This window comes from Podarcis muralis, chromosome 4 (genome assembly GCF_964188315.1).
Source record: "Podarcis muralis chromosome 4, rPodMur119.hap1.1, whole genome shotgun sequence".
Taxonomy (NCBI): Eukaryota; Metazoa; Chordata; class Lepidosauria; order Squamata; family Lacertidae; genus Podarcis; species Podarcis muralis.
This window is the reverse complement of record NC_135658.1, coordinates 9567268-9711446: the sequence shown is the minus strand read 5'-3', so window position 1 is coordinate 9711446 and position 144179 is coordinate 9567268. Positions and strand designations below refer to the sequence as shown.

The 144179-nt window shown below is 45.5% G+C and overlaps 1 protein-coding gene and 1 pseudogene across 1 annotated transcript; both read right to left on the bottom strand.

Annotated features, from left to right (window-relative positions):
• Positions 1-49174: 49174 nt before the first annotated feature.
• UVRAG (UV radiation resistance associated) lies at positions 49175-136399 on the bottom strand. The gene is made up of 15 exons (XM_028725886.2): positions 136067-136399; positions 126419-126536; positions 123659-123693; positions 121700-121861; positions 120649-120723; positions 117539-117624; positions 96127-96232; positions 89418-89544; positions 88420-88504; positions 86784-86871; positions 85671-85731; positions 83092-83257; positions 69389-69467; positions 58365-58456; positions 49175-51253 (listed from the first exon to the last, which is right to left on the bottom strand). Exons 1-15 carry the CDS (start codon positions 136142-136144, stop codon positions 50563-50565), a joined length of 2049 nt encoding a protein of 682 aa, XP_028581719.2. The 5' UTR covers positions 136145-136399; the 3' UTR covers positions 49175-50562.
• LOC114596636 (U4 spliceosomal RNA) lies at positions 111909-111988 on the bottom strand (annotated as a pseudogene).
• Positions 136400-144179: the final 7780 nt, after the last annotated feature.

The window sequence follows — 144179 nt, the reverse complement described above, 5'->3', positions numbered from 1 at the left end:
GGTGCACTCGGCTCTCACCTGTGTGATGGAGCAGTAAAAAAGAAGTGGTTAATGGTACTCTAGCGTGAATCAACAGAAGTATAGTGTCCTGGGAAGTAACAGAGTCTCTCTCTCTCTCTCTCTCTCTCTCTCTCTCTCTCTCTCTCTCTCTCTCTCTCTCATTTGCTTTTCTATTTTATCATATCATCAATGTACAATGTATACTGTGTTACAGTCAAACACATGGTAATAAGAAAGAAAGAAAAAGGTAGCATAAATATAAAACCTATCTATGAATAATAATAGCAACATAACTTATTCCTCCAATTTATTTGACTCTTAAAGGTAAAGGGGACCCCTGACCATTAGGTCCAGTCGTGGATGACTCTGGGGTTGCGGCGCTCATCTCACTTTACTGGCCGAGGGAGCCGGCGTACAGCTTCCAGGTCACATGGCCAGCATGACTAAGCTGCTTCTGGCGAACCAGAGCAAATGCCGTTTACCTTCCCGCTGGAGCAGTACCTATTTATCGACTTGCACTTTGATGTGCTTTCAAACTGCTAGGTTGGCAGGAGCAGGGACCGAGCAACGGGAGCTCAGTCCGTCGTGGGGATTCGAACCACTGACCTTCTGATCGGCAAGCCCTAGACTCTGTGGTTTAACCCACCGTGCCACCCACATCCCATTATTTGACTCTTATAAATCTTAATTTTAATTCCCCTATCACTTTCCGCCTGGTTTCTTATCTTTTCAATTGTGTTTTCTTGCTCTACTAAGTAGTTTTCATTACCATACACTCTCTCACTGCTGAGTATTTTCCCCCCCAGTATGTTACACTTTTCTTGATATAGTATTTTTCCATATAATCTATATAGAATGTCCAGCCCTCTTTTAAATTCTTGTCGTCTTTATTTCTTAATCTATTTGTCATGCAGGTGAGTTCTAATATTTTAAGATGCCATTCTTCTCTTGATGGTACTGCATCTGTTCTCCACTTTTGTGCTACCAAAATTTGGGCCGCTGTAGTCACATCCACACGGGACGCAGGTGGCACTGTGGGTTAAACCACAGAGCCTAGGACTTGCTGATCAGAAGGTTGGCGGTTCAAATCCCCGCAACGGGGTGATCTCCTGTTGCTCGGTCCCTGCTCCTGCCAACCTAGCAGTTCGAAAGCATGTCAAAGTGCAAGTAGATAAATAGGTACCGCTCCGGTGGGAAGGTAAACGGCGTTTCCGAGCGCTGCTCTGGTTCGCCAGAAGAGGCTTAGTCATGCTGGCCACATGACCCGGAAGCTGTACGCCGGCTCCCTCGGGCAGTAAAGCGAGATGAGCATCACAACCCCAGAGTCGGCCATGACTGGACCTAATGGTCAGGGGTCCCTTTACCTTAACTATTCACATCCATAAAGTAGTTTGATTGGGGTAGGGGGCTGTTTCTGTTGTTATTATTCCCAGAAGGAAAGCTTCTTTCTTTTTTGGAAAGCTTCTTTTAAGCATTTTCTTGCAGAATAATGAAAGAATTCTGGGTGATGATCTATGACTAATGTATTAGTTCCACACTATTCTGTCTTGGTCGGACCTCACCTGGGGTCCTGTGTCCAGTTCTAGGTGCCACAATTTGAGAAGGATATTGACAAACTGGAAAGTGTAATGCTAGTGGTCAACAAAAGAGGTTTCAAGACTCTCTCAAGGCAAATCTTTAAAAATGTAGTATAAACACTGATAACTGGGAAACACTTGCCTGCGAGTGCTCCAATTGGAGAACAGCCTTTGCCAAAGGTGTCATGGGCTTTGAAGACACTCTGTCTTCAAAGTTATAAGATGTCTTCGAGTTATAAGAAAGGAGATTCCGACTAAACTTTCGGGGAAAACTTTCTGAAGGTAAGAGCTGTTCAGCAGTGAAACAGACTCCCACAAGAGGTGATGGACTCTCCTTCCTTGGAGGTTGGACGGCCATCTGTCAGGTTTTTTTAAAAAAAAATCTGTGGTTCCTTTATTCCAGGAAATGGACAACTCTTGGTGCCCCAACTCTACGAGTCTATTATTCTAAAGTCCTCCATCTCTCTCCCTCTCTCTCTCTGCCTCCCATTTCCATACACAAAGTTTGACCCTCAGCACCTTGAAAACCGTAAGACTCTCAGAGGGGGGAAAGTATTAAAAGTCTATAAACCAGTGGAGTAATATAATACGCTCCCAGTAACCGCGTAAACATGTGTGTGTAATAATAAGTTATTAAGAACCCGCAAGCCGATGTGTCAGAGCTTGCAGGCTGGCACGCTTCAGAAATTTGGTAGGGGTTTTTTTGCATATATATGTATGTAGTCAAAATAGAAGTTTCCACCCTTCCGAGAACTGACCTGCCAAATCTGGGAAGGACTCCAAAAAATGTGTGTCAATGGCGGGTGAAGGACACCCGCGGTGGATCGCGGTGGATGGGGAGACGGAGCGTTGCCATTTCCCCGAATTTTGGAACTGACTGATCAAAGGTTAGCACAGCTGGAGATGGAGGGAGGAAATCCTTCAGAGGCACTGAAGGATAAATTGAACAATCTTGATCAAGGATGGGCACCCAGTGGAACGAGGATTGCGTGCATCCCTCCATCTTATTCATGTATAAATTTATTAAATTTACACACACACCCTTTCCTCTCAAAGGATTAAACCCATCCACAAGAGAATGCAATTAAAACTTCTCAAAAACAATTAAAAAAAACCTTCTAAAAAGAGTTTAAGACTCCTTAAAAAACAGTTGAACAAATGACCTACTCCCAGCTAATAATTTCAGGGTTGCTATAGATGGTACCTAACCCCTGTAAAATTAGCAAAGATATATCACAATAGTGATAATCTATGTTGGAAATGCAAAGAAAAAGAAGGCACCTTTTATCATATGTGGTGGACCTGCCCCAAGGTGAAAGACTTCTGGGAGAAGATTTATAATGGATTGAAAAAAATGTTGAAGTATACATTTACTAAGAAACCAGGGGCCTTTCCTCTTGGAATAATAGGTTTGGAATTGCCCAAGAAAGATGATAGATTGTTTTTGTATGCCAAAACCGCAGCTAGAATTTTGCTAGCTAAGAATTGGAAAACACAAGAAGTCCCAACAGTGGAGGAATGGCAGATGAAGATGATGGACCTTTCAGAGCTAGCCGACCTGACTGGAAGAGTCCACGACCAGAAGGAGGAGGAGTACCAGGAGGAATGGAGGAAATTCAAAGACTATTTAGTTAAATATGCTAAGATAATTTAAATAGAAATACTTGCAAAATCTAGATAGGCTTAGGATTTAAATATGTGATATTATAGAAAAACATGTTTAAATTTAAAATGAAAAGAAAGAAATATGTTAATAGAAATACTGCAAAATCTAGATAGGCTTAGGATTTAAATATGTGATATTATAGAATAACATGTTTAAATTTAAAATGAAAAGAAATAAAGATGTTAATTGATTAAGTAAATTTTATGAGAAATTTGTTTTGGAAAACTGTTATAATGATAGTTACAGATAGGTAGCCGTGTTGGTCTGCCATAGTCAAAACAAAAAAATTCCTTCCAGTAGCACCTTAAAGACCAACTAAGTTAGTTCTTGGTATGAGCTTTCGTGTGCATGCACACTTCTTCAGATGTATCTGAATGTATCTGAAGAATGTGCATGCACACGAAAGCTCATACCAAGAACTAACTTAGTTGGTCTTTAAGGTGCTACTGGAAGGAATTTTTTTGTTATAATGATATATATTGAAACTCAGCCAGCGGGATTTGAGGAAGTCATGTAACAATGTTATTAAGCGTGGAATAATTACAGTTAGGATTTATGTTTGCTTGTTTGTTTATAAATTTCAGAAAATCAATAAAAAAAATTGGGGAAAAATAATAATAATTTCAGGGTTGCCAGGAACAGGTTTCTCACCCACCAAGTCCCTGGGTGAACAGGAATAGATTTAGGTTCTTCCATAAAGTCAATGGTGCGGGAGACAAAGGCAACTGCCTTGGAGGGGTGGTGTTTCCACACAAATGGGGAGCCGCCACCAAGAAGGCCCTGTCAGGATGTCGCCACCAACTGGCCAATTTCGTGCATCCCTTGCCCTGATTTCATGTGGGTGGCAAGGAGGGAGAGTGATAAAAAGAGAATAAAGAAGGGAGGGAAGGGGATGGCCCCATAATGTTTCTCTCCAGCCTTGGCTGCTCCCAGTATCATCCAGCTCCCCCACTCCTTTGAGGACCCGAGGGAATATGGTCCTCAACAGCAACAAGAAGATTGCCCTTATCCTTGATCTGGATTTATCCGGGAATTGAGAAGGCATTTCCAAAGCAGCCGCCATGGGGAAGGTGGGTGGTGTCTTGATTAAGTGAGACTTCATAACTTTTACTGGAATATGGACTGATTCGAAACACATTGAAGTCTCGCTAACCGATAAACATCCCTTGTGGTGCATGATTCAATAACGCAGTGCTGTGGTTTCCCCCCCTACTTTTCTTACAATGAATAATCATCATGCAACCTCAGCTTACAATGTTAGAAAACCCAGCATGGAGCTTTTTTATTTTGGTGGTGTGTCCTTATGTCTCGAGATGGGAAGAAACTTCTCTTCTGGGTGATACAGGAAACAGGCCATGTGTGGCCTGTGTGTGTCTATTTGACCATCAGGACCCTCTGAAGGATGTTTCTACTCCATATCCCACCTCTATCTGAAGATAAATAAATTATTATTATTAAGACATCTGAAGAAAGCCCTGTTTCGAAGAAGAAGAAGAAGAAGAAGAGGAGTTTGGATTTGATCTCCCGCTTTATCACTACCCGAAGGAGTCTCAAAGCGGCTAACATTCTCCTTTCCCTTCCTCCCCCACAACAAACACTCTGTGAGGTGAGTGGGGCTGAGAGACTTCAGAGAAGTGTGACTGGCCCAAGGTCACCCAGCAGCTGCATGTGGAGGAGCGGGGAAGCGAACCCGGTTCCCCAGATTACGAGTCTACCGATCTTAACCACTACACCACACTGGATCATAGGGAAGCTTTTAATGTTTAATAGACTATTGTATTTTAGTATTTTGTTGGACACAACCTTGATGGCAGAAAGTGAGAAGGAATTAAAGAACCTTTTAATGAGGGTGAAAGAGGAGAGCGCAAAATATGGTCTGAAGCTCAACATCAAAAAAACGAAGATCATGGCCACTGGTCCCATCACCTCCTGGCAAATAGAAGGGGAAGAAATAGAGGCAGTGAGAGATTTTACTTTCTTGGGCTCCATGAGCACTGCAGATGGTGAAAGCAGTCACGAAATTATTATTATTATTATTATTATTATTATTATTATTATTATTATTATTATTATTAACCGCCATGGGGTCCTTTACCTTTTTTTCAACTTTTATCTTTGTTGTCCATAAACTGTTGGTGTTTCTCTGTGTCATGGCCCACTTCTCCACTCCATAACACATCACAAGTAACATGCACGCATCAAACACTTCTAAGATCAACTCTAAGGTAATGTTTCCATTTTTCAATATTAAGCTGAGATTTCCAAAGGCCGCCCATGATTGTTTCATTGTCCTTTCATTTCTACTGTTTGGTTTTCTCTTCTCAGCATGATTTCTAAGCAGATATGTAATTCCCCTTGCTCTGTTCATTTATTTTCTAATTGTAGTTCATTCTCTTCTTGATATAAATCATAGGTAAAGGTAAAGGGACCCCTGACCATTAGGTCCAGTCGTGACCGACTCTGGGGTTGTGGCGCTCATCTCGCTTTACTGGCCGAGGGAGCCAGCGTACAGCTTCCGCGTCATGTGGCCAGCATGACTAAGCTGCTTCTGGAAAACCAGAAGCCATTTACCTTCCCGCCGGAGTGGTACCTATTTATCTACTTGTACTTTGACGTGCTTTCGAACCGCTAGGTTGGCAGGAGCAGGGACCAAGCAACGGGAGCTCACCCCGTCACAGGGATTCGAACCGCCAACCTTCTGATCGGCAAGTCCTAGGCTCTGTGGTTTAACCCACAGCGCCACCCGTGTCCCTGATATAAATCATATCAATTAGCAAATGCAAAATCTTGCACTATCGTGCCCACCTCTGCTCCCTTTTCCGGTGACACATTTTACCTACCTACTCTGGGGAGCCACTGCAAGTCAGAGTAGACAGCTTGCAAGCTCCACCACTGGCTCATCATTACACGGCTTGGGTATGGAAACCATTATCCTCAAGCAGAGACAGCAGGCAGTGGAGGAGGAATATTCCACAACGATTATGAGACGTTTTTATTCTCAACGGGAAGCAGAGTCACTGTCGAGAAAGGGGCTGGGTCCGTTTGTCTGCAGCTTTGTTATTTTCCTCCAGACCCGCTGTTGCTCAGCAGATGGTAGCAAAATTTGACATCTCCCGGCTATCCTGTCTGCTGGTGGCTGGACACTCTCAAAAGGGAATGGCTTCTGACGGCTTGTTAAAGTTTGTTGCTGCTCCATCCCTCTGCTGGATCCGTTTCATGCCTTTCCAAATAAGATCTGTTTTGTGTGCTTGGTGCCCATACACACAGCTGGCCTGTACAAAAACATTCCAGAAAAGGGAAAAAAGAGAAAAGGCTGATGCAATAAAAGAGGATTGCAGAGTCATCCAGAATCATAGAGTTGGAGGGTCATCTGTTTCAACCCCTGAAATGTTGGAATCACAGCTAAAGAATTCCTGACAGATGGCCATCCTATTGGTGTTTTGCAACTTTGACCTGTTGCAGGATCTTAGCCAGACCCAGTTGAATATAGCTGTGATGGCCTGGGATTCAGACTCGGAGGCTGAACCTGAGGAATCCCAGCCTGCACAGGATTCCCCGCCTCCAGAACCAGCTGAGCCGGGGCTGAGGCTTGAGCCTGAAGGGTCCTCACCTGTGCTGGATCCTCAGGTGCAGGCACCAGCTGAGTCTGCTCTGGCTTCTGAGGGGATGGAGGACCCATTGCCTGCAGGTGCTCCACTCTCAGCCCCGTCAGAGGAAGCTGAGGTTGCCTCTGGGTCTGGTAACCCTCCAGCCTCTCCTGAGCTACAGAATCTCAGGGCAGAGAGGCGGAGGGAACTAAGTTCCCGCAGGAGGAGTGCTGGCCTCCAGGCCAGGAGAGGCGAGTCACCTGTGGACCGGGGCCGCCCTATGCCTCGGGGCAGATAAAAGCCAGCCAGCCCCAGTCCCAGGTTGCGGGAGCAACGTTGTTGCTAGCCTGTTCCTGCCTGCACCCTGTCCTGCTCTTCTGCCAGAGTCCCTGACCTCACCTGACTCCCTGCCTTGGACCCCGCTTCAGCTTTGAGGGACAGCCTCCACACCGCACCCTCGACCTCGGACTGGACTCGGACCTCGCTGGACGGTTAACCCTCGGGACCAGCACAATAGCAGAGCATACACAGACTTCCAGAAACAATCCGTTGCAGGCAGGAAGGATGAAGCAGGAACAAGTCGCTGCTACCAGTAACTTGGTTACTTAGAGGTGTTTATTATTTACAGCAGACTCTACAATTACTATATACAAGATGCAGACACGGATCTTCTTCTTTTTTTTTTAAAGATATTTATTGAAATTTTGAACAGTAAAACAAACTTCACAATCAAAACAAAAAGAAGAAAAAACATTATCACAATCAAATAAAAACAGAAAAATACAATAGAAAACATAAAAAGTAGAAGAAGAAAAAACATAAAAAAGACATAAGAATCCATTTTCTTACTTGTTGTTTTCATAACCCTCCTTCCTGACTTCCTCACACACCCCTTTTCTGTGTTCCCTTTTACACAATCGTATTCAGCAGTGCCTTACCCTCTTTCAAATCTTATTCTATATTATACATTTCAACTATTATGTCTCCAATTTTTCCCTTTATATCATTTTGTTTAAATTTGACATAATGTTATTCTAGCTTTTTCACCCTTATTCTTATAAAACATTTTTTACATAATCCTTTCAACTATGTCACTAATGCCATATTGTCTTTGTATCCTGCATCATTTTAGCATTCAAACATTTTGCAATGTTTTTGCAAGTAGTCTTTAAATTTCTTCCAGTCCTCTTCCACTAACTCTTCTCCCAGGTCTCGGATTCTGCCAGTCATTTCTGCCAATTCCATGTAGTCTATCACTTGCATCTGCCATTCTTCCAGAGTGGGCAAATCTTGTGTCTTCCAGTGTTTTGCGATGAGTATTCTTGCTGCTGTTGTTGCGTACATAAAGAGAGTTCTGTCCTTCTTTGGCACCATTTGGCCGACAATGCCCAAAAGGAAGGCCTCTGGTTTCTTAGGGAAGGTATATTTAAATACTTTTTTCAATTCATTATAGATCATTTCCCAGAAAGCCTTGACCTTCGGGCACGTCCACCAAAGGTGAAAGAATGTTCCCTCAGTTTCTTTACATTTCCAACATTTATTATCAGGCAAATGATATACTTTTGCAAGCTTGACTGGGGTCATGTACCACCTGTATATCATTTTCACGTACACGGATCTTCAACTCTCTCTCTTAACAAACTCCAAACGACTCTCAGAACACCACACTGACCAACCAACTATCCAGCCTAGGAAGGTCATGAGTCATCATGCCTATGTGGAGACATCGACCTATAGTAGAGCTGTATCCAAGGTCCCATACCTTTAGGCAGAATAATTCCCTCTGCCCAGTCTTCTTGGCCTTCAGCCAACTCTTAATTGCTTTGTATGAAGCTGCACGTAGGCAAAATCCCAACACATCCAACCTCTGCTTGAAAACCTCCAAGGAAAGAGAGTCCATCACCTCCCGAGGGTGTCTGTTCCACAATTGAACAGTTCTTAGTATCAAAAAGTTCTTCCTGATGTTTAGTCATAATCTCCTTTCTCGTAACTTTGAATCCTACCTTCCAGAGCAGGAGAAAACAAGCTTGTTCCATCTTCCATGTGACATGCATCGATATATTTGAAGACCGCTAGCATAGCTCCTCTCAGTCTCCTCTTTTCCAGGTCAAACACACCCAATTCCCTCAACTGTTTCTCCTAAGGCTTGGTTACCAGACCCTTGATCATCTTGGTCGCTGTCAGAAGTCCAGGTTCCCCGCTTGATAACACAGTAAGTTCGGATAATTAAAAAGGAGGATTTATTGCCAAAAAAACCCCAAAACAGATAACTCTGGACAGCTCCAACAAAGCCTCCAGTATCATTACTCAAGATGACCCTTCTGAAGACTCCTTCCGGTGTCTACAGAATATATTGAACTTTAGCACCTTATGTTACGAAAAAGGAGCAATGCAGAAGCGAGCTCCAGCTGGCTGGAATGCCAGACAGGATGTTGTTGCTTGTGGCTGTACCGTGGGAACAAAGGTGCAGTCTATTCAGTGTACTGAGCACCGGATGTTAGCTCAGAGTGTCATCTGACCTGTACTGGAAGTACAGGGGTGGAGCCCAAGAGTCTACTGCTGGAGACTGGAGAGTACAGACACGTTTCTCTGTACTGCTGGAATGACAGAAATAAAGAGATGTAAATAGATTTCTGTCTGTCTCTTTTCCCCTCCCTGCGGGAAGCAGGGAGGAGGAAGGAGGGTGTGTCCCTCTCACGCTGAGTGGGATCGCCGATAGAGACCTTCGCCTGTATCTTGCCGGGAGTCGCAGACGGGAAGGTCAACAAGGATCTCGAGCCGAATGCCTGGTGTGAGGCCAGTTACCTCTGACTGCGGCTGAGAATCCTGACACCTTACGTCTTTTGTTTTGCTTCCTGTCTAACAGCCCTCCCATTCACCAATTCTGCAGACTTGTTGGATCAGCTCGAACCTCTTCCTTTTCTGAGAGAATCTCTCTGTCTCTGTTCGCGCCTGTTTGAGCTGCCAGAGAGCTTTGGCTGTGTTCCAGCCCGCTCTCAGCTACAGCCTTATCAGCTGTCAAGGTTCAGAAGAGTCGAAGTCTGCAGCTGCCAGCTCTCTCCTTTCTGACTCACACCTAAGCCTCTCTGTTCCTGGCTGCTTTCTTTGCTTGGAGCTGGCTGATTCCTGACAGTTGCCTTCCTCAGCACCTGTTCCAGCTTATCAATATCCTTCTTAAACCGTGGTGCCTAGAACTGGACACAAGACTCCAGCTGGGGTCTGGTCAAGGAGCACTATCACCTCTCTTGATGTGGATAACATACTTCTGTCGATAACATAGCAGTCTGCAATTGCAATAGCTTTCTTGCTTCAGGATTTGGGCCAAAAGGTTACCTCCATATTTACCTCCATAAATAACAACAATTTGGAAGTTCCGAGCCCCAAGGAGGTTAGATTGGCCACAACCAGGGCCAGGGCCTTTTCAGGAAGTTCATGCAGCCAATCAGAAGCCATGCTGGACGTTCGGCTTCCGAAAATCATTTGAAAACCGGAACACTCGCTTCTGGGTTTCGATTGTTCGGGAGCCAATTTGTTCAGGGGCCAAGGCATTCAAGATCCAAAGTACAACTGTATGCTGATACAGTGGTACCTCGGGTTACATACGCTTCAGGTTACATACGCTTCAGGTTACAGACTCCCCTAACCCAGAAATAGTACCTTGGGTTAAGAACTTTGCTTCAGAATGAGAACAGAAATTGTGCAGTGGCAGCAGGAAGCTCCATTAGCTAAAGTGGTGCTTCAAGTTAAGAATAGTTTCAGGCAGTGGCGTAGCGTGGGTTGTCAGCACCCGGGGCAAGGCGCCCCCTAACCCGTGGATTTGCGCCCCCTAACCTGTGGATTTGCCCTAACCCCAGATGTTGCGCCCAGTGCGGCCAGCCCCCCCTGCACCCCCCACGCTACGCCACTGGTTTCAGGTTAAGAACGGACCTCCGGAACGAATTAAGTACTTAACCTGGAATTTACAATGACTGGAATTTAGCTCAGCTGCTTCTTCCGAGATACATGGTCCAGCCCTACACGGTGAGCGAGTCCCAGGTAACTACCATAGAATTACCAGAATTTTCAAAAGTGGGGGGTCTGCAGCTTGGCTTTTGAGGGGGTCTTCAGTAATTAGCTAATTGGGAACCACTGTTCTAAATAGTTGTTTTATATACAGTGGATGCTCGGGTTGCGAACGTGATCCATGTGGGAGGCACGTTTGCAACCCGCAGCATTCACAGCCCACAGCGCCGCGTCTGTGCACGCATGGGTCACAATTCGGTGCTTCTGTGTTTCTGCGCATGCTCGAGTGCCGAAACCCAGAAGTAACCCATTTCGGTAATTCCAGGTTTGGGCGCGTCCGTAACCCGAAAACGCATAACCTGAATCATCTGTAACCCGAAGTATGACTGTATATATATCTGATAATGTTGTTCTTTTATTCTCTTTTTAAAACGCTTTGAGGTTCTTGGGTTTTTGTTTTAAAATCGAGAGGTGTATAAATGTTATGAAATAAACACATTATAAAATGAGCTCATGACAGGGAGGTCCAATCTTCTGTGAGAGACACTCAAAAGGAAGTGTTTTTGCTGAGGCCTTCCAGCGTCTCGAGAGACAGGCAGAATTAACACCTCAAAAATAATGTGAAACTGCTCATTCCATGGATGGTGAACGTATTGCCCCTCCATCCTTCAGGGAAGAGGGGAAAGAAGAGCCAGGAAGGGTCAGATGCCGGTCTCCTGAGAGGAAAATCTCATGCCGGCCACTGCAGCCTACCTCGGCAAATGATTTATTTTTCTTCAGGGGAGCGCTAAACTTCAAAGTTCAGATTAATGAGATAGAAACACTTTCCAGGTGCTCCCCAAGGGGGTGCAATATATCAAGGTGAGACTGTCATGGTGAAACTTTCCACAAGGATGTGATGGGTTGGTAGGCACAGAATTTATTTATTTTTCTAAAGGGGGGGGGAGGAAAGGTGTGCGGTGATGACAGAGGCAATTGTGAAGCTGTGCCATGCCACAAATTTCTGACAGATGAGTTGGGAGATTCGGGATAGAGGAAAGGAAGAACTGCCTCACACAGTTCTTTTTTTAAAGGATTTGATCCCGCAAATTGACTCTAAAAGATGATTAGATGCATTCATGGAGGAGAAGGCTATTGATGACTATGGTCTCATACCCTCCAACATTTCTCTGATGAAAATAGGGATGTCCTATTAATAATAATAAGAGGCATCACCTTGCCAACAAAGGCCCACATAGTTAAAGCTATGGTTTTCCTTTTTTTTTTTTTTAATTAAGTTTTTATTAAGTTTTCTTTTTACTTATATTGGTTATAACCATGCTTACAAATTTACAATTTTTGAGCCTCCACCAGCACCTCCCCCAGTCATCCATTTTCTTTATTTTCCCGCATTTTCTATATACTATTGCCGATTTACCCTTAACCTTCACCTCTCTAATTCTGTCTTGCAATATACCTTAGAATGTTACAAAGTCTCTTTAAACCCCACTAGCGTTGTTTGTTGATCACATACAGTTCCCAGATATTCCGCAAACTTTTCCCAGTCCTCAGTGAATTTTTGATCTTTTTGGTATCTTATTCTTCCAGTCATCTTATCCAGTTCCGCATAATCTGTGAGTTTCATCCTCCATTCATGTAGAGTTGGCAGTTCCTCCTGTCTCCACCTCTGGGCCATTAGTGTTCTTGCCGCTGTGACAGCATACTGAAACAGTTTGTGGTCTCGTCTTCTTATCTCTCTTCCTGTTATTCCTAGCAAGAATGATTCTGGTTTCTTAACAAACGAGTATTTAAGCATCCTTTTCAATTGTCCATAAACCAAGTCCCAAAATCCCCTTACCTTCCTGCAATCCCACCACATGTGAAAGAAAGATCCTTCTTTTTCTTTGCATTTCCAGCACCTATTACATGTCTTATACATTTTCGCTAGTTTTGTCGGTGTAATATACCACCTGTACACCATCTTCATTATGTTTTCCTTTAGTGCTGTACATGCAGTAAATTTCATATTTTCATTCCACACCTTTTCCCAATCCTCTAATTGTATGTTATAACCAAAGTCCCTGGCCCATTTAATCATGACCGCCTTTACCTCCTCGTCTTTGGTTTGCCATTCTAAAAGTATTCTATACATTTTCGAGATTATCTTATCATCATTGTCAATTATTTCTAATTGGAATTTAGACGCTTTTTCTATATAACCCCTTTCTTTAAGATCTTTATTAAACATTGCATTTGCTTGGAAGTAGTGCAGCCAATCATAAACCTGGTCTTTAACTTGTTCGTATGGCCTAAATTTCCATTTCTCCCCCTCTTTCACTACCAATTCTCCATATGTTATCCAGTTTGGCCTCATGTTAATCTTTTTTACCGACATTACCTCTAGTGGTGACAGCCAGTGCGGGACTTTGAATTCCAAAATGTTTTTATATCTATCCCAGACCTCTATTAAGGAACCCCTAATGACATGATTGATGAAACCTTTATGGACTTTCCTCTTCTCCAACCATAAGTAGGCGTGCCACCCGAACCTATTATCGAAGCCCTCTAGATCTAATAATTTGTTGTTATTTAATTTTATCCACTCCTTTAGCCAGCAAAGAGAAGACGCCTCGTAATATAGTTTTAGGTCCAGCATGGCAAAGCCGCCTCTTTCCTTGGCATCCGTTAGTAGTTTGAATTGAATTCTTGGCTTTTTGCCCTGCCAGATGTATCTCGTAAGCATTCTCTGCCATTCTTTAAATACACTTGTTCCCCTAATTATAGGGATCATTTGGAACAAAAATATCATCTTTGGGAGCACGCACATTTTGATCATTGAAATTCTGCCCCAGAAGGACAGTTTCATTCTGCCCCAAGTTTCTAGATCTTTCTTAATTCCATTCCACACCTGGATATAGTTGTTCTGATATAAGTCGATGTTTTTTGAGGTCAGCCATATTCCCAAATATTTTACCTTTTTTGCCATGTCAATCCCTGATTCTCGCTGCAGTTCCTCCATTGTGCCCTGGTCTATGTTCTTAACCATTATTTTTGTTTTCTTCTTATTTAACGTAAAGCCCGCCACTCTACCGAACTGGTCAATTTCCTCCGAGACCTCATTTAGACTATTTTTAGGCTCTTCAATCGTTATTACAATATCGTCGGCAAAGGCTTTAACCTTGTATTCATTTTTGCCGACTGTCACTCCTTTTATTTTATCATTATTCCTTATTGAACCTAAAAGAACTTCCAGAACTGTTATAAATAACAACGGCGAAAGAGGGCACCCCTGCCTAGTACCTTTCAATATCTTGAATTCTTCAGTGTGTATATTATTCACAATCAATTTTGCTCTTTGTTCAGAGTAGATAGCCCTTATTCCATTGTAGAAATCATTCCCAACCTCCATCATTTCTAAATTTTTTAGCATAAATTCCCACGATAAATTATCGAAAGCCTTCTCCGCGTCCACGAACATTAATAAGGCTTGCTTCTCATTCCGTGCAGACAGGTATTCCAAAATATTTATTATATTCCTAACATTATCTTTCATCTGTCTGCCCGGGAGGAAGCCTGCCTGATCAACATGTATTACTTCCTGTAATATTTTCTTCAGTCTTTTTGCTAATATACCAGCAAAGATCTTATAGTCTGTGTTCAGCAGAGATATTGGCCTATAATTCTTTACTTGTGTCAAATCGGAAAAGCTATGGTTTTCCTGATGTACAGAAGTGAAAGCTGGACCATAAAGAAGGCTGATCGCCGAAGAATGGATGCTTTTGGATTATGGTGCTGGAGGAGGCTCTTGAGAGTCCCATGGACTGCAAGAAGATCAAACTTATCCATTCTGAAGGAAATCAGCCCTGAGTGCTCACTGGAAGGACAGATCCTGAAGCTGAGGTTCCGATACTTTGGCCACCTCATGAGGAGAAGAAGAGTTTGGATTTGATATCCTGCTTTATCACTATCCGAAGGAGTCTCAAAGCGGCTAACATTCTCCTTTCCCTTCCTCCCCCACAACAAACACTCTGTGAGGTGAGTGGGGCTGAGACTTCAAAGAAGTGTGACTAGCCCAAGGTCACCCAGCAGCTGCGTGTGGAGGAGCAGAGACGCGAACCCAGTTCCCCAGATTGCAAGTCCACCGCTCTTGCAAGTCCACCCTGTCCTGCTCTTCTGCCAGAGTTCCTGACCCCACCCGACTCCCTGCCTTGGACCCAGCTACAGCTTTGAGGGACAGCCTCCATACCGCACCCTCGACCTCGGACTGGACTCAGACCTTGCCTCTCGGTTAACGCCCCGAGACCAGCACAACAACTCTCCCTTCTCGTGATTCACAGTCCTCAGAGGCACATGTCACCTCCAACGATGGAGCGAGAACCTAGCCATTGTAGCTTTGGCTAGCCTTGTCGTCCACGCATTTGCCTAATTAAACTGGGTTGATGAGCTTGGAAGTACCAAGGCCTTCATATTTGATGGATAACGACTATGGGGTTTGTTTCAAGGCAAGCATGTTAAATGTTCAACCGGCCAACTCCCACGGCAAAAGAGAGATCCATTGCAACAATCCATTTCATTCTTTGTTTCTTCTCGCGCCTCTCCTGTAATTTATGTTAACATCTGACCATCCCGTCGTTGCTCACGCAATGGAGAAAGCAGAGGGGATGCCTTTGTAATGTGAATGAGTGTTCTTATCGGCGCGCCTTTCACATCCATATTGCAAAGGGATCAAAGCCCAGAGCTCTGTCATGTCAAAACACCCAAACATGGCTGTGCTTCTCTTCCAGCTGTTAAACTAATCTTCCTCTGGAGGAGGAGATTAGGAAGTTGCCTTAAACGGAGCCCAGCCATTCATCCATCTAGCTCCTCAGCGGCTACCAGACAGGAGTGTCTCTTCACCCTACCTGGAGATGCCAGAGACGGATAAATCTTCTGCATTCAAAGCATGTGTTCTACCATAGAGCTGTGAACACAGGCAACTGCTTTATATGAAGCCAGACCGCTGGTCCATAGATAGCTCAGTATCATCTATACTAGGAGTGGGGAATATCAAGTATGGGATGTGAATATTGCTGCCACCATTCACTGGCCCTGCTTCTGTGATAGGAATTTTGAGGTTTTAGATATATGGTCATGTTCATAAGTGTACCAACCAAGCACGTACATAGATCAGCACAGGAAGACCGACCTGGAACCATTTTTTATTTCCAAACTGTCCCAAACTGACCAAATGTTTTCTCTGCGAGGTCAAAGGAAAATGGAAAAGCCTCCACATTGTCTTTTCCTTCACAAACCCTGTCTTAAGGGTATGTCTGTTTGAATAGGGTGTGAGCCTGTGACATGGCCCAGGAACTAAGTATTTGTCATTACAAAAGATTGGCCGGGCTCCCCAGGCAATCCAATCAAGTAACCTGCCAGACAGGAGATAAACAACACAGGAGAAAACAACATTCAAATTTTCTGTTTTAGACCGCCTTTTCTGTGATGTAGGTATGATGTATCTGAGGGGTGGTCTTAGGTTACACCCCTTCTGTGATGTATGTATGATGTAGGGAGGGGTGGTCTTGATCTACAGGGTGGCAATTTCAAAAGTCCATATAAGGCCTTGCATGCCATTGTTCTGGGTTCCTCCTCCCTCCTTCATATGGTGAGTGAGGACCCTGTTGCAACAGATCAATAAAGATCAGGCTTACTAGCTGCTTTGCTTCTCAATATTCTCTGGTTGGCCTCTGTTATTTTCTCCTACCAATAGGGAACCTACCTAAGGACTCTATATGGGCTCTTGGATACTCCATAAGGGAAGAAGGGCAGATTTTGTTTACAACACTTCACAGTGTATTTTCCCTAGCTGAGATATCTCACTGAACCCAGATAATGTCTCTTGTTTGTCTGGATGGAGATGAGAGTGCAGCGATACCTTGACTGCGGTGCAAAGATAAAGATAAGCTCACCTTTATTGCACAAACCACAGCAGTGTCTCCCTTGCCCACAGGTTGCCCAGAATAACACAAGGTGCATGGGCCGAAAAAGGCTCCCCACACCTGATCAAATGTCAGGAGTGGAAGTCAAGAGCAATAAATCACACGGCATCAGTGAAGTTAACTCTATTTTCAAAGAGGTAAAAAAACCATAAAGGACCCCTGGACGGTTAAGTCCAGTCAAAGGCGACTATGGGGTTGTGGCACTCATCTTGCTTTCTGGCTGAGGGAGCCGGCGTACTTCCACAGGCAGCTTTCCAGGTCGTGTGGCCAGCAGGACTAAACCGCTTCTGGCACAACCGGACACCGTGACGGAAATCAGAACGTATGGAAACGCCGTTTACCTTCCCGCCAGAGCGGCACCTTTTAATCTACTTGCACTGGTGTGCTTTTGAACTGCAAGGTTGGCAGGAGCAGGGACCGAGCAATGGGAGCTCACCCGTCACGGGGATTCGAACTGCCAACCTTCCAATTGGCAAGCCCAAGAGGATCAGTGGTTTAGACCACAGCATCACCCACGTCCCATCTTCAAAGAAACAAACAGCTCACCAGGCTAGGCCTAGTGAGCACAGCAACTCTTCTCAGTAGATCTTGCCCCCTATGATCTGATGGTGATCCTGTTAGGAGCGTCCTACTCTCGTGTAAAACCCTGGCAGAGACACATGCCCGACTGGCATGTTCTCTCCCTCCTGGTCGGTTGTTCGGGAGCTTCAAAAGCTTTCTTCGGCCCGAACATCACATACCAAAAGACATTAGCACGCTTAGGGATCCGCAGAGGATCCACAGTTTGCGTAACAGACCTCAGTAGCACAGCATGTTGGCTAATCTACGTTAATTTACATATAATACACTCGGAGCATTCTGCCTTAGCTCCTTCCTCCTTTCTCATCAGACAGCAAAGAGAAAAAGAACAAAGGACCATAGTCCCACTTCACGAAACACAGTAATACCAAAACATCCTGTCTCCGTCACTTCTCACACTGTGGAATGAAAACATACACTGTCATGTGATAGACAGCAATCCCATGACTGCAGACACGGGGAATGAATCTCCAACAGATCCTTCCCTGGGTCCTTCCCAAGCAATCTGAGACTACGGTGCCATTGCTGTCTTTGCTCCTCCTCTTTCATACCTCGTCTGGTCCTGGAAGAACAGCAGGAAGGGGAGCTTGTCGCAGCAGGAGGGGGAGACACTGGGGACTCTTCATTAGCCTGACTCTTCTCTGCCTCTTGCCCTCCTTCCTCTCCTGCTTTAGCTCCTGCCTCTGATTCTGGACTGCTTTCTGTCACAGACTCTTGCAGCTCACTAAACCCTGTTGCCTCTCTAGCTCCTGACACCTCCTCCTCCCTGTCTTCTCCCTCTTCTCCTTCGGAGCCCTCATCATCGTCCCGCCACCACCCTGAGCTTGCTTCCCTTGGGGGGTCCCTCAGTCGGTGCCTCCCATCATTCCAGCATTCCAAGTCCAGCCAATTCATCACATCTACATTGACTGGCAGAAGCTCTCCAGGGTTTCAGGCATGGAATTTCTCCCAGCCCTACCGGGAGATGCTCAGAATTTGAACCCGAGACCTTCCACATTCATGGAAGCTGCTCAACCACGGATGCCCCAGCCCTGATGGGAGTCATAATTGAAAACACCTGGAGGGTGCCAAGTTGGTAAAGGCTGGGTTATTTTATTGTAATGCATTTTTTAATGTTATGCTTTTTGATTATGGAGACTATATGTCAAACAACCAATAAATCATATTATTCCCCAGTCGTGGAACTTCCTCCCAAGAGAACTCAGGTAGGTCACCCTTGGCATTCAGGATGCATGTAAAACCTTCTTATTTATCCAGGCTTTGGGCTTCTCGTTGCATGCAGTTTTCGCACCGCTGGCTTGAACTGCTGTCTGCAGTCTGTTACGCCACTGTCTTGAATTGTTTTTAATGTGATCTTTATTACGTGAGCTTCCCTGGGCTCTCTTTGGGGTGGGCAGGTGCGTTAGAAATCTGAAGTAATAAATGATGCACACAGAGATGGAGGAGAACCTTGATTCAGATTACATTCAAAGGAAAATCTACCTACCGTATTTTTTGCTCTATAAGACTCACTTTTCCCCTCCTAAAAAGTAAGGGGAAATGTGTGTGCGTCTTATGGAGCGAATGCAGGCTGCGCAGCTATCCCAGAAGCCAGAACAGCAAGAGGGATCGCTGCTTTCACTGCGCAGCGATCCCTCTTGCTGTTCTGGCTTCTGGGATTCAGAATATTTTTTTTCTTGTTTTCCTCCTCCAAAAACTAGGTGAGTCTTGTGGTCTGGTGTGTCTTATAGAGCGAAAAATACGGTAATTTGTGCTTTCCGAAACAAGACGCAAACAAAAAGAAAGCCATATTTCCTAAATTTGAACTTCTCTGAATTTTGCAACGTGGTCCTCCAGTCAAATAATGTGTGCAGAAATAAACATAACAGGGCGGTGCGTACATAAAAATGCATATCTTAGTGACTCAAACATACAGAAATGAAACTGGGGGGAAATTCCTTAGCTTTGTGCCTCGAGCAAAATTGCACACAAAAGTGTGTAACAGGGGGAAATTGTGTCAACATGCTGATGATTCTTCCTGAGGACTTTTCTTTCGTTTCAGTTGTAAATTGATGTGGAAATCTGAAGAACTGGGGAGAGCTGAACTTAAGCCTAGAAAAACGAGAACCTGAAATTGACCGATTCACTCATCCCTAGCTACAAACGGGGAAGATGAATCGAGATGAAAGTACGTTTCGGTAAACAAGAGAAACGGCTGGATCTTAAGCCGTGTCAACACAGCTATGTTTTCTGTCTAGCCATTTTCTGTCAGCCTTTGCCGTTCCCAAACGTTGAAACAATCCTTGGGAAATAAGAAAAAGGGGGGGGGGAGTCAAAATTTTCCGCATTCCTGGCGCTGCCCGAAAATTGCACATTTTGGGGTGGCCATCAAAAGGGATCTCTTTCTCTCTTTCTCTCGCATTTGTGGACACATGCAAAAAACTTCAGGTGCTATACTGCTTGTACACATGAAAAATGTCTCCCACAAATCTCTTCCATCAGGGCAACGTTGACTCTGAGCAACTGCCCTCTATAATCCTTGATGGTTGCAGGACAACAGCAGGAGTTCCACCAATGCAGACATCTGAATTCCATCCCATCTGTGGCGTTTTCTCTCTCCCCACTCTACCATTCACCAAACTCCCCCTCCCAGCTGTAATGAAACAGTCTTCTAACCCCGAGTTGTTATTTTTAATGGAGGGGGAATATTTCAGATTGTTGTGTTTTGTGACCTCGAGTTAGCACGGCGCAGCCCCGACGCTCCCACTGCAACCGTAAAGCGTTGGTTTTGGCGCTCGCTGCCGCTGACGAGGAAGCGATCCTTCACAAATATTATGATGGGCTTGTCATGTCGTAGCTGGCGCGAAGTGATCGATGGCGCGGCCGCCGAACTGCCCTGCGATTCCCCGGCTCTGCAAGACGTCTCCCCTCTTCCTCTCCCTCTGAGGAGATCGATTCTGCACATGCCAGAGAACTCCCAGAAGCCCTTCTGAGGGATGTCGGAGGAGCTCCCAGAGAGGATTGTGGCATGGCGGCGCACGAACCGCAAAAAGGTTTCGTCTCATGGCACGTCCCAGCCCATTACACCGTACGCTAAAATCAAGATGTGTAACAGGAGGTGTTGGGAATCTGGTCTCTACCTGCTGGATCTTAGCCTGTCCTGGCAAATTCCAGAAGGACAGGAAGGAAGTGGGTGGAGAAAGGTTTTTCTCCCTCTCTCTCTCTTTTTTAATATTAGTTTTTTATTAAATATTACAAGAAAAGAAAAAAGAAATAGAAACAAAAATCAATACATAACACTGTAAACACATTTGTCTACGTATTTTCCAACATGCAGACTAGAAAAGAGACGAAAGATGAAAGAAAGAAAATACTTTTCATAATCAATAATACCAAATTTATACTTCAAACATTACAAAATATAAATCCTAGTTAAAATATTCTAAAAGACTTCCACCACATTCACCACACGTCTCTTAGTTTACATCTGTTCTTCAGTCACTTCCTTTCTTTGAGTTCTTTCATAGTCCATCGAATCGTTGTGTTCTCTATATTCTTCACAAGGTTAGTCTAAGCACAACCAAACTTTCATATTTCGTATTTAATAAGACACAAATCCAAAACTACGGTACAGAAACAATGGGAATGCTTAAATGAATATTTACACAAGCAGGGCTCGAATACGAGGGTTTTTCTCCCTCTCACTAGAGCTCGTGAACATCCAAGAATCAGCTGTGGGGTCTCAGAGCGGGTGATCTTCATAAAAGGGGAGGGGGAGGGAAGAGAAGGGAAGGGAAATAAAAGATCAGGCTGAATTCAAATTAAAGGCCAGGTGGAATAACTGTCTTACAGGCCCTGCGGAAGGAAGTTGAATACTGCAGGGCCCTGGTCTCATGGGACAGAGCATTCCACAAGGGCGGAGCCATCACTGAGAAGGCCCTGGCCCTGATAGAGGATAGTCTGACTTCCTTAGGGCCCGGGACCTCTAAACTATGGATATTCATGGACCTTAAGGTCCTCTGCCGGGCATACAAGGAGAGGCGGTCCCGTAAATACAAGGGCCCTAAATACGATGATGATATATATAACATTTTTATACTGTATTTTATGCTGCTTTTACAATTAAGTGTTTTAAATTTGTTGTTAGCCGCCCTGAGCCCGGTTTTTGAACCGGGAAGGGCGGGGGTATAAATAAAAAATTATTATTATTTAATTATAATTTACTTTTTATAATTTATAATTTAATTTAATTTAAATGATGGGATTCCCTGGAAGGAGACTGTCATTTAGTACCAGGAAGGAACCCAATCCGGTAGGATATTCTTTTGGGAAAGGCTGGCATCCATCTCTGGCTGCAACAGCGTGCCATATCTTTTGCTTCTGTTGTGTCTGGCAACAACAATCATGTTTGCTCAGCCGCAGCCAGAGATTAGAAGGGAAATTCTGCCACATGCTCCTACTGTTTACCTGCCAAGTGGCCACTTCCTGCTTCAGCTTACTGACACATGACATGACTCATCCCCCACGCCAGAGTGTATTGATGGAGTAAATTACATCAGCTTGGTCACATTTTTTAAAAATAAAGGATGCCTCCGATCTTCTGGAGAAAGCAGGACTGCATGCAATGATGTCCACAAAGGGTCTCTTCAGAAGTGCATCAGCCTTGGAAAGAATGCAGGCAGCAATGCCCCAGGAAAGCTCAGTTCCCTAACAATATTATTAGGTAAAGGGGTAAAGGGACCCCTGACCATTAGGTCCAGTTGTGGCTGACTCTGGGGTTGTGGCGCTCATCTTGCTTTACTGGCCGAGGGAGCCAGCGTACAGCTTCCGGGTCATGTGGCCAGCATGACTAAGCCACTTCTGGCGAACCAGAGCAGCGCATGGAAATGCCGTTTACCTTCCCGCCGGAGTGGTACCTATTTATCTACTTGCACTTTGACGTGCTTTCGAACTGCTAGGTTGGCAGGAGCAGGGACCGAGCAATGGGAGCTCACCCCGTCGCAGGGATTTGAATCGCCGACCTTCTGATCGGCAAGTCAACAGTGTGACGCGGCAGCTAAAAAAGCCAATGCAATTCTGGGCTGCATCAATAGATCAAGGGAAGTAATAGTGCCACTGTATTCTGCTCTGGTCAGACCTCACCTGGAGTACTGTGTCCAGTTCTGGGCACCACAGTTCAAGAAGGACATTGACAAACTGGGACGTGTCCAGAGGAGGGCAACCAAAATGGTCAAAGGCCTGGAAACGATGACTTATGAGGAACGGCTAAGGGAGCTGGGCATGTTTAGCCTGGAGAAGAGGAGGTTAAGGGGTGATATGATAGCCATGTTCAAATATATAAAAGGATGTCATATAGAGGAGGGAGTAAGGTTGTTTTCTGTTGCTCCAGAGAAGCGGACACGGAGCAATGGATTCAAACTACAAGAAAGAAGATTCCACCTAAACATTAAGAAGAACTTCCTGACAGTAAGAGCTGTTCGACAGTGGAATTTGCTGCCAAGGAGTGTGGTGGAGTCTCCTTCTTTGGAGGTCTTTAAGCAGAGGCTTGACAACCATATGTCAGGAGTGCTCTGATGGTGTTTCCTGCTTGGCAGGGGTTGGACTCGATGGCCCTTGTGGTCTATTCCAACTCTATGATTCTATGATTCTAAGTCGTAGGCTCTGTGGTTTAACGCACAGCGCTACCCGTAGGGTTTAAAGTCAGCATCCCTAAGAGCATGCTGGACTTGGCCAGTCCATGCGCTATGTGAAAAAGCACTTAGTTCTTTCTTCCCTAAACCTTCCAATATTCAACTTCCTAGGATCTCCCCAGGATTATGAGATAAGGAGGGAAAATGTCTCCCAGCTCACTTTCTCAGGCACCTTGCCCCGCCCAGAATATAAAAGATATAACGTTAAAAAATGGAAGCAGGAATGTCACGCTGACCTTTTTCCTCTAGGCCTTTGGAAGGGAGCCAGTGAAATGTCACGGAGATCTCTGCAAACAGGCCGAGGCTGAGAGATCTGCCTCCTTTCGGTACCTTCCAGCGCCCACTTGTCAGAGGTATGTCCAACTCCTATCACAAACCGCTAATAAACTTATTTTTCTCCCCTCTCTCCCTCCCCACTTTTGAAACTTTCCCACTGGCTTAATCTCTATTAGACTGGGGAGGCAGGCAGAAAAATGGCTTGCCCTCGCATCAGAGAGGTTAGAGCCGCCCCGCCCAGCCGGGCTGATTTAATAGCAATCAATTAATAAAGCAATCTGCCTGTGTTATTCTTCAGCCGGCCCCGTTCTCAGGGCCGTGATTCAGTGCTGCTCGGTGCAGGAGCCATTCCTGCACATTGTCTGAAGCACCCGCCGCGCTAAGTGCCCAATTAATCAGCAGACAGAACGGCCCGGGGCCATTGTCACAGACAATTCTTATGAGCCCAGCTGTGGAAGGATGCTTTTAAGGAGGAGCTGACGGATATATCATAGGGAAGTGCTTCGTTCTGACTCAAGGCTATTGCCCAATCTAGCTCAAGGTGGTTCTGCACTGCTTGGCAACAGATTTCCATCAGGGATCATGGTCAGCCCCGTCAGGAGATGCCAGTCGTTGCCCCAGGACCTTCTGCAGGTCTTCTTCTTTGGCTGTTGTGTACTGAGTTGAATAGGATCCAAATTGCAGCAGTCTGATTGGTCCTAGAACAATAGGATTCAGAATGCAGCAGTCTGATTGGTCCTAGAACAATAGGATCCAAATTGCAGCAGTCTGATTGGTCCTAGAACAATAGGATCCAGAATGCAACAGTCTGATTGGTCCGCAGGAGCCACCCAATCCAACTCCAGGTGGAAGCGAATCCGCAACCTGATTGGCCTATAGGAGAATCCTGGGATTAGCCAATCACGTGGGGCCCATTGTGTAAATAATGTACATAAAGCAGACATTTCAGGGAGGGGAACTTCCATTCCTCCTCACCACTATGAGCTGAATAAAGAGCATGAAATCCACTCTCGACTCCGAGTATATTTCACTGGCCATCACTCGTAGCCGAGTAAGATTGACTTCCATGAACATGGTTTTAACAATTAGTCCGTTGGTGACTGTGGAGGCCAATTCTGGATCCACACATCCTTCCACAGTAGGGACACAGGTTTCTGGGCAGGAGTTGATCACAGTGAGGGTTTGCCAAACGTGTCTTCCTCTTAGCACATTTCTCCCTTTTGTCCTGAGTTCGAGTGTCTTCAAAGCCCATGACACCTTTGGTAAAGGCTGTTCTCCAACTGGAGAGCTCGCAGGCCAGTGCTTCCTAGTTGTTGGTGTTTATACTACATTTTTTTTTAAGATTTGCCTTGATAGAGTCTTTGAACCTCTTTTGTTGACCACCGGTATTACGCTTTCCATTTTTAAGTTGGAAATAGAGTAGTTGCTTTGGAAGATGATACCTTCTGCAGGTATCTTCTGCAGGTATCGAGCAAGCATGTAGCTCATGCAAAATCAATTTTCATTTTTTTAAAAAGGAATTCAGGGGAGATCCTGTAAATTATAAGCCAGTTAGCTTAATGTCTGTCCTGGGGAAACTGGTGGACCTCTGGAGGGTAGGACTAGAACCAATGGCATCAAGTTACAAGAAATGAGAGTCCAACTCAACACATGGAAGAACTTTCTGACAGTAAGAGCTGTTTGACAGTGGAACGGTCTCCCTAAGGAGGTTGTGGACTCTCCTTCCTTGAAGGTTGTTAAGCAGAGGTTGGGTGGCCATCTGTCATGAGCTGAGATGCCTGCCTTTCAGGAGGTTGCACATCAGTGTTTCTCAACCTGTGGACCCCCAGATATTGTTGGACTACAACTCCCATCGTTCCTAGCCAGCATGATCAGTGGTCAGGGATGATGGGAGTTGTAGTCCAACAACATCTGGGGACCCACAGGTTGAGAACCGCTGCACTAGATGATCCCTGGGTCCTTAATAATAATAATAATAATAATAATTTATTATTTGTACCCCGCCCATCTGGCTGGGTTTCCCCAGCCATTCTGGGCGGCTTCCAACAAAGATGAAAGATACACTAAAATGTCACATATTAAAAACTTCCCTGAATGTCTTCTGAATGTCAGGTAGATGTTTATCGCTTTGACATCTGATGGGAGGGCGTTCCACAGGGCGGGTGCCACTACCGAGAAGGCCCTCTGCCTGGTTCCCTGTAACTTGGCCTCTCGCAGTGAGGGAACTGCCAGAAGGCCCTCGGAGCTGGACCTCAGTGTCCAGGCAGAACACTTCCAACTCTACTATTCTATTATTGTATGAAGAGAAAATAACCAACCACAGGGAAGAACAAGCCTTGCTGAAGCCAAGTGTGGCTTCTGCAAGGACAAGTGCTATCTCGTGAAGCTATAGGAGTTCTTTGGTAGCGTCAGCAAGCATAGAGAGATGATTGACAACAGGTACTTGCGCTTTCAAAAAGCTTTTGACAAGGACTCCAGAGTAAGCTTAGCAGTCATGGAATGAGAAGATCCTCTTGTGGATCAGCAATTGGTTAAGTGACAGGAAGCAGAAAACTGGAATAGATGAGCAGTTCTCTGAATTGAATGGAGAGAACTCCAATATCCATTAAAAAATGGAAATAAATAATAATAATAATAATAATAATAATAATAATAATAATAATAATAATAATATATTTATACCCCAGCCACTCTGGGCGGCTTCCAACAGAACACTAAAATACAATAACCTTTTAAACATTAAAAGCTTCCCTGAACAGGGCTGCCTTCAGATGTCTTCTAAAAGTTTGGTGGTTATTTTTCTCTTTGACATCTGGTGGGAGGGCGTTCCACAGGGCGGGTGCCACTACTGAGAAGGCCCTCTGTCTGGTGATGTTATGTGAAATATTAATGTATTAATGAATTATTTTCCGCCTCCCCCACTTTTCCTCTGCAAGGTATTATGTACTGTATATCTTTTTTGGCTGAAAGTCGCTTGGAGGCCCTCAAGCGACAAGCGGCAAATAAGTCTAATAAATGAAATGAACTTCATTGCCCAGCCCGTGTTTTCTTCTGGCTCTTTCCCACCTCTGGCATGTGAACCTCAAATGGTGGCCCAAAAGAGAATATGGACCTTAAAAAGTTTCCCTGTCCCTGGTTCTGTTCTCATATACAGTGGTGCCTTGCAAGACGAAATTAATTCGTTCCGCGATTTTTTTCGTCTTGCGAAGCACGGTGTTGGAAAAGTTTTGGAAAAGCTTCAAAAATCACCAAAGTCTTCAAAAACCTCAAAAAAGGCTACCACACCGCGTTCTATGAGTTGCTCCTCGAAGTCAAGTCGCAACTGTATTAACGGTGTTAAGAAAAAGGAAACAAACTTGCAAGACGTTTCCGTCTTGCGAAGCAAGCCCATAGGGAAAATCGTCTTGCGAAGCAACTCAAAAAACCAAAAACCCTTTTGTCTTGTGAGTTTTTTGTCTTGCGAGGCATTCGTCTTGCGAGGTACCACTGTAAATATACAGCTGATAAAGCATTTGGTTCAGCGATAGGTTAGAAAGATTTCAAGATGGCGGCCATCTTGGTTCCCTTCGGCCTGTTTCTCCCAGGGGTTTGCTTGGGCTCTTCTTGAAGTCTTCCCCATTCTCGACAGAGCTGAGCCTTTTGACTTGTAAAAATAAAAGTCAGAGAGAAGGAGAGGGTCTTAAACTCCAGAGGAAAGCTCTTCATCCAACTGCACACCACCACAGACCAAATGTGCAAAAACGTGTGTGTGTGTGTGGAATCACTTTTCAAGATGCCCAGGTCTCCTGATGGAGGCGAGCTCCCTTTGCCTCACCAGAGAGTTCAAAGTGTCTCTGCTGGATGTTGGCTTCTCCGCAGGATTTCTCCGCCCAGATAAATCTCTCGGTGCTGGTTAACCTCCTCCCCGCCTCCTTCCTCACTCCTGGCGTGTGAAACTCACCCGCCAGCGAGAGATCAGAGATGGCCTGGAGTTCACGTTAAGGAACAGATGTCACAGGTCTAAGCGCTGAGGTGTCGGGCAGCATGGCGGTCGAGACATTGAATTAATTAACTAGATCCCTGCAGGCAAAGCCAAAGGACTTGGCCACTTAGAACAAGCCCAAGTGTGAAATTCAGCCCAACACCCCAGTCTGCTGTTCTCTGGCTTTCGCTGCCCCATGTAGGACTTACTATGGACCCCTCCAGAGGTCCTTTTATTTCTGCATCCGTGGTGTTTTGTGTTCATGATGGCAACAGGGAGGTTATACACAATAATGTTTGCGCTTGCAAAAGTTTTGAGGTAGTAAGGTAAAGGTAAAGGACCCCTGGACAGTTAAGTCCAGTCAAAGGCAACTATGGGGTTGCAGCACTTTCAGGCGGAGGGAGCCGGCGTTTGTCCACAGACAGCTGTGATGGCCTGGGACTTGGGCTCAGACTCGGAGCCAGAGGAGTCTCAGTCTGCACCGGATCCTTTGCCTCAGGTATCATCTGAACCAAGTCTGGGTCCTGATCCTGAAGAGTCCCAGTCTGCACAGGTTCCCCTGCAACAAGCACCAGCTGGGCCGAGTCAGGGGCCTGAGCCTGCCCTGGCTCCAAATGCGGGGATGACCTCGTTGACTTCAGCTGGGCCATCACTTACAGCTGCTCCACTACCGGTTGGGTCAGGGGAGGCTGAGGCTGAGGCGGCCCTGGGTCTAGTAACCCACCAACGTCTCCCGAGCTGCAGAGACTGAGGTCTGAGAGAAGGAGAGACCTGAGTACTCGCAGGAGGAGTGCTCACCTCTGGGCGAAACAGGAAGGTGAGTCGTCGGAGGATCAGGACCGGCCACTACCCCGACAAAGATAAAAGGCTGTCGGACCCCACCCCAGGTTGCGGGAGCAACATTGCTGTATGCCAGATCCTGCATGAGAATCTGTGCCTGTCCTTGCCTGGTTTCTTGCCTCGTGTCCTGCCCTGACCCTGTCAGACTGACTCCCAACGGAACCTTTGGATTCTGGACTGGATCTGGACCGCAGTTCTCGGGTTACCCCCGGGCCCAGCACAACAGCTTTCCGGGTCATGTGGCCAGCATGACTAAACCACTTCTGGCACAATGGGACACCATGACGGAAATCAGAACGCATGGAAACGCCGTTTACCTTCCCGCCAGAGCGATACCTATTTATCTACTTGCGCTGGTGTGCTTTCCAACTGCTAGGTTGGCAGGAGCTGGGACAGAGCAACGGGAGCTCACCCCGTCGCGGGGATTCGAACCGCCAACCTTCTGATCGGCAAGCCCAAGAAGCTCAGTTGTTTAGACCCCAGCGCCACCCATGTCCCCTAATGCTTCTGAATACCAGTTGCTGGAAGCCAAAGGATGGGGGGAATTCTTCATGTGCTTAAATCCTTCTTGCTAGTTTCCCACAGGTCAGCCACTGTGAGAACCATTAGACCACAGCGCCATCCTATTTCAGGGCAGACACACCATTATAGTCAGAGCATGACCTGTAACTTCCAGGTAAAGTCATGCAGTCTTTCACATACCACAAATCTTCTTTTTTTGTGTCTGTGTGTGGGGGTGCTTTTTATTTATTGATTATATTTCTGTACCCTTTTTCACTCACGTGAGTCCAAAAGCGGCTTGCAAACAAAAAGTGACAGCTTAGAGCATTTTTGCTTTTGCTTTTTATACCCCGTCCATCTGGCTGGATTTCCCCAGACACTCTGGGTGGCTCCCAACAGAATATTAAAAACATGATAAAACATCAAACATTAAAAGCTTCCCTAAACAGGGCTGCCTTCAGATGCCTTCTAAAAGTCAGATAGTTGTTTATTTCCTTGACATCTGATGGGAGGGTGTTCCACAGGGTGGGGGCCACCACCGAGAAGGCCCTCTGCCTGTTTCCCTGTAATTTCGCTTCTCGCAGGGAGGGAACATTGCAGTAATCCAACCTTGAGGTTACCAGAGCATAGACAACAGCAGTTAGGCTATCCCTGCCCCTCATCCTCATTTGATAACCCCACAGTGTCATTCTGGAGGTCATCGCCAACCGAACATAGTCTTGTCTGTCAGTCAAAGGGATGTTGACAGAGGGAACTGAGCTTTTTTAATTTTATTTTTAAATTTCAAAACCAAAAAAATATTAAAAAATCACAAACATCAAATTCAAAATCCATATCCATTTTCTAACATAAGCCTATTACATAGATTACCTAAATTAAAGTATATCTAATTGCTCTAGGCTTGCCTTTGCTATATGTAAATACAACGCAATTTGTAATTATATTACAAATGATATTCTAGGTTCCCCTATACGCCCCACTCCCCTTCACCCATGTGTGATCTCAATATTTTACTTCTTCCATCTTGTTGTCTTGTTATAATTTAATAATTATTCAGTTGATTCTTTTATTATTTCCTTGATTACCCAATGTTTTACACATTCTCTATTAATATTTCAATTCTGGAACCATATTTTTTCATGTATTCCTTCACTCCATCCCACTCTCTAATTATTCTCTGATTTGAGCGGCCTCTAATAATATTATTGGGACGCGGGTGGTGCTGTGGGTTAAACCACAGAGCCTAGGACTTGCCGATGAGAAGGTCAGTGGTTCGAATCCCCACAACGTGGTGAGCTCCCGTTGCTCGGTCCCAGCTCCTGCCAACCTAGCAGTTCGAAAGCACGTCAAAGTGCAAGTAGATAAATAGGTACCACTCCGGCGGGAAGGTAAATGGCGTTTCCGTGCACTGCTCTGGTTCGCCAGAAGCGGCTCAGTCATGCTGGCCACATGACCCGGAAGCTGTACGCCGGCTCCCTCGGCCAATAAAGCGAGATGAGCGCCGCAACCCCAGAGTCAGTCACGACTGGACCTAGTGGTCAGGGGTCCCCTTTACCCCTTTACCTAATAATATTATTAGGGAGCTGAGCTTTCCTGGGGCATTGCTGCCTGCATTCTTTCCCAGGCTGATGCACTATTTTTAGGGGTTGTTTTTAAAAGTCTGGAACGGATTAATCTGTTTTGGGGTTGTTTTTAAAAGTCTGGAATGGATTAATCTGTTTTGCATTACTTTCTATGGGAAAGCATGCCTTGGTTTTGGAATGCTTTGGTTTCGGAACGGACTTCCGGAACAGATTAAGTTTGAGAAACAAGGTACATACCTTTGGTCTCCGGCCAAGTCTTCTCCCTCGACAGATGTGGCCGGTCTTTCCCAGACCACACCTTCATTCTGAGATGTTCTGAGCTTCATGTAAAGGGGTTTCGATCTAAATTTAAGAGCCCAGCCCGTGAAAGGTACCAAAGCCCTCTAAAAAGTCCTTTTTTAAACACATCGTTCCTTTTGCAGAGCAGGGTACCCCAATGCCACCTTGTGGCCCCTTTGGGAACTGTCTGATTTTTGGGGTCGCAGGAAAACATCATCAGCGTTATTACCAGGAAGATTAATTACCATCGCAACAGCGTCTGGGCCTCCTGATGAAATATTTTGCAGGCTATTGCTCCCAGGAGAGAAGCTCTGTTTGCTGATTTATTTTAAACGCAACTCGGTTATCGAAGCTTCTTTGGAGATGCCACAGGTCTTAATTTCCCCCCGCACACCCCGGTCTCTTGACAACGTACAATAAATTTCCACTGGGCTTTTGATATAGCGAAGAAGTCCTTGACGAGGCCAAGAAAAATGTCAGGGGCTATTAAGCCGCGTGGCATTACCGGCCCCGGCGGAAAAGCACTTTCGCCTTTCTTTGGAATGCTGATATCGACGGAGAACCTCCCTGCTCAAATGAACGAACGAGGCTCAAATGGTAGCAATTATTACAGGTCCCTCCCGGGGTCCCCATATATCTTATGATAATGGAACATTGTCCGGCTGACTTTTTTTCAAGGGTGGGGGAGGAGAGGGGAACGCAGGAAGACAATGATTCATTACAAGAAAGCCATGTTTTCCCATAGATGAGGTTTTTCCAAATTTGGGTCTCCAGCTGTTTGTGGACTACAACTCCCATCATCTCTCTAAAGCCCTTCACGGCCTAGGACCCTCGTACCTACGGGACCACCTCTCCTGATATGCCCCGCGGAGGACCTTACGGTCCATAAATAGCAACACCCTAGAGGTCCCAGGCCCTAAGGAAGTCAGATTAGCCTCAACCAGAGCCAGGGCCTTTTCAACACTGGCCCCGGCCTGGTGGAACGGTCTTGTCTCATGAGACCAGGGCCCTGTGGGATCTGATTTCTTTCCACAGGGCCTGTAAGACAGAGTTGTTCCACCTGGCCTTTGGCTTGGAATCAACTTGATCCCCTTCCCCTCTTTCTTTTTTCCTTCTGTGATGGAACTTCTACTTGGGGACTTCCCTGGCTTTTTTCTGGCCCATGTAGGACCAGTCTGGATAGTTAGCCTTGGTGAAGACTTGACGTTTCATCCCCAAAAAAGTTTTTGAGTTTCTGCTGAAATGAGGCTGCCTTTTAATGTTGTATTTATCTTGTTTTTAAAGTTGTATTTCAATCAATTGTTTTATATCTGGTGTTAGCCGCCCTGAACCCGGTCTTGGCTGGGGATGGCGGGGTATAAATAATTTTTTAAATTATTATTATTATCCACTACTAGCTGGGCCAGGAAAACTCTGCCACAGATGGCGGCCTCCACTGTGGCATTGTTGCAAAAGCCACGGACCTGCAGCATGGTCGAACGATACATCGATACATCGTTTTCATATCCTTCAACGTGCAGCACAGCAGGCCCAATTGTTAGGGGCGATGGGAGCTGAAGACCCACAGATTCCCCATCCCTCTCTTATGCAAAAAAGAAAAGAGTAAAAGATTAAAAACAAGAAGTCCTAAGCTCCAGCCACTCTCTCAGTGCAGTAAAAACTTCAATTTCCAGCAGCCCCTGCCCAACTCCTCCCTGTTGTGTAGACACAAGCACTCTTCACTCCGCCATCTGCCTCTCAGCATGTCTTCCACTTCCCGCTCCAATCCTGCTCCAGAGATCACCCAGGGCAGGAACCCGCTGTCACCGGAGGTCAAAACCAGCCCCGGGCATATAAAGGATTTCAGGAAGATGCTTGTTCCCTTTCAAGTTGACTCCCCATCTCCCAACGCACCCATTAGCTGTTTTTTGCCTTTAATAAATTTCCAGGGTCTGTGACCTTGGGAAACCTCTGGAGAGGAGCCTGCTTCTCTGCCCGTGTTCAGGAAATTGCTGTCATTTTCACTCCCCACCAGCGTGGCACCACGGTATGGCTGCTGTTGGCCACAGCACAACAACCAAGGGGTATTTCAGCTGGCACCCGACAGGCAGCTCCAGAATTTCACCAGCACCAACTTGGTGAAAGAGTGGCAGAGACTCCGTAGCCAGGAGTGAAATCCCGGCTAGGGATCTCTCAATCCATAGCAAATTTGGTAACAGAGACTTTCCTTGATAGAGCATTTATTCCTCTGCTTTCTTTGCACCACCAGAAACAGAGGCTGCCAAATCGCACCCCGAGTTTTGGCTGAGCTGGCTGTTTCCCAAACTTGGATCTTCAGCTGCTTTTTCGACTACAACTCCCATCACCCGGTTGTCAGATGATGGGAATTGTAGTCCAAAAACAGCTGGAGACCCAAGTTTGGAAAAACACTGCTGTACAGAGTAGCAGCTTAGGAGCTCGGCCAGAAAGATATGCGTTCAAACACAGACTGCAAGACTTAGGAAAGCACTGAAAAACTGCAGTGTGTGGTGGTGAAAGACTCCGTCTTCTTGAGAACTGACTCTCTCTTTTCTTTTTCAAAAAGCAGGTTTCTAGACCTTATTGTTGCAACGTTTGGGTGTGGGATGCGCCCCTCTCCAGATCTTTTTGGACTTGAGCTCTCAGCCAGTGTAGCTAACTGTTGCGGGTGCTGGGAGTTGCAGTACAACAATGTCTGAAAGGCCGCACATTCCCCAAACCTGTTAAGAACATAAGAAAACCCATTCTCACTGTGGATAACCAGTTAGCTGCTCTGATCCCGGCCTTGGCCGGGGAAGACGGGATACAAATAATTTTTTTTATTATTAATATTATTATTACCTCTAGGAAAGGCCCAGGCAGGATCTGAAAGTAGCAGCACTTTTGCTGCTTGTGATTCTCTGCAACTGGTACATTTGGGAGAGATTCAGGTAGATAGCCGTGTTGGTCTGACGCAGTCAAAATATATTAAAAAATTTAAAAAAATTGTCCAGTTGCACCTTAGAGACCAACTAAGTTTGTTCTTGGTATAAGCTTTCGTATGCTTGCACACTTATTCAGATACAGTGGTACCTTGGGTTACAGACGCTTTGGGTTACAGACGCTTCAGGTTACAGACTCCGCTAACCCAGAAATAGTACCTCAGGTTAAAAACTTTGCTTCAGAAATTGCGCTGCAGCGGGAGGCCCCATTAGCTAAAGTGCTACCTCAGGTTAAGAACAGTTTCAGGTTAAGAACGGACCTCAGGAACAAATTAAGTTCCTAACGCGAGGTACCACTGTACCAAGCTAAGGGACATGGGTGGCACTGTGGTCTAAATCACTGAGCCTCTTGGGCTTGCTGATCAGAAGTTTGGCGGTTCAAATTCCCGTGATGGGGTGAGCTCCCATTCCTCGGTCCCTGCTCCTGCCAGCCTAGCAGTTCAAAAGCACCTCAAAGTGCAAGTAGATAAATAGCTCCCACTCTGGCGGGAAGGTAAATGGCATTTCCGTGCGCTGCTCTGGTTCGCCAGAAGGGGCTTAGTCATGCTGGCCACATGACCCGGAAGCTGTACGCCGGCTCCCTCGGCCAATAAATCGAGATGAGCGCCGCAACCCCAGAGTCGGCCACAACTGGTCAGGAGTCCCTTTACCTTTACCAGACCTACAATAAGAGTTTTATTTGCCAGGTTGCACAGATCTCCTTCCTCAGCAGGGATCCAGTCACTGTTTCATAGCCTCCAGACATTACATTGATCTCTTGGCTTATTGTTGTTGTTTAGTTGTTTAGTCGTGTCCGACTCTTCGTGACCCCCTGGACCACAGCACACCAGGCACTCCTGTCTTCCACTGCCTCCCGCAGTTTGGTCAAACTCATGCTGGTAGCTTCGAGAACACTGTCCAACCATCTCGTCCTCTGTCGTCCCCTTCTCCTTGTGCCCTCCTCCATCTTTCCCAACATCAGGGTCTTTTCCAGGGAGTCTTCTCTTCTTGTGAGGTGGCCAAAGTCTTGGAGCCTCAGCTTCAAGATCTGGCCTTCCAGTGAGCACTCAGGGCTGATTTCCTTCAGAATGGAGAGGTTTGATCTTCTTGCAGTCCATGGGACTCTCAAGAGTCTCCTCCAGCACCAGAATTCAAAAGCATCCATTCTTCAGTGATCAGCCTTCTTTATGGTCCAATGGTTAAATGTAAAATCCAATAAACATCTGAAAACAAACAAACAACTGGGGCCACTGGGAGTTGGAATCCTCAACATTTGCCTGATCCAGAAGGTTCGTATTATGTTCCTGTGTCTCATCATGTGAGGCACAGCATATTTCCATGTTAAGAAGAGAAGCCCATGGATGACACTTTCGCATGAGATTCGCCCTCCCACTTCTCTTTCCATTGCACCAGCAAATTCAGAAGAGATGATTGCTTTTCCCATTAGGCAATTCCCGCCCACCTTCCCTGCCAGGCTGATTGATACCAGGGATGGATATTTCAGCAATCAGGTCATCTCCAGCCCGTCACAACCGTTTCTTGCAGTCTCGACCAGGAGGAAGAAGGGACAGGTATACAAACGACTGCCAAGTCTAAGCGCTAAGGCAGGCCGATTCGCGGCAGGGCGATTTGGAGAACTGGAAGAGATACAAGCCGGCGCATCCAGAAAAATTGGATTGTGCCTTAGTTTGAGGGTTTTGGCAGTTAAACCTCCTGGTTCTGATTACCCCTGGACTGCAAATACTCATTTTAAGATGTATTTATTTGACGTATTTTCTGGCCCACGCTTCAGCCGCAAGAAGGCTCCCCGGGCAGTTCACAGAGGGAAGGAAGAAGGAAGTCTCTTCCCTCAGACTTACAGCCGGAAAGTCATGGCACAAAAGGAAAAGCGGCTGGGAGGGAGGAGGGGGGGAAGCAAACTGAAGTCACAAAATTAGTATAAATGGACAGGAGGAATTGAATTGGTTCAAGGAAAGAAGGGTGCAAGTTGATGGTCTTCCACTTGAGCCAATAGAGTCCCTTTCTTTGCTAGAGACTGATGTAATAGCTGTTGCCAGGATACAGTTCAGGGAGCTGGGTCCCCAGTATGGCTCATGGAAGCATTCCTTCTGCTAACGTGAATTCAGCTCCTTTGAGGGTCTTTTGTTTCAAATTATTATTATTATTATTATTATTATTATTACCCCACCCACCTGGCTGGGTATCCCCAGCCACTCTGGCCAGCTCCCAACAGAATATTAAAAACACGATAATACATCAAACGTTTAAGACTTCCCTAAACAGAGCTGCCTTAAGATGTCTTCTAAAAGTCAGGTAGTTGTTTATTTCCTTGACATCAGATGGGAGAGCGTTTCACAGGGCAGGTGCCACCACCGAGAAGGCCCTCTGCCTGGTTCCCTGTAGCTTCACTTCTCGCAGGGAGGGAACTGCCAGAAAGCCCTTGGGGCTGGACCTCAGTGTCCGGGTTGAACGATGGGAGTGGAGACGCTCCTTCAGGTCTACTGGTCCGAGGCCATTTAGGGCTTTCAAGTTCAGCACCAACACTTTAAATTGTGCTTGGAAACGCACTGGGAGCCAATGTAGGTCTTTCAGGACTGGTGTCATATGGTCTCTCAGCTACATTAGTAAAAAATAATAATAACCACAGCGTTTTGAATGCATTGCCAATATGCAACACCAGATGGCGCTGTAGAGCACAAAACTTTTCTATGCAATTTTACATAGCGTTTCTTTCTTTTGTTATAACAACTTAATTTACGACTTATTTATAGCATCTTTTTCCTGTGTGCAGATCCACCCAAGGAGAGTCTCGTACACTGATTTGAACACAGACACTTCAACTCACTTGAAAGACATCAACGTCTGGAACAAAAAGGCCTTCAATTTCAAGGGCCATTCATATTAAAAAAAAAAAAAATTCCTGTTCTGTTTCCATGTTCCTTAATCCCTTCTCCTTCATCTAATGTAAACGTAGAGGAGGCTCATCGATGCATTTAAACTGGCTGCTTCAGGGTGCTTTTAGGCAATGATGATCGATTCCATATGTTAAATTGCACCTTACAGTAACATGTTGCGGCTATTAGCTTAAGTCCCTGACTCTGCATTTCTGATCACCATTAATTATTTTGATGATAGCCATGGCTCACTTCCACAGGATAGGAGGAGAAAACTAATAGCATCAGCTATTAAATATGTAGGATTCACACATCCGCAGAAATCAAAGCTGGCCAATATGGTGTCCTCTAAATCAGTGTTTCCCAACCTTGGGCCTCCATCTGTTTTTGAACTACAATTCCCATCATCCCTGACCACTGGTCTTGCTAGCTAGGGATGATGGGAGTTGTAGTCCAAAAACAGCTGGAGGCCCAAGGTTGGGAAACACTGCTCTAGATGTTTTTGGGATTCCAACTCCCATCAGCCTCAGCCAGCGTGGTGAGGGGTGATGGGAATTGTAGTCCAACAAAAAGGCCATCACATTGGCTGTTGTTGTTTACTCGTTTAGTCGTGTCCAACTCTTCGTGACCCCATGGACCAGAGCATGCCCGGCACTCCTGTCTTCCACTGGCTCCTGCAGTTTGGTCAAACTCATGTTTGTAGCTTCGAGAACACTGTCCCACCATCTCGTCCTCTGTCGTCCCCTTCTCCTTGTGCCCTCCTCCATCTTTCCCAACATCAGGGTCTTTTCCAGGGAGTCTTCTCTTCTCCTGAGGTGGCCAAAGTCTTGGAGCCTCAGCTTCAGGATCTGTCCTTCCAGTGAGCACTCAGGGCTGATCTCCTTAAGAAGGGATTGGTTAGATCTTCTTGCAGTCCATGGGACTCTCAAGAGTCTCCTTCAGCACCGTAATTCAAAAGCACTGGCTACCCCCACATAAAAAGCTGTGTTGGCCGTATACCTTGAGAGTAAAAACACGAGGATCAAAACCACACAGATTGATAACATCCAGTTTCTTCGGAGCTTACGTTCTGCTCTCCAAAGCAACACCAAACACAAAAACCAAGGGGGAGGAAAAACCCTTTCTAAAATAGTAAATCAGAGCCCCACACAGGACTCTTTGAATAGGGGAGCCAATAAACACATTTACCACCCAAATCTGCTCTAAAATGAATTTTCGATTAACGGTTGTCATTTTCTCCTAGAATACCCTGACTTGAAATCGTGATGCTAAGCAGCATTTCAGGGAAATTTAAATGTTGTCCAGTTTCTGAGACAAGCTGGCGGGGGGTTAAGTATTGTGGAAATCTACCTTGCCGCCCCCCCCAAAAAAATCCCATAATGCAAAAGAGAGGCCAGTTCCACATCTCCCACGACCCAGCCCTCTAAGCATGTTTGGCTCAGCTTTAATAGCGTATATAAAAATGATAAATTATACTTTGGGGAAAATGCTCATTTGACACGATGTTTGGAAAGATGGAGAGGACCCCAAAACGGCCTCGATATTTCTCGGCGCAGCGCAGGAACAAACTGGGATTTCCTTCGAGTAAACAGGCTCGGGTTGGGGCCTCTCAGCAAACCGAAGGCTGCCCTAAGGATTTGGAGATGGAACCGCGTCCATAAACACCATTTTCAGCCCGCTGGTAAACCCTGAAATTCCAGCTGTTTCCTGGGAATAAACACTGACGCTACTTATTAAAATTAAGCTCTTACCTGCAGACGCATTTTTCCGAAGCCTTTGCTTCGAGGGCTAATCCCCTCCTCCTCGACTCGCCAGCAGGAAATCCAGCCGCCCAATGGAGGGGTTAGCGGTAACAAATTTATTGCGCAGCCTAACCCTGACCGTCAATTTGGATTACGGCATAAAAATAAGCTTGTGTCTTAATATACCCTGGGGCGGCTTGTCAGGAACTCAGGACTGAAGCTAGCCAGATAGCAAAGGGGGGAATCCTGCAACAATCAGGGCTCAGTGTCCCTGCCAACAAGGGATGGATGCGAGTTTGCTGCTTCTTCCTACCTTCCTCCTCCCTTTCTCAATTGCCCTGTTGTGAAATCGACAAATATCCCAAGGACTTGGAGCAAGCTTGTTTTCTCCTGCTGTGGAAGGGTAGGACTCGAACCCGCGGCTTCCAGTTACGAGAAAGGATACTCCGACTCAATATCAGGAAGAACTTTCCTGAGCTGTTTAGCTGCATAACGGTCTCCCTTGGGAGCTGGTGGAATCTCCTTCATTGGCCATCGTCCTGGATGCTTTCGCCAAGATTCCTGCATCGCAGGGGGTTGGGCTAGATGACCCTGGGGTCCCTTCCCGTCTTCAGGGCAGAGATGTGGCCTTTTAAGCCTCCAGGGTTCTCTGCAAGGGGGTGGAGCCAGGAAGAGGCAATCTGGAACAGTTTGAGCACATTACACTGATCCTGGTCCGACTGCACTAGCTACCAATGAGTTTCCACGCCCAATTCAAAGTGCTGGTTTGGAACTATATATATATATATATATATATATATATATATATATATATATATATTATAAGATTTTTATTAAAGTTTCCATAATTTTATAACAACAAAAACAAAACAATACAATAGACACAACAAAAAACAAGTACAATTTCGAAATCTTATTTTCTTATAATTTACTTCCCCGACTTCCTCGTACCTCCCCTTTCTGTATTCCAATTTCTAATCAATTATTCAGCAAATCCTTCCCTTATTTTAACTTGAATTTGATCTTACTTATTCTCTTTAACTTATCCATTACCGCTGGTAACCACTTATTTTCTAATCCAACATCATTTTAACATTCATTAATTTTACAATATTTCTTTAGATAGTCCTTAAATTTTTTCCAATCTTCCTCCGCTGTTTCTCTTCTCTGGTCTCAGATTCTGCTCGTCATCTCTGCCAGACCCATGTAGTCTGCTGGTTTGGAACTATAAAGCCTTAAGCGGCCCAGGACCGCAATAGCTCAAGGACCGCCTCTTCCCACATGAACCTACCCGGACCCTGAGATCATCTTCTGAGGCCCTTCTTCGTGTGCCCTGTGATGGCCTGGGACTCGGAACCAGAGGAGTCTCAGTCTGCACCGGATCCTTTGCCTCAGGCATCACCTGAACCAAGTCTGGGGCCTGATCCTGAAGAGTCCCAGTCTGCACAGGTTCCCCTGCAACAAACACCAGCTGGGCCGAGCCAGGGGCCTGAGCCTGCCCTGGCTCCAGATGCGGGGATGACCTCGTTGCCTCCAGTTGGGCCATCACTTACAGCTGCTCCACTACCGGTTGGGTCAGGGGAGGCTGAGGCGGCCCCTGGGTCTAGTAACCCACCAACGTCTCCCGAGCTGCAGAGACTGAGGTCTAAGAGAAGGAGAGACCTGAGTACTCGCAGGAGGAGTGCTCGCCTTTGGGCGAAACAGGGAGGTGAGTCGCCGGGGGATCAGGACTGGCCGCTGCCCCGACAGAGATAAAAGGCTAGCGGACCCTGCCCCAGGTTGCAGGAGCAACATTGCTGTATGCCAGTTCCTGCCTGAGATCCTGTACCTGTCTTTGCCTGGTTTCCTGCCTCGTGTCCTGCCTTGGCCCTGTCAGACTGACTCCTAGCAGAACCTTTGGATTCTGGACTGGACCTGGACCACGGTTCTTGGGTTACCCCCGGGCCCAGCACATGCCTCCTCCTCGAGAGGTCCGGAGGGTGACAACCCGAGAACGGGGCCTTCTCTGCAGTGGCTCCCCATTTGCAGAACGCTCTCCCCAGGGAAGTTTGCCTGGCACCTTCATTATACATCTTTAGGCACCAGGCAAAAATGATTCTATTTAACCAGGCCTTTGGTTGACCTGATGGACATCCTATGCCCTTTCAAAATGTGGCTCTTTTGAGGGAGGGGTTGTGTTATTGGGTTACTGTTCTTATTTTGATTTTATAGATTGTGATTTTATTCTGTGAACCGCCCCGAGACCTCCGGGTATAGGGTGGCATATAAATTCAATAAATAAATAAAATCTAGAGGCAGAAAAGTCCTGAGTCCGCTGTGGCGCAAGCTGCGTACTCAGAGCTCCCCATGGCTGCCAACCTTGGACTTGCCTCACCTCTGGCACCAGACCAGAACATCACAAGGCCTGTGTGGAGCTAATGGATAGCTAACATTGTTTTCCCTAAGGCAACTGAGGTCACAGCAGAAGCAAGCAAGGCTGGGAGGCTTTCCTGTTCACAGCCCAGCCACTTAGCCCACTATGCCGTACCACGACTCTGCATGAAGATATACCGTATTTTTTGCTCCATAAGACACACTTTTTTCCTCCTAAAAAGTAAGGGGAAATGTCTGTGCATCTTATGGAGCGAATGCATGGTCCCTGGAGCCGAATTGCCCAGGGGCAAAAAGCAGATCGTGCTTTTTTTTTTTTTTAGAAAGTGGGAAGGGTGTGTGGAAAGGAAGCCGCAGAGCAGCTGATTGGCAAGCAATTGGAAGGAGATAAGGGACTCTAGAGATAAAGGAGGCTGCCTGGGAGGGGGGAGGTAAAGACAGCGAACTTGCAAGGAGAGGAGACAGGAAGACTAAAACAAGCAATGAGGAGAGAAATTAGAAGAAAAGGAGGAGCAAAAAACTGCTCCAGCTAAGGAAAAGACACTAAGGCAAACAAGAGGGAAGGGGGTGTTGAAAGGAAGCAGCTGATCGGCAAGCGATCGGGAGGGAGATAAGGGGCGCTAGTGATAAAGGAAGCTGCCTGGGAGCGGAGAGGTAAAAGCCCATGGATCCTCAGGATTTTTGCATCGGGTCACCCCCAATTCACCATCAGATCACATAGCATGTCCATGGCTACAGCCTGCACCAAAGAAATCGTGCATCCACTATTTCATGGGGCTGCAATGGAGCAAAAACGTGGTTACAAAGCACAGGTCCACATGGATCCTCAGGATTTTTGCATTGGGCTACCCCAAACTCACTGTCAAATCATATATCATGTCTGTGGCCACAGCATGAACCACAAAAATCATACATCCACTATTTCGTTCAGAATATTTTTTTTCTTGTTTTCCTCCTCTAAAAACTAGGTGCGTCTTATTCTTAGGTGCCTCTTATGGAGCGAAAAATACAGTATATATATTAAGCGTTTATTTCCACAATGGCCTGGATCTCGTCAAGTGGGAAAAGAGGAGTTCAATCTCCATTAGCTGGTGCAAAAAGGTTCAGGCCAGGCTGACAGCATCTTGAATTTCTCACCTCAAGGAAATCTTATTCCCAACTGAGGCAGGGGGGCCGAATCCAGGCAGAGACAGAGAGCCAAAGCGCTCCAATGGCGTTGTCACGCCAGGGGTCCTGTTGACAATATTATCAATTTAAAAACAAGCTGGAGGGAGCGCAGAACAAGAACCAGCCTGCTATATCTGTATTTGTAGTAGTTTTCCTGACGGTGCAGAGCAAACTTTGCTGATCTGGCGCCTTCCTTAAGGACACAAAAGAAGCCCGTCAGGATCAGGCCACTGGCCCATCTTAGCACAGCATCCTGCTGTCTCTGGGGCCGGTCAGATGTCCCAATAGGAAAACCATAAACAAGGCTTGAACGCAACAGACTGCAGCTGCAATTCAGATGGACACTGTATCTAACAGTAGAGCTAAAAGACTGTCATCAGGGCAGCGCTGGCAGGGGCTGGTGGGAGTTGGAGTACAAAACATCTGGAGGGCACCGGGTTGGGGACAGCTGGCCTAGAGGAACCAAAATACCCTAAGCCAGAAGGGAGGAGTTTTAAAGGAAATTTCCACACTCACCCACACCCAAACGGATTTTATAAGACTGGCTAAGAGGCTAAATGGCCTCGGTTCAGTATATCTGAAGGAGCGTCTCCACCTCCATCGTTCTGCCTGGACACTGAGGTCCAGCTCCGAGGGCCTTCTGGCGGTTCCCTCCCTGAAAGAAATGAGGTTACAAGGAACCAGGCAGAGGGCCTTCTCGGTAGTGGCACCCGCGCTGTGGAACGCCCTCCCACCAGATGTCAAAGAGATAAACAACTACCAAACTTTTAGAAGACATCTGAAGGCAGCCCTGTTTAGGGAAGCTTTTAATGTTTGATGCATTACAGTATTTTAATATTTTGTTGGAAGCCGCCCAGAGTGGCTGGGGAGGCCCAGCCAAATGGGCGGGGTATGTATGTATGTATGTATGTATATATGTATGTATGTATATATGTATGTATGTATGTATAAATAAATAAATAAATAAATAAATAAATAAATAAATAAAACAACTGATGGGGCTTAAACCATCCTTGCGACCCTCCTTTTGCCTCCTGGATTGGAGAACATGTGTGCACCGCTCACAAATGCAACAGGGTGTATGGGGTGTCAGGGGAAGGATGTCAGTAGCTCAGCCTACACTCGAGTAGGACCCTGGCAGAGACACATGCCCAACTGGCATGTTCTCTCGCTCCTGGTCGTTCGTTCGGGAGCTTCAAAAGCTTTCTTCAGCCCGAACATCACAGCGACCGATGCCAACAGACATCGGCACACTTAGGGATCCGCAGAGTCTTCGCAGCTTGCGTGACAGACCTCAGCAACTCAGCATTTTGGCTAATCTACTTTATTTACATATAAACAAACACGGAGCACTGCAACATGGCTCCCTCTCTCTTGTCTTTCTCGGCTTGTCAGGAACTCAGGACTGAGCCTATCCAGATAGCAAAGGGGGGAATCCTGCAAGAATAGGGGCTCAGTGTCCCTGCCAACAAGGGATGGATGCCGCTTCTTCCTGCCTTCCTCCTCCCTTTCTCAATTGCCCTGTTGTGAAATCGACAAATATCCCAAGGGCTGCCACATGGGAAAAGGAGGAAGCTTGTTTTCTCCTGCTGTGGAAGGTAGGACTCGAACCCGTGACTTCCAGTTACAAGAAAGGATATTTGGATTCAACATCAGGAAGAACTTTCCTGAGCTGTTCAGCTCTGTAACGGTCTCCCTTGGGAGCTGGCGGAGTCTCCTTCATTGGCCATCTGTCCTGGATGCTTTCGCTGAGATTCCTGCATTGCAGGGGGTTGGGCTAGATGACCCCCGGGGTCCCTTCCCGTCTTCAGACAGCAAAGAGAAAAAGGACAAAGGACAATAGCCCCATTTCACGGAACACAGTAACACAAACATCCTGTCTCCGTCAATTCCCACACTGTGGAGTCAAAACATACACTGTCATGTGATAGACAACAATCCCATGACTGCAACCATGGAGCAGGAATTCTAACAAAGGATGGCACTTCTGATGGGAGACACATTGTGCTCCTTCTAGGGTATTTTCTCCACCTTTGGTCCCCATGCTGCACTCAGCTCTCACCTGCGGCTCCTAGTTTTAGGCACCAGGCAAAAACGTTTCTCTTCAACCAGGGCTTTGGATGATCGATATTCTACAGCAGTGGTGTCCAAACTTTTTTCAAAGAGGGCCAGATTTGATGAAGTGAAGGGCCATGTGGGCTGACCAAAGTTGTTGACCTTTTTTTAGGCTTGATTTTACCCCAGGAAATAAACTGCTGCAGGGGCCAGATTAAACCGACCAGCGTGTTTTATCTTGTATTTTATTTTGTGAACCGTCCCGAGATCTTTTGATGAAGGGTGGTACAGTGGTACCTCTGGTTAAGAACTTAATTCGTTCCGTTCTTAACCTGAAACTGTTCTTAACCTGAAGCACCACTTTAGCTAATGGGGCCTCCCGCTGCTGCCGCCCTGCCGCCGGAGCACGATTTCTGTACTCATCCTGAAGTTAAGTTCTTATCCTGAGGTACTATTTCTGGGTTAGCGGAGTCTGTAACCTGAAGTGTCTGTAACCTGAAGCGGCTGTAACCCGAGGTACCACTGTACATAAATTTAATTAAAAAATAACAAATAAAGATAGAAACTGTCAGCAGGCGACAGCGGCCACGGCCCAGGAAATGGCTTCAACTGGCTGGATAAGCAGGTGAGGGGAGCCGGTGGGTTAGGGATTTCTCCTGCATATGAAGACAGGCTGTGGTGGATGGAGTGGACAAGACCAATACAGTGGTACCTCGGGTTAAGTACTTAATTCGTTCCGGAGGTCCGTTCTTAACCTGAAACTGTTCTTAACCTGAAGCACCACTTTAGCTAATGGGGCCTCCTGCTGCTGCCGTGCCGCCGGAGCCCGATTTCTGTTCTCATCCTGAAGCAAAGTTCTTAACCTGAAGCACTATTTCTGGGTTAGTGGAGTGTCTAACCCGAAAAGTAAGTAACCCGAGGTACCACTGTAGTGGGTCCAACAGTCAAGAAGGCGGTTTCTGCACATGCTGTAGAATCCATACCCGCTACTTTGTGGGACATCTTCACAAGAAGAAAAGGTTGTGGAGTAAATCCTACACAAATCTGGAGCGGAGTCCCTAAGGCGGTTGGGTGGCACCTTGTACACCTCCTTCCAGGAACACCTGCAGCCCAGCTGGTGACAAATGTCTTGCTCTGCGTTCCTTTGGATCACATCAGTGCTGTCTGGGAAATCTAGGACCTTCATAGTGTTCAGGCTTCCACCACAGAGAGGAGGAGCACTCCATTGTCTTTCAAGACAGACGGATGCCAACAATTCCTCCCTTTTAATATTACTGCGATGTGATGACTAACAGATGGGCAATGGAAGTGTGATCCTGCGAGAGCCCTGGAGGGAAAGAATCTGCCATTCATTCCTCGCTGCTCTCAAGAACTTGCTGCCCTTTCTACAACTGAACGTATATTTGAAATACTTTCTTGTCACTTGTACAACTTGTATACAGTGAGATTACACGACCCCCCCCCCCGCACTCAGCTCTCTTAGTCTTAATTCCCCTAGTTTACTGACGCACACCCACCAAACCCGAAAGACAGTCGCCCTGTTATTATCTTTTCATTCAGCAGCCTAACAGCCCACGGATAGAAGCTGTTCTTTACCCTGTTGGTGCGACTAATCATGCTTCTGTATCTTCTGCCTGAGGGCGGGCGATCAATAAAGTGCCGGCCAGGGTGTGAATCATCCCTGAGAATTTTCCTCACTCTCCTGAGGCAACGTTCTTCCACTATTTCCTCCAGCGGATTCACGGGATAGCCCATTATATCTTGTGCTGTATTCACCACCCTCTGTAGGCACCTCCTATCAGCTGATGTCAAACCAGCGTTTATAATTATAATTAAATGATAACTACCTTATATTAATCTCATTTCAGTCTCTATTCAGACATATGGACTGCTTATTGTATTAATATAAATGTTTAAATCAGGATCACGGTTAATGACTTTTTGTGTGTGTGTGTGTGTACGTCTGTGTCTAAATACTCCCTTACTTGTTTATTTTCCATTGTCACAAGTTTTTGAGGTGCATCCACCAGACCTGTACACAGCAATCCAAGTGCGGCCATACAACATTGTAATACGGGAAACTTCGTTTCCAAACTAATTATTCCTAACATGGGATTTACCTTTTTCATGGCTCCTGCACATGGGGTTGAGATTTCCTTCATGCTACTTACTACAATCCCAAGTTCCTTTTCACGGTCAGTCTTAGCTGGTTCAGACTCTATTCACCTATTTGTGATGCTAGAAGGATCCCCGCCGCCCCTTAAGCTGAATTGCATTTGTCGTTTTAATGGTCAATTCACCCACTTTGCAGAGACCGTCCTGGAGCCCCTTGCAATCTCCTTTTCTGATTTTTATCATTCCGAACTTTTGGGTGAAACAGTTCAGCCACCACCCCTCTTTACTCGAGGCATATACCACTTCACATCAGCTAAAGATTATTTCTCGACTGCTTTTGCTGTCTGGATATATCAGAAGCAAATGTGGGGGGTTCGGTGGGGGGCAGAGACATACCGTTGCCTGGATCGCAGGAAGTGCCGGAAGATTAAGAAAACCTGCCTCCATGTGCGAACATCCCATTTCCACACCCCATAAAGCTCCACAAACCCATATGGCGCCTAGCACCAGAATGCTCTGTGCGTCTGTTATTCCAGCTGCGTGGCATCTCTGGAAGAAGGTCCAAAAAGCGATGCGTAGCCTTAACTAGAGAAGGAAACATGGAATCATAGTGTTGGAAAGGTCCCCCAAAGGCCATCTAGTCCAGCCCCATGGAATGCAGGAATTGGTCACACGCCTTCTGTTTGAAACCCTCCATTAGCTGTGCCACCAACCTCTGAGATCTGTCCAGTGGTACCCGAGAAGTCAAGAGATTTCACACAGACTTCTTTATCCTGATCTTTGACATCCGAAACATGTGGTTTTAGGACCAACTCTATTATTGTGAATGAAATATGTCTGAACTGTTTTTTAAATTGTTGTAACCTGCCCTGGAATCTGCGGGTGAAGGACAAGTCGGAGATAAAGGAATAATGGTAGTAGCAGTCATCTTGTTGTAAAAGGTAAAGGACCCCTGGACGGTTAAGTCCAGCCAAAGGCGACTATGGAGTTGCGGCGCTCATCTCGCTTTCAGGCTGAGGGAGATGGCGTTTGTCCACAGTCAGCTTTCCGGGTCATGTGGCCAGCAGGACTAAACTGCTTCTGGTGCAGCAGGACACTGATGGGAACCAGAGCGCACAGAAACGCCGTTTCCCTTCCCGCCGCAGTGGTACCTATTTATCTACTTGCACTGGTGTGCTTTCAAACTGCTGGGTTGGCAGGAGCTGGGAGCTCACCCCGTCACAGGGATTTGAACTGCCGACCTTCTAATCGGCAAGCCCAAGAGGCTCAGTGGCCAGTGTTCCCCAACCTTGGGCCTCCAGCTGTTTTTGGACTACAACTCCCATCATCCCTCGCTAGCAAGACCAGTGGTCAAGGATGATGGGAATTGTAAAAACAGCTGGAGGCCCAAGGTTGGGGAACATTGGTTTAGACCACAGCGCCACCCACGTCCCTGTTTCTTGCACAAGTGAACTGCCAGCATAGTATTATGGTTAGAGTGTTAGACTAGGACCTGAGAGACTAGGGTTCGAATCCCCACTCGGCCATGAAGATCACCGAGTGTGACATTGGGCAGTCACTGCCTCTTGCCCTAACCGATCTCCCAGGATTGTAGCAGGAGATTAAATGAGGGGGAGAACCATGTTATGTCACATTGAGCTCCTTGGAGAAAAAAGTGGGGGGATATAAATGCAAATAACTATAACAGAATTGGATATCATCTTTACTATTTGGTTCCTCGCAAATGCACGTTGAAGGAGATGACGACGACAGACTGAATAGATTACATGGGTGGAAGACAAATGAACAGACTCGTCTGGCAGACGCACAGCAGTGCGATCTACGCTCCAAAACCTTGGGCGAGATTCAGGTCGCTTACAGGGGTGCAGCCTCGTTGGCCGTGGGCCAGCTGGCAGTTCCCCACTCATCACTTTGCGATGGCAACAATAGCAGAACCGAGTGCCAGTATTCAAGCCTGAATGAACAGCCTTGGAGCAGGCAGCGCAGAAAGACCCTTCGTATCTGCTTTCATCTTGGAAACACAATGTTCTCCTAAAACAGGGCTCCCTCCCGCATGTATCGCTGGAAGTCGGCGAGAAATGAGAAATATGAAGGCGCCTATGGGGGATGCTTTGATCTCTGCAAATTCCTACAGGCAGTGACCTAAGCCACGTTTCAGACTCATGTGCGCATTGGAATTCCGCTATCCGCAAGACTTCACACTTCTCTGAACGTTGCAAGGCGGTTCGAAACTTATCGTGATTTGGTATTACGATGGAGAAATGGAATGGTGGGGTTTTTTAAAAACCAAAAACATGTACAAGTTACTTGGACTGGCGGTAAGACAGATTCGGCCTCCCCTAGATGTAGATGTAGACTGGATTATTGTAATTCGCTCTACGTGGGGCTGCCCTTGAGACTGACCCAGAAACCCCAGCGGGTGCAGAATGCCACGGCAAGACTCCTCACGGGGTCCTCACCACGGGATCACATTCACCCAGTGCTATACTAGCTACACTGGCTCCCGGTGGACTACAGGATCAGGTTTAAGGTGCTGGCTTTAACCTTTAAAGCCCTATACGGCCTAGGACCCTCGTACCTACGGGACCGCCTCTCCTGGTATGTCCCACAGAGGACCTTACGGTCTTCAAACAAAAACATCTTGGAGGTCCTGGGCCACAGGGAGGTTTGGCTGGCCTCAACCAGAGCCAGGGCTTTTTCGGCTGTGGCTCCGATCTGGCGGAACGCTGTCACAAGAGACTAGGGCCCTGCGGGACTTGACATCTTTCCGCAGGGCCTGCAAGACAGAGCTGTTCCACCAGGCCTTTGGCCAAGGCACGGTCCTTTGGTAATTCTTCACAGAACTCTAGCCCAATGGTTGCCATCAATTTGATTTGAACTGATTTTGTAATGAACTGATTTTAGAATGCTGTATTATTTTACTGTGGAAGACAGAAGTGCCTGGCGTGCTCTGGTCCATGGGGTCACGAAGAGTCGGACACGACTAAACGACTAAACGACAACATTATTTTACTGTTGTTAGCCGCTCTGAGCCTGGCTTCGGCTGGGGAGGGCGGGATATAAATAAATTATTATTATTATTATTATTATTATTATTATTATTATTATTATTATTATTCCCGTCTACTGGTTTCTCAGGGCTGGCTGGGGCTTATGGGAGTACAGAACAGCTGGAAGTCTCCATACCAAGGAAGGTTAAATGAAAGCAACACAATTGATCTCAATACAGTTGTCCACGGCCTGCCAGAGCTACCAAGAGTGTCCTGATTTGTCTTACATGTTCCGCTGTTTCCTTAACAGTTGGCTTCAGCTCTGTTATGATGTCTGCCAAATGCGCCAGAGCAAAGGTTCAAAGGAGCAGGCAAGCCGAGGGAAGAAGTTGTCAGGCACCACACCATGAAGTAAATTAAACTTTTATTCTGCTATACATATATATATTTATTTATTTATATTTATATATATATATTTATTTGTGAGCTCACAACCGAGCCCAGACATCGGTATACAATGTAGAAAGCGAGAGCCAGACACACCTGAACTCCAAAAAATAATAATAATAATAATAATAAATGCATATCGTCGGTAATCTCAAGCAGACCACAAAATCCGCTTGTACGTTAGTGCAGTTGGAAACACATGCCCCAGTGGCAAACTACCTCATCTGGAGTCGAACTTGCTCCACTGGGGAAAAAAACCAAATTGTTGGACAGCTCCAGCTGAGAAGTACAGAAGGTTTGGTTGATTCGCCCCACCTCAACCAAATGAAATTATTATTAAGTATGGCCAACAGCAAGCACTATTAAGAGTCCATTCACATCATCTCAAAACCTATTGCACTGTATATGTAACATCTGGCTTGCGTGTTTGTATACTTCACAGATTAATAGAGTCGGGGGGGGGGGGGAATAATTAATGTGCCTATGGATTGATTTATTGCAGTTTGCTGGTCCCATGAGACACACCTGTAGTCCCAAGTGCTCCAGAGAGCTACTAAACTGCAGAAGCAGCGTCTTCAGTTTTTCGGGACTGGCTTGAGTGCCAGAACTGTATTTCTTCCTAAACTGGCCACACAGTGATAAGGTTGGGGTAAGACCTAAGCCCATGGAGCTTCCCTCTCCACCCCCACCCTCACTCAAATTTTCTACCTAGGAGCAATGGGAGCAATATGCCGGGCACATCTCCTGCACATGACCCGCTGAAATGCATGGGGCGCTTACTGGGCCGTGCGCAGTGACTGACGCCGCCAAGAGTGGTGCGGGAAGGAAGGAAGGGGATAACATTGTGTAGGAAGAGGCGTTCTTACTGGATTTGACAGGGCAACTTGCCCCTGAAGCAGGAAGGGCTGGATGAAGGCAAAAAGCTGTTGAGGAGGAGAGAGAACATGTGTCGAACGGCGCACACATTCACTCCTGTATGCCTTCAGCTAAGTGTTTGACTTAATTTTCCTCCACCCCAACCTGTCAAAGGGCTGAAAGAAATCTAAAACTTAAAAGCAGACAATGCTCCAGTGGCCTGCTCCAATTGCCAGAGCAATCTGTAAATACTAGGAAAACCAGGAGAGGAAGCAGCAGAGGTTTACCTGGGCTGTGGCGAGACCATGATTGTGTGTAACCCAAATCTACTTCCCCAAAACTATAAAGACAGTTCTCTTCTCTCCCCCGCCCACCCACCCAATCCCACCCGATAACTGATCAGGGATTAGGAGTGCAAGTTTTATCTTCATTCCAGATACGTAGTTTTCACCTTGTGAAACGTGGCGCCACCTCCGCTGTGTCCAAAAAAAGCTCACTTGTCGGAACCCTTCCGCGGCCTGCGGAAGGTGGGGGCGTCCTTGTTCAGCGCGCAAATCCTCCGGGAAAACTCTTCGAATTCCCCCAGGACTTGGTCGTCGCACTCCACCGCCACGGCGTGGTCCACCGGGATGTAGTTAAAGGCTTCGAGCTGGTCTCCGGTGCCAAAGCCCGTCGCTTCCATGCCCATGATCTCTTCCGCCTGCTCAACCGTGCAGAGGAGGTCGGCACCAAGGGCACCGCGGAAGGCAGACAGCTGGTCACTGGTGGCCACGCTGGGGCACTCGCTGGGCAATGCCGCGCCATTTATTGCACGAGAGGGTCCCAGGAAAGACCCCTGTTGGTCTCGGGAGGTGTTTGGGCCCCTGTTTTCGCCGTTCAAGCTGTGGCACAGATCCCCTCCCTTTTTGTTTTCTTTCGAGAAGTCAATGGAGGTATCTAAAGAGGAGGATAAAGACCCGGCCTTCTTATTCGGCTCTCCCGCAATGGCAATGGGCTGTGTTAAAGCAGAGTTGTAACTCGGAGGAGGAGTCTTGTACTGAAGTCTCTCGTTCTCAGAGTTGGCCCGTTTTCGGAGTCCCTTGTCCGGAGAAGGATGGCTGCTGGTGAACCCAATATCCAAACCCCCAAACGCAGAACTCTGCCTCTTTGGAACTGGAATGGCGCTGGAAATGTGGTGCCGATCACTATGGGGAGAAATGATAAAGACAGTGAAAGGTTATCTCACCTAAGCACTGCTAAGGTCAGGGGAGTCCGGTTCATCCCTTCCAGATCTGCGATTACAATTTCTTATTTCAGCAATAGGCTTCTATGCCTACTTCTGTGGCTCACTATTTTATTTATATGCCATTGGAGCATCATAGCTTCCTGTTATCCTTGCCACAAAACCATGAAGAAAGGCATGCAGCAAGAAAATAGTGACTTCTCCCTGGCTCTGCAATTCAGTGGAGATCTGAGCCCAAGTTTCTTACATGAAAGCCGCACTCCCTATCCATTGCACCACCGTTTAGTATTGTTTTGTTTTAGTTCATTTATGAGGCTCAAAAGCTAAGGGTGGCACTGAATGTATGGCTATGGGGCAGGCAAGAGGGGAAACCTCACTAATTATATGCCAATTTACCAGCAACATAGGCACAAGGCAGGTCACAGTCACTCCCAACTTGGCCAAGTTTTAAACTTTTACAGAAATCCCAAGCTTATTTGAGGACCTGGTACCCTGAAAGCTTGCACATTCTGATGTTAACAGACAGTGCCACACGAAAGTCTCAACCTTGGATTCTGCATCCTAAGCCATTCGCTTTTGCTTCTGCATTCTTTGTTTCTGATGAATTCCAGAGCTGGCTCTATGGTACCCGCAACTCCCCATTTACCCGGCGGTTACATTCCGAGGCACTGTGCATCTAAGTGAAGTCGTGTATATTTGAAACACCACTGAAAATGCCTGCAAACACCTCACTCTGCCCCCGCCCCTTTTTGTGACATTTTAGGCTCTCTTCCAGGTTCAGAATGATGTGCAGTCATGCACATATTGAAGGCGAATAAATGAGGGGCTGCCTGTATTGATTTATCTTTTCACTACCATCAAATTGCTTCAAGGGAGAGATCAGAAGTGAGCCCTGGGCTCAGACACTTTCTCCCTTGTAACTCAAGTCTAAGCCAAGAGAGCCTATGTTTGTATCTCCCCAGACCCTGGGAGATGAAACCCTCTTCAGAGGAGAATTTTGCTTTCAAATAAATGCTGGAACTTTCGGACAACTTTGACATGCTGTAGCAAGAGCAAGAATCCTTGAAAGGCCAAGACCTATTCCCAACCTCTTTATAAATACAATTTTTTGGGGGGGGGGGGAGGTGGGGATGGGTTGGCAGAGATAGTGTCTAAAAAGACGTCATAATTTATTTGGGTAACTTCTGAGGAGTTCCACTTTGGGAAGCTAAGTCAACAGGATGTTTAGCTCACTTCATCTCCACTAAAGGGTAAAGGGACCCCTGACCATTAGGTCCAGTCGTGGCCGACTCTGGGGTTGAGGCGCTCATCTCGCTTTATTGGCCGAGGGAGTCGGCATACAGCTTCCGGGTCATGTGGCCAGCATGACTAAGCCGCTTCTGGCGAACCAGAGCAGCGCACAGAAACGCCGTTCACCTTCCTGCTGGAGCAGTACCTATTTATCTACTTGCACTTGATGTGCTTTCAAACTGCTAGGTTGGCAGGAGCTGGGACCGAGCAACGGGAGCTCACCCCGTCGCGGGGATTCGAACCACCGACCTTCTGATCGGCAAGCCCAAGAGGCTCAGTGATTTAACCCACAGCACCACCCAGCTTTCTCCAACCTGGTCCCATGCTGGCTGGGGTGGATAAGTTGTAGTGCACAACATCTGGAGGGCAACATCAGAACAGGTAACAATGCCATCCACACTGAACAATTATTTGAGGTGAAGCCACATGCAAACAGAAACCAATTTTAAGAAGAATCGGCGCTACAAAATCAGTGCACTTATTTCCGTCTCACTGTTTTTGCCATCATTTTTTAAGGCTTGCCTCTGACTTCCTGGTCAAAAGATCCTTCTTTAAGACAAAACAAAACCCTCGATTAAACCCCCCCCCCAAACAGATTGCCTTGTTATTTAATATGTTTGCAAAAGGCCTGCAAAAACCTATGTAAAGACAGAGTACAATTCACAGTCTCAAATATGTATCTTTCCCTCTGTACAAAATGTTCCCTCTGAGGGACATTACTTGATCGCAGCTGGTTAAAATACTAAATCGTGATTGTCTGGAGCCCTGCCAAGATGCACAGCTATATAGCCCAATGGTATGAGAATACTTTAAGGGGGGAGGGCGGGAATGTAACTTAAAACATTTGATTCCCGCCCCCCACCTTTCTTTTTTTGGTTGCGAATATGACCTCATGGCAACAAGAAATGAAGGTGTTTAAGTTGGTTTACAGCCATCCCAAAAGTTTGACACTTCAGGCAAACCCTTTGGCCAGTATCATGTCAACTACAGAAAAGCAGGAGGGGGGGGGAAATCTCTCACCTCTTTAAAGATTATAGCTTAAATAATGCAGAGTAATGACGGGGTCACCGAAAGGTGCCAGGAGGAGATGGCCAGTAATGAAAGAAGGGGAAACAGAAATTACAACATAAAGCGGTTCTCCTTTAGAAGATGAGGGGAAAGCTAAGATGCCATGGTCTGGGCCCAGGACCGGTGTAGCAACTGGAGTAGAGGATATAGTCAGGCAATGTGAGGCTGAAGAAGACTGCGCAGGGTGCAGGTCAGTCTGCGTGGTGTTCTCACTATTTCTTCCCCCATGCTGAAAGCAAAGAATCACGGAATCCAGGCCACTGCACTTATGGGATTCTTGTGAAGTACACACACCACAAAATTATGAGTACGGCACACAGGAAGAGAGAGGTTATACATTCTTTTTCAAAGAAAGCCCTATGCATTTTGGAACGAGCCTTTGTCAGGGGGCATGTTCTGAATAGCAATTCTCCCCAAGTGCCTAAATCACCGTCGCTGTTACTTTCCACATGCCCAAACACAAGAAGCCTTGAAGTGACTTAAAGGTAAAGGTAAAGGGACCCCTGACCATTAGGTCCAGTCCATTAGGCTGACACTGGGGTTGCGGCGCTCATCTCGCTTTATTGGCCGAGGGAGCCGGCATACAGCTTCCGGGTAATGTGGTCAGCAGGACTAAGCCACTTCTGGCAAACCAGAGCAGTGCACGGAAACGCTGTTTACCTTCCCGCCGGAGCAGTACCTATTTCTTTACTTGCACTTTGACGTGCTTTTGAACTGCTAGGTTGGCAGAAGCTGGGACCGAGCAACAGGAGCTTACCCTGTCATGGGGATTCAAACCACCGACCTTCTAATCGGCAAGCCCTAGGTTCTGTGGTTTAACCCACAGCGCCACCTGCGTCCCTCTTGAAGCGACTTACAACCATGCAAACATGTGGCATGTTGATCACTGAAGGCCAAATGCGCAGGAAAGATGGAACAGAATCTCAAAGGTGTTCATCCAACAAGAATAAGAAGGCCTCATCTTGCTCACACAGACCATAACCATACTGCAGTTATGACAATGACGGTGTCTGGCGGGTTTCACTGGGGAGAGATCCCCACAAATGTGAAGACAGCACTGAAAATAGGCCTGGCTTCTCATTGCCACTCTCCACGCCTCCTTCAGATGAGGCACCATATTAACTTCAAAAATGCATCGGTTCTAAAATAGGACTTCCTTCCAGCACCTGGAGTTTCCTCCTCTTCTCACTCCATGCCATTGGTGCTTTCCTGGTTTTGTGGTCCTTGCCACCACTGGAACACAACCTGCGGTCCCAGTGAGCATCTGAAGTGCACTGAAGCAGCAAGGAAGGGAAGCAACCCCCTCTTCTACCCTCAAGATGTGAAACATGGATCAGGCAGGAGTAGAAACCAGTTGTACCTGCCATGGACAGGCAGGAGAAAAGCAGGGGGAAGGGGTAAATGGGATCGGGGAGCTTACTGCAACAACAAAATTCCCATCTCAAAGTTCCCCCTTTAGAGGTGGAAAAGGCTTTGGGTGGGTGGCTCAATCCTACAAAGGACTGACTTGCAAGAGCATCCATCCATCATAAATACACAGGAAGTGAGCCTTAAACCTCATCTGCTTTCATCCTCAAACCAAATCTGTATCTGTTCGTTTATTTTAGAAGAAGCAATATTACAACCCAGGAGGAAGACTTAAGTGGGGCTCAGGAGCATTCAGCGCATTATTTTCACTGCCTGCCTGCGTATTTCATCAGCAAACTGTGTAAACACAGGATACTCATGGATGTCCAGGACGACAATACGGAGAAGAGAAAGTTCAAAGTAATAAATAGCTTCTTTGAGAGGCAAAAAAATAAATAATGAACCAGTAAATCACTGTAACTGAAAGCAAATTCTGCCAGAGGAAAGTGTAAAGCGAATGCAAGGATGCTCAAATGTATGAATGGGAAGGGGTACTTATGCGAGGCAGCCTCAAGGCTGAACTCTGTGCAGCGGAATCTGCAAAATTCCAAGCAGAAATCTCTAGTCTGAAAAGGGTATTGTCCTTCACTTAACAAACATCTCTAAATATTAACCCCAGGCACTACATATGCAAGATATAGTGGCAGCCACCGAGCTGGAAGGCTTTAAAAGAGGTTTGGTCACATTCACAGAGAACAAGGCTATCAAGCGGCTGTTAGTATTCTCTCCAGCATCAGAGGAGCATGCTTCTGGAAACCAGTTGCTGGAGAGCGTGGGTGAGAAGGGGGCTGCTGCATTCAGGTCCTGCTCATGGGCTTCCCCCATAGGCATCTCCTTTGGTCTTCCGAGAGCATCTTGCATCTGCCAACCATCATGCCTAGCAACTGCTGATGGAACTCCCTCCCATTAATTTGTCTAATCCCTTTTAAAACGAACTAGGCTAGCGGCCATTGTATCTTGTGGCAGTAACTCTGTACATTATCTACATGCTCTACGGGGAACTGGCTTCCAGGACCAGGCCAGTTGGCCGACCAACTCTGTGCTACAAAGTTGTCTGCAAATGTGTCCTGAAGGCCGAGTCACTCTGTGCCTAAACTCACAACAAGAGAGAAGATTCCCTGGAAAAGACCCTGATGTTGGGAAAGATGGAGGGCACAAGGAGAAGGGGGCGACAGAGGACGAGATGGTGGGACAGTGTTCTCGAAGCTACCAGCATGAGTTTGACCAAACTGTGGGAGGCAGTGGAAGACAGGAGTGCCTGGCGTGCTCTGGTCCAGGGGGTCACGAAGAGTCGGACACGACTAAACAACAACAACAACAGCTTTCGTGGGCCATAGCATCCTTCCACAGGGTGCTTCCTTGCAAATTCTTTTTTTGGGGGTGGGGGGCATTCTGGGGATAAGGTGGGAATGCACATGCATAACACCTGTCAATCTCACCCTACTTGTCACAAAAGACACTGGATTAAAGGCAAACACAGAAGAATTATCAAACGGAAGGAATCCCACGGAAGTGCTATAACAAGAAAACTCACGCAGAGGGGCTTAACCCTCCCCAATCTCATTCTGACAGAAGCGAAGGGGCATCTGGCAACGCTTTGTCAGCCATGTGGATCAAGAGACTCTTGCAGTCCATAGTGTGGCCTACCTGCCTCACATATATTTATATATATGCTGCCATAAATTTAAATTTTAATAGCTGGGGCCCTGTGGAGATCAACTTAACCATCTGTGCACAGTCATTTGCATGCAAACATTCCGCACATGCACATGTGAATCGAGCTCTGGCACTCAAGCGTGCTTGCGCCCAACTTCCCTAGCTGGAAATATGGCCCCCCTAATCTTCCCCTTGAGGGAGGATCTATGAAAAGCCTCATTACCGTTTATACTGTAAGGAAGTACCAAGAGGAACCGTTCAGAATCATCGGACATATCTGAGCCTTGGAGGTGAGAAAGAAATGAGCCATAGACATGCGCCGAGGGGGAACGCGATAGTCCCGGAGAGGCAGGGCTAATATCCACACATGTTTTGAAATATTAGCCAGGCAAAGAATGTGTTTTGTCTTGATAATGAGAACATGCCACTCTAAGGAGCCACCCAGGGACAAGGGTCTACCTCAAGTTGGAAACCAGAATTCCACAGCGGGGAAAGTCAAATCCTGCAGATTTTCCACCGGCAAATTAAGCTATGCAAATGACATACACCGCATGGTGTTGCTTGATCTATTTGCTAGGTGGCTGGAATGTTCCATCCTGCCTCGGTGGCAGGGCTAATAATAATGTTAGACAGCATAATATTAACCAAGGCTTGGACTTACCACGCCATCACATCTGGGGCTGAAATGTACCAAAATATGATCAATAGAAACTTGGGGTGGGGGGAGGCTTTGAAGAAATATGAAATTGGGGGGGAGGGGAGATGCAGCCATCACACATCTGGAAGCCCCCCCAATCTCTTGACCCCTCCCCAAGTTCCAGAGGCTTTAGAAAATCTGTCTTAGCCTTTTAAAGGCTATAGCTACTGCCTCACACCACCTTGCCGACAAAGGTCCGTATAGTTAAAGCCATGGTTTTCCCAGTTGTGATGTATGGAAGTGAGAGCTGGACCATAAAGAAGGCTGATCGCCGAAGAATGGATGCTTTTGAATTATGGTGCTGGAGGAGACTCTTTGAGAGTCCCATGGACTGCAAGAAGATCAAACCTATCCATTCCTAAGGAAATTAGCCCTGAGTGCTCACTGGAAGGACAGATCCTGAAGCTGAGGCTCCAAGACTTTGGCCACCTCATGAGAAGAGAAGACTTCCTGGAAAAGACCCTGATGTTGGGAAAGATGGAGGCCACAAGGAGAAGGGAACGACGGAGGACGAGATGGTTGGACAGTGTTCTCGAAGCTACCAGCATGAGTTTGACCAAACTGCGGGAGGCAGTGGAAGACAGGAGTGCCAGGCGTGCTCTGGTCCATAGGGTCACGAAGAATCGGACAAGACTAAACGACTGAACAACAACACTGCCTGAATATGCAGCTTCATATTCAGTTGCAGATGAATTAAGAGATTCTTTAGCACAATATTCTAATTCTCCTGCAAGAGATCAGCTCCTATTTTTATAAAGCACATCCAACCCAGATGTGTTTGAGGCTCCCGGTCCCCAAGTCACTATCAAGTGACAAAAGGTTTGTGGTGGGACACGCTGCAAACCAAAAAGTCACGAGAAAGAGCTCTAAGTGCAACTTCCTAGGTATATAGTATGTTCTACAAATTTTTAATAATTTACCCCATGTTCCCATTACTGCAACAGACAGAACTTACCATCTGACCATGAGGCCGTGCTCCAGGAAGTTCTTCAGGTTAGGAAGTGTCTGCCTTAGATCTGTAGTTCCCAGCCCATGTTGGTATCTAAGCTATGGAGAGAGAAACAGGTGAATTAGGAAGAGAGCCAGTGTGGTGTAGTGGTTAAGAGCGGTAGTCTTGTAATCTGGGGAACCGGGTTCGCGTCTCCGCTCCTCCACATGCAGCTGCTGGGTGACCTTGGGCCAGTCATACTTCTTTGAAGTCTCTCAGCCCCACTCACCTCACAGAGTGTTTGTTGTGGGGGAGGAAGGGAAAGGAGAATGTTAGCCGCTTTGAGACTCCTGAAGGGGAGTGAAAGGCGGGATATCAAATCCAAACTCTTCTTCTTCTTCTTCTGAATTAGCACATGGTTCTTCTGAACACCTGAGTAAACCTTGACAGGCTTAAGATGGGACAGCTGCCTTGCAAACTGCATGCCAGAGAAGAAGATTGCTGTTTGAAGGCTGCACTTCCAAATACGCATAGAAGAGAGCACCACTGAACACCATGACTCTTGTTTCTGAGGAAATATGGAGAGATTTACACTGCAAATCTGTAATCTAGAACCCCAAGGTCCACCAACCGGCACCAGTTGCAAAATAGCAGCCCAGACAGGCAGGTGTACACTAAGAATGAAAAGGACTGGTGCTTAGCCAGCAATTGTAATCATTACCAGATCACAAGTCCTCTCACACAAAAACTCACTCAACGTTCTTGTCCAGCAAAGTGGTGCTGGGTGGAGTGGGGTGGAAGAAGAGGAGGAGAAACTTTTACCAAGCAATCTACCAGAAGAGCCTTATCTACCTTCTCCCCACCCTTGCCTTAGGGCACATGTTGCACATCACACTTCTGAGGTGCTTGTGCACCACCGCAAATACAGTGGTACCTCGGGTTAAGTACTTAATTCATTCTGGAGGTCCGTTCTTAACCTGAAACTGTTCTTAACCTGAAGCACCACTTTAGCTAATGGGGCCTCCCGCTGCCGCTGTGCGATTTCTGTTCTCATCCTGAAGCAAAGTTCTTAACCTGAGGTACTATTTCTGGGTTAGCCGAGTCTGTAACCCGAAGCGTATGTAACCCGAGGTACCACTGTACCTAAAACACGTAAATGATAGGGACGTTCGCCTGGCGCCTTCATTGTACACCTTGAGTCGCCAGGCAAAAATGTTCCTTTTTAACCAGGACTTTTTCCTTTTTAACCAGGTTAACTTCCTTTTTAACCAGGTTGATTTGATTGACACCCTTTTAAAATGTGTGTGGGGGGGGTTGTTATTGGGTTGTTGTTTTTATTTTGCATTTATGTATTTTGTGGTTTTATATTTTGATTTTATTCTGTGAACTACCCTGAGACCACCGGGTATAGGGTGGTATATAAATTCAATGGATAATAATAACGGTCAGAACAAGAACGTGCATCTTGGGCGCTCAGGTGAACTAGCATCAATGAGACTGAGCCGGTGGAAGAAGACTCTGAACTGCAAATTGCAGCAGCGCAAATGAAACAAAGCTCAAAGGCATTTGTTCACAGGTCTTTCCTTGGCCCACTACTCAGAAGTTAATGCTCCAGGGAGTTTAGATTAAGGAAGATTTAGTACGATTTAAACAACTGTGCCGGCAGAGTGATTGCCTTTCAGCATGACTAATCGAGGGGCTGCTGTTCGCTTACGCTTCACAGACACTCTTTGATTCTCACAAGCTACTCCTGCCCATCTGAATCTGCAGGAATCTCTTGTCATAATTGCAAGCTGGAGCTCAGAAACAGTAATGGACAGAAAGACTATGGAAGCTGGAAAATGGGGCTTTGCTTGTAAGCATGAGAGAAAGAACCACCGGGTGCAAAAGGAGGAGAGTGCCTGCAACACTGGGGTAGCAGATGTTGTCCCCATCTTCAAAAGGGGGAGGAGACCCAGGTAAACTACTGACCAGTGAGCTTGACATCAATACCAGGGAAGGTCCTGGAACAGATAATTTAACCATCGGTCTGTGAGCACTTAGAAAAGCATGCTGTGATTACTAAGACCCAGCACGGGTTTCTCAAAAACAAGTCATGTCAGACGAACCTTATTTCTTTTTTTCTTTTGATGGGAGTAATAAACTTGGTGGGTCGGGGAATGCTGTGGACATAGTGTATCTTGATTTCAGTAAGGCTTTTGACTAAGTCCCCCGTGATATTGTTGCAAGGAAGCTGGTGACACGTGTGCTGGATGAAGTAACTGTTAGGTGGATTTGTAGCTGGTTGACTGACCAAACCCAAAGAGTACTCGTTAATGGTTCCTCGTCATCCTGGGGAAAAGTGACAGGGTTCTGTCCTGGGTCCGCTGTTGTTCAATGTCTTCATAAACAACTTGGATGAAGGAATTGAGGCTTTCCTGTGACAACCCTTTAGATATTTTAAGGTGGTCTATCATAGCTCCTCTTAGTCTCTTTTCCAGGCTAAACATCCCAAGCACCTTCATCCATTCCTCATAAGGCTTGGTTTCCAGACCCTGGATCATCTTGGTTGCCCTCAACTGCACACATTCCAGCTTATCAATATCCTTCTTAAATTATGGTGCCTAGAACAGGACACAGAACTCCAGGTGAGATCTGTCCAAGGCAGAACAGAGTGGGACTATACCTTCCCTTGATCTGGACACTATACTTCTGTTGATGCATTCTAGTGTAGCATTAGCTTTTTTTGCTGATGACTCATGTTCAGCTTGTGGTCTACTAAGACGCCTAGATCCTTTTCGATGTATCCCCTATCTTATATATATGCATCTGGTTCTTCCTGTCTAAGTGTAGAACCTTGCATTTGTCCCTACTGAAATTCAATTTGTTAGCTTGGGCCCAGTTCTGCAATCTGTTAAGGTCATCTTGAATCCCGATTCATTATATATTTGAATTACTTTTAAAAGCCCATCCTCAACTCCTAATGGTTTGTAGCATATAAATAACTGGATTAAGGGACTTGAGAAAGGCATGCATCAGTTCCAAATATAGGCAGGCTGGGAGGCTACACAACGGGAAAGAGGCTATTCTCCATATAAATGTAACAACTGTGCACTACTTTCGCTTAATCATTTTAATTTTGGAGTTGTCAAGGGAATTCAACAGCACCGTCCAAAAGAAGCCTTCAAGTCAGATAAAAGCTTTCTTGGCTCCATGTATGAGATCATTTTAGCTTTCTCTTAGGTATCACAGTGGAATTGCTGACTCTACTCAAGATTTAAGTTCTTCCTTTTAAGTGCAATACTTTACCAGAGGTGGGGCGGAATCAGCACATCTTTCTCAACGGGAACAGTAAAAGCGGTTTTAACATGCAGTCAACGCACTTCAAGCAGCTGTGAAGATGCAGCTACAAAAGCATTTATGATGCCAAAAGGGTCCCCATTACGATGGGCAGTTATGGGCTGGCCAATGGATGGAATGGCTCAGAGCCAAGTCCAATGCATAGCAGATTCCTCCATTAATAGAGAGCTCCGAAGGCACATTCACATAGATTACCGTATTTTTTTGCTCCATAACACTCACTTTTTTCCTCCTAGAAAGTAAGGGGAAATGTCTGTGCGTGTTATGGAGCGAATGCCTACGGATGGCGGGGGGGTCTGCTGCAGTCGTAAGCAGAGGATCCATGGTTCCCCTTCCTTCCCTCCTCCGTGGCTCGCTTTGCTTGCTTTGAAACAGCAAAGCGGGAGAAGAGCCGCTTAGTGGGGAGAAGAGAGGGATAGAGAGCCTGGTTACAAAGCATGGATCCACAAGGATCCACAGGATTTTTGCACTGGGTCACCCCAAATTCACCATCAGATCACATAGCATGTCCATGTCTACAGCTTGCACCAAAGAAATCACGCACCCACTGTTGCCTGGGGCCGCAGTGGTGCAAAAACGTGTTTACAAAGCATGGATCCACATGGATCCTCAGGATTTTTGCATTGGGCTACCCCAAACTCACCGACAGATCACATGTCTGTGGCCACAGCATGAGCCACAAAAATCATACATCCACTGTTTCGTTTAGAATATATTTTTTTTCTTGTTTTCCTCCTCTAAAAACTAAGTGCGTGTTATGGTTGGGTGCGTGTTATAGAGCGAAAAATACGGTATATTAGAGCAGAGGCAGGATAGGAGGCTAGGGCGGCTAAGGTGTTCCTGGGCCACCAGAAAATGAATGCAAAAAAATTTCCATTGTTGGGATATTGAAGTAAGCTGAAGGAACTGTGCAGGCATCAGAGTTCTGGGAGGATGGCAAAGCTGTAAGTTATAATGAAAGTCCTGGAAAAGGAAGGATACCACCTTGCTCACATTAGCCCCTTTTGTGAAAATGAAGCCCACAATGGGTCTCTGGATCCACCATAGGAGAATGCAGATTATCACGCATAGTTGCCACACATCTTTAAGAATCTAGGAGGAGGCTTGCAGGATCCATCTAGTCCTGCATCCTGTTCTCAGAATAGCCAACCATTAAACAGGCAGGCTCAAAAATGTGAGCTTAAAAGGGGGCAACTGCTAAAGGCTCTTCAGATACAAAGCGGTTTCATTAAACTTGTCAGGTGTAGCTACACAAACAAGAGAAAATTCCACATCTGGGTGTGTGTTTTTTAACAAATGCTAGCAGGATACAACCCTCAACTTGCCATTCATAATTTCATCCAAGTGCAGAGTCCGCGCCATTTTAAACAGAGCACGTTTATATTTGGGTATTTTTATATTTTGCTCTGCTTTGTTTTGCGGTTGTTCAAACTTTTTGTAACCTGTCACTATAGCATAAATTCATTAGATAAATAAATCTGGCAATGTTGGGCTCGTGGTCAAGGCAGACCTGGATGAGCTGAAGGCCACGATCACCTGCTATCTTTGCAGCACAGGATTTGGGGTTTTGTGTCTGTGGATCCCTCTCCAATCCAGGTACAGACTGTGATTTTATGAAGATCCAGGTTCAGCTCCAAGTTACATGTTGCTTTCTATCTGTGGACAGGGTGGGGGGAAAGGCCCACGGACTCACTCCTCTCTCACGGTGAACAGCAACAGAATGAAACAATATGTTGTTTAGTCGTGTCCGACTCTTCGTGACCCCCTGGACCAGAGCACGCCAGGCCCTCCTGTCTTCCACTGCCTACCGCAGTTTGGTCAAACTCATGCTGGTAGCTTCAAGAACACTGTCCCACCATCTTGTCCTCTGTCGTCCCCTTCTCCTTGTGCCCTCCATTTTTCCCAACATCAGGGTCTTTTCCAGGGAGTCTTCTCTTCTCAAGAGGTGGCCAAAGTATTGGAGCCTCAGCTTCAGGATCTGTCCTTCCAGTGAGCACTCAGGGCTAATTTCCTTCAGAATGGATAGGCTGGATCTTCTTGCAGTCCATGGGACTCTCAAGAGTCTCCTCTAGCACCATAATTCAAAAGCACCCATTCTTCGGCAATCAGCCTTCTTTATGGCCCAGCTCTCACTTCCATACATCACTACTGGGAAAACCATAGCTTTAACTAGACGGACCTTTGTCGGCAAGGTGAAATAATTTAGATGGGGGGAAATGAGGAGCATCAAGCCTGAGACAACAGAAAAGGTGGCCAGTGGCCAGATTGTGAAAGGCCTTTGCCAGAGACCAGGGATAAGCTGCAGACAGAGGACGCAATGCCCAGTTGACTGGATCAAGGGCACTAATATCAGAGAGCACTGTGTGTTCATAATCTAACCCCTTTCTCCAGGGAGGTACGCCACACTTTGATTTTATTTGGCATTACAATGAAGAAAAAGGGACCGTTTGCATGAATTACCTTAATGCTTGCTAGAGTGAGCAAGCCTCTTTTAAGAAGGGGTGCAGGAGACCCATTAAAAGCTGCCTCATTTTCAACCACTATTTTACCAAAAGTGAGTTTTTGAAAGAGGGCGATTTAAAGGGCAGTGCCATCATTAAGTACTTTAAACCTAAACCAAACAAACCACAATATCAATGTTTAATTCTTTTTACCATCAGGCCATAGTCTTGCACTGTAAACCTGAAACATCCCAAAGTTTATGCCTTTGTATTTATTTAATCTCTTCAGTACCGTGAAGTGATGTTTATCAGATTTCCAAGACATGGGTGTATTTGGCTTGTATGACCTCACTTGGGAGGCAGCTTACACATTAATCTAACAATCATATCTATCAAGAGATTGTTTTTTCTCTTTCGAGGGTTAGAAGTTCACTAGCCCAATGAGGAAACTTAATCCAACTCTTGTTCCCATAAAGAATAGAGGGTTAACAGGACAAAAACACATCTAAAAATGTTGTTGTCTGAAATTTCAGATTTTGCACTAAAATTCGAACCAGAGTGAGGTAGTTTGCAAAGGAGTGCCAAACCATGGTTCGGTGTGTTGCTCCTCAGCTGCCACAGTAGGCAAGTGGATGGATATGGTTCCTTCCAGCTTTCATCATGTGATTATCCAATGCTATCTTGTTCTGCCCATCACCTTCCAAAAAGCACTTATGCCTTAATCATTAAGACTGCTGTCTGTGTATCAGAGAACACTGATGCTAGGGACGATTCCAAACACATTACCTACTGTAAAAACAAAAAAAGTATTTCTCTAAAGAAAATCTTGATTTCAAGAGGGTCCCTAGACGAGAAGTTTGATACAAGACGGTATTAGACTTTTATCAAGCCCTATATAAAACAGTCCAACACGTCTTAGAACAACTAGATCCACCTGGCGGGATGCATCCCAATTTATACCATCTCCGTCAGCCAAGGTGGATGGGGCTGCCACCTGTCAATCACCTGATATCGCAATGATGCCATGCAATACATTCGCGAAAGCACAGCCCTACGTTTTCAGTTGATTGGCAGTGCCTGCAAACCCTCTTTTGGCCCAGCTGTATCTTTTTCTGCCCTGCCCCTAACGTCACGAACATGTGGGCTTTGTTTGGCCAGAACAGTGGCACATGCAAGATGGGAATGCCAGGCTGCAGGTTGCCTGCTGCTGATAAGAGAGTGGCTCTGCCTTGTACGTATCAGGACTGCCAGAGAGGGCTAAAAAGAAGCGGCTACTCTGGATTTCCATTCCTTGACATCCATCATCTGCATAGGTGATAGTAATGGCTCAGGATGAGCCAAACGTTTTGATAAGATCTCTGAACCTTTTACCTGATCATTTCCTTACTATGCTTTCTGGGTTTATTTGGCATTTGCAAACTGCATTGATTTTAACTACAATAAAGAAATGAAAGGCAAACATTTTCCTAACACTTAAGAGCGTGGAAAGGTAGTGCAGACTACAACTCTCTCGCTCTCTCCCTCTCTTGTGTGTGTGTGTGTTTGTGTGTGTTGTGGGGGAGAACAACTTCATATTCATTAAAATAGGACCGGATTCTCAGGTTGAAGAGCTAGGAATACACAAGGACTCCTGTAAACCTGCTTCTCACAAGTTCATCCGGTGCTAAAAGGCTGAATGTGCTCGTTTACTTGCCCGTCTCCGCATATGGCTTTGATAAAGTGTCTACTGTAGTCCAGGGAAACTGAAACTGAAGTTACTTGACAACACCAAAGCAGAAGATTGGTGTGGTGCAGCTGAAGTTGCTATTATTCCCTGATTGCTTAAAATTTGCGCCCCTTTTTATTTTAACACATTATAGCAAAGCAATGTACTATGAAAAATCCTAGTCTCACCTCCATGCATTATTAGCTTTCTGGCCCAGAAATCCGCACCAAGAGAGTGTTAAGGGTAAAAAAACGTGACACGCTCCCATGCTTCAAAAATACCGCAGCCAGTCTGAGGTTCTTTACTTCACACAGTACAGCTATACGCCGATAACTTCTATGGACGGGTGGGACACTACACGGGCATTTCTAGATTTCTATAAATAATATGCAATGCACTGCTTGCATTTATTTAGAATACTTTCTCCAACAGATAGCTGCTCAATAAACAAGAGGTAATCTGGACCATAAAGAAGGCTGATAGCCAAAGAATTGATGCTTTTGAATTCTGGTGCTGGAGGGAGACTCTTGAGAGTCTCATGGACTGCAAAAGATCAAACCTATCCATTTTTAAGGAAATCAGCCCTGAGTGCTCACTGGAAGGACAGATCCTGAAGCTGAGGCTCCAATACTTTGGCTACCTCATGAGAAGAAAAGACTCCCTGGAAGGAAAAGACCCTGATGTTGGGAAAGATGGAGGGCACAAGGAGAAGGGACAACAGAGGATGAGATGGTTGGACAGTGTTCTCGAAGCTACCAGCATGAGTTTGACCAAACTGCGGGAGGCAGTGGAAGACAGGAGTGCCTGGCGTGCTCTGGTCCATGGGGTCACGAAGAGTCGGACACGACTAAACGACTAAACAAGAACAACAATATCCACAGTTATACATAGCAGACCCCATTGAGATCAATAGAATTAGCTCCACTGAGTTCCACTGGTTAACTCTCAAGTGACTTGATATCACTCATTGAGAAATAGAGCAAACAGGTGCTTTGGATAATCAATAACCAACAGGCAGGGATTTTGTTTTAGTCTTAGATGTCATCAGGTTAAGCATAGATGAGTTCTTGAATCGCATCACATCTATTAAGTACCCAGGAAATTTCTGATCGCAGGATCACAGAATTGTAGAGTTAGAAGGGACCTTGAAGCTCATCTAGTCCCCTGCAATGCAGGAATCTCAACTAAAGCATCAACGATTAGAAGCAATAGGCTATGTGTTGAGCAATGAGAGGAATGTCTTGTCTTTCTGGAGTCCAGTACATGATCCTTTACTTTTTAAATTAATTCCACCTCTAGCCAACACAGACTGAAGGACCCACTCCATCAGGCTCCACCTGTCTCTTATCTGTTTCCACCTCATTTGGTCATTATAAAAGCTGCTGTCTATGAATGGTCCCGGCCGCTTCGTCCCCATTACGGGTTTTAGATAGTAATCCTGCAGGCAGGGATTGCCTTGTTTTCACTGACTGTATGTAAACTACTTTGGGGACCTTTTCAGGGGAATAGTGTTACAAACCAACACACTATCCACAAGCAAAGACCCGGGTAGGCTCCCACTTCTTCCCAGCAGCAGAGCCTAACCCAAGACTGAAGACATTCAGAGTTATAATATAGTAAAAAGGACCCCTGACAGTTAAGTCCAGTCGCAGACGACTCTGGGGTTGCGGCGCTCCTCTTGCTTTACTGGCGAGGGAGCCGGCGTTTGTCCACAGACAGTTTTTCTGGGTCATGTGGCCAGCATGACTAAGCCGCTTTTGGTGCAACAGAACACCGAAACCAGAGCAGCACACGGAAACGCCGTTTACCTTCCCGCCGGAGTGGTACCTATTTATCTACTTGGGTTGGCAGGGGCTGGGACCGAGAAACAGGAGCTCACCCCGTCGCGGGGATTTGAACCGCCAACCTTCGGATCTGCAAGCTCAAGAGGCTCAGTGGTTTAGACCACAGAGCCACCTGCGTCCCTTAATATAGTACTGAGCTGTAAACAAAGGCTGAAAGTTTCCCAGGTGTCCCCAAATCAAGGTCACCCAGGTGAAGCTAGGCAAAACAGCCGGCCAACAGCAATTTCCCATAGTTAGAAGCCGGACAGAATACTTACACATCTATAATTTTCTAATATTTTTTTTAAAATGGGAAAATTAAAATACTTGAATTTTCTGCCTTCTGATCAGCTGGAACTGAATGATGCAGTATCTGCTTGTTTTATTTGTTAAGTGGTAAAACGGTTCCTTGTGTGCAATTGTCACCTTTGCTTTCTGTGCAGGAAAATTGGTTCTGCTGACTCTAAAGACAAGAAGTGTTAGGCAAAGCCAAGCGCCACAAGCCTAAGCAGTGATGGGAAGCAAAATCAATTCTATTTTAAGGTGTGTCCAATCAAATTAAATTAGCAAGCAGGCAGAGTGCAATGAGATTGAGTGTTGGGGGGGGGGGGGGTCTCAGTTAATTTCATTATGCAGAGGTTGTACATTGACAATAAAGGTATTATTATTCTTATTATTAGAGGGAGTTACCAGGCTCAAAGTACACAACGCAAGCCAGTTATGACTGCTAGATAATACTCCCCCTCCCACTAGGCCACATTCACAGCATGCCATTTAAAGCACTGTGATACCAGCTTAAACAGCCATGGCTTCCCCACAGAATTCTGGGAGGTGTAGTTTTTTAAGTATGCTGAGAGCTGTTAGGAGACCCGTTTCCCTCTCAAAGCTACAATTCCCAGAGGGGATTAGCAATCAATCCCTCTTCACATCGGGCTGAAAACCCAAATATTTGCAACTCGTCAGTTCCAAATACTAACAGGGCTCTGTTGGCTTCTTTTTTAAAAGAAAGAAAGAAAGGGAGAACTTATTCGTGGGCTTTTAAAAAATAAATAAATAGATGAAACAGATGGAAACCATTACCAGCAAGTTGAAATGGAGCACACCGATATACCATTCCCGGGTCAAAACAACGGCCATAATGATCTGCAGAAAATTGTATTGACCTGCTTATAATTCTACCTTGCGTTCTCCTAGGAGTTAGATATGGCTTTCATTGTTCTTATTTTGCAATTTCACAGAGATTCCATTCTCCCTCTGGGGACGTGTTTTGATTGCCCAAAGATTTTGCTTTGTATGCCTCGGTCCTCCACGCACAGCCCCTCCCCCCCCCCCCCCGAGGAGTCTGTGGGAAAGATACAGATCACGGAAATCCAGGATGAAGTGATTCCTGCCTGACCTTAAGAGCCACTCACGCAGCCAGCCTGACCAACTACTGATTCCCTATGCCCAGCTTAATATGGCTGCTCCCGGAAAACTTACCTATGGCATTAACGGCAGTCTAAGAAGGGTGTCAGATTCTTGTCTTCTGATGGAAATGGGGATGGCCTATATTGTTGGGTGTGTTAAGCTGTCCAACTGTGCACTCACTCTCTGCAAGGCATGCAGGGAATCACAGATCATGTGAGCTAGGATGATCTCCCATGAGTGTGCAATACAGATGAAGTAGTAACTACATTGCTGTCTTCCCCAATGATGGATGCATGCAGTTCTGCTATGGAAGGGTCCTTTTCTGAGCTAACATACCTGTGCAATATTTTTGTTGAGAAGGTAGACGCCATAGTCAAACTGCAGTTTCTCTCCTCCCTTTGGATACAACGGAAATCTAAAATGGGAAGAGGGAAAAACATGAGCACACTTGTCTATGCAACCAACCCAAAGATTAGTGACTTATGACGGCCGTTTCCACTGTCTTCCATAAAAGTTTCTCCTCCAGTACATGTGCATTCAAACTTTTTTAAAAAAACAAATAAATCTAGAAATGGTAAAATTTAACCAACTCAGCCCAGCTCTGAACTAAGGGCCATTGCAGATTTAAAAAACAAGACACACGCAGAGTCAGTGTTATGAATTACAGAAGTAAGGTGGGAAAGAGATGTGAATAAATGAACAGACCATTGCATAAAGTTATTAAGATGCAATCCTATACCTATTTATGCAACAGCAAACCCCGTTGAGGGACACGAGTGGTGCTGTGGGTTAAACCACAGAGCCTAGGACTTGCCGATCAGAAGGTCGGCGGTTCAAATCCCCACGACGGGGTGAGCTTCTGTTGCTCAGTCCCTGCTCTTGCCAACCTAGCAGTTTGAAAGCACATCAAAGTGCAAGTAGATAAATAGGTACCGCTACGGTGGGAAGGTAAACTGCATTTCCATGCACTGCTCTGGTTCGCCAGAAGCGGCTTTGTCATGCTGGCCACATGACCCAGAAGCTGTACGCCGGCTCCCTCGGCCAGTAAAGCGAGATGAGCGCCACAACCCCAGAGTCGGCCACGACTGGACCTAATGGTCAGGGGTCCCTTTACCTTTACTAAACCCCGTTGAACTAAATGGGATTCACTTTTCAGTAGACATGCACAGAATTGCACTGCATGGAAGGTGGGGGGAAAAGGGTGAGAGGAACTTGTGTTGGGAAGGTGTTGGGAAGAAAAGGGAAGCAGAAGAGTCCAGCTCCATTTCACACTCACGTTTGAGTTTTTATTTACAAAAATTAAATGCAAAAATTGCAAATGAAACAAAAATAGTTTACCGTTTGTAAAAAATAAATGAGATGCATCCTTTAAAAGAGTGTGCCTTATTCTAATAATAAAAGGCTTCCACTTTTGAAATAATCTGTACTGTTTTCTTCGTTTTAGTTCCAATAAATAATCACTCTGCCATATTCATATCTATTGTTTTTCCATTCAGGAGTGGTAGGATTAGAGTTTGTTTCTCAACATTTGGCACAGCATATTCTGAATGCTCCAGATAATTTATACACAAGCTAAAAGGCACAGGTCCTAAAACTAATCCTTGTGGAATTCTGATTTCTACATTCCTTAATGGGAGAACTGCCCATTTGTTCCTATTCTCTGCTTCCTGGTTTAACCAGTTACTGACCCATTAAAGAACTTCCCCTCTTATTCCATGATTGCTAAAGCTTACTTTTGTCCTCAGTGCAGTGGCTTTTAATTTTGCTGAACTTAAAAAATAATATCTACAAACATCAGAAAACTATTGATCAACAGGATCTACCAAGAGTCTTCAGGACAGCGCAGGATTACAATTTAAAACAGAAATTCAGTTCTGAAATGAGATCGTAATGCATGACAGAAGTTGTGTGTTATTAAACAATTTCTTTACAGCAACCAAGACAAAAACTATATTATTTCTAAGAAGAGCCATTAAAGTCAAAGGTTTAACAGACGTCATTACGGTACACCAAAACGTCAAGGTCTCAGTTTTACAATACTTCAAATTCTTAATGGGTCACTTCAAGTTGAGAAGTATAAAATCACTCTAACCACCATATATCTAAGCTCGCCTTACTTAATAGTTCTATAAATCCAAGCTGTCTGCAGTGCAGGAAAATAAAACACACTTTAAAATGAACATACGTGCAGCGAGATTCCACTGCCTGCTGTTGTTGAATAAATCACATGGAATTTGTTTCTGTATCTACTGAGTTACTTTATCCAACTGTAGCAGGATTTGGATTATAAAAGGATACAATTACAATTAATAGCACAAAATTCATTCAGCCTGGACAATAAATATGGCCTTTAAAAACATTGTGCAATTTGTTACGTGATAGTATTTCATTATGTTGCCGGGGGAAGAGTGATATTTGCTACAATTAGAAACAAAAAGCTTTTAAAAAAAAGAACACGTAATGGTCGAACTATAGAGAGGGCTCAGCCGTTTCCTCCTACTTCATTTTAAGATAGCTTCAAATTGTTAAGTTAAAAAAATTAGTATCCTTTTGGTTTCTCTGTTTTAGCGATCCTACACACTTCATCAAACACGTGAGGGGAAAACCAGCGAATTTAAGAATATCCGCTTTAATTATCTGCACAATCAGAATGAATTTCAGGAACCAAATAGTTGTATTGAAAAATACACCTTTCGAGCCATCTGGTCCCCAAGTGGCAACTAGGCATTCCGTTCTGGCAACTGTAACCCTGGTTTAAGGAGCCATTTGGCACCTAGGTTTTATATCCGAGTTTCTAACATTGGTGGGAGCTGAATGACAAGACAAAGGAAGATAATGTTCCAATGCTATCTATCTATCTACACACACAAAAACCCACTACTGATTCCTTCTCTTCTTTAATTTTTTTAAAAATACCCACTATGAATGGCAAGCATCTGACTCTCCTATCTCTCATCCCTTCCCATGATTATGGTACAACCCAATACCAAATTCTTGAACCGTTATCAAGTGTCAAAACTTCGGCAATAGACAATATCTCGGCTGAAGCCTCAAGCCGCTGGGATCACATGCGAAGCAGAAGCGGTGAGCCAATTTCCTAACAACTTGCTTCCCCTTAAAAAGCGATGCGTTTTGTCCAGGAGCGTTCTCAAGCTCCAAATATTAAAAACAGAAGATCTAAAAAGCTTACTTCACCTGAGAAATATTCAGTGAAGTCAACGGGACTAGGCTGGCTCAATTTTTCTCCTCCTTCTCGTGGATTATTACTTTGTGGATAATAGCATTGTCCTGGCAGCGTAGCGATTCATTACTATAAGCTCGGTATTTCTTAGCTCAGTGTTAACAGAAATGTAGGAGGATTCCTTAACAGTTTAGCATAGCAGAAGAAATTAACTAAGAACATCCTGCAATCTTTCTGTTTTAAGCCGCCACACTTTTAAAGCCAAGAATGACTACGAAAGGATACCTTTGGTACAATCCATCTCCTGTTAACTAAGCTCACTTCTGCTATCCTAGGTTTTTTTTTGCTGACCTTAGACAAGCACTTCCCAAATCACACCCTCATTTCATTTCATAGCCACATGATGTTATTGGGCTAATCTCGACCTGTTCAGCATCACGGGACAGCTTCAATATTTGAAAAGGCTGTAATGAGTCTCCACAGGCCTCTTAGGTCAGTCAGATGTTAACTGTTAAAGTGAAGCTAAAACGGATCTAGGTACTATTTTTGTAAAAAAAAAAAAACCTTTCAGATACAAAGGTTTGGTCTTCCAGGTTCTCAAGCCTAAACATCTTTATTGCCAAGTTCTGTGATTTATGAACTTCTTTGTGTTCAGAGAGATCAATCTCATATGTACCAATAAGTTGGCGACTGGTTTTTCATATGTCCATGTATAGCCACCTGCCTTTAATCCAAACTATTTTTTTTAAGCTTAAGGAAATGATTGATTTTTAACTGTACCCACCTGTTTCTAATCTGACATGAAAAACATGTGGTTTAGATCCTGATTTTCCTCTAATCAGACTTTTTGCTTGCATTTCAAACTGAATTGAAGAAACCCCAGTAAGGAGCTGCAAATACACACACGCACAAAACCGAGGGGTGGAATGGCTGAAAATGTAATGTTTCCAGTCACATCTTGAAAAGAAAGCTCCAGCAGCTGAAGCCCTGTGCACTCAAAGAAGGGATTACATTCCAATTCACGGTAAGAGCTGCCAGGTGAAAATGGTTAGGCTGAGCTTTTCTAGGGTGCCTCCTCAACCTGAGGTATTTGGGATTCAGTAAAGTGCAAAGACTGGGTAGTCTCATGGCTAACAATTCATCCCTCTGCAAGTGGAAAAAGGTACACGTTAGTAGCAAGTTTCCTTGCCTGTCTCCCAGCTGTTGCCCTATGAGTTATATATCTGTAACATCTACTGTGCTTCAGGAAAACAAGTACAGTGTTACAGACGGGATCCATTCCAGAGGCCCGTCCGTAACGTGAAATGCCCACAACTCGAAGTGCTGTGTCTACGTAGACACACAGCGCGATTTGGCGATTTGTGCATGCATGAAGTGAGATTTAGCGCTTCTGCGCATGCAGTGAAACCCAGAAGTAACCCGTTCCGGTACTTCTGGGTTGCCGCGGGACGTAACGCGAAAAGACGCAACATGAAGCGGACGCAACACAAGGTATGACTGTAGTTTGCTTTTGACACCCAACTGGCTAACAGAGGGGGGGGGGGGGAGAAACACAGAGAGATTGTTCCTGTTCTAGCAAGTGCCACCAGGCACCATAATTTATCTGTGTCATTTTGGGCTGCCTCCTCCTGCTCTGCCTGGTGAGTCTTCCTGCCTTTTCTCTTTCTCATCCTCAAATGGGTCCATGCTGTTAGTTTATTCAGCTCCGGCCCTTGAGCTGATACGGCTCATCTTGCCTTGAGCCCAGCAGAGTTTAATCCCAGTCCACAAACGAAAGGATGAAGCAGGTATGGCGCTACATTGCTATGCTTTATTTCTAAGCTATACGGAGAACACACAAATGTACACCATGCCTCTGTGAGAGCAGAGAGCAACTCCCGACAAAAAAAGACAGAACAAAGAAATGGGAAACCAGTGAACGTCACATCCGCTCTCCCTTTCCCGTGAGAATCCAACAGTATCTGGACTCTGTGGAATGTAAACACAGTCTTACGACTGTAAGCAGCTGCTCAGTGAGGAAACAGAAACCAACACATGCATCTGGCTGTTGGTTTGAGCCCACTCAGAGAAGGCTGTGGGCAGGATTCCTAAATGGCAGGGGGTCAGACTAGATGACCCTCAAGGTCCCTTCCAACTCTGATTTGAACTTCCCACTTGGGGTTTAAAATTTATTCCTTTCCTTACCTAACACTCAAAGAACTTAAAGAGCTCCCCAAAATGATCAAAGTGTTCCATATCAGACCTGCATAGCAATTTTTCCCCCGCCTGCAAAATATATAGTTTTTAAAAGCTGGGAAGGGAAAACCTTACCCAAAGCAGCTTTAGAGCTGGGTGAACTGGAAGCAATTATATATAGCCTGCTTTCCGTATTTTTCGCCCTATAGGACACACTTTTTCCCCTCCAAAAATGAAGGGGAAATGTGTGTGCGTCCTATGGGGCGAATGCAGGCTTTCGCTGAAGCCTGGAGAGCGAGAGGGGTCGGTGCGCTGGGCTCCCGCTGCTTGCGGAGAGTTGCCCGCGCGCTGAGCTCAGCGCGTCCAGGCTTCGCGGACCTCTCAGCAAGCAGCGGGAGCCAGCGCTGGGCTCCCATGGCTTGCAGAGAGCTGCCTGTTTGGGGGCTGGGGTTGGGGGGAGCTCTGGCTTCCCCCGCCCCAGCCCCGCACCTTGGGGGGGAAATAATTTTTTCCCCTTTATTCCCCCCCAAAAAAACTAGGTGTGCCTTATGGGACAGTGCGCCCTATAGGGCGAAAAATACGGTACACAAAGACCTTGGTTGCCATTCTGCAAGCGACAGACACATACACATAAACTTCACTGCACCAAACACTACCAAGTCATTATTTAGTAATTCTGCATTTGTAAAATGCTTTGCAGTCTGTATCTTGCTTGTCTCGTGCTGGTCTCAATTATACAGATAGAAATCTAGAGCTGAAACTTGTGACTTACCCCAAGGCCACAAAGCTAGCTCACAAAACAGGTGGGACAAATCCAGCCTCAACAGCTACTCTTCAGAGACTAGAATGTGGGCAACCTGTAGTCCTCTAGACTCCCATCAGCTCCAGCTAGCATGGTCGCTGGCGAGGGATGGTTGTTCATTCTCACCCTAGACTACAGAGTATTTTAGAGCCACTGCTTTAAGTAATTCTAGCTTGAAAACTGGACGTGGAGCCTCCTTTCTAGCCCTCTAGCCCCAAAACTGTTGCACCACAGCCAAAAACATGCTCAATCCACATCTATCTATAACAAGTCAACTTAGTTGTGGGTCATTAATCACATATCAGCATATTGCCCAGGCATGCAGTCTGCAACTAGGTGGCCAGCTTGAATGGCAAAGGCAAAGCCAAAGCAATCCTTTTGACTTCCTCTAAAAACAGTGCCTTCCACTTAAATTTTAAAACTGTTCTTCATAAGATGTCGTAGTATTCGTAAACTGCAGCACTAGTTAATACCCCTGCAGCAAAAGGGAGCCAGCCCTCAACTCTAAACGAGAAGCCAACAGTTCAGGAATACTCACTAGCACACGCTCGAATTATACCAATTAGAGTGGTCGAATTCTGGGGCCTCGGCCAATTGACCTAATTACCCATGCAGCTTGGGAAAGCCTGGGCTCATTTCAAGTCAAAAGAGACCGGATATAGTTGAAATACCTAATCCCTGAAAGGTCACGAGGGTTAAAACTACTTAAGTACGAAATTTGGAACCACTTGAAAATTGCTATAATTCCTGATTAGTACTATTGATACTGTGAGTGATTGCTTAGATTATGGAAGAATTTTACAAACTAGGGTTAAGTAGGCCACAGTCACGTTATTTTTGGTTTGATATATTATACGTGCCCTTGAGCATCGTCTGCTGGAGGCGTATTATTTTACACACGCTCCCCACCCCGTGAGATTTCAGAACTACTGAAAGAATACTTCCATTACCATAGGAGAGTTAAAGTGTATTATTATTTTAATACATAATAAAAATATTAAGTAGAAGACTTAGGTTTCCGTAACATTTTCCAGAGCTGACTCAAGTAACTTGAAGCTACTTGTACTCAGAATAAACTCCATCAGCAAGTCCCCTTCTGCTATGGAGATGTGTGGCCTGGTGCTCTCATGATGCATCAGATCAATGGGTAGTGTTAAGGAAAAAATCTAGGTGTGAGGCTGCTCAGTCACCCAGCTGGTCGGGCAGAGCCCGCGGGTCCCTGTGGAATAAAGGAAGGATTCCAGCCAACCGGAGCAAATAGCTGTAGACCAAAGTTTATTGCGCAACAGGTTCAAAGAGCAAATTTGAACCCCGAGGATGGGGTGACAAAGACTTTTAAAACTTCCCCACCATATCCCAGAATACAGTTCATACAGCATCATTGCTACATCACTGACATGTCACAAAAGGGGAGGGGTTAACCTTGGCAAACATGTCCAGACAAGTCCTTGGTACAAGATTAGCATAAGCAGACATGGCAGGGCAAGACTCAGGTATAAGATTGGCATAGACAAATATGTCTTAAGTACCCACCACCCCAAAGTACAATTGAACTTCCTTTGCATGTCTGGAGCCTGAGGCGAGTCAGGTGATGAGATTTGGCTTCCTTTGGCTAACAATGAGCCCAGCAATTGTCACCTCTGGGAACTTCCTGGAGTCCTTTTTCAAGGGGAAAATAGCTTTGGAATGGAGGAAACTGGGAAAGGAGATGATTTTATATTATTTTTTAAGCTAGGTAACTTCCCTGAGCTGTCAAGTTGAAAGGATACATTCAGGCATAATATTTGTAATATTTAACTTTAAAGATGTGCCCCCCCCGGTAATTTCCATAACAGTTGGAAAGGAAGTCGGACACATGCGTGTTCACTCACCTAAACCAACACATGCATCTGTTCCTAGATGCCGATCATGGCGCCGCACACTGTCTTTCCAAACATGGAAATAAAAATTGGTTCTAAAAAAAATGTAATGTACGAAGCAAACCAGAGAGGTGTCTTGTGAAATAAGTGCAATATGGGTGACAGATACAGAAGGCAGGAATAGTCAAGCTAAGGTTTGCCTCCGCACACAGATGAAACAACGTGAGACTAGAAGATATGGACAGAGATCCTCACAGAAGAAGTTCAGTCCCAGACTAACACTAGAAAAGAATGAAGAATCACCACAATGCACACCCACCTCTCACACTACGAAAGGCTTTATGAAGTCTGAAAATAGAACAAGGAGAATCTTAAGTTACTCAAATGTATTTATCCCACATATTACCGTACTGGCCTGAATATAAGCCACACTTTTTCCAAATTCCGACCATGAAAAGTTAAAGCGCGGCTTAAATTCGCAACCTTACAAAAACTGGCTTTGACGATATCGCTATAGGATTTTCTTCTACATTTACGGGTGTGAATGCCTACAGAATTTTAAGGGAGTGGCTTATATTCGGGTATTGTCTTTTTTTCTCCCACCCCCCTTTGAATTTTAAAGATATGGCTTATTTGCAGGTACATCTTATATTAGGGCCAATACGGTACACATTAGTCCACTATAATACTGCCCCTGGGCAATCTATTTGACATCTGATTATTCCTGGCAGCTTAGATGAGATGTTTTGCATCATACCTGAGGATGGGCAACTCCTCACTCTTTTGGTTGGAAAATAAATCTGATGGACTGGATAGCCACTGGACACCACTCAGTTTGGAGGCCAGAGTGGCAGAGACTTCCTTAGATATGGAAGTGAATTGGCTGTGACACATGTTCTGTAAAGGAAGCATCCCCTAGAGATTCACAATGCTCCATCTTGTGCCTTCAGAGCCATATCCCCTTGCGTCCCAAGAGAACAGAGTACTACAACCAACAATGCAGATTCTGTTGCGGAGAGAGGATCTTCTGCAATCCCATGCTTATGCCATTGAATCCTGCAGGAGACTAACTTGTAGTCTTACAGATATGTGGGATAACCAGCCTCATATAACCAACATGCTTAAGTCTAAATAATAATAATAATAATAATAATAATAATAATAATAATAATAATTTTTTATTTATACCCCGCCCTCCCCAGCCAATGCCGGGCTCAGAGCGGATTACAAGCAATAATAAAAACAAGAAGAATGATTACAACTAAAAAATAAAATAAAATACAACATTAAAATAATGGAACATTAAAATATTAAAATGTAGCCTCATTGCAGGAGGAGAAGGAAAAAAGAAAGAGAGGGAGGGAGGGAATCAAATTGGCTCCAAGCCAAAGGCCAGGCGGAACAACTCTGTCTTACAGGCCCTGCGGAAAGAAATCAGATCCGGCAGGGCCCTGGTCTCATGAGGCAGAGCGTTCCACCCGGCCGGGGCCAGTGTTGAAAAGGCCCTGGCTCTGGTTGAAGCCAATCTAACTTCCTTAGGGCCTGGGACCACTAGGGTGTTGCTATTTATGGACCTTGAGGCTCTCCGTAGGGCATACCAGGAGAGGCGGTCCCGTAGGTACGAGGGTCCCAGGCCGTGAAGGGCTTTAAAGGTCAAAAGCAGCACCTTAAATCTGACCCTGTACTCCACCGGGAGCCAGTGCAGCTGGAAAAGCACTGGGTGAATATGCTCCCATGGCAAAGACCCCGTGAGGAGCCTCGCTGCAGCATTCTGTACCCGCTGGAGTTTCTGAGACAGCTTCAAGGGCAGCCCCGCGTAGAGCAAATTACAGTAGTCAAGCCTGGAGGTGACCGTCCCATGGATCACTGTGGCCAGGTCGGGGCGGGAAAGGTAAGGGACCAACTGCTTGATGCGGCGAAGGTGGAAAAATGTCGCCTTGGCTGTTGCTGTAACTTGCGCCTCCATGGAAAGGGAGGCGTCAAGGATTACACCCAAACTCTTAACGGAAGGCAATGGCACTAATTGGGCCCCCACAAGAGAAGGGAGTTGGTCCCTCATCCCCATGCCATCCCGACCCAGCCATAGGACCTCTGTCTTTGAAGGATTTAGTTTCAATCGGCTCCCACGAAACCATCCAGCCACAGCTTCCAATCATCTGGTCAGTGTGTTCGGGGCCGAGTCGGTGTGGCCATCCATCAGCAGATAGAGCTGAGTGTCATCAGCATATTGGTGACAGCCCAGCCCAAAGCTCCGGATAATCTGGGCAAGGGGGCGCATAAAGATGTTAAAAAGCATCGGGGAGAGAATTGCGCCCTGCGGCACTCCACACACCAAGGAGTGGTGTGACGACATTTCCCTCCCTAGTGCCACCCTCTGTCCCCGACCAGAGATAAAAGAGCACAACCAGTTACGGGCTATGCCCTGTATCCCCACGTCTGCGAGGCGGTGGTCCAGAAGATCATGATTGACCATGTCAAAGGCTGCTGACAAATCTAAAAGGATCAGCAGTCCTGACCCGCCTCGATCCAGTTGTCTACGGATATCATCTGTTAGGGCAACCAGAGCCGTCTCCGTCCCAAAACCAGGACGGAAACCGGACTGAAATGGATCCAATGCCGAAGGGGTTAATAACACAGAGTAAGCTGTCCTTGCCATGCTTAGCTAGGTCACTCTTCATCAGCATGAGGGGAAGATAATCAAGCCTATTGTTGTACCTCTGCCTATCTGAGAAGCTCAGCAAGTGAAGAGGTTTTGAGATGGTTAGTGCAGCTCAGACCACATGGCTCTTATAAGCCGCTCTTGTGTTCCTATACCAATAATTTAGGAACTTTCACCATTAAAACTAAGCCAAGTTTTACTATCTGTGTTTTCTGACTGACGCATGCAAAAGCACATGAACCTGACCTTTGAAGAGTTTACAAGTAAACCAGTTTTTAACTTGCCAAACAGGTGGTCTTTTTCTATACTAGGGGAAGAGGGAAACTTTAATTGGAACTCTGAAGCACATATTTTAAAAGCCTAACAGCCTATATTTCCACACTTTACTTTACTGCATATTTTGTGGTTTTAAATCTCTGTGGGTTCTCTCACCTAAGAGTACTTGCCCCAAACCTGGATCTTGACATCCAGGGAATTCTCCTTTCATGATACCATTTCCCCCCCCTGGCCAACCAACAAGATGTTGCTAGAATCCAACCCCCATCAGCCTGCACCAGCATGACCAATGGTCAGAGGCAATGGGAGTTGTATTCCAGCAACATTTGGAGAGTCAAAGTTCAGCTACCCCCATTTTAACCCAATGCCAACAATGTGCATATGCACCAAATTCCACTTCTAACCAGTCTTTTTGTTGTTTAGCCAGTACAAAAACAAAGTAGGCTGTAGACAAGCAGAGACAAAAATTTAGCTGTGGAAAAGACGCCCAATCAACTAGCAGCAAGGGTGTAGTCTTAAGTAAATTTCCTAGAGTTTATGAGGGGCCGTTAACAAGGAAATATAGCATATATATATGTGTGTGTAAAGTACTTGATGAAAATGACTCCCCCCCTCCCGCCCCCCCCCCCCCGAGGCACATAGTGGGCTATGAACATGGAGAGGCTGAGAAATTTATGAAAGAAATTAGCCTTGTAATATTACATCAACAGACATGCAATATAAAAATGGAAGCCAGGCTTGCAGCTAACTTTATCATGAATTGCCCATTAAGGAATCTTAAACTTCTGCATATGATCTGAGAGGGCTGTACAGCAACCAGTAGCACACAATAATTCATACCATATTTCATCTCTAGAAGTTACGGAGATTTGCAAGCAACAGACCCCCAGTATAGTCTCTCACTAGCTTTACGGCCCAGCCTTGCTAAAGTGCCATCAGAGCTTTCAGCCCAAACATTCTGCTTTAAAGACAGCCACCAAACTGCCCTCTAGACTAGAGTGACTGCTCTTGCCCAGAACCATAGCTGTCAACTTACAGATTTGAAAATAAGGGACCAGCAGCCTCGAAAATAAGGGATCAGCTGCCAAAATAAGGGATTTTGCTTAGCTTATACATAAATCCGCCACTGATGGAGCCATGCTGCTTTGGCTGCCACTCACTGTGTTTTGCAGGGGGTTGGACTAGATGACCCTAAGGGTCTACAACTCCAACCAAAGAAGAGTGGCAGACAAAACTGATGAACGACGTCGAGATGGCAAAGCTTACAGGCAGAATTAGAAACCAGGAAGAGGACCTCTTTAATAAAGAATGGGGAAAGCTTATAATTTAGTTGAAAAGCTATTGTAAAGAGTTACATACATTGGTAGGATTCAAACTGCCGACCTTCTGATCGGCAAGCCCAAGAGGCTCAGTGGTTTAGACCATAGTGCCACCCACGTCCCTTATCACCCTATTAAGGTGTTTCCCACCAGGAAAGTTGACTGGTAACCCTAGGAATTTTTCCTTCTTCTGTGGCATGTATTTGTTTTCTCTGATGCACCTCCAGTCCACTGGAGGCTAGAGGAAGGCGGGTGATCCCAGTGGACGGGGTGTAAGTTGTGAGGAAAGAATGACCTTGCCTTGGCTCACACGCTTGACTTTAGCCTTCACTATAAATATGTGGTTAAAGGGGAAATCCAACAATTCTAAGGGAAAAAATATTTAGCATGACTGCCAATAAGAAGCAAAATGATACTTGCTCTGCTCAACAGTACACAAAGCACTTTAACGAAGGGTGAGGCAATCCTGCAAATCAGCCTGGTGGCGGTGAGTGCTATTTTATGAAAATGAAGCATTTTGCTAAAAGCACACCAAAAACACTTTTGCTCTTTATAGTGCTGCATCAGTGATTTATGAAACACAAGTAGAAGCGACTGAAACCTTTCTAGAAAGGTTTATTGGAAGTGACTTTTTCTAAAATCATCTCCACCCCCCCCCGTGCCTTCATATCCTTTCTTGACAGCACACACAACCTCTGATCTTATGCTCTCCCCACAGAAAGCTTACTCCAGAGCAGTTTGAATGTTTGCAAACATTCCGACAGGCAGAAAATAGGTTGAACCTCGGGTCCACACACAATCTGGCCATTTTAAACATGGGATTTAAAGTATTTTAGAGACTGCAATTGCCTTCAATTATATTATTATATAATAAACATTATGTAATATAATAAACAGTTTTATTGATTCATTCTTTGTGTTCAAAAGATTTTAAAAGGCTGTTTAAAAGGTAAAGGTAAAGGACCCCTGACAGCTAAGTCCAGTCGCAGGCGACTCTGGGGTTGCGGCGCTCATCTTGCTTTACAGGCTGAGGGAGCCGGCGTTTGTCCACAGACAGTTTTCCGGGTCATGTGGCCAGCAGGACTAAGCGAAACCAGAGCAGCGCACGGAAATGTCGTTTACCTTCCCGCTGGAGTGGTACCTATTTATCTACTTGCATTTTGGGCGTGCTTTTGAACTGCTAGGTTGGCAGGAGCTGGGACCGAGAAATGGGAGCTCACCCCATTGCGAGGATTCGAACCGCCAACCTTCTTATCGGCAAGCCCAAGAGGCTCAGTGGTTTAGACCATAGCGCCACCCGTTTGGCAAATAGTTAATATCACATTTGTAACCCTGTTCTTCCTCTGAGAATCCCATGGCAGCATACCTGGGACTATCATGTTATGTCCTCATGAGAGAATTGGGAATGGAATGGAACCCAGAATCTGTCCAGTCCAAGGACAACAGAAACATTCTTCACAGGCCAACTTAGAGGTTCCTTGCATGCGCTCTAAGTGGCTCAAATGTTGAAGAGAAACACGTATGTAAGGAAATGGCTTGAATTTACATTTGAGGGAAACACTGCTTGAAACAGCCAGCTCTGCCAGGTCTGGGTGCTAATGTTATTTGCTCCCAACATCTCACGGGAGACAAGAGAACAAAGCAAGGCGTCAGCCATGATTCTGGAGGGATTTTATGAAGTGTGTCGGATCGTGTGTGAAAAATAAGTTACTCTGACCAAGATTTGACAGCCCCCACCACACAAAAAACAAAAATAAAATACACTTACTCTCTCTCTTTCTCCGTCAGTTTATCGTTAATATTATCTTTGATTGCAGACCTGGAGCCCTTGTGAATTATTGGATACCTGAGTGGCACTTGCAGGAAGAAGGAAATCATGGAGACCAGATGAGCAGTGTAGCCCAAAGCGACAGCATTGCTGCCATCATCCTTTGCTGTAAAGGAGAGCAAGCATACAGTTCAGAGTCACTCCACCCTACTGAGGTCCAAACGGTGGCTCATCGCCACACTTTGAATTGCCTATTTCTTACTGCACAAAGCTCTTCAATTCTGTTGTGTGTTTTTTAACTGGGGCACAGCAAGTTAACACTGCAGGGGGGGGGGGGGGAAATGAGCCGATAGACATGGGGCTGGACTGGGCGATCCTTGGGGATTCCTTCCAATTGAATGATTCTATGGAGGGGTCAACCCTATGGAGGGTTGTGTTGTTTCTCAGACCCTCCTAGCCACCTCTTGATTCTATGCCATATTTTCCGACACATCTAATATTTTCCGACACATCTATAAATAAATACATACATACATACATACATACATACATACCCCACCCTCCCCGGCCAAAGCCAGGCTCAGGGCAGCTAACACCAGTAAAATTACAGTAAAAACATAATAGGGGGGGGGGGGGGACCAATTTAAAATACAGGTTAAAATGCAATTTAAAATGCAGCCCCATTTTAAAAGTAGCCCATAGATCAAAACCTTAAGGGGAGGGAAACATAAGGGTCAGACTGAGTCCAAACCAAAGGCCAGGCGGAACAGCTCTGTCTTGCAGGCCCTGCGGAAAGATGTCAAGTCCCGCAGGGCTCTAGTCTCTTGTGGCAGAGCGTTCCACCAAGTCGGGGCGAGTACTGAAAAGGCCCTGGCCCTAGTTGAGACCAATCTAACCACCTTGCGGCTCGGGACCTCCAAAGTGTTGTCATTTGTGGACCTTAAGGTCCTCCGTGGGACACACTAGGAGAGGCGGTCCCGTAGGTACGTGGGTCCTAGGCAGCATCTGTCACCAAGTGGAAGTTTCCCCCACTTCCAGCCTAAGCGACTCTTCCCCACCAGCTTGAAGCCTTCACTCTCACCTTAACCCTTACGTCCGAACTCCTCTGTGGGAGAGGAGAGACTACCCCTTTCAGCCCACACTTCAGAATCCACCTTTCCTGAGAGAATATCTCCTGCACTCTCACTCCTTCCCATTAGGGCACATGAGCTAACTATCCTGGCTTACAGATGTTCTCATCTCCCATGCATTTGGTTTTTAAAAAGAAAAAATATTCTGCTTTCCCATTTTTTTAGGCTTTCTGAGAATCAGTCACACCCGGCTTCCATGAACTCATGCCAAGCTTTTGGTAAGCGTAGACAAGACATCCAAACTCGGGGGGGTGGAGAGATTGCTCCCTTTATATAAAACGGGGGAGGGGAAAACATGTATTTCATTACAGCAAACTAGTTCGGTGTCACGGATTAACCCCATCTTCTCCTGCCTGAATTTAAATTTCCACAACCTGTCTGGCGTTAAACTTCCAGGAAATCAGAGGAAAGGCACTCTTTCAATGCAACCTGCCAATTTCGTTTCACCACATTCAATTTTCAGCTATGCCGTGGGGGCGGCTCACCTAATTCTATGTGACAAGTTTGCTGAGAACTGTAATCACTTCACGGGCACTAGCAAGCTGTGACAACCTAAAAAATGGGCTGTTAAAAAGTTCTCAACACAAGGGGAGCCGTTGGACAGGACTGTAATAGAGCAAGGAATAGTATTTATTTACGAAGATTTTAAATTGGTGCATAAGATACCCCCTGTTTAGACAGCTACATCTGGGTGCATATTAGCATTTAACCTTTATTAAGGTCAGAAAAGAGCCATGTCACACGATAGTTTAGAAGATCTGTGACACACTGCTAACTCAGAATTCAATCATCTAAACCACGGGTAGGCAAACTAAGGCCTGGGGGCTGGATCCATCCCAATTACCTTCTAAATCCGGCCCGCGGATGGTCCGGGAATCAGCGTGTTTGTACATGAGTAGAATGTGTGCTTTTATTTAAAATGCATCTCTGGGTTATTTGTGGGGCATAGGAATTCGTTCATTTTTCCCCCTCCAAAATATAGTCCGGCCCCCCACAAAGTCTGAGGGACAGTGGACCAGCCCCTGCTGAAAAGGTTTGCTGACCCCTGATATAAACTGATGCTCAATCCATACCATGGAAAATAAAAATGACTTCTATGTGACAAGGGAGAGAAGTTTTAGGGAAAAAATCACTACTATTCTTTCTTTTGCAATGTAATTTCATATGGAAATCTGGGCTAGTAAGAAATGCTACCAAGCAGCAACAATGATGGGCTTGGAAAAATGGGCAAACTACTGCAAGAAATCAAAGTGAGTCACTATTTAAATTTGTTTTCTTAAAATGTGGATACCCATCATGGAGCTGTTAGGAACATTCGTTTGAAAACTGTCTCCTGCGAAACAATGGAATCCCCCCCCCCCAACTGAAATTTGCTGTCTGGGTTTCTCTGCTGGCGTGCCTGCACAGGGCAATTAGGTATCAAAAGCAAGCAGGTAAATAGCCAATTACCTTGAAAGTCTTCAGAATTGGGCAACTTGACTCCACAAATAAAATAATCCTTTTGATCATTCTGTGGATTTAATAGCAGAAAGTGAGGTTGGAAGGCTGCCCGTGCGAGAATAAAAAACCCGAATTGTAAACAACAGTATCAAAATCTGAGCATGTAATGGAAGCAGGCAGGTCTTCGAATATGTGCCATGAACGTTTAGTGGGAAAGCTAGTCAGAAGAAATCAAAAGCCATGTTTCACTTTAGCATTCCTGATTTGACAGCAGCCTGCACCACTCTGCGCTTTGCTTGCTGCCTTCATTACTTATATAAAGGTAAAGGTAAAGGTACCCCTGCCCGTACAGGCCAGTCTTGACAGACTCTAGGGTTGTGCGCCCATCTCACTCAAGAGGCCGGGGGCCAGGGCTGTCCGGAGACACTTCCGGGTCATGTGGCCAGCGTGACATCGCTGCTCTGGCGAGCCAGAGCCGCACACGGAAACGCCGTTTACCTTCCCGCTAGTAAGCGGTCCCTATTTATCTACTTGCACCTGGGGGTGCTTTCGAACTACTAGGTTGGCAGGCGCTGGGACCGAACAATGGGAGTGCACCCCGCCGCGGGGATTCAAACCGCCGACCTTTCGAACGGCAAGCCCTAGGCGCTGAGGCTTTTACCCACAGCGCCACCCGCGTCCCTCATTACTTATATAGATGGCCCCATAAGAAGGTATTCTTTGCTTCTGAGAACTGAAGGTGGGCCTACAGGAGAATCCTAGTGCAGAATATTTTAAGGGACCTAACCTATGTCCCCAGAGTCACTCAGCAGGGAGTGATTGCTACATCGTGCCATACCCTTAACAGAGGGATAATTGATCTCAGGCTCCTCAGTATGTCTGCTTCAGCTGGCAGCAGTTCCCCAGTGCACTGAGCACAGTTCTTTTCCAGCCCTGTGATCAAAGTTCTTTTTATCTGGAGATGGTGGGGGCCGAAGCTGGAGCCTTACACATGCTATAGGTAGGGGCCTATCTATAGGAGACTACAATATCTTTGGTTTGACATGCCGACGGTTCCACAAATGAATGTTGTATCCCACTACAGCTGCTGAAGCTGGCGTTACTGGAGAATGTGAAACTCACCAGATCAATAGGGTAAATATAGGAAAGCTCTGAAAGTAATTGCCTGCATCTGATGGTCAGCTGTGCATTGGTCTTCAAGAATTGCTCTCTGATGAAAAAGACAAAAATTGAATGAATACCTGAAGGGTCAACACACATTATTCCCAATGCCCCATAAAATAGTAGTTTTAATTATGTTTAACATTCACAGTACTGCCAGATTATAGTGCAATATATGCATGACTAAAAAGGAGAGCCACCTTTAATAAAAGTGTAAGATACATTGGCACAATTAAGAGAAAAATGACCGGTGTTTGTTTCAGCAACTCCTCCAGCCGAAATGAAATCCCCTTCCTTTGTATCTGCCTTCTCCTAGACAAGAGCAGGCAGAGGAACTAATTGCTGCTGAAAGCTCACACAACCAGGGGTGTGGTATGTGTTTTTTTCTGAGTGAATGAGCTTGCAGCAATGTCACCCATTGGGACCAGAGAATCATCTTAAGGCCACTAGACCAGGTGAGATCTCTGACTTAACAGGTTTGAGGACAGCAAACACATTGACTCTTTACAAGTTTCCTCCAGGGAGCGGACTCACAGACAGAACTACAGAATCCAGAGGGGATTCCTGGTCGGTGGTGGCAACAACTGCTAGGTCCCTCTGTCAGTCATGAGAACTCGTCAGCAAAAGACACTTCTGTGTGTTTGTGTGTATGCACGAGACGCATACCGTATTTTTCGCTCTATAAGACGCACATTTCCCCCTCCAAAAATTAAGGGGAAATGTGTGTGTCTTATGGCGCAAATGCTTGGCTTCAGCGATAGCAACACAAAGCCTCTGAAGAACAGTGGGAGCGCTCCCGCCGTGCTCCGGAAGCTTCATGTTGCTTTCGCTGAAACCTGGAGAGCAAGAGGGGTTGGTGCGCACCGACCCCTTTCGCTCTCCAGGCTTTAAAGATAGCCGCCTGAAGCCTCTGGAGCGCGGTGGGAGCTCCCGCTGCACTCCGGAGGCTTCGGGTTCCTTTCGCTGAAGCCTGGAGAGCAAGACTCTCCTGGCTTCCGCAAAAGGAACCCAAAGCCTCCGGAGTGCAGTGGGAACACCCGCCAAGCTCCGGAGGCTTCGGGTTCCTTTCGCTGAAGGGTATGTGCCCCTTCAGCTAAGGCGCTGCGCCCCTTCAGCTAAGCGGGAGGAGAAATGGAAGGGGCTCCGTTTCTCCTGCCGCTTCGCTGAAGGGGCGCTGCGCAGAGGGGGAGAAATTTTTTTCTTGTTCTCCGCCTCTAAAACAAGGTGCGTCCTATGGTCGGGTTCGTCCTATAGAGTGAAAAATACGGTACATGGGCAAAGAAGAATTAGTGAATCTGTCAGCTCATTTGCTTCACCTCCTCCAATCACCATTCCAACTACTGAATCCGCAAAATGTCCAGTCTTTGGCCCCACAGCTCCCAATATGTAGTGTCATAACCAACAAGGTACTAACAGCTGTTTTTTCAATGCTCTTTTCAGTGATGTTTGAACTCTTATTGTGTATAGCATTTTTATGTTGTTGGCTCCCTTTTGGATGGAAGGGCAGGGTAGAAATCCAACAAACAAAAGATAAGGTCAGCATTTCACTACTACAACCAATCCAACTACTACAACCAAAAAGACAAACTCCATTTACCTCTTGGCAGTGCATTCTTTTCTCAACTCTTGCAAGGGTTCTTTGTCCAGTCGGAGCTTCTGATATTCTTCCTCAAACGCATTTCCTACCAGGGACATTTTTGGAAGAAAGTATCTGATTTTTTGTGTGTGTTTCAGCACTAAATACTGGCAACAATCACAACACTATTTTTGGAGTATTTATAAGAAGATACCTGCTTTATCACTACCCAAAGGAGTCTCAAAGCGGCTAACATTCTCCTATCCCTTCCTCCCCCACAACAAACACTCTGTGAGGTGAGTGGGGCTGAGAGACTTCAGAGAAGTGTGACTAGCCTAAGGTCACCCAGCAGCTGCATGTGGAGGAGCAGGGAAGCGAACCCGGTTCACCAGATTACAAGTCTACCGCTACCACTACACCACACTGGCTCTCAGAAAGTAATACTATGAATTACGGTTTTAAGGAATGCCTCTTGCTGCCAAACACCTTAGAACCATCTCTATTACCACAAGTGTAAACCCATCTTTTGGAGAACACCTAAATGCATCACTAAGGAGCTGAACCCAGGACACTATGCAAGCTTTTTGCTAGTTGTTGTGATCTCTCCTAATTGCACCAATGGTGTGCTCTTGGATTTCTTCCTTCTTCAGAGCTCATAAATCAACAGAAGACCTCACAGGTACCTTAAGACAACTGGTTGGAAAGACCCACAGCTGTAAAACGAAGAATTGCATGACAGTGGCAGTTTGCCAAAGGGGGGAGCAACTGACTTGCCCTCCCTGTGCTACAGCACCACCACTGCAAATGGATATCAAGTGAGCAAACAAGAGGCCAATGGAGTCCCACCTCACCCTACAAAGCTGTTTCTCAATAGGAGTAACCCATTGCTCAGCTACAGATCAAGCTCCTCTGATGGCTCATCCTTCTTTGATCACCTACTTTTCATGGGAAGGCAACTGCTAAATTGTACGTGCAGTACAGAGTTGTAATATATAACTGAAATGTAAATTCACACTTACCTCTGTCAAATAGCGCACTTTGTTCCTTATGTAGCAAGGCAACCTCTCGGCCCAGGGCTTTCTTCTGCCTTTCAAGCTCATTCCGAAGCACCAAAATCTTCAACTGTAAACACTCACTCTCTTTTTTCTATTAAACAAATTAATAAGAGGGCTGCTCAGCAAATACGTTGACACAGAGGCAGGGTGGCCATCTGTCATGTACGATCTAGATGAGATTCCTGCATCCTTCTCCTCCTGTCATGAGGCTGCATTTTAATTGTTTTAATGTTGTATTTTAACCTTGCTTTTAAGTTGTATTCATTCAACTCATTTTTATTATTGGTTGTTAGCTGCCCTGAGCCCGGCCTTGGCTGGGGAGGGCAGGGTATAAATAGAATTTATTATTATTATTTATTATTATTGCAGGGGGTTGAAACAGATGACCGTCGGGGTCCCTTCCAACTCTACAATTCTAGGATTCTGGTTTGACTGTTGCACTGAACACAACATGATAGGCTCAGAAAAGCTTGAGGATTGAGAGAGCCATTTGGGAAGAGGTCAGAGCAAATTCTTGAGAGGCTCTCTTGAATGCACCCATGCAAAGCCAAAGTCACCCGACTTGGACTACAAGATGTCAAGGCTTAGGAGCAGCAGAGCCTCCTACAATGCAGTAGCTATCAAGGCTAGTAATAATCTCACAACAGAAGGACACCGGGATCATAAAGCCTGTCTAGCCCCTCAATGATATCAGGCACCCCCAACCTTCGGCCCTCCAGATGCTTTGGACTACAATTCCCATCATCCCTGACCACTGGTCCTGTTAGCTAGGGATCATGGGAGTTGTAGGCCAAAACATCTGGAGGGCCGCAGGTTGGGGATGCTTGGTCCAGTAGATAATAAAATAATAATAATAAAAATAAATAACCTCCTTTTCATTCATACAGACCACAGTGAGCCAAATTATTTTCTTATCTGCTGCCATGCCTTTTTAACCTGAATTAAACATTAATTTAATTTAAGTTAATTTAATTAAGTTAGATTAGCCTCAACCAGAGCCAGGGCCTTCTCAACACTGGCTCTGGCCTGGTGGAACGCTCTGTCTCATGTGACCAGGACCCTGCAGTATCTGATTTCTTTCCGCAGGGCCTGTAAGACAGAGTTGTTCCACCTGGCCTTTGGCTTGGAATCAATTTGATTCCCTCCCCCTCTTTCTTTTTCCTTTCTCCTCCTGTGAAGAGGCTGCATCCTAATGTTTTAATGTTGTATTTTAATCTTGTTTTTTAAATTGTATTTTAATCAACTTGTTTTTATTATTGGTTGTTAGCCGCCCTGAGCCCAGTCTTGGCTGGGGAGGGCGGGGTATAAATAAAATTTATTTTTATTATTATTAAGATTACAACTTAATGTGATTTTAACTGGGCATTGTCATTTGACTGTTACAATATGGCTGTTTTAATTATTTTATTGTACGCCGCCCTGGGCATCCCACATGGAAAGGCAGGAAGACAAGTTGAAAAATAAATAAATGCAGTCCCTGAAAGGGCTGCACTGGGAGCCTCAGGGGGTTAAGAAAATCCCAGGGCTCCCCAACGGAGAGCTCAATGCACAGCATGCTAAAGCTGCTGCACACGCACACCTGCAATTTGGGCACTCCTGCCACGCCGTCATTAATGAAATGACAAAACTCTAGGCAAAGTCTGAGATCTCTGCCTCTTGCCGCATTTTGCAACCTCTGCAACTACATTTTCTCCCAGTGCAGCCTGAGCAAAGTATGAGGCTTTTGCAGTCCACAAATCTCTTCAGAGATTAAGCTATCGATATCCTTTCCCTCCCTGCTTGTACAAAGGCGGAATGCCTGACGTGTTCCCATTCCAAGCAGCTCACAAGCCAACATAAAGATGACAGGCTTCACTTTACCTTGGGGACCAAAGCGAACATGGAGAAGAGTTATTTAAAGTGATAAGGAAATGTGGCTTTTGTTATGTTATTTGTAGATTTGATTTATGGGCTTATTGCGAATATGCATCTATGCTCTGTTCCCAACTTGCACGTAAACCCAGTGGAGAAGGCTTGATTGCCTCAACACAAGGCACTGGGGCTGAAGGAAGAAAATTAGTTCAGTGCTGAAAGAGGCACACAACGGTACAGTAATCCTCTGGCTAGAGAGATAGCGGAACTCCCCGTGTTCCTCATCATTTAAAGCCAGCTTTATGAAGGACTTCAATTTTCCATTATGTGTCAAGCCTTCCAGACTCGTTGGAGAACCTCGCTGAAATAAAATGCAGGACTCCCCAATCCGAACCAAGCATAACATCATGAAGAGAACGGGATACAAGCCGAGTGGCTTCTTAAAATTGATACGAGGCACCAGGTGCCTGCCAGGCTGTGCCAATATAAATTTCCAAATTAAGTCACTAGCTATACTGGTCCCCATTCTGGACCATGGTGAGCCCTTTGACATTAATCGGCGCCAACAGATTGCTCTGTTCCAAATTCTTCTTTTAAAAACAAAACAAAAAACTGAGCCTAAGTTGACAATTAAAATGTTTGTCACTGCGCCCGAGAAGTCATTACATGCATTTTGCTCATCCTCAAAAGCTTGGAGTGCCAGCAAGCTCAGCTATTACACTGGGCCCAAACAATTACAAGGTTCACCACACTTTCCACTGGTAGCTCATTAATCCCAATCTGTAAGAGTTTGTTTTTCCTGGCAGCCACGTTTTGCTCATGGCCACAGAGCCAGCGTTGATGCTTTACAACTGCAGAGCATTAGGAGGCCTATTAATTTGGTTTTCCCCTCTCAGCAATTTAGGCTTAATCCAATACATCAAGACGTTGGGACTTTCCAGACAAATATTTCCATTTAATAATAAAAAGGGGGTTGAGTTACACGCAAGAGTGACAGTGCTTGAGAAAGTCCATACATCTGTAATTATTAGATGAAGACATCGAGTGATTTCTCCTGCACGTGAAAAACTCGTCGCTGCAGATCAAATCACTCCTAACTATCAGGGAAGAGGTTGTCTGCACAAAGTGTGAGAAAACTGGTTGGGCATCTCTGTACTCCGCAGACTTGTTGTTGTTTAGTCGTTTAGTCGTGTCCGACTCTTCGTGACCCCATGGACCAGAGCACGCCAGGCACTCCTGTCTTCCACCGCCTCCCGCAGTTTGGTCAGGCTCAAGTTTGTAGCTTCGAGAACACTATCCAACCATCTCATCCTCTGTCGTCCCCTTCTCCTTGTGCCCTCCATCTTTCCCAACATCAGGGTCTTTTCCAGGGAGTCTTCTCTTCTCATGAGGTGGCCAAAGTATTGGAGCCTCAACTTCACGATCTGTCCTTCCAGTGAGCACTCAGGTCTGATTTCCTTAAGAATGGATGCGTTTGATCTTCTTGCAGTCCATGAGACTCTCAAGAGTCTCCTCCAGCACCATAATTCAAAAGCATCAATTCTTCGGCGATCAGCCTTCTTTATGGTCCAGCTCTCACTTCCATACATCACTACTGGGAAAACCATGGCTTTAACTATACGGACCTTTGTTGGTAAGGTGATGTCTCTACTTTTTAAGATGTTGTCTAGATTTGCCATCGCCTTTCTCCCAAGGAGCAGGCGTCTTTTAATTTCGTGACTGCTGTCACCATCTGCAGTGATCATGGAGCCCAAGAAAATAAAATCTCTCACTGCCTCCATTTCTTCCCCTTCTATTTGCCAGGAGGTGATGGGACCAGTGGCCATGATCTTCGTTTTTTTGATGTTGAGCTTCAGACCATATTTTGCGCTCTCCTCTTTCACCCTCATTAAAAGGTTCTTTAATTCCTCCTCACTTTCTGCCATCAAGGTTGTGTCATCTGCATATCTGAGGTTGTTGATATTTCTTCCGGCGATCTTAATTCCGGCTTGGGATTCATCCAGCCCAGCCTTTCGCATGATGAATTCTGCATATAAGTTAAATAAGCAGGGGGACAATATACAGCCTTGTCGTACTCCTTTCCCAATTTTGAACCAATCAGTTGTTCCATATCCAGTTCTAACTGTAGCTTCTTGTCCCACATAGAGATTTCTCAGGAGACAGATGAGGTGATCAGGCACTCCCATTTCTTTAAGAACTTGCCATAGTTTGCTGTGGTCAACACAGTCAAAGGCTTTTGCATAGTCAATGAAGCAGAAGTAGATGTCTTTCTGGAACTCTCTAGCTTTCTCCATAATCCAGCGCATGTTTGCAATTTGGTCTCTGGTTCCTCTGCCTCTTCTAAATCCAGCTTGCACTTCTGGGAGTTCTCGGTCCACATACTGCTTAAGCCTGCCTTGTAGAATTTTAAGCATAACCTTGCTAGCGTGTGAAATGAGTGCAATTGTGCGGTAGTTGGAGCATTCTTTGGCACTTCCCTTCTTTGGGATTGGGATGTAGACTGATCTTCTCCAATCTTCTGGCCACTGCTGAGTTTTCCAAATTTGCTGGCATATTGAGTGTAGTACCTTAACAGCATCATCTTTTAAAATTTTAAATAATTCAGCTGGAATATCATCACTTCCACTGGCCTTGTTATTAGCGATGCTTTCTAAGGCCCATTTGACTTCACTTTCCAGGATGTCTGGCTCAAGGTCAGCAACCACACTACCTGGGGTATACGAGACATCAATTTCTTTCTGGTATAGTTCCTCTGTGTATTCTTGCCACCTCTTCTTGATGTCTTCTGCTTCTGTTAGGTCCTTTCCACTTTTGTCTTTTATTATGGAAATCTTTGTACAAAATGTTCCTTTCATATCTCCAATTTTCTTGAACAGATCTCTGGTTCTTCCCATTCTATTGTTTTCCTCTATTTCTTTGCATTGCTTGTTTAAGAAGGTCTTCTTGTCTCTCCTCGCTATTTTTTGGAAATCTGCATTCAATTTCCTGTATCTTTCACTATCTCCCTCGCATTTTGCTTGCCTTCTCTCCCCCGCTATTTGTAAGGCCTCGTTGGACAGCCACTTTGCTTTCTTGCATTTCCTTTTCATTGGGATGGTTTTAGTTGCTGCCTCTTGTATAATGTTACGAGCCTCCATCCATAGTTCTTCAGGCACTCTGTCCACCAAATCTAAATCCTTAAACCTGTTCCTCACTTCCACTGTGTATTCATAAGGGATTTGACTTAGATTGTATCTTACCGGCCCAGTGGTTTTTCCTACTTTCTTCAGTTTAAGCTTGAATTTTGCTATAAGAAGCTGATGATCTGAGCCACAGTCAGCTCCAGGTCTTGTTTTTGCTGACTGTATAGAGCTTCTCCATCTTTGGCTGCAGAGAATATAATCAATCTGATTTCGATGCTGCCCATCTGGTGATGTCCATGTGTAGAGTCGTCTCTTGTGTTGTTGGAAAAGCGTGTTTGTGATGACCAGCTTGTTCTCTTGACAGAACTCTATTAGCCTTTGCCCTGCTTCGTTTTGAACTCCAAGGCCAAACTTGCCCGTTGTTCCTTTTATCTCTTGATTCCCTACTTTAGCATTCCAATCCCCTATTATGAGCAGAACATCCTTCTTTGGTGTCATTTCTATAAGGTCTTGTAAGTCTTCATAGAATTGGTCAATTTCAGTTTCTTCAGCACCAGTAGTTGGTGCATAAACTTGGATTACTGTGATGTTAAAAGGTCTGCCTTGGATTCGTATCGAGATCATTCTATCATTTTTGAGATTGCATCCCAGTACAGCTTTCACCACTCTTTTGTTGACTATGAGGGCCACTCCATTTCTTTTACGGGTTTCTTGTCCACAGTAGTAGATATGATAGTCATCCGAACTGAATTCGCCCATTCCCGTCCATTTTAGTTCACTGATGCCCAAGATGTCAATATTTATTCTTGCCATCTCATTTTTGACCACATCCAACTTACCCAGGTTCATGGTTCTTACATTCCAGGTTCCTATGCAATATTTTTCTTTACAGCATTGGACTTTCCTTTCGCTTCCATGCATATCCGCAACTGAGCGTCCTTTCGGCTTTGGCCCAGCCGCTTCATCAGCTCTGGATCTACTTGTACTTGTCCTCCGCTCTTCCCCAGTAGCATGTTGGACACCTTCCGACCTGAGGGGCTCATCTTCCAGCGTCATAACTTTTATATGCCTGTTGTCTTTGTCCATGGAGTTTTCTTGGCAGGGATACTGGAGTGGCTTGCCAGTTCCTGCTCCAGGTGGATCACGTTTGGTCAAAACTCTCCACTATGACCTGTCCATCTTGGGTGGCCCTGCACGGCATAGCTCATAGCTTCTCTGAGTTATTCAAGCCCCTTCGCCACGGCAAGGCAGTGATCCATGAAGGAGACTCCGCAGACTAGGATTCCCCAAACCTTTTACTGTTCACATTTCCTGACTTTTGTAAATATATTCCTGCATTTCATTGGTTACAGGTTTGTAACTTTGCGTGTTTGCCCCCACTCAAGCCAGGCACCTCAAATTCCATTATATTTGGGTCTCCTAAGTGATAATCAAGACCTAAATACAGAAATAAATAAATGGTTGGCTTCAAATTGCGAATAAGGGACATAGGATGATCAGCGGTGGGGTTCTATCCTTACATTAGCTGAGACCCAGGCGCAGAAAGGGCCTGCGCCGAAGTTCCCCTAACAACTGCTCATACCTCTCTTACAAGGTACTCCCTTCAGATTTTGAAAGCCCTCTGATTATATGAACCCATCAATGTTTTACTCAGGGCATTTGCAGTAAGTGAGAGAAACAAATACATCCTGGAAACCTACCAGCTCCTTGCTCGTCGACGTAAGCCTCAGTTTCTCTTCAATCTCCCTTCCTATTTTCTGAACAGTTACCTGAGTCTGTTTAATTGCACACTGGGCCCGGTGGAGCCTGCAAACAAACAAACACACACAGAAGAGTTAAAACAGCCTTTGGAAATAAACTACACTGCATTGAGCGTGCTGGAAGCTACTTTCTGAACGCTTCTCTCAACTGTCTTTGCTTTAAAATGATGTTGATATTGTATTTTTAAATTGCTGTAACCCTCCCTCCTTTTGGAGAAGGGTGGGTGATAAATAGAACATATAACTAACAATAACAATTCCCACTGGTATCAACAGCGCATCAACACAGCAAAGGAATGGAATGGGGTGAACTGGGGTTCAAATGGGTCCGTGCTCCTACTTGGAAAATGGCTGTGAATTCACCCACAGGGTTTCAACTCAAGTTTATTGGCCCTCAACCAGCTCATCACAGAACCCAGACCCTGGTCCATGCCCGATTCAGATGTTATGCAGAGCTAGAGCTGTGTGTCTTCAGCATACTGGAGACATTTTGCTCTGAATCCTCTAGTGCAGGCATGGCCAAACTTGGCCCTTCAGATGTTTTGGGACTATAACTCCCATCATCCCTGACTGCTGGTCCTGTTAGCTAGGGATGATGAGAGTTGTAGTCCCAAAACAGCTGGAGGGCCAAGTTTGGCCATGCCTGCTCTAATGAGTGCTCCCAATGGCTTCATTTGGGGGTTATTGGGTGGTTGTTTTTATTTCGATTATGTATTTTGTGGGTTTATGTTTTGATTTTATTTGGTGAACTGCCCTGAGACCTCTGGGTATAGGGCGGTATATAAATTCAATCAATCAATCAATAATAATTGAATAGCGTTGAGGACAAAATTGTGCCCTATGGCACATCATAACACAAATGTCAGGGGGTCAAGGGGTTTCCCCGCAATGCTACTCTCTAGAAGTGCCCCTGACACCCATCCCAAAGAGTTGTTCCAGATATGTTTTTTCTTACACAAATGTAAGAAAAAACAATCTTTATTTTGGATAAACATTTGGTTAAATTTAATTGATAGTTAGACAGTAAGGATGGAAGTAAGGTGATAATTTGCTGGACTAATTTTTTTTAGCATGGAAGGTAGGGGCGGGAGATGTGAGGAGGTCACAAGAAGATAAGAAAGTATGTTATGTTTTGTTATAACTTGGTTTGTCTATTATATTGTAACTTAAAAATTTCAATAAAATATTTATTAAAAAAAAAAAAAGAGTTGTTCCAGATATGGAAAGCTGGATCCTAAACAGACAACACTTTATACTTCTTTCTAATGGGGGGGGGGGGGAGAGGGAGGAAGGAAGGAAGGAAGGAAGGAAGGAAGGAAGGAAGGAAGGAAGGAAGGAAGATGCCACTGGTTTCAATTACAATTTCAAATTGGGCAAAGTTTTAAGCTTGGTCTACACATGGAAGAGAATGAGGCAGTAGAGCAAGCTGCCTCAAACTCGGCCCTCCAAGTGTTTTTGGCCTACAACTCCCATGATCCCTAGCTAGCAGGACCAGTGGTCAGGGATGATGGGAATTGTAGTCTCAAAACATCTGGAGGGCCAAGTTTGAGGAAGCCTGCAGTAGAGAATAGTCTACATCACTTCTGGCTGCAGGTGGGAGAAACGATTTTGGAGTGCTCCCTTGCACAGACTCCTTGCAAGGGAAAGGGGAAAACTAAAGCATCATGTACAGTGATAGCACTGTATTAGAACAGAAATAGGTAAGGTAAAGGTAAAGGTACCCCTGCCCATACGGGCCAGTCTTGACAGACTCTAGGGTTGTGCGCCCATCTCACTCTATAGGCCGGGGGCCAGCGCTGTCCGGAGACACTTCTGGGTCACGTGGCCAGCGTGACAAGCTGCATCTGGCGAGCCAGCACAGCACACGGAACGCCATTTACCTTCCCGCTAGTAAGCGGTCCCTATTTATCTACTTGCACCCGGGGGTGCTTTCAAACTGCTAGGTTGGCAGGCGCTGGGACCGAGCAACGGGAGCGCACCCCACCGCGGGGATTCGAACCGCTGACCTTTCGATCGGCAAGTCCTAGGCGCTGAGGCTTTAAGCCACAGCGCCACGCCACCCACGTCCCGAACAGAACAGAAATAATGAGCAAATATTTGAAGGAGGAAGACAGAAGGAACATGAAATGTTTTAAATTACAATTTTGATATTGCAATAAAAAGGTAAAGGACCCCTGACAGTTAAGTCCAGTCGCAGACAACTCTGGGGTTGCGGCGCTCATCTTGCTTTCAGGCCAAGGGAGCCGGCGTTTGTCCGCAGATGGTTTTTCCGGGTCATGTGGCCAGCAGGACTAAGCTGCTTCTGGCGCAACGGAACACCGAAACCAAAGCAGCGCACAGAAACACCGTTTACCTTCCCGCCTATTTATCTACTTGCACTTTTTGGCACGCTTTCAAACTGCTAGGTTGGCAGGAGCTGGGACCAAACAACGGGAGCTCACCCCGTCGCGGGGATTCAAACCACCGACCTTCTGATCAGCGAGCCCAAGAGGCTCACTGGTTTAGACTTTCCAAAGGGCAGCAGCAACAGTTACCAGAAGTGTTTTAATATGCCGTAAGTTTCAGTCACTCCCCAAACCCAAGCTATTTGATGCAAGGCAGACACTCTCTGCTAGAAAAGACTTCTCCCGGGTGACACACATGGGGAGAGGCTTCAAATCTGGGATGCCCAGTCCCGCAGCACTAATTCAAACCTCATTCCATAAACTACACAGAAGTGCATGCCCTGCAGTTTAAGAGCACAGAAACAGGTTGAAGTTAGCAGAAGATGATTTATGATACAACGTCTCCCTACTGTTTCCTGAACACATTTTGGTCCTTTTAGGAAATGGGTTGTCGATGTTTTTTAAAGAATGATCCAAAAATGTAGCAATTTTGGAGGCATTAGAATTACCTCCACGACTGACATATTTGAGGGCATTTTCCACTGGAGGCCAGTCTGGCAGGTGACCCTGCAGGGCGCTTCTGGCCTTCCCGTGCAGCACAGCTCATTTGCTTGATCCATTGAGGCAGGCTGTTATTTATAATGCAAAAGAGCACTTGAGCTGCGCAGGGCGCTTCGGAAACCTCATTTCATTTGTCTTCAGCGACCTGGGAGGTGGGTCAATATCATTTCCATTTTACATGTGGGGAACTTACGGAGACAGAGGTTTTGCTCGAGGTAACTCAAGTTCACAGCTGAGCTGAAACTTGAACCCAAGTCTCCAAAGTCTGCACCCAAAATTCTACACCCAGGACCACCTTCCCACTTGCCCTTTCCTTGTTGCAGCCTATAAAAAATCCACATGTGAACTGAACATGCCACTTCCTTCAAAAGTACAGCGGCTGAACTAGAATCAAGGCTTAACCATTGTAAAACCTGTTAGTAAATTAAGGGTTGGATTTTGAGCTGGAAAACTGGAGTCCAAACCCCATTTACGCCCCCAGTATTCACTGGGTGGCATTGGTATAATGCACTCTCCTATCTGTTAAGGCACACAGCAAGAGTTGCCATAAAGAGATGACAGCAAGAAACCATCCACAGCGTGTTTTAAAACACTACATAAATATATTCATCCCCTGTAGACTTTATTTTCTGCAGAATGCCTCAGAATTATCTACACGCCATTCTTGCAGCACAAAGTAGTCACCCCAAATGCTTTTGCTTTCAATAAGATTTTTAAAAGTCCCTAAAGATCTGCAACTGCAGTTCTAAAGCCAGCCTTCCTTGTATTTAGCTGTCAATCATGACAATATTATTCTCCACATACCTATAAATACTGAGCCCAGCTAGCGTTTTGAAGCCAAGATTTCCTGAAACATATTTGTGCGCAGAGTAAAGCTGTGCTGCCAGCTCCAGCACAGTAATTCCACTTGCAACTTACCCAAGAAGCTCAAGGTCTGACAGCATTGCATGCCAAAAAGGAGGACCCTATACAATTTAGGCCCATCACCCAATGCCTTTGCTCTGCACAGAACTGCAGAAAAGGACTCTATTATACAGTCAGGCAGTGACAAAGAAGCTAAGTTGAGCCGAGGTGAAAACAAGCAACAGAGCCTCTGCTCTTCTTTTCTTCTGGAGAAGTCAACAAGGTCATTATATCTCAAGGGTGTTACGGAAACAGAATTTAAAAGTCTTTGGGAGCACTCGGGTATCCAAGAGCAACCAAGGAAAGTGAGAAGATGGGAGGAAGGGGGGCCCCTGAACAATTTGGAATTCCCTCTTCATGTAAAATAAGGACTACTGTTTCAGGATAACTCCCATATGACTATATCCTGCATAAGGGGAAGATGCTGGAGTGAAATAGTTATCCACTGCTAATATGTCTGAAAATCAAACACGCTGCCTGTGTATGTAATATTGGGCCCATATGTAAAATTGGTGAGCAGCAGAAACAGACCTTCTCAGTGGTGGCCCCGTTAGTGATGAACTCCCTGTGGGGAGTACAGCTGGTTATATAATGGCCCCCACCCCCCGAGCAGGCATTGTTAGTCCTTTCATTGCATTTTATTCAAACAATTTGTAAAACTAAAGTGTTCAAAAAATTTAGGATACTCCCCAAACCTTAGTTTTAGTTTGTAGAGTGCTTTACCAGAAACTACTACACATCTCACACGCCAAATGCACAGATACTTGTAAAGATGAAGAAAACAGGTGCAGTTTGAATCAAAACATCTGGGTTTTCTGTGGTAGGCGCAACTGAAGAGGCCAGTCGGTGGTCATCTGGCCATATCAGACTTGTGTACATTTACCCAAATTTTTGTAAAAACACTCACATCCTGTCGTGTTTGGCAAAATTTTCAGGATTTGCCATTATGTTTCCAACAGGAAGACTAAAAATAAAATGCCTCATTCCAGATGCAGCTAAAGCAGAACAAAGGAAGCTTTGCCGGCAGAGACCCATAATATATAAAAGAATGTTAAACATGATGCCCAGAAATATCAGGCTCTCTGGTTGCCCAAATCAATTTTGTTTATCTGAAAGATTTTGATGGAGATTTTTCAGTATCCACAAGGCAACCAATTTCTATAGGACATGTTTCAAGTCTTTGGGTTCTCATTGCTTCCACTATCCCAAGCAAAATTAAATTATGGGTCACGCACTGCAGGCATTGAAACAATCACTAACACTAGAGATTCATACGTGTGCACATTTCATCTGGCTGATTATTATTATTTATTTATTTTTAATTTTTATTAATTTCAATTCATTACACAGACATTCAAACAACAGAGAAAAGAGAAAAACATACCAAACACAGAAAAAAGAAAAAAGAAATTTCATAACAAAAAACACCGACAAATTAAACTTACAATAAATGACTTCCCTTCATCTCGGTTTCGGAGTATGATACAAAATATTGTAATCTGCAGTTTCGTTTTCTTAAATCTCTTTGCGTCACAGGCGTAATTTCTAGCCTACTGTGATTTTTAAGTTTTTAACCTCTAGTTCAATATATGACATAAATTTATTCCATTCATCATTAAACTTTGTGGTCTTTTGGTTTCTTATTTTCTGTGTCATTTCTGCCAATTCTATATAATCTATATAATCTGGCTGATTAAATGAAGTCAAAGCCGAACCTTAAAGCCCTCGCCCCATGTGTGCGCCGCCTTTCTCCCAAAGAATAAGCTGAAGGTGTCCAGGGTCATCCCATTCCATCTGCATGACAACCTTGCAAAGCAAATCATCCTGATGGATTCTGACTCATCCAAGACCACCAGTGAACCTCGTGGCTTACAAGACCTCTGCCTCATCTTGGAGCCGCTTTGGACACGATGAAGTCCTGCCAGCTAAAAGTACTGGTGCGCTGTGTCCAGCTGGCAGCACTTCTCTGTGTCCAGAGTGGCCAAACGTTTATCCCTTTACAGGGGTCAGCAAACTTTTTCAGCAGGGGGGTGGTCCACTGTCCTTCAGACCTTGTGGGGGGGGCGGACTATATTTTTTGTGGGGGAAAGAATGAATTCATATGCCGCACAAATAACCCAGAGATGCATTTTAAATAAAAGCACACATTCTACTCATGTGAAAACACCAGGCAGGCCCCACAAATAACCCAGAGATGCAGTTTAAATACCATATTTTTCGCCCTATAGGACGCACTTTTTCCCCTCCAAAAATGAAGGGGAAATGTGTGTGCATCCTATGGGGCGAATGCAGGCTTTCGCTGAAGCCTGGAGAGCGATAGGGGTTGGTGCGCACCAACCCCTCTCGCTCTCCAGGCTTCAGGAAGCTCTGCACAACCCTCGGGAGACTTCGCGCCGGGCTCCCGGGGGCTGCGCAGAGCTGCCTGCAGTCCCGGGCTTCGAGCAGAGCTGCGCAAGCCTGGAGAGACCGGCATGACTTCCCGCCGGGCTCCCTAGGCTTGCGGATAGAAGGCTGTTCTTGGGGCTGGGGTCGGGGGAAGCTCGGGCTTCCCCCGCGCCAGCCCCACGCCTGGGGGGGAAATATATTTTTTTCTTTATTCCCCCCCCCCCCAAAAAAAACTAGGTGCGTCCTATAGGGCAGTGCACCCTATGGGGCGAAAAATACAGTAAAAGGACACATTCTACTCATGTAAAAACACACTGATTCCTGGACCGTCTGCGGGCTGGATTTAGAAGGCGATTGGGCCAGATTCAGAAGGCGATTGGGCTGGCCCCCAGGCCTTAGTTTGCCTATCCATGCTTTAGCTGATGCACCTTAACAGCAGTTCCATTTGGTCAGATAGACAGAAAGGAAAAAGAAATCCATTCAGCCTGGCACAGCAGCTGAGCCAAATACCTCCAGGAAGACCACAAGCAGGACGCAAATGCAACAACAGCACCCGCCAATGTCTGAGAGAAACTGGCATAAAGCCACAATCTGAACGTGGGAGTCATGTAGTTTGGAAGCACTCTGGTTCTGGCATTGCTCCTGAAGGCTCGAGACTAGTGCAGGTTTGTCAACTGCGTTCATTCCTTGAGCAGACTTGGACACAGTCAAGCCTACATTCGTTACATCTAGGCTGGATTACTGAAACATGATGTACATGGGGCTGCCTTTGGAGACCTTTTAGAGACGTCAGATAGAGGAGAATTCTGGAATCATGTTGTTCCTTTGCTGATTTACTGAGTCTCTTTCCAGGTATTATTACTTTTAAAGCCCTAAATGGAAATTCAAGACAGGCCAACTTGATTGGACAACCACTCCCAGCCCCTAATTCAATTCTAGTATAAGGAGGAGAGGAATAAAGCTTTCACTTTCTTCCCATTATGCTTTATTTTTTAAACATCCACATTCTTTCTCAGCAAGGAAGCATTCTTCCTCAATAGGCTTACTAATTCTCTTTAATACTGCTTTTTACCAGTTTATCCGGAAGAAGCATAAAGGGGACTAACTCATATTTCCTGGTTCTCTCTGGATCCATTTTTTTAAAATTTCATAAATATAGAAATACACTGAGCCTCACCTGTGTCTGGAAGAGCACTTCTTACATGACGCTGTCACAATATTTGTGAACGTCATTAACAGATTTACAACATATAAAAGAGACTCTAGCTTTTCACTAGGGTCTGGTTTCTATGTTGGCTAGCTTGAGGACCAGACATCAGTTCCTTACATAGAGCTGTAAAGTTGGAAGGGACCATGCAATGTAGGAATACGCAGCTGTCCCATAAAGGGTTGTTATCTGGTGGCTGAAGACCACAATAGGTGGAGTATGAGGAAACACTCTGCATTTTGTACAAACTTGCTTGCAGCCCAGCCCAGGAGAACAGAGGTAGCTGCTCTCCTCCTTGGACACATCCTACAATTACAATGTGTGCTATTGCACCACCCCAAGAGGGACATGCACTCACACTGGTGCACATGAAATTCTTGTGTTACTTGTTTCGACTGTCTTCGGGAATGAGCTTAACTTAGAGGAGTGAAATGCTTTCTTTATACGTAATTCGAGAAACAGATTGGTGATGAATGCCGAATATACACGGCAGATTTTGGAGAAGATTCCTCCCCGCTCCTCGCAGCCATAGATGATTGCATGCTAAGTAAGCAACCTTTCAAATCCATTCCAGATATTCTCTTGAATAATTTCATCCGATTTTGTTCCTCAATCAATTCTGCTTATGTTAAAGGAATAGGTTCTGCTATTAACCAAACATCAAGCAATCACAGTCAGATTCCACCAGCTATTTCTCGACAATAAATGATTTCCCTGATAAACTGTGATGGCTTGGAAAGTAGCCCAGCTGTGACCCAATTCAGTTGAAAGTTATCACCATTCAGGATTTAAAACTAATTGCATGGATTAGAATACAAAAGGTTGTTCTGAGCTGTCTTCATTTTCATGAAAAACAGTTCACTAAGTTCACATCTATTGACAAAGTGCGAAAATATCTCCAAAATGAAGCTATCAAAAAAGAACGTTTTGATACTAACTGGATGAGAATTTAATACGGCACACATCAATTCAGGTCTTTCAATGAACAGTTTACATTCATAACCAGAATATATTGTTAAGAGACGGGCACCCACTCAGACATGCAAATGTTAATTATGACTGATTTTGTTCTTGGATTCTGACGTATACCAAGCAAAAAGGGCAACTTTTGTTTAGATGCAGGTGGCTCCCCATTCACACGGGGGTTACATTTCAGGCCCCAGCGCACAAGGGCAAAATCACAAAAAATGGGGAGCACCCTGGAGAGTCGTCTTGGCTCGGGAAGAGACTCACCCCAGAGCCCAAAGAGAATAATCTCTTGGGGCTTCAGAGAGGATCTCCACGCAAGCCGGAGGGGCAGCAGGGCTTTGCTGAGCTGCTCAGCTTCCCCAACTAACAGCTGGTGTAAGGGGCAGCACAGCAGCAGAAGCAGCCACTTCCCTGCGAATCAGCTGAAGAAGCCCTGCTGCCCCTCTGGCTTACACAGAGGTCCTTTTTGGGCTCTGGGGAGGGTCTCCAAGATGCTCCTCATATCCGGGTACCTGGCACTGTGCTTCTGCACGGTTGCACGTAAATGGGGAGTTGTCTATCACGAAGGCTTGGAAACTGCTGCATATTAATCAGAGTGCTTGTGCACAAACACAATTACTCTCTTGGTACTTTTTGGCTGCAAACTAGCCCCTCAAGTGGAAATGTCCCATTTTACTCTAAAACCCCACAGCAGGTCTAAATGCGATGATAAAATGAGCAATACCACTTCACTCTACAGGTAGGGTGAAATATACTCGGAGTCGAGAGTGGATTTCATGCTCTTTATTCAGCTCATAGTCGTGAGGAGAAATGGAAGTTCCCCCAGAATGTCTGCTTTATATACATTATTTACACAATGGGCCCCACATGATTGGCTAATTCCGGGATTCACCTGAAGGCTAATCAGGTTGCGGATTCACTTCCACCTGGAGCTGGATTCGATGGCTCCTGTGGACCAATCAGACTGCTGCATTCTGGGTCCTATTGTTCTAGAACCAATCAGACTGCTTCATTCTGAATCCTATTGTTCTAGGACCAATCAGACTGCTGCATTTTGGATCCTATTCAACTCAGTACATAACATAGGGGGATCACATTTTTTAATGTTCCTGCGTGTTTTGTAAACAACCCTTGCATGCAGAAGACTAAAACAGCAGGTTGTGCCAGATTTATCATTATTATTACTTGCAGGGAGTCCACAACAGGAAACATTCCAAGTGTTATTTCCCTACCTTTAGCCGAAACTGCAAGCGCAAATTCTTAAATGATTGATTTTCAAAGAATCTGGAGCTAATTGTGTGTCGTCGTCTCCCCTTTCTTTTCTTTTTTCCTTTTCAGATAGAGGCGAAACATGACCAGAAATCACTGAGCAGCAATAGCCATGCAGGCTACAGAAGTGCCATCTCTTGGGCTTTAAGAGTCTTTTATAGACATTACCTATACATTTTCAGAAAAGTCTGAAAAATCCCGAGGGCCAGGAACCTTTTAAAATTGAAACCAATTCCCAGGAGTCCAATTTCTCTGCTAGATTCATCAGAGCGTTCTGATAATTTAACAATGCAGAAGATGCATGTCGAATCACATTTCCACTATTAAAAAGCAACAATGTGAGGAGGCAGCAATGAATGATCTATTCCAGCCCCACAGCCCCTTTGTTTGGCATATTTAGGCCATCTTAGGTACGTTAAGTCACAAATCAACAAAGCAAACACTGGTCAGTTAGAGAATCGTCGCTGTTCTCAGATGGTGCTTATAAAAGAATCCAGATCTATGGCTTTCTGACATGCACTGCGGTCAATCGCCTGAAGCATTTTCCATCCATCTTCTTGAACGTCTGGATGCTGTTCGCTCCCTTCCTCTTTTGTCCTCTCCTTCCTCCCCCCCCCCCAATGTACAGCATTTATTTCATTCTTGGTCACAAGCCATGAATGCACAGACTAAATACTACAGTCACACATCCTATAGCTATTTCTCACAAGAGAAATAAATACAGGGAAGGTCAGATTTGCCAAAACAACCTTAGTTTACACTGGGTTTATTTAAACAAAGTAATGACCGCTGGGGATTTAGAAAACAGAGCGAGAGCTTTTTGGCAAAGTGAGAGATATGGGATACCCAAATTGCAAACACCCAGTACTATTATTAAAAGAGCTTCTATTAAACAGATTTTAAAACAAAAAAATATGAAACCTGAACAAACAAGTCTTTATGCTTACCTAGAGACTAGATTCTAAAGAGGTCCGGCTACATTAGCCATGAAGAAGCAGCAGCCTCCAATCCAGACCCCCAAATCGACACATGTACAACTAATCTGACATTCTGTTTTTGGAATTTCCTTCCCCACCAACACATCCAATGGACTTTTCAGGTTTATATGCAACCCCATCCTCACCCAGTTCCTGAAACTATGTGACAAATAGTCAACGCCAGAATAAGACACGAGCCAAGAAGAGGAACGAGGATAGAAATGGAGAAGGGCTCCACGAGTCTATCCTGACCAGCCATCGGCTTCCTGTGCAACATAAAGCAAGCGTTCTTAACAGCACAGGATGCAAAAGGGACAGTGCATGAAGATAAAATGCTCCAAGAGCTTTCGGGACCCTTGGATGAACTCTGCTCCCAAAGCAGAAAAACGTTTAAGCTTTCCCAGTCCTCTTTCAAAACAGTAAGATGCAACCCAGAGCGGTCCAATAACCATTCTCAGAAGCCAACAAACAGAAACGTGTCTTAAACCCACTTGGGGGTGGGGGTGTTGCCGAATCACCATCCCTTTTCCTTTAGGGACCGATAAACAACATCTCTTGTTTAGCGCAACTAAAATGCAATTCAATACCACTCAAGAGCAACTACTACATTCTGGTGCGCCTAGTCATACAGAAAGGATTCTTCAATATACAGTCGTACCTCGGAAATTGAACGCCTTGCGAGTCGGAACGTTTTGGCTCCCGAATGCCGCAAACCCGGAAGTGAGCGTTCCGGTTTGCAAACGTTCTTTGGAACTTGAACATCCGACACAGGTTTTGCAGGTTCCGATTGGCTGCAGGAAGCTCCTGCAGCCAATCAGAAGTCGCGCCTTGGTTTCCGAACATTTTGGAAGTCAAATGGAATGGGTTCCATTCAATTTCTGAGGTATGACTATAGTACTAATCATGCACCCCTCAAAATTCATCACTGTTTTTCTCTTCGTTAAGATGGTCGGCAGAAACCTAGATAATTGCTTTCACAAGCACACCAACTAAAATATTGGCAGATTCTAACTCCTACCCACCAAATTGCCATCTTCAGGGCTTGTCTCACAAAATAAAAGCTTCTCAAAAATGTGACAGCAGCGCTAGATGTCAGAACTTACAAAATCTGCTGCCAAGAAGAGGACAGATTCCCCCGCTCTCCTCCATAGCATGCAGCAGAGCTTATTTAATAATCTGATGTCATTCTTTATGTGTCTTTTCTTAGGAGTCAAAGCTTTTTACAAAATTAAAACACACCAAAAAGAACTCCATAAAATTGCAATTTAAAACAAAGGCACAGACGGACTGCAGCATAAAATCTTAATAAGCTCATGGCAACAGATAAAAGATCTCTAAAAAGTCTAAATTTCCTGAGACATGGAGGGGGCATTTAAAGGACGCCTGAAAGCCAAGAGTGAGGAACCTTGACAGGCTCCCAAAAGGAGGACATTCCAAAACATTGTCACCGCCAATCAATAAGGCCCCATCTTTTATATTCATCCACCTGACACCACATATCAATGGGACCAAGAGCAGGACCTCCGAACCTGATCTTAACTGGTCAGGAAGGTTCATATAGGAATAGATGGTCCTGAGAACAACCTGCTTCCAAGGCCATTTTTAGGGCTTTAAACCTAACACCAGCACTTTAAACTGAGCCTGGAAACAAACAGGAAACCAGCAGAGCTGGAATAGGACCGGAATGATAAAATAGCATCGATGGATACCAGACAATAGTTTGGCACCGTAACCGGAGCTGAGAATTTAAGTTTCCAAATTATTTTGGAGCTACACCAGCTAAACATTAGGCTTTTTGGAAGGCCTGAAAGAGTCGTTTGCTTCAATTGGCGTTTCCTGGGTAATGTTGTGTCTTGCTCACAGGATGGAGGGTGGAGAACTGCTGCTCAAGTTCCGAGTCTGTTTTTTATTTGTGTGGATCTTTTGTTCTTGGTTTTAGTAGTAACTTGTTAATACTTGTAAGCTGCTTTGGGCACAAGGGACCTAAAGAAGTGGTATATTAATACTTTAAAAGAAAGTAACTTTTACCAAGCATCGTAGTAGATCGGCCAAGAAGCAACGAAGGCATGGAGAATTCGTATCAGGGCCATCTTGTTTGGGAGAGACCACAGCTGGTGAACTAGCTGAAGCTAATAAAAAAAACAAAAAACCACTGCTAGCTACCATCACCACCTACACATTCAAGCATGTCTGCCAAGAATGGAGGCCAGAGGCATCCCAGATGGCAGACCTGCGTCTTCAAAGGCAGCACAATCCCATCTGGAGCAAGTTGCACAACCTTCCCCAGATTGCCAGAGCCCCTGACCAACCATTCTTCCAAGTTATCTGCATTATTTCAGCTTATTCACCTCCCTCGGCCCACTCAACTGACAGACGCTGGTTTAGCAGCTCCACAGACTTCCTGGGATTAGACTACGGGGGAAAGGGGGCAGAGTCGCACACCATCAATATACTGGTGACACCTCGGCCTAAGCCCCTGGATGATCTCGCCAAGTTGTTTCATGCAGACGTGAAACAGAGTAAGAGACAAGACAGACACTTTGGTACCCTGTTAAGCCAAAGGTCATGGGGCTGAACAACATCCCCCAGAACTACCTTGTGAGACTGGAATGTCTGGAACCATTGAAGAACAGGAGGATACCATGGCCCATGCTAAAACAAAAAGCCATCGAGAAATTTAAGAGAATCAACAGAATCACACACTCCTATGTATCTTTCAGCACAGGCTCATCCACCAGGGCAAGCAAGGCAGCTTCCATGCCTCCAAACCAGACTGTAACATATTTAGGTAATCAGGTCTCCCTAGGACTACCTGGAGCTGAGATACCGTCACATGCTCAAACCCTTGCTCAAATTAAGGCTAATGTGAGATGGACCAGTGGCTATTCACATTACTTGGCTCTACATTTTATTTTTTTTCACAAGAGGTCTCACTACAGCCTCTCACAAACATGCAGGAACCATGCCTTCTCTGACTGAGGCACGGATCACCTCTCTAAGACAGGATTTCCCAAACTTGGGACACCGGCTGTTTTTGGACTACAACTCCCATCATTCCGAGCTAGCAGGACCATCGGGGATGATGGGAACTGTAGTCCAAAACCAGCAAGAGACCCAAGTTTGAGAAACCCAATCTAGTTAGATTGCCTGTTTTTCTTTGTTGATTGGGGCGAAGGTCAAGCATGAAAGCAACTGGTCTCGCCTCTTCAAGCAGCTTGCCCACTCATGTCCCCACAGGGGCGAACAAGCTGAAAAATATTCATCACCGCATGACTAGAGTGCCATAGGCACAGCCATCTCTGACGCCACTTGAAATCTGGTGTCCCAAGTCAGAATGTAGGGGAGCAGAACACAACCTATTGGTTGTTGTTGTTGTTTAGTCGTTTAGTCGTGTTCGACTCTTCGTGACCCCATGGACCAGAGCACGCCAGGCACCCCTGTCCTCCACCGCCTCCCGCAGCTTGGTCAAACTCATGCTGGTAGCCTCGAGAACACCGTCCAATCATTTCGCCCTCTGTCATCCCCTTCTCCTTGTGCCCTCCCCATCTTTCCCAACATCAGGGTCTTTTCCAGGGAGTCGTCTCTTCTCATGAGGTGGCCAAAGTATTAGAGCCTCAGTTTCAGGATCTGTCCTTCCAGTGAGCACTCAGGGCTGATTTCCTTATTCCTGCCATCTCATTTTTGACCACATCCAACTTACCCAGGTTCATGGTTCTTACATTCCAGGTTCCTATGCAATATTTTTCTTTACAGAATTGGACTTTCCTTTCACTTCCAGGTATATCTGCAACTGAGCGACCTTTCGGCTTTGGCCCAGCTGCTTCATCAGCTCTGAATCTACTTGTACTTGTCCTCCGCTCTTCTTCAGTAGCATATTGCATGCCTTCCGACCTGAGGGGCTCATCTTCCAGCGTCATAACTTTTATATACCTGTTATCTTTGTCCATGGAGTTTTCTTGGCAGGGATACTGAGAAGGGGAACCTATTGGTACCAGGACATTATTCAAGTTGTGCTGCATGTTAGTTTGGAGGGGAGATCATTATTGGCAGAAACTCCATTTCATTCCATTAGTAGTTATGCATTTCAAGATGTTGGCAACTTGCAGGAGATTAGTTATCCACCGTGTCCAGTCTGCAACTATTGTGGAGATACTATACTTTGTCATAAGGCAGAGTATTTCTCAGTTAGATGAAAGTTCAGTTATTCAACCCAGAATGACAGATTCCAGTGTTCAATGTGGTATATACAGAATAAGGCATTTTAAAATATCCTAAAAATTGAAGCTCTTTTCCCCACTGAAGGCTTATTTTAAGGTATCGGAGCTCAGTGTGTCGAGTATTACCTGCAAATATTGTTCTCATTAAAGCCCCATGGAAAACTAAGCCATCTCCCTGCAGCTCTCAATCCCCTCACATATGCACATGGTTCATATAGGTTTGTCTGCAGCCGCAGGCTAGAATTCAGCACTCACTTGCCAGCTGTTAAAAATTCCTGCTCTAACTCCATGCAAAAAGTCCAGGAGGTGGTCACCCTTCACAAACTCAGTAGAAAACTGCACTGTCAAGAGTTATTAGCGAGAAAGAAGAGAAATGGAGGAAACAGCTTGGAGTCTCCTCTCTTTGGCACATACGAAACCGGTCACTGAAATATAGGCAAGGTGATTTCTCCCGAGATGAAGCATGTAGAATTTAGTATTCCCAGTAAGTTTAGGGGTCATTTTGAAAAGGCCAAAATTTGCTCACAATTTCTGAAAAAACGTATGAATTGTTTTGGGCCCCTGAGATAGGCCTCGAGTTGGGTAAGGCATTCCTACTCACAGCTTAAAGGGTTTATGCTGTGGGGTGGGGAGGGAGAGATGAGAAATTAATTTCAGGGAACCCAATGCTCTCAGATGCATTGCTGGTGCTCAGTGCTCCCCCCCCCAAAAAAAAACACCTTTAAGTTATTGCTTCCCTTGATGGATAGATTGTACTACTACGCTGCTTTTCATTCAAATGAATCCCAATGCAGTTTACAAACAATAAATAATAAGAACATAATAGAACATCACAAGTACAGCATAAATCATATAAAACAAATTTTCAATTAGCAGTAACCGCGCCTCAGATTAACCTCGTTGGCTACAATGCAGCCGTTGCACAAAGCTTCTAGCACTGGCTAGCCGAGAGCTTGAATCCATGTGCTGCTCTCTGCTGCTAATTTTTCAAAGCAGCAGGAGGGGTGAATGCTTATGTATACCTCAGCCAACACTGATTTGTGGGGAGCTAGGGGGTCATTAGACCCACCAGCATTCCTCTACAAAGCAACTAACAGAGAGGCACTCCAACCAACCCTGCCCCCCTCCTATTTGATCTCCCAGCACACTCACATGTGGCACACCTATTTTACATACGAAATTGTTACCGCAGCATGATATAATGTTCATTTAAAGGTGGGGGTGAGAGAAGGCCTCAGAGAAGGACCATTTGGTATTTGACAGTCTTCCTCATCCAGGGAATCTGAAGATCCCTCCCTCCTGTTACCAAAAGCCATCGTTGAGGCCAGAATTCTGATTTGTTTTAAGCATGGAAAGGCAGAAGAAGGTGCTTCTTCACACAGATGTATGGTTGACTTATGAAAGTCACTCCCACGACATATGGAGATGGTCTCCAGCTTCAGCTGCTTTTTAAAAGGGATGAAAGGTGCGAGAACGGCCGCGACAGTTCTGGTAGCACAAGGATGGAAGACTGAAGAAACCCCAACTAAAGAATCATGGCAAGAAAAATTGATTGACTATGCAGAACTGGCAAAACTGACATATAAGCTACAGGAGAAGGATAACTGCGACTTTAAGGCTGAATGGGAACCCTTTACAAAGTATCTGAAGACGCAACAAAGCCAACTGGACTCCTTGGCAGGTTTTGAATAAACATTCACAAACCTTTTATTGATAATAATCAGCTAAATAGTTTGAGGATCTATACAACTTTTTAACATGCAGAAAACAGCATTTTTAGAGAAACCAAAGACTGGAACTGAGGGAAGTTGGAGGGTGGGTGGGTTTTGTGGGGGGGGGGGAGGAAAAATGGGGGGGGGGGAACAAGGATGATATGTTTTTGGATAATATGTCTTGTTAGAATTTTGAATAAAAAAAAATTAAAAAAGGGATGAAAGCTATTTATGGTGTTCATCCAATGAAGCTGAATTTTGAAAGATTTAGGACAGATAAAATAAAGTACTTCTTTCTGCAGCTAATAGTTAAACAACAAAACTCCCTCCCAGAGGAGGTGGATATGTCTACTGAAGGCTGCTAGCCACGAGGGCTATACTCTGCCCTTCACAGTGGAAACAGCAATGCTTCTGAGTACCAGCTGCTGAAAACCAGAGGAGGGGAGAGATGCTCTTGTGCTCGAGTCCTGCTTGTGGGTTTCCCACGGGCACCTGGTTAGCCTGTGAGAACAAAATGAGCCACTGGCCTGATCCAGCAGGCTCTCAGAATTCTACCAGGGGGCTATTAGTTGTGGTAGCACTTCTTTGTTTACTGGAAGAATCCATGCTGAATAAGCAGCACAAACCTGGGAGAAGGGATCTTGAGTTAGTGCCATCCTTCACAGAAACATCTATCTGTTGGAAACAGGATGCTAGACTAGATAGGGCACTGGCGATCATGTAAGTGAATGCATGATATACTTGTAATCATATACTTGACAAGTTAATTTTGTCTTAGGCAGCAAGCATTCCACCTGCTTTTAAGTACACTTATATAAATAAGCGTATCTTAAAAAGCAGAGACATCACCTTGCCAACAAAGGTCCGTCTAGTTAAAGCTATGGTTTTCCCAGTAGTGATGTATGGAAGTGAGAGCTGCACCATAAAGAAGGCTGATCGCCGAAGAATTGATGCTTTTGAATTATGGTGCTGGAGGAGACTCTTGAGAGTGCCATGGATTGCAAGAAGATCAAACCTCTCCATTCTGAAGGAAATCAGCCCTGAGTGCTCACTGGAAGGACAGATCCTGAAGCTGAGGCTCCAATACTTTGGCCACCTCATGAGAAGAGAAGACTCCCTGGAAAAGACCCTGATGTTGGGAAAGATGGAGAGCACAAGGAGAAGGGGACAGCAGAGGACGAGATGGTGGGACAGTGTTCTCGAAGCTACCAGCATGAGTTTGACCAAACTGCGGGAAGCAGTGGAAGACAGAAGTGCCTGGCATGCTCTGGTCCATGGGGTCACGAAGAGTCGGACACGACTAAACAACTAAACAACAACAACATATAAATAAGCTCAGTTGTTTGGGAATTTGACAGCCAATGTTTCTTTAGAATCAAAACTCTAATATTAAACTGCTTGTAGAAGACAACTTTATGAGTAAAACAGCCAACGTTCAGCTCTGCTCTACCACCCATTCATTAAAAGAAAAATGCCCTATAATAATTCTTGCAAGGCAAGAGTGACACCTTCTGGTAGAGCTGCAATATAGAAATTTGAGTTTTTGAACTCCAAAGCAATTCTGAAGAGTATTTAAGACAGGGTTAATCCAGTGTGGTGATTCCAATGGTCAGGGATGATGGGATTTAGTGCACAACACCATGTTGGCTACCCATTATTTGAGAGGTGTTGATAACGGCCTGAGCAAGTTGGACAAGCAGTTCAGCAAGGCTGTGTGCACAGCCCAGAGTATATTCTACAGGAGAGTTCAACACATACTATGCTCCTTAATAGGCCATCAAACTTTGGTTATGTCTATCCATTCACACATACAGAACTTGCAATGCTCAGCTAGGCAACTTCTGAATATATTGACATGCTTTGCATTTTGTGTATTTGTATTTGGATGTTTTGAACATTTGCTGTATGCCACTTTGAGCACAGCTCATTGTGGAAAATCGGCATATAAGTACACTCAGTCTATCAATCAATCAATCAGGGCACCAGTTACCCTAACTGCGGCAGTTCATCAGTAGAAATAATGGGCACTTTGAAACCTAACACCAAGTTCAGTCTTGCATGAATCAGAGTAAGCCTTGGATCTGATGAAGAAGAGCCACACCCCACTGCCCAGTACATGATCCCATTTTCAAACTGCACCTAGAATCAGTGAGTTTCTCCTAAGGTCCAACCAAAATGAATTTTCTCGTGACTTAACCCTACTGATCTAGTCCTGCCATCTGGTATTTGAGAAGTGCTATCTGTCCTCAGTCTGTCTTCACTTTTCCTGGCTAAACATACAGTGGTACCTTGGTTCTCAAACTTAATCTGTTCCAGAAGTCTGTTTGACTCCCAAAACAGTTCAAAAACCAAGGCTCAGCTTCCGAATTGGCTGCAGGAGTTTCCTGCACTCAAGCAGAAGCCACGTCAGACGTTCGGCTTCTGAAAAACATTCGCAAACCGGAACACTTACTTCCAGGTTTGTGGCATTTGGGAGCTGATTTGTTCGTCAACCAAGCCGTTTGAGAACCAAGGTGCCACTGTACTCAAGTTCCTTCAATGTTCCCTCATAGGACTTGTTCTCTGAACCATCTTCACTGCCCTCCTTTGACCTCATTCAGACTTATCCAAGTACAGTGGTACCTCGGGTTACATACGCTTCAGGTTACACACTCTGCTAACCCAGAAATAGTACCTCGGGTTAAGAACTTTGCTTCAGGATGAGAACAGAAATCGTGCTCCGGCGTCAGGGCGGCAGCAGCAGCAGGAGGCCCCATTAGCTAAAGTGGTGCTTCAGGTTAACAACAGTTTCAGGTTAAGAACGGACCTCCGGAACGAATTAAGTACTTAACCCGAGGTACCACTGTATTTCTCAAAATGAGGCATGTAGAACCTGACATAGCATTCCAGGTGAGGTCAGACTAGTACAGAAGCAAGTGGGGTTATTTCTCATGTCTTGGAAACTACAAGTCTCTTAATTCAACTAAATATCACACCATCATGTGGTTGAATACACAGCCACCATCATTTTCACATGTACTGCCATGACAGGGATGCTTCTTCCTATGACCTGCGTGTTTGCTTTGGGAGGGGGTTTGGGGTGGGTTGCCGAGGAGCAGGACTTTGAATTTGCCTTCTGAACCTTCTGCTGTTTGTATCAAAATGTAGAAAACAAGGCTGAGAAAGACTCAAGACTTTGGAGAACTGTTCCTATGGTCCAGCCTTGCCAACCTTCAGAGGTTTGGGTCTACAACTCCTATCAGACACTGGCTGGGGCTGATGAGAGCCGTAGTCCAAAGCATGTGGAGCCCATCAGGCTGGCGAAGGCTGAACTATAGCCTATGCAGACAATACTTTGCTAGGTAGGCCAATAATGTGAACCAACAAGAGGCCCTTTAATATATTTTTTTGCAGAAATTCACTGAGCGCTCTCAAGTACAAAGGCTCACCTAAGTACCACTTGAGATTCCAACCCATATTTCTGCTCCCCAGAGTGCGCAACTGAAGTGTCAAACTTGCAGCCACTGGTAGCAGAGATGGCCAAACTAAAACACTTATATTTGCTAGAACTTATCGTTCAATACAGTGGTACCTCGCTAGACGAATGCCTCGCAAGACGAAAAACTCGCAAGACGAAAGGGATTTTGGTTTTTTGAGTTGCTTCGCAAGACGAATTTCCCTATGGGCTTGCTTCGTAAGACGGAAACGTCTTGCAAGTTTGTTTCCTTTTTCTAAAAACCGTTAATACAGTTGCGACTTGACTTCGAGGAGCAACTCATAGGACATGGTGTGGTAGCCTTTTTTGAGGTTTTTGAAGACTTTGGTGATTTTTGAAGCTTTTCCAAAACTTTTCCGAAACCGTGCTTCGCAAGATGAAAAATTCGCAAGACGAAAAAACTCGCGGAACGAATTAATTTCGTCTTGCGAGGCACCACTGTACTGGGGGAGCGAAAGAAAGAAACAGCAGCAAAGAATCGAGTATTATGCTACTAATATGCATCATTACAACACCAGGCAAACACTGGAGACAAGGCTACTATTCATCTGAGAAGCAAAGCTGGTCTTGTGCTAACACAGACCATCCCCCACCACACTGTTCGTTTTAGTATGACATTCCCATCTTCTCCAGTGGTGGTGGTGGGAAAATCTTCACCAGTTAACTCCACCCACAGTAAACACAACTCTCTCAAAGTTTTACTGTAGAAGGAACAGGTCTGCAGTAATCCTAAGGAGCATCAAGGTTAGACTTCCAAGATCATGTACAGTGGTGCCTCGCAAGACGAAAAGAATCCGTTCCGCGATTCTCTTCGTCTAGCGGTTTTTTCGTCTTGCGAAGCAAGCCCATTGACAGCTTAGCAGATTAGCGCTACAGCGGTCTAGCGGCTTTTCGCGATCAGCTGTTAAGCGGGTTATCAGCGGAACAGCTAATAGGCGGCTTAGCGACTTAGGAAAAGGGGGGGAAGCGAAAAAAACCCGCGGGGATGCGCAAGATTTTTTTGTCTTGCGAAGCAACCCCATAGGGAAATTCGTTTTGCGAAGCGCCTCCAAAACGGAAAACCCTTTCGTCTAGCGGGTTTTCCGTCTTGCGAGGCGTTCGTCTTGCGGGGCACCACTGTACTAGGAGTTGAGAATCACCATCCAGGCGTCTTCACAACAATGCTATATGCACAATAATGGACATGATGGGGAAACCTCTTGAAAAGCTATGCACGCTCAGCCTACTGACAGTGATGCTTTTTATATCACTATCTGTGCCAACAATTCTATTTCAGGATTTAAAATGAGTTACCTCAGCAAAGAGAAGACGTCGTATGAGTTGCGGACACAGTTCTGATCCACCTGGAGGAGGTTATTCTTCTGGGTTCCTGAGAGGCCCTTCAAGGCAAACAGGGTAGCTGATTAATTGCTTTTTATGAAACTGAAATCAGGTCCCATTTCCCTATTAAAGGCCTTTTTACATTGTTTTTTTCCCCTTCCACAAGGGTATCTAGGTATCTTGAAGTCATCTGCTTAAGACTGCCTACCTCTTATGCTTATCTCAGTTGCTAAATGAAAACACTTCTTTGAAACGAGCCCTGTAAGGCCAAAAAGGGAGTTCAAGGGAAAAATTTAATTATCTGCAGCTTAAGTATAAACAGCAGTTCCCATGCTGCCTAAGGAAAGCGCGGAAAGAATTTCCCTTTCTAATCTGCTTAGCTGATCAATATATGCAATGGTGTAATTCCTGCCTCCGCAAGTATTTTCCCACCAGAGAAGAAAGTGCTTGGGAATGGTAGGGCATAAATGAAGGAGTCAATAGCAGAGGAATCTCTCAAAAGCCCAACTGCTCACTGCTTCTGAAAAAATCTCCACATGCTGCTGAGCCAGGAAGCTACACCCATATTCAATACAACATAGGGACCACTTGAAGGGGGAACCACACATCCAATAATAAAATAAGGCTATTGAAAATGCTCCAAGCTTTATCACACAACTTTTTTTCTCAGTTACCGTATTTTTCGCTCTATTAGACACACTGGACCATAAGACGCACCTAGTTTTTAGGGGAGGAAAACAAGAAATAAGAAAGCAACGCAAAGCATTCTGAGCTAAGAGGGAGCGCTCCTCCATCTTCGCTCAGGAGGCCTTGAGGGGCTATGCCTGAAGCCAGGAGAGCAAGTGGGATTGGTGCACACCTTCTGGCCTTCTGGCTTTCCCCTGACCTCCCGCAAGAGCCGTGCACTCTTTAAAGGGAGCACGGCTCTTGGGGGCTTTTCTGGGAAGTGGGGGAAGGGACAGAGCCGCGCATTTCCCGCAAAAGCCAGGGATAGCCATGCGAAGCTAGAACAGCTAGAGGGAGCACTGCGTTGTCCTGGCTTCTTGTTTAGCCGCGTGTAGCCTCTCCCGGCTGTCGAGGCTGCGGGCAGCTAAACAAGAAGCCAGGACAGCCAGCAGGATCCCTGCGATCCCACTGGCTGTCCTGGCTTCTTGCTTGGCCGCCCGCAGCCTCTCCCGGGCAAGGGGAGCCTTCATCCCCTGCCCGAAAGAGGCTGCGCGTGGCTAAGGCTCCCCCAAGAGCCGCACTCCCTTTAAAGAGTGCACAGTGTGTGTGTGGCTCTTGGGGGCTTTTCCCAAGGAGGGAGAAGGGCAGCCCTTCTGCCTCCTTGGGGGAAAGCCCCCAAGAGCCGCACACACACTCTGTGCGCTCTTTAAAGGGAGCGCTGAACAGAGCCTCCCACCTGCGTTCGCTCCATAAGATGCACACACATTTCCCCTTACTTTTTAGGAGGGAAAAGTGTGTCTTATAGAGCGAAAAATACGGTATATATGAGGCTCATACCAGCTCGCTCAGCCCTACGTCTTCTTTTTTTATTCCCACAGCTCCTCCAACCCCAATTTTACATGAGCTATAAAATAAGAACAGCTTGCCTAAGGATTGTAGCTGCATTTTCAACTGGAAGTTGAGTGCTCCACAAACTGGAAATGCTTCTATGTGCACAATCTCCACAGATCTTAACATGGGCCTTTGGCTCTCCCCTTCAGATTCCAAATGTAATGAGCAAGTACAACCATACGCACCCATTTAATTAGTAGCTGTAGGAAGTCTCTAAATTCCACTTTTGATTAAAAGCAGCTCAACAAAACTGTCTGAAACCCATGATCTTCCAAAAGGTAAAATATATCAAAATTATCTCCCCGGGGAGCTGTGAATACAGTGCATTATGCTAACCCTGCCTTCGTAAACTGATCGGGTGACTTTGGCAAGATCCACCTCGCAGGTAGAAAGGCCAGAAACTTCTATCCAGTAGCCGTCACACATAATTGTAAGAAATACCGTATTGGCCCAAATATAAGCCGCACCCGAATGTAAGCCACACCTTTAAAATTCAAGGCGGGGAAAGAAAAAAAAGGACAATACCCGAATATAAGCCGCTCCCTTAAAATTCCGCAGGCACTCACACCCGTTCCGTTTTACCGTATGTCTGTTTCAGCAGTGATATCGTAAAAGCCAGTTTTTGTAAGGTCACGAATTTAAGCCACACTTTAACTTTTCACGGTCGGATTTTGGGGGGAAAGTGAGGCTTATATTCAGGCCAATACGGTATTCAGCTCTCTGAGCTGTCACCGAGAGAGGCGTGCTATATTCATGCCTAACCACCAGACTTACTGTATTTTTCGCCCTATAGGACGCACTTTCCCCCCTCCCAAAATGAAGGGGAAATGTGTGTGCGTCCTATGGGGCGAATGCAGGCTTCAGGAAGCTATCCCGAAACCCGGGGATCGCAGCAGGGCGCACCCCAGGCTTCGGGCAGCTCTCCACAAGCCTTGGGAGGCCGGCACGACTTCCCGCCGGGCTCCCAAGGCTTGCGGATAGCAGCCTGTTCTGGGGGCTGGGGTCGGGGGAAGCTCGGGCTTCACCCGCCCCCAGCCCCACAAGCTCCGGGAGCGTTGGTGAGGTTGCCCAACCTCGCCATCGCTCCCGGACCCGTTCTGGGGGCTGGGGTCGGGGAAAGCTTGGGCTTCCCCCGCCCCCAGCCCCACAAGCTCTGGGAGCGATGGCGAGGTTGCGCAATCTCGCCTTCGGTCCCGGACCCCCAGCCCTGAGGCTAAAAATGAAGCCAGGACAGCTAGCGGGATCCATCCTGCTCACTGTCATGGCTTCTTTGTTCTTTGGGGCTCGGGGGGGGGATAATTTTTTTTTCTTTATTCCCCCCCCCAAAAAAAAAAAAAATAAGTGTGCCCTATGGGCCGGTGCGCCCTATAGGGCGCAAAATATGGTATTTCTTAATGGTAACTGAGGTGGTCTTCCCTAGAGGGATTACTATGTAGATTCCAATCTGTGGCTTAGATGTAGCACCCATGTGAAAAATTGAAGCCTATATACAACACCAATGACATATGCAATATATGTATCCTTACCTTTTGTTCGTATGAGGCTCCATAATAGCCATCGTTCAGCCCAAAAATAATTTCATTTGGGCTACGAGCATGTATCTGTTAATTAAAACAGTGCCATAGATTCAGTGAACTTGATTTTGAATTTCATTAGTTCTCCTAGCAGTTAAGGTAACATTCATTACAGGAATAATCAGTTTACAGACTTCCTTCAATTATCCAAGGTCACCATCTGCCCAACAGAGAGGAGAGGAATGTGGTATATGGTCCCAGGCATTCACTTCCCGGACCAAATGTCACAAAATGCAAACACAGAAGCAAGTATTGTGGCAACTTAAAAGACTAAAAAGAAATAAAAACTGCAGCCTAAGTTTTCCTGGGTCCGAGCCTACTTCACAAAGGTTAAATCCAAAAAACAAAACTAAAAAGGTTAGTCTAAAAAGACAATACAAAATGAAACAAAATAAACACATTTGACTTCCGATTAGACTCATTGTGTTATTATTTCTACTATGTTTTCTTTTTCCTTTCTCCCACTTCCCCCCCTTCTTCTTCCTCTTTTTTCTTTTTTCTGCCTCCTTTCTTGGTCTTTCTCTCTTTGATTTAAGAAAGAGATAAAGAGATAAAAGTGTAATATGAAAACTTCAGTAAGTTAAAAGTGATGTGTAATTTTTCTATTACTATTTATATATTGTTAAAATTGGTTGATTGTAATGAATTGATGTAGCAGTTACTGTGTTTTTTTCCTTTGTTGTTGTTGAATTCTAAATAAAGTATTATTCTTTTTTAAAAAAGAAGAAGATACAAAGCACTGCAGTAAACATGAAGGCTATTCTTTTGAAACCTGGCAAAGTGTAAAATTACTGAACCATGATTAAGTCGACCATTCACCAGTGCGGAGCGTCAGTTGTCAAGATGAGCAACAGAATCTCACTGTCCCATTACAATTTTGTCCGGCATTTATTAACTTTGTCCTTAAAATGATACTTAGGAGATCTGTTGAGATAGCCCAACAAGAACAGATGTCTGCTGAAACTAGCCAACCCATGGTAAAAGCAGCATGTTTTTATTTTACCTGCTGGCCCACATATCTGAGTCCATCGAGATTGACCTTCCACTCTATCAGCAGCTGATGGGTGTCATTCTTGCCGCCCCATATCCTCACCACAAAGCAGGAAACGGATGTATCGAGGCGATCGGGCATAAGACCAAAGTCAAGACTTCGCCATGTTGGATTCTGTTGTTGCGAAACGAGAGAGACAGCTACAGTATCCTGAAAATGTTCAAGGTTTTACCTGACCATGCATTAAGCTGCCTTATACCAATACAGACAGACCGTTGATTCATTTAGTCCAATGCTTTTAAAAGAATGTGCTCTATCTGGCAGCCCCAACACAGCCGTGCAACGGTGCCTATGAAAGTTTCCAATGCCCATGAAGTTTCTGCACTCCACACACACACACACAACTCTCTAGTTTTCTACAGTAAGATAGGCCCTAGAGGAGAAAGCGAACTGGGAGGGAAAATGCTCTGAAAGGAACAGATTAAGGTGGCTGAAGAGGAGAGGATAGATGGGAAGGAGGGGAAGGGAAGGCAGCAACAAACAACCCCAGAAAAAGAAGGAAGGGAACTGTGTGTGTGTGTGTGTGTTTGAGTGCTTGCTTGCTTGCTTCTCTTCTCTGGAGCCTACCATATTTTTCGCTCCATAAGACGCACCTAGTTTTTAGAGGAGGCAAACAAGGAAAAAAAAATGAAATGAATGAAAACAGTGGATGTATGATTTTTGTGGTTCATGCTGTGGCCACAGACATGATATATGATTTGACGGTGAGTTTGGGGTAGCCCAATGCAAAAATCCTGAGGATCCATGTGGATCCGTGCTTCGTAACCACGTTTTTGCGCCATTGCGGCCCCACGAAACAGTGGATGCGTGTGTGTTTTTTGTGCAGGCTGTAGCCATGGACATGCTATGTGATCTGATGGTGAATTTGGGGTGACCCAATGTAAAAATCCTGAGGATCCATAGGGTTTTACCTCCTCCCTCCCAGGCAACCTCCTTTATTGCTAGCATCCCTCATCTCGCTCCCGATTGCTTGCCGATCAGCGGCTTTGTTTCAACACCCACTTCCATCTTTCAAAAAAAAAAAGAAAGAAAAAGAAAAAGAAGAAAAAAGCACAATCTGCTTTTCACCCCTGGGCAATTCAGCTCCAGGGACCACACAATCGCTCTATAAGACGCACAGACATTTCCCCTTACTTTTTAGGAAGAAAAAAGTGTGTCTTGTGGAGCGAAAAATATGGTATTTTGTGTTTGTTTTGGTTTTTCCCCTGAATACAGTCATACCTCGGGTTGCAAACGTGATGTGTGCGGGAGGCACATTCGCAACCCGCAGTGTTCACAACCCTCTGCGCACATGCATGACGTGATTTGGTGCTTCTGCGCATGCACGTGACGTCATTTTGTGTTTGTGTGTGAGCGCCAAAACCCGGAAGTAACACGTTCCGGTACTTCCGGGTTTGGTGCGGTCCGCAACCCGAAAACGTGCAACCCACAGCATTTGTAACCCAAGGTATGACTGTATAGGTGGTGAATTGGATGTGATTGGCAGGTAGGCAGGATCCTGGGTTCCCCCACTCTTGGTGGGACACTCCAATTGGTGAACAGGGCCTATCAATCCTTTGACATCACTGATATTTATGCTATAAAGGAAAATATAAGGCCAGCTAAGAGAAGAGACTGCCAGAGCATGCACAGTCACCAAACATTTATTCCATGTTTTAACAGTGTTTTAAACTCTGACCAGAAGCAGCTCTGTGTTTACATGACAGGAAACAAAGCCTCGTTCAGCTGCCCTAAAAAAACTAATGCCAGTCTCCGGTTTAACGCAGCGACGCACGCAGCTTGCCAACTTGCACATAATGCCAAATGGAAACATTGAGACAGTTTGAACAATGTTTCACTCAAATATCTAGACATTTTGGAGAAAAGATTAATCTGGAACTTTGCTGAAGCCTCATAGTGAAGGCAACTTACCAGAGAATTCTTTATCACTTCACTCTTATAAAATTCTAGAAAAGGAAACAAAATTAAAGAGAACATTAGAGATCAGACTGTGCAGGTCTGGGATACAGAGCAGATACTTACGCTATGGAAAAAATATTTTTAAATTTGTATGAAAGGTAACTCACATACCAAAAAAATTATTTTATTCTAGGGAGAAACTTAATAAGGATTCGTTCAAAATAATAATGAATGACCCTTATGGAAAATAAGCTGCCCTGACTATGAACAAGGGGAACATGGTGCCAGGGGAATAGGAAACAGGCGGTCAGAAAATCCATCACTGCCACATTATGATGGCACCAAAAAGCGAAAGGAAATGGCAGGCTGAACACAGTGTAAATAGACAAACCTGCAGGATTCAATGTGGACGGGGAAGGGGGCACTAGCAGCCTAAGTGAGAGTCCGCTTTTACAAATATATTTCAGGAGCTGCAAATGCCTAGGTTTAAAATAAAAAAATTAGGCATGCAGGCACAGAGCACTGGAATTAGGTTCATTCTAGGTCTACTGAACTGCAAACTTAAATACTACTGCAGAACAGTTGCTTGGCTTTTACTCCAGAAGGCAGGCAGTGCCTCAAAGAAGAATGTTCATTTGCTTGAGCCAGACGTTAGTTTAAGCTAAAATTATTTGGCTACTAGGAACAAAAACCCCTACCTGCTTTTGTCACATTCTTCTTTTGTAATGTGAGGAAACAGATTAAACCTGCAAACCTATACACATTTACCTAGGAGAAATGCCCATTTAACACAGTGGGACTGTGTTAAGAGTAAATATGGATAAGGGCAGTTCTGCTGAATGAGACCAGAGGCCTCTCTAGTCCAGCATTCTGTTCTCACAGTGGCCACGAAAAAGGGCAACAGATGTCTCCCGCTTGTGCACGCCAGCTATGTATTCAGGAGTATACTGTCTCCGATGCTGGAGGTAATATAAAGCCATCGTAATGAGCAGCATAGGATTGTTCTCTAAGGAACCAGAAGTTAGAGTGAGTGCATGGCCAAGATATGATCTTTCAGGTCCAACACTCTACACCATACTATTTTACCACATGCCTACTTGGGGGGATGGAAAAATCTGCAAAAATAAATATAAAAATGGGAGTTTATAATGAAACAAGTGAGCCTGACACTACTATGCGAAACGTACACTGTTTCTACTTTTTCTGAGCAAAACGTTTACATTTTCCATGTGCAGAAACAGAATCTTTTCAGCTCCAAATATAAGCATGCTACATTATTGTATTTTAGGAAGGGGGGAATCAAATTTATCAAAAATGTCAAACGATGACATTGCAACATATTCTACAAATACTGCTTAAAGTAAGCATTCCAAGAGGAACAATCCCTGGAATAATTTCCTAGCTTCACTTCAGTATCATTTTTGAGGCTTTGAAAAAAGTAGCTCCTCCACCCTGAATTGAAAAGATTGTTCAGGAAGAGTCTCTTTAAAAGGACAAACTGCTAGGGTTACTGCCTCAGCAGCTCCAGTCCCTTATCTTTCGGTTCTTCAGTGTGAGAGGTGGTGTGAGTGGGAATACTTAGTCCTCAATCCTGCCACAGAATCCAGCGGCAAAGACTATGAACACAAGCACTCAGGTCATATTCTGGATTCTTAATGGTAGTTCAAAGCTTAGCTACCATGGAGATAAGCACCTTAGAAAAATATTAAGAAAGACTGGGCAGAGTCTGGGGACAGGTCAGAGGCACAGGGGTGGCACGGCATAAATTCTTTGTGTCCACAGCAGCCAGGAAAGCGAATTGCAGCTGCCTGCAACAGCTTGATGAACTTTCATCTACTTGCCAGTATACAGAGGCAGGAAGATCAGAGCACAGAAACAGAAGATGTAAACATCCAAAGACATCGTACACTAAGCGGTAAAAGGACATCTGTTAATCCTTTTGTAGCTACTACTGTGGCTGTTGAGAGCGATCAAGCTATAAGGTTTCTTGGGGATTAGTAAAACGGACTTGGGTTGCAAAGTACAGAATTCAATCAGAGCAGAATCTGAAGGATTTCAGTTTTTAAAAAGTTTCTCTTTCAAAGACTAGGAAAGTCTAAAACCTCACTGATCAGGATTCAACACTTCCTATACTTTCTCTAGCCCAGACTCCCTATGAACACATACACACACATAGCGAGACTTATTTTCCCTCCTTCTTTGAATCAGATTTGGCCTTGTGAGACCAAGATTCAAACACTAGCTCTGCCAAGAAGTCACTGGGTGGTCCATAAATGTCAAGCCAAAACTGAACAAGAGATAAGGAACAAGAGATGCTGAAACCAGCCACCCCAAACATCCTTCTCCTGTTTTCCCCTGGCCTGTGATAGACAAAGTATTGTTTTCCAACTGTGGTTTTCCCTCTTTTACTTCCTTGCTTGCCCCTTGCAAGGTGCAATTCATGCTGCAATCATGTCACGTGGACTGATTTGCACCAGCAGACATTACCAGGCTATCTAGTTTCAGCCTAAGCATTAACCTAGAGCAGAGCTTTCCAAACTGTGTGTCACGACACGTTAGCGTGTCAGCTGCAGTGTGTAGGTGTGTCATGCGAACGCTCTTATAAGGGGTTAGTTTAACCTCCGGCTTGTTAGTAAAACTAAATTACTGTGTCGCAAAATGATGCATGTCTAAAAAGTGCGCCACCAACATGAAAAGTTTGGAAAACTGGGATTAGATCATATAAGGACAAAGAAAGGGAGAGAGAAATTACGGGAATTGGCTTGCATGTACCTTTACATATCTTTGCATTATTACACAAGTGAAGAGTGAAGTAGGTGTCCAGGAGACGATAGCCATTCCTATTAACAATGTTCCGTGCTGCTATGTTCCGCAGGTGACGAAGACGCCGCTGCAAAGAAACATTAACAAATTTTTAAGAATGGAAGTGGCAACATAAGCATGGTGATGAAAATGCACAACATACATTATAACAAAATTAGGAGAGTCTTTGTTACGCAATTCATTCAACATGTAAAAAATGCATTTTAATCAAAGTAAAACGTAATTTTATTCAGCATGTTTCACAGCACCGTACACTTCTTTGATCTCTAATTTTCCCTTAAAGTATTGAAGCACAGGATTTCAACTTCTCACAGGTTTTGAAATTTCTTAGGGTTCCTCAAGAGTGCCACCAACCATACCCAACTGTTGCCAAACATCAGGGCCAGAAATGATGCGAGTTGTAGTGAGGCAACATCAGAGGGGCACCACACTGGCTAACCCTAGACTAGAGCATTGTGCCAATTATCAGAGCGGCACTCTCAGCCCCAGTGGACTTGACTTGCTGCACATTTACTGAAAACATTTACTGAAAACTGGGTGCATCTCACAAACCAACACTGAAGCTGAAGTAAGCCAAAGAGCAGAAGAACCATTTTGTCTCTGTTTTCTATGTACACAAGGACGGAACCACCAGGATATTGCAGAGTAGGGGCTCGTCCAGACTTCTATTTGCACCACCCTTCCCAGGAAAACTCAGTGTTTTACCATGATAACAGCAGTCTATGGAAAATTTGAATGCCGTTTCTTCTGAATCAGCAGTATAACATGGGTTTTCCCAGAGAAAGCACCGGGAGAACAACAGCAAAAAAATCCCACTTGGACTTGTGCCTAGAAACACAGCACAGAAGGAAGTCTGGTTGAGCCCTAAGAAGAATTAACAGCTTTTTTTCAACAGCACTGTACCACAGTCACTTTCCCCTACCTCCTTCAGCTGTTGTGTTACTTTCCACAGTGGTAGGGAAAGATTCGTGTTTCACACACATCCCTGCACACCTGGTATGATCTGAAAGATGCTGCACACAAATGAGAAGCACAATATGGATAGGAATGCCTTTTCTCTCTGCGGTCTCTGGCCATTGTCTAAATATGTGCTCAACTGGTGACCTACAAGTAACAGAGACCCATTTCTCTTTTGACTTTTGCCTGGAGGAACCTCACATAAGCAGTGCAAACCCTTTCAGCCCCTCAAGCTTATCCCCTACCTACGCTTCAAGGCTCTCCTTTCAAGGGTTGCCACTTCCTCAAACCATTTCCTGAACTACTCTGTCCTCACTTTCCACCACCAGGTTTCAACTAAGTGTTCCAGAATAACAGAAGGGGGATTACCCAGCTTCAGAGAGCTGGTGGGGTGTACAATCTGTAGAGGGTGAACTCAGAACTCCTATAATCTCATGAAGAGGATTCCAGAAGCAACATATAGGCTTACAAAATAAGTGCTGGAGAAGCTTCTGGGGTATCTTCTTTGGCAATTTGTGCCTTGAAGTATCAGATTCTTCCAGGCATTTCCCCTGTATTGTTCATATTACACTAGAGTCACCATTTGGCAGGCTACGAGGACCTGAAGCTGAAAAGTTAAGAAGGAGCACTTTCTTTGTAATTCAGCCGTAGTAAACACAATGTTCCATCATCTGTAAAATGCAGAGGCTATCAATAGAAAAAACTCTTTTTGCACTGGATGGATGCGGATGCTGGACAAGGGAAGCCTGGAGAATATCTGAGCCTGCAACTGATCCATGACTAACACCACACCACAGACTGACATCTTTAAGCTGCCCAAGTTACTGGTTGACAAGCTTTCCCTACCACTCTGACAACTAGCACCATGCAATGTGCCTGAATCTGAAGTCTGACTGGAACAACGCATGGTGAAATTCTACAGGGCACAAAGTGTGGTTATCAAATAGCTAAGTAGTACAGCATGGTTTAGCTGCAATTATTATGGAACCTTATCTGTCCTGTCTTCTGTTTGATGTGCAAAATGTGATTGCATCTGAAGAAAAACGAATTAGCCAGTGTTGCCATGGATATTAATATTCTCAACTGGTCCTCCTCTGCGTGTATTAATTTCATTATGCTTCATACTCCTGATTAATTTTATTGCCTATTAGAATATTTCTAATATACGATGCATGCTGAGAATTTGGTATTTTACCCTTAATCTCTTTGTGTGATTTTTCTAAATTAGTTAGAGAAGGTTTGGACATGAGAATTATAGAGCAGATTTACCAACAAAGCCTGGACAGCACTGCTACAGCCTACCTCCTTGTTTGTTTGAAGACCTCAATCACTGTTCAAAAAAGTTTAAGTTGTCAAAAACAAGTTTCCAACCCCACAACTTTTAAGGCAACACAATTTGAATATTTAGATCCTCTAGGGATTCAAGCATGCAGAAGTACAGTACACCAACTGGTACCCAGGTTGCTGAAGGTTATGACTTCCAGCTAAGCTCAACCCCAGCACCTCTTGATTAAACACTATCTGAAAGGAAGGAGGCACCAACCAAACTCAGGGAACCTGCTTCTCACTGGCACACAAAGTCCCCATTCCTAAAGGCACAGAGGTTTCCCTATTGCAATCACAAAGAATTCCTAGGCCACGATGCTAAGCTCCCTCTCGTGCTTTTATGTTGTGCCAAAATGTCTTCGTAGTCACTACATAAGAAAGGCAAAAATCATGCCACCCAGTTTTACCACTTAATCCTGCAGAGTTGCAGAACTTATTTCCTGGAATTAAGGACAACTGTCTAGACCAACTGAAAATAGCTTTAGTTTAAATGACACTTATTATTGTGCTACTAAACATTCTTGTTGAACTTTCTTTGCGGCTTTGTAGAGGTAAATGAAAGTTTATAATGTAGCTTTGAAAAACTGTAACTGTTACTTTGTATAGGTGTTGCTGATAAAAGTGCAGTACATTTCGGGTGAATTAACAATCAAAGTTCTCATCATAGTAGCCAACGCCTTCTATTCATTTTTCCTCATGAATTGTGCCTCATACTAGTGTCAAATGTGTTGACTGCTGCAGTATCAGAGAGTCATGTTGGAGCATTTGCTTTCTCCCCTGGAGAAAGAAGTAAGGAAACCGGCAAAGTCTACTCCAACTCAGCATTCAGAATTCGCTAGGGGGATTTTGCACCTGACTATCAGCAACTTAAGGGACGCGGGTGGCGCTGTGGGTAAAACCTCAGCGCCTAGGACTTGCCGATCGTCAGGTTGGCGGTTCGAATCCCCGCAGCAGGGTGCGCTCCCGTCGTTCGGTCCCAGCACCTGCCAACCTAGCAGTTCGAAAGCACCCCCGGGTGCAAGTAGATAAATAGGGACCGCTTACTAGCGGGAAGGTAAACGGCGTTTCCGTGTGCTGCGCTGGCTCGCCAGATGCAGCTTGTCACGCTGGCCACGTGACCCGGAAGTGTCCTCGGACAGCGCTGGCCCCCGGCCTCTTAAGTGAGATGGGCGCACAACCCCAGAGTCGGACACGACTGGCCCGTACGGGCAGGGGTACCTTTGCCTTTACCTATCAGCAACTTGGGATGCGGGTGGCACTGTGGTCTAAACCACTGAGCCTAGGGCTTGCTGATCAGAAGGTTGGCGGTTCGAATCCCCGCAACGGGGTGAGCTCCCCTTGTACAGTCCCAGTTCCTGCCAACCTAGCAGTTCGAAAGCACGTCAAAGTGCAAGTAGATAAATAGGTACCGCTCTGGCGGGAAGGTAAATGGTGTTTCCATGCGCTGCTCTGGTTCGCCACAAGCGGCTTAGTCGTGCTGGCCACATGACCCGAAAAACTGTCTGCTGACAAATGTTGGCTCCCTCGGCCAGTAAAGCAAGATGAGTGCCGCAACCCCAGAGTGGTTTGCGACTGGACATAACTGTCAGGGGTCCTTTACCTTTACCTTTTATCGGCAACCTGCAACCAAGTGAAGATGCCCAGGTGACAGGATGGCACCTGATGTCTCCACCATGTGAAGGTGCATGGCTCTTGACTGTTTTCACACACTAGCAACACATCCTGCAGAATTCTATCCATTATATTTTATCTGCACAATCAGAATGAATTTCGGGCACTAAAAAGTCGAATTGAAAAATACAACTTTCGAGCTGTCTGGCCCCAAAATGGCAACTAAGCATTCCGTTTTGGCGACTGTAACCCTGGCTTAAGGAGGTATTTGGCACCTAGCTGATGTATCTGAGTTTCTAACACGGCCCCAACTATTTCTTTCAAAATCCTGGGGATCTTAACAGACCAGAGGAACAGAAGTACAAATAAGCCCCAACTGGCAGGAGAGTTCAACACACAGAAGATGCTGCAATTCTAAACTAGGAATGCCAGAACCCTCTCCCCAGAAAGGCGGCAATGTCCACTTTTTGCTTTAAAAAATGCTAACTCCAAGTTGCAGGAACTATCGCAAAATGCAACCCTAAATAAGTGGGGCCTACTTCAGTAGAAGCATGCCTAGGATTGTGCTGCACATTTTCCACATGCAAATATTAGTGACGTTAATAATAATAATAATAATAATAATAATTTATTTGTACCCTGTCCATCTGCCAAGGTTAAAGCAAAGACCTTAGCAGGGAAATGAAAGTGGTACGTATGGACATCATACCTACTTTCTACTCATAGAAAAATTAGGAAAGCTGCTTTAGCAGAAAGCTACGAGTTTATTCATATATTCCACAGATTCCAAAAGCCTCCCACATCTTCCTGTGTCAAAAACAGCCCCTTGCCCAGATGCCAAACCACACAATTTTCTCTGTGGCCTACAATGTAGTTTGACAGCTGTCCTCACAAACACCAGAAAACAAAACAAAACAAGTCTGCAAGTCTGAATATCGTACAATTGTGAGGTTTGGGACAACTGTCAATGTGCTTTGCTCCAGGCATAGCTACAAGCTAAGTTTTTAAACAAACCTCCTCTGGTCCATAACCTGCTAATGGCTTGAAGAAATTTACAGGACTCAAAAGTTAAGTAAGTAAACTGGCCGATTTCCAGCCAAGCAGAAGGCATTTAGAATGAAATCTCATTTCCTGTTAACAGAAAAAATAAAGGGATATGAAAGCTCCCTAGATACAAGTATGCGAAGTTTACTATACTCTTCCATGTACACCAACACTTTCAACATGGCATCTTGAAAGTCTTGTTATCCAACAAGGAACAGACAAAAAGGAGGACTTAACAGGTAAAAGTTCTACCCTGTTTTAAAATGGGCTTCTTGGAAAACAACAAACAACAACCAAGAAATAAAAAGCCCTAACTACCATGTTAAGCAGACAACCACAGTTTCCTGCTCCAACCTGCTGACCCCAAGAATAGAACGCCTATGCCAAAGGATTTTGCAATCCTTGAATAGCCACAACAATATCTGCAGAAAATCACAAAAGTTATGCCTACATCAATTTAGAGATGTCTAGTTCTATAACAGACAGTCATGTAACCCCCACAGATACTCAGGACATGAAATCCATTGCCACATGCAAGAAACCATGTTCCATCCACAACTGGAAAACAACCAAAAACCAAAGGTAAGTAGCTCTAATGCAAGCCGTATTCTATTTCACATTACCTGTACTGGTTTTTACATAACAGGCAATACTTTCCCTTTCAGATATCAGTTTGAAATGTTGAGGCAGTGCAGAAAGCTAACTTGCTTGAGTGCAGGAACTACTCATGGTCCATAGTTGCAGCTGATAGAGATCTCAAATATTTACACTGTTGTATATTTACACTGTTGTATCTGCCTTTGAAGTCAGCATATCTCAGCGTTGTGTGTAGTATAGTGGTGTTGCAATCACTGTATAAGTACTTGTGTTCAGTTTGTACAGCAGAGCATAAAATGTAGGAGTCTTAAGCGTTCTCAGAACCAAGTTAGCATGGGCTGGCTGATTATAGCATGGCTACCACACGTGAAGATGAATGTGTGAACAAACCTTAGAGATCCATCTTGTGCTCTAACTACATTTGATGGCAAAGACTTGTGATCACTTCAACCAGAACTAAGGGAAAGCAGCCGTGGAATGGGTTACTTTTAAGTAGAAATGCATGACATCTGTCGAACAAGCATCCGAAAGCAGCTCTGCAACTTCTGAGAGATCAACTGACAGCAGCGTGACTGCTCCCAACATTTTTACTGAAATCCTTCCAAGGGGAATTCCAGCTATAGGGATGATTTGTTCTACTAGGCTGCCTAGTCCCAGCCAATAGGAAAACAAAGATCTGTAAGAACCTCATTACCTCCTAAGATTCAGAAGTTCACATTCATTTTAATATAAAGACACATTTAATGCTTCACTGCTTATAATAATGTTTGTTGCTTGGCAGTGTAAACAAAATGTAATCCAAGTGAACATCAAGGTTAATATGCTAATAGCTAATTGGGGACGTTATATTATTCTCGATTCTTTATGCTGTTTATAACTATTTCCTGCCCCAGAAATTCCAGCTTGTTCTTAATTGTTAGAACTAGATATTAACCAAGCAGCTACTGAGTGGGGTGTTGAAGGAGGGGTAGTGCCACTGGTGGGGGACATGTTGGGCTCCTTCTGGGGTGGCTTGTCCACCTTTGGTCCCTCCACCCAGCACTCAGCTCTCACCTGTGACTTCCAGCATGCCACACCCAAGAAACGGCTTCGACTGGCCCGCTAAACCAAGTGAGGGTAAGCCAATGGGTCTCAAACTTTCAAGTTTGGGACTTCCCCTGCATGTGAAGACAGACTCCAACAAATTGAGCAGACAAGACCAATGGTGGGTGAAGAAGGTGGTTTCTGCACACACTGCAGAAGGAAATGAGGGGCAGCTGGGGTTCGTCAACCTGGGAAGGTAGCTTATCTAGAAGAAGGAAAACTGTTATCCTAATCCTCTGCTAGCTGCCTTGCAGGTTATCTTCAGGAGAAGGAAAGGCTAAGGAGTAAACCCTACACAAATTCAGAGTAAAGCCCCTAAGACAGTTGGGTGGCGCCAGAAGGAGGCCCAACGTTTCGCTGACGCCAAACGTCTTGCTCTGCTCTGGACCACATCAGCAAGGTAGGCTTTGTCATCTGGGCAGCCCAGGACCTCCATACATAATGCCCAGGCTTGCAGGGAACTAACTTTGGTGCTGCTTTGGTGGTTTCACCCCCAGAGGTGAACTCCATCGTCACTCGAGACCGATTGCCACAGAAATAGAGCTCATAAATAATAAGCAATGGTCAGGGAGATACTAGAGGTGCTGCATCTGAAAGCAAAACCCAAGCAGCTAACATACACCTGACTTGCCAGACTTTAAAGCAGAGACTCTGCCTAATCCTTTAAATCAGGGATAGGGAACTCAGGGCCCTTCAGATGTTACTGGACTGCAACTTCCATCACTCCTTACCAATGTAACACTGGCCAGGGCTGAAAGACACTGGTATCCAGAAAAACCTAGAGAGGAACAGGTTCCTCACCCAAGCTTTAAATGAAATCCTTGCAACTGTGGAGTAGGTAAGGGAGGAAAGTGGGATCAATCACAGAGTAAGTTGACCAGTACAGTGGTACCTCGGGTTAAGAACTTAATTCGTTCTGGAGGTCCGTTCTTAACATGAAACTGTTCTTAACCTGAGGTATCACTTTAGTTAATGGGGCCTCCTGCTGCCGCCACACGATTTCTGTTCTCATCCTGAGGCAAAGTTCTTAACCCGAGGTACTATTATTTCTGGGTTAGCAGAGTCTGTAACCTGAAGCGTCTGTACCTGAGGTACCATCTATCTACTTCCTCTCTTGGCAAACTTTTAATGGTACACATGCATTCTCAAAGTGTGCATGAAGGCACCAAGTGGCAGATTCTATTTCACAAAGCATGTTCCAAACAACAGAATGGAAAAAAAAGATATCTTTAGTCTGCCAACTGAATACATGTCAAGAGGACGGTGTTGAGAAACTGCACTGATCACCGAGCCCTTCCACCATTGATTGAAGCAGAGCTTCAAAAAGATAGCTGAAAGTAGCTGAGCTTTGAAGCTACAAACACACTATGCTATATTTAGGTAAGCCATCAAACAGAAGAACTGCAGATTTGCTTAAGCTCCGTGTCCCTTTCCAAACAAGCTTCACAGTACCACACAAGTCACATCAACAAGATCTTCACAAAAACATCCGTCAAGTAAACAAGAGGGAGGAGGAAGAATGTTAGAGTAAAGGGAGAAAAAATTGCTCTCCTCTCATTTCCTTTATAATCAGGTAATTTTGGTTAAGAAAAAAATGTGCCACTTGAAGATGGTAAAAGAACATGCATCATCCAAACAAATGGCATTTTCATAACAAACCACCTATTGTGAGGCAAAATACCTCCTTAATGTATTCAATAACAAAGAAGCCCTACATGAAAATAGGAAGCTTCCTCATACCAAGTGAGACCATTGAGTCCATCTAGTTGTCCATGGGGTCACGAAGAGTCGGACACGGCTAAACAACAACAAGAAGTTGTCCACATTGACTGGCAGCAGCTCTGCCATGGGTTTAAACTGGGTACTTCTACACGCAAACCAGATGTTCTACTAGCAGGCTACACCCTTCCCCTATTTTTGCCCAATGTTTCAGAAGCTGGGGTGGGTGGGATACATAGACAATGTTTTCGTATATAATTTGCCTCATCTCCCCTTGTCATAGAGAACACTTTACGTTAACTTTCCGCCCCGGTCCTCCACTTCTAAATGCTTTCTTTTCATGTTCTCTTTTTGATTGCAAGCCTTAGGATAGGAATTGCCTTATTTCTGATTGTCGCAAACCAGTCTGGGTGGCTTTTTTGACTACAAAGAAGTTAGCAGAAGCAGTATCAACAAATGCGTGGTGCAGGTGCAGCCTCCATTCATACCAGCCTTATTTTCTCCACCCTACAATGATAATACAAACTAATCTCCAACGGAAGAGCTGCACACCATTTACTACAGTGGTACCTCGGGTTAATCGCTGCTGCCACGCGATTTCTGTTCTCATCCTGAAGCAAAGTTCTTAACCTGAAGCACTATTTCTGGGTTAGCAGAGCCTGTAACCTGAAGCGTATGTAACCCGAGGTACCACTGCACATGGGTAGGCAAACTAAGGCCCAAGGGCTGAATCTGGCCCAATCTCCTTCTAAATCCGGCCCGTGGACAGTCCAGGAATCAGCGTGTTTTTACATGAGTAGAATGTGTCCTTTTATTTAAAATGCATAGGAATTCGTTCATTTCCCCCCCTTCAAACATAGTCCGGCCCCCACAAGGTCTGTGGGACAGTGGACCGGCCCCCTGCTGAAAACCTTTGCTGACCCCTAATTTACTACTTGGGACCACTAGATTTGCAAGAGTTGGAAGGGATCCCGAGGGCCATCTAGCCCCAAACCCCTGCAATGCAGGAACCTATTGCCCAAAGCGGGGTTTGAACCCAAGGCTGTGGGATGAAGACTTTCCTGCTCTGCCGACTGAAGCCCAGCCAACCTTGGCTTTCCGTGCGGGCGAGTCGCTCTCGCCAGCTTACTTGCAAGGCTGCTAAGCCCTTCTCCCCAAACCGGGGCCCATTAACCTCTTCCTGGCCGGTGCACATGCCACGAAGGGGGGGGCGGGACACGCAACCCCCCTCTTCCCTCCCCACCCCAGGCGGCGACCCACCTGCTGAGAGGGCAGCTCCGCCTGCAGGGCGCGGGAGGCCGGGCCCGGGGGCGAGAGGACGGCGGCGGTCTGGCTCATGCTGGCGGGGCGCGGGGGGCGTCCCGGCGGGAGCGGCCTTCGCGCCTGCGCATTGAGCCCCCTCCCTCAGGGTCCTCGCCGCCACCGTCGGGCACGGAAGGGTTAACGATGACGGCGGGGGGGAAGGAACGGTCGCCGACGCCTCACCGGCCGCCTCAACCGCCCGAGACCGACAGCTCGTTCCCTCACGGAGCCATGTTCCTGCCCCGCACCGCTGGGCGAGAAGGGAACCGCGGAGGAAGACGCCGACGGAGGCACGCCGCCCGCCGATTGGCTCCAGCGGGAGGAGGGGAGGGGCTCCGGCTCGCCACGCCGCGTTCTCATTGGCCCGCAGCAACGTCGATCCAACCAGACGTCCGCGACGCCGCTGTTTGTATGTGGGGCTTTGAAGGGGGAAACACCGCCTCTGTCAAAAAGCCCTGAGAGCCGCGAAGTCAGAGCCCGAACTTCATTGGTCGGCGGGCTCGGGAAGGGGCGGGACCGAAGCCTTAAGAAGCCGTTCGCGATAGGACGACGGGGGTACGTGGTGAAAGACGGTTAAGCCAACGGCGTTCCGGACTGGAGTGGAGGGGGGGGGCGGTGGAATAGGAGGGACGGGGAAAGATGTATCACGTGCTGTATGTTTTGTCACGTGACAAAAGCAGGGCAGGGAGGCCGTCTCCATAGCAACAAATGAGGAAGGCCTTAGGGATGCTATGGCCCACAATGCATTGCGCTAGGGCAATAACATGTTTGCTTCTTAAAGGGAGCTCTACTTATAAATTGTGGGTTTAAAAATCATGACAATAAATATTATTTGCATGTCAAAACAAAAAAAATTCCTTGCAGTAGCACCTTAAAGACCAACTAAGTTAGTTCTTGGTATGAGCTTTCGTGTGCATGCACACTTCTTCAGATGCATGCACACGAAAGCTCATACCAAGAACTAACTTAGTTGGTCTTTAAGGTGCTACTGCAAGGAATTTTTTTTGTTTTGACTATGGCAGACCAACACGGCTACCCATCTGTAACTGGAATTATTTGCATGTGTTATTATTATACAGTACATTTCTTTATCAGTACCACATTTCTTTATTTATGCATATGAAAGTGAGTGGGTGGTGACTGGTATTATGGTATTATGGTGACTATTTTATTATTAGGCTGTCTCTCAGCATATACCCTCCAAAATTTATCTGATGAAAATAGGGGTGTCCTATTCCATAACCATAACCACAACCATAATTTTATTATTTATATCCCTCCCATCTGATTTGGTTCCCCCAGACACACTGGGCAGCGTCCAACATATATAAAAGCATAATCAAACATTAAACATTTCCCCCCAAAAAAGAAACACTCTATATAGGGCTGTCTTCAGATGTCTTCTAAAAGTTGTATAGTTACTTTTCTCCTTGGCTCGAGGAGCGCATAACTCCATACCATTCAACGTTTCTCCAGTGAAAATAGGGACGTCCTAAGGAAAAGCGGGACATTCTGGGATGAAATCAGAAACCGGAATGGCTTCTGTAAATCCAGGACTGTCCCTGGAAAATTGGGACACTTAGCGGGTTTATCAGCATGCTTTTTTATTATGTTTTTATCACCGATGTTCTGCGATGTGTTTTTAATGTTGGAATGTGTTTTTAATGGGCAGGGACTGAAGCTGGAGCTTCCATGTAGTCGTCGTTCCTATTTTCTAGCTTGGCCTCCTAGGAGGGCCCTGCAAAAATAGGGCACGTGCTCCCTGTGCCCCTTTTACATGCTGCTTGACAGACAGTTATGCAACAGGGAAGCCGTGTTCAGTATGGAACTCTATGGGGTAAACATGCGCTTGGTTTCCCACTCCCTCTCAGACTGCTGTTAAAACCTTAGGAGGCTGTGTCAGCTACATGGTCAAAGAAAAATCACTTTGTATGTGTTGTTTATGCATTCTAACACTGTGACACCAGGCGGCGCTGTGGAGTTCAGTTTTTGCCAACCTGGTTTCTCTTACAAAGTTTGCAATACGATTAACCTAAGGTGGCCAGACTTCCCTGTTTCCCGGGGATAGTCCTTGGATTTACAAATCAGTCCCCTGACAAAATCCATCTATTTATTAGGAAGTTGAAAAGTGTCCCCAGATTCATTGAAAAAAATCTGGTAACCTTAGATTAACCGAAACGCTTCTTTGATGTGTCTGGCATCCAGCCTGGGTCTATAAGAGCAGCAACCGCCCTTCATAAGAGGAGATCTGGCGCATTGGTCCAGAAGCCCATCTACAGCACCATCTTGTTTCCCACGGCAGCAAACCCAAGCAAGGCATGAGCGTAGCAGCTCTTTCCTCCTTTGGAGAATCCTGCGCCTGCAGTCAAAGCAGCTGGAGGTGGGAGGGCAAGCCATTTTGTGCTTTGGAGGTCGAAACAAGCAGCACGCGTCTGTTTTCACGTCTTTTGTTCACATTAATCACTTGGCTTCCAAGCATCTGAGAGTAAGAGCTTAGCAGGCTTATGTCTTCTGAGTTCACGCGAGGGATTCAGCGCAATCCTCCTAGCAAGGGAGCCGCTTGCTGTCTGCAAAAGCCCTGCACTCTGCAAAAGGCTTGCAGGCGTTTTTCTCTTGCTCCCACACATGGTCCGCTGGGGGATAAAATACAGTTACCTTATTTTTTGCTCTATAAGACTCACTTTTTCCCTCCTAAAAAGTAAGGGGAAATGTGTGTGCGTCTTATGGAGCAAATGCAGGCTGCACAGCTATCCCAGAAGCCAGAACAGCAAGAGGGATCGCTGCTTTCGCTGCGCAGCGATCCCTCTTGCTGTTCTGGCTTCTGGGATTCAGAATTTTTTTTCTTCTTGTTTTCCTCCTCCAAAAACTAGGTGCGTCTTATGGTCTGGTGCGTCTTATAGAGCGAAAAATACAGTAATTATATTCCCCCAGCTACCTAATAAAACCCACCATTAGCTTCAGCTGGAAATTTACCTGTCGGCTCTACTGCCTGTTGCAGCTGGCGGAAGGGGGTGGATAAGGTCAGGGAATAATAAGGTCATACCTGCATTTCTCTGGAGGTATGATGTTGTCCTTCAGCATCCTGGCTCCATGTGTGCTGAGGACTTTGGCACATCCTCATCTCTCCCACCCCAAGAGGGATGCTCCAAGGTTAATGGTTCATGTGCCAGCATCTTCTACAACAGGTGTGCAGAACTTTTTTCAGCCTGAGGACTGCATTCCTTTCTGGTCAATCATCCAAGGGCCACATAGCAGCAATGGACTTTGCCAAAGGCAAAAATGGCACACATGTACATTTTACCTTTGTACAGTTGGATTGATCCTACACACTCCTCCCTATACGCCATCCAGACAAGCCAGAGAAATGATCAGGGTTCAAGGATGCACCCCAGCCAAGCAAAAAAACTTGGAGGGGGGGTCCCAAGCAGGGCAGAGGTGGTTTAGAATCAGAGCTTTCCTTCTCCTAGATGGGCTCCCTTCCCAGGTGAACAAGCCCCATCTGCCCCTCATATTTATTTATTTTTTGGGGGGTAGCCAGAGTAGTTCACCTTTTTGTGGGGAGCCAGAGTAGTTGAACCTCTTTGGCGGAGATCATTTGCCTTGCGATGAGGAGGCTGTGTCAGGAGTGCGTGCAGATGCCAGGCCCTGTGACCGGTAGGGCTTCGCAGGACTGGGGCCTTCCTAAGTTTGTTCTGGAGAGGTAAGGCGCGGCCGCACAGGTGAGGCCGATTGGTAACTCACAGCACCTGGTGGCAAGAGCCGGGAAGGGATATAAGGTCAGCATTTCCCTTTGGCTCTTTGCCACAGCAACACGTTTCCTACCTTGCTGTGTTTGGCTTCTTGACTCACTGACCCTCGGACTGTTGGCTTCCTGGCATTTGGACTCATGTTCCTGCTCCCACCCCACCATCTTGCCCCCGGTCCCGATTTCCTTCGCCGGGACTTCGACTGCCTGTAAACTGGACCATGACAGGCTGCCTGCCGACCAACAGCTGAGGGAGAGTTGGCGGGCAAACCGTTTTGACAGCAGGAAGCTTGTGTGTGCCAAACCCACAGTGTCTCTTACAGACATTGACTGCCGCACAGCATTTTGTCACCCCCTTCAGAGGTGTCACCCAGGGCAGAGCAGACCCATCGCACCCACTTTGCTCTAACCCTGCCCTCCCTTCCCTCTATAGCACATGCAGAAACCGCCTCCTTGACCGTTGGACCCACTCTGTCCCAGCTCCTGCCAACCTAGCAGTTTGAAAGCATGCCAGTGCAAGTAGATAAATAGGTACCACTGTGGCGGGAAGGTAAACGGTGTTTCCATGCGCTCTGGTTTCCGTCACAGTGTCCCGTTGCGCCAGAAGCAGTTTAGTCCTGCTGGCCACATGACCCGAAAAGCTGTCTGTGGGCAAACACCAGCTCCCTCGGCCTGAAAGCAAGATGAGTGCTGCAACCCCATAGTCACCTTTGACTGGACTTTATCTTTTTTACCTTTTTACGATAATAATAATAATAATAATAATAAGAAGAAGAAGAAGAAGAAGAAGAAGAAGAAGAAGAAGAAGAAGAAGAAGAAGAAGCAGCTAAAATGAATACTCATGGCTTGTCCACTTTTGCCTCTGGAGCCACCCACTCCAGTGTGGCCCCTGTAAGATTACGTGGAAGGGAATGTGGCCATGAGACCGAAAAGCTCCCCCCGTCCCGTGTATGGAATATAAATTTCTGAGGGTGCAGCCAGTTTTCATTGGCATATGCTTAGAAAAAGCAGACCAAAGTCAGTAAAGGTTTATGTCATGGGTAGGCAAACTAAGGCCTGGGGGCCAGATCTGGCCCAATCGCCTTCTCAATCCGGCCCACGGATGGTCCGGGAATCAGTGTGTTTTTACGTGAGTAGAATGTGTCCTTTTATTTAAAATGCATCTCTGGGTGATTTGTGGGGCATAGGAATTCATTCATCCCCCCCCCCCAAAAAAAATATAGCCCAGCCCCCCACAAGGTCTGAGGGACAGTGGACTGGCCCTCTGCTGAAAAAGTTTGCTGACCCCTGGTTTATGCTGTAATAAATATGCTATTGTAAGACCCGCAAAACCTTTTCTTGTCCTTACTGATGTGTACCGGTAAATCTGATGAATGAATAAAAGTTCCTGTTGAGGCATTGCATGGAGCAAGCCACCTGAGGGCAGCAGCTGCTTATACTGTGTTGTCTCTCTTATTTAAGAAGCCAGTCTTCTTCAGTGCAAATGCATCTCACAGTTTTAGCTCCTTCTACTAAATCACAGAGAGCTCCCCAGGCTAACACATTTGCAGTCTCTTTTCTCCCTCAGCTACACGCTGCTGACCTTGTAAAAAACTGATCTGAATAAAAAGCCGTGTTTGAGCGTCTTTGTGCTGACCATCCATCGTAAGGATCCCTCAGAAGGGAGTTGCTGCCAAGAGGGTGATGTGCAGGTGTATTTTGATGCGTTGAATAGAATGAAAGTTTGTGAGTCATGGCGGAGGGGAGAACACCTGTACAAATTCAGCAGGGCTTTGTCTTGTTGCTATTTTGTTAATGTTGTTTCATAGATATGAATGCTGTCGTGCTTTGTGAATCCTACAAATTTTGGTGTAACTGTGTTTAGCTTATTTTTCAGTTGCTTTGTTAATGGGGTTACATAAATGGTAATTGTTTTATTTGGGATTGTTTTACTGATGATGTGTTAAGCATTCTATACGATTTGTGCTGTACAGTGGTACCTCTGGTTACGTACTTAATTCGTTCCCGAGGTCTGTTCTTAACCTGAAACTGTTCTTAACCTGAAGCACCACTTTAGCTAATGGGGCCTCCTGCTGCCGCCGGAGCACGATTTCTGTTCTCATCCTGAAGCAAAGTTCTTAACCCGAGGTACTATTTCTGGGTTGGCAGAGTCTGTAACCTGAAGCATCTGTAACCTGAAGTGTATGTAAACTGAGGTACCACTGTACAGTCATACCTCGGGTTACAGACACTTCAGGTAGTTTTTTTCAGGTTACGGACGCTCCGAAACCCGGAAGTACTGGAACGGGTTACTTCCGAGTTTCGGAGGTCGCGCATGCACAGAAGCGCCAAATCACAACCTACGCGTGTGCAGACGTGCCACTGCAGGTTGCGAAAGCTGCGAGTTGCAAACGTGCATCCTGCAATGATCACGTTCGCAACCCGAGTGTCCACTGTATTTGTGATGTTCTGTTCTGTTATTTTTTTATCTTTTGTTTGGGATTTATCGGAATAAAAAGCGGCATAGAAATAGAATCGATCGATCGATTGCAGCTCGGATGACTTCAAAAGTGGACGAGACGAATTCGTGGAGAACGCTATCAATGCCTATTTGCCCATGATGGTTAAGTTCTGCCTCCAAACAGAGGCACCATGCTTCTGAAGAGCAGCTGCACAGGGGTGGAGATCTGCTTCTGCACTCAGGTCATGCCCGTGGGCTTCTCGTTGGGGCATCTGGTTGGCCACTGTGAGAACAGGGCTAGATGGGCCAGTGGCTGGATCCAGCAGGCCCATCTTCCCTTCTTATCCTGCAAAAACAATCTTCTTGGAAGGTCCATTCCACATGATGCCAGAAATTGCCTTAACATTGCAGCACTTACCTTCTGATGAAGTCAGGCCCTCTCTCTAGAATCATAGAATCATAGAGTTGGGATAGACCACAAGGGCCATCGAGTCCAACCCCCTGCCAAGCAGGAAACACCATCAGAGCACTCCTGACATATGGTTGTCAAGCCTCTGCTTAAAGACCTCCAAAGAAGGAGACTCCACCACACTCCTTGGCAGCAAATTCCACTGTCGAACAGCTCTTACTGTCAGGAAGTTCTTCCTAATGTTTAGGTGGAATCTTCTTTCTTGTAGTTTGGATCCATTGCTCCGTGTCCGCTTCTCTGGAGCAGCAGAAAACAACCTTTCTCCCTCCTCTATATGACATCCTTTTATATATTTGAACATGGCTATCATATCACCCCTTAACCTCCTCTTCTCCAGACTAAACATGCCCAGCTCCCTTAGCCGTTCCTCATAAGGCATCGTTTCCAGGCCTTTGACCATTTTGGTTGCCCTCCTCTGGACACGTTCCAGTTTGTCAGTGTCCTTCTTGAACTGTGGTGCCCAGAACTGGACACAGTACTCCAGGTGAGGTCTGACCAGAGCAGAATACAGTGGCACTATTACTTCCCTTGATCTAGATGCTATACTCCTATTGATGCAGCCCAGAATTGCATTGGCTTTTTTAGCTGCCGCGTCACACTGTTGGCTCATGTCAAGTTTGTGGTCAACCAAGACTCCTAGATCCTTTTCACATGTACTGCTCTCAAGCCAGGTGTCCCCCATCTTGTATTTGTGCCTCTCATTTTTTTTGCCCAAGTGCAACACTTTACATTTCTCCCTGTTAAAGTTCATCTTGTTTGTTTTGGCCCAGTTCTCTAATCTGTCAAGGTCGTTTTGAAGTGTGATCCTGTCCTCTGGGGTGTTAGCCACCCCTCCCAGTTTGGTGTCATCTGCAAATTTGATCTATTGCCTTTCCTTTTCCAACAAGCCTTTTAAAGTGGAGGTGTTGTTTTTTTTTATCCCCGCCAGTCTATTGGATTTGAAATGGTCCTCATATATGAAATTGTTCTATGCCAGTTAAGAATAATACCACGGGCTAAGTACTTAATTCGTTCAGGAGGTCTGTACTTAACCTGAAACTGTTCTTAACCTGAAGCACCACTTTAGCTAATGGGGCCTCTCGCTGCCACCGCCGGAGCACGATTTCTGTTCTCAACCAGAAGCAAAGTTCTTTCTGGGTTAGCAGAGTCTGTAACCTGAAGCGTATGTAACCCGAGGTACCACTGTAATAATAATAATAATTTATTATTTATACCCTGCCCATCTGGCTGGGTTTCCCCAGCCACTCTGGGCAGCTTCCAACAAATTATTAAAATACAGTGTTCTGTTAAACATTAAAAGCTTCCCTAAACCGGGCTGCCTTCAGATGTCTTCTAAAAGTCTGGTCGTTGTTCTTCTCTTTGACACCTGGGGGGAGGGCGTTCAACAGGGTGGGTGCCACTACCAAGAAGGCCCTCT

Excerpts from the sequence above, each read along its gene's own strand:
- UVRAG (XM_028725886.2), bottom strand. The coding sequence starts at position 136,144 with ATGAGCCAGACCGCCGCCGTCCTCTCGCCCCCGGGCCCGGCCTCCCGC. Across the intron at positions 89,545-96,126 it reads CGTCGACGAGCAAGGAGCTG|AAAAAAGAGAGTGAGTGTTT; the intron begins GTAGGTTTCCAG and ends TTTGTTTAATAG. Across the intron at positions 69,468-83,091 it reads CTGACGGAGAAAGAGAGAGA|ATTTCCGTTGTATCCAAAGG; the intron begins GTAAGTGTATTT and ends TTCCCATTTTAG.